Source organism: Primulina eburnea, chromosome 4 (genome assembly GCF_022965805.1).
Source record: "Primulina eburnea isolate SZY01 chromosome 4, ASM2296580v1, whole genome shotgun sequence".
NCBI lineage: Eukaryota > Viridiplantae > Streptophyta > Magnoliopsida > Lamiales > Gesneriaceae > Primulina > Primulina eburnea.
The window spans coordinates 26,909,187-27,053,365 of NC_133104.1; the positions used below are offsets into that span (position 1 = coordinate 26,909,187).

At 38.4% G+C, this 144,179-nt stretch overlaps 1 protein-coding gene and 1 non-coding gene across 4 annotated transcripts; both read right to left on the bottom strand.

The window, feature by feature from the left end:
* Positions 1-51,273: 51,273 nt before the first annotated feature.
* Positions 51,274-51,380, bottom strand: LOC140831262 (small nucleolar RNA R71). The gene has a single exon (XR_012117837.1). It is a non-coding gene; the product is annotated as a small nucleolar RNA R71 (small nucleolar RNA).
* A 27,113-nt stretch (positions 51,381-78,493) lies between these two features.
* On the bottom strand, positions 78,494-111,322 carry LOC140830928 (phospholipase SGR2-like). 3 transcript variants are annotated; one of them, XM_073194508.1, is made up of 21 exons: positions 110,853-111,322; positions 109,543-109,643; positions 109,237-109,431; positions 108,747-108,902; positions 108,402-108,473; positions 108,163-108,315; positions 101,316-101,366; positions 96,790-96,960; positions 95,943-96,092; positions 95,658-95,723; positions 95,052-95,570; positions 94,917-94,971; positions 94,703-94,842; positions 94,399-94,471; positions 93,803-93,905; positions 93,629-93,722; positions 93,494-93,556; positions 92,613-92,661; positions 92,386-92,489; positions 79,219-79,265; positions 78,494-79,107 (listed from the first exon to the last, which is right to left on the bottom strand). In XM_073194508.1, exons 1-21 carry the CDS (start codon positions 111,052-111,054, stop codon positions 78,873-78,875), a joined length of 2,799 nt encoding a protein of 932 aa, XP_073050609.1. In that variant the 5' UTR covers positions 111,055-111,322; the 3' UTR covers positions 78,494-78,872. The 3 variants fall into 3 exon arrangements, with proteins under 3 accessions (XP_073050609.1, XP_073050608.1, XP_073050611.1); XM_073194507.1 differs by having other exon boundaries at positions 92,577-92,661; XM_073194510.1 differs by lacking the exon at positions 109,543-109,643 and having other exon boundaries at positions 92,577-92,661; positions 110,853-110,991.
* Positions 111,323-144,179: the final 32,857 nt, after the last annotated feature.

Sequence of the window (144,179 nt, forward strand, 5' to 3'; positions counted from 1 at the left end):
GAAACTAAATTCTGGAATTTGACAAAATATGAATCAACCGAAAATACGAACCAACTGATCGAGTAAACTGAACTCAGCAGCTGAATCCATGCAACTGAAAATTCAGTTGTTCTCCTCATCAGTAAATGAAACAAGTCAACCGACAAAGAGACATAAAAGACTGCAACTGAATGTGGAACGACGCACTTCAATCAATACAGCTTGGAACAACTGATCATCCAACTGATACACGCAAGTAAATTCAACAACTGGACTTAATAACTGAAATCAACTGACTGATCAGTTGGAAACTGATCAATTGATATATTCAACCGTATGCTAAGCACCCTTAAACTGAACATGTCTCGGGAAAGAACAATCAACCGTCAAGAGACATAGAAGATTGCAACGCCGCATCACAATAAATGAAGCAAACAATGTCCAAGGAATAATTAAGAAGAAATCAACGGATACAAAGATTCAAATTCATCTCAAGTTACCGTTGGAGAAAAGAAGCTTATAAATATGACAGAAGAACAGCTGAAGAAAAACAGTCAACACGATTCAAAAGCTTGCTGTCACTCTATCAAAATCTTAGCTCACTCTTGCTTGATTTATTCGTAGCAGTCAAGAATTTGAGCTCATTAGCAAGTTGTAATAATCGTTGAAATTCGATAGTGCTAAGATCAGTTACGCACCGAGAACATTCTGTTAAACTACGAATTTCAGTTTTTGGCAGTGTTAAGTACAAACTGAAGTGGGTCAGTACAATTCTTGTATTTGATCAAAGTCTTTTAGTGAATATCCTATCCTTGAGATAGAAGGGGTGACGTAGGAGTAATTGAAATCTCCGAACATCCAGAAACAACCCTTGCGTATTTTTATTTTTGTATTCTTTCTTTCAGTCAGTTACTTTCTGCAACTGATTCAGTTTAACTGATTGACATTGACCAACAAGATTCCGAAAATCAGTTTGTCACCAAACTGAACTCAAAATTCGAAAAGATCAGTTTTAATTGTGAGCGTTTATTCAACCCCCCTTCTATACACTCTTGATACGTTAATCGATCCTATCAAGTGGTATCAGAGCGGGTGAATCTTGTTCTTGAATACTTTTGATCTATAAACTTGCTAGCATGACTTCATTCAAAAAAATTCCTATGTTCTCCAGAGAAGAATTTGATGATTGGAAAATCAGAATGCAGGCTCATTTAGCTGCACAAGATGATGACATGTGGTATGTCATAACTGATAGACCCATGAAGATTCTAAAAGCAAATACAGCAGTTTCCATAACAGAAGGGGCACCACAAAGAATAGAAAAGCCCAGAGATGAATGTACAACTGAAGACAAAAGAAAAGCGAATCTTGAAAATGTGGCTAAAGACATTCTGTACAAAACGCTGGAAAAAGTAACTTTCAGCAAAATAAAGATGTGTAAAACAGCCAAAGAAATTTGGGAAAAACTGATCCAGCTGTGTGAAGGAAATGATCAAACCAAAGAAAATAAACTTTCTGTTGATGTTCAAAAGTTTAATAACATCAAAATAAAAGCAGGAGAATCAATGCACGAGTATGATGAAAGAGTGAGCAGTATCATCAATGAGTTAAATGTACTTGGAAAAGTGTATACCAATAAAGAAATTGCACTAAAAGTATTGAGAGGTCTTCCCAAGGAATGGGATGTCAAGACCATGGCAATGAGGGAGTCCAAAGATCTTAACCAAATCGAACTTCATGATCTGTTTGCTGATCTAAAGGCCTAAGAATTTTAGCTGCAGACCAGAGAAGAAGATCCATCTACCTCTGCAGCCACAACTGCTCTAGCTGCTGTCAGAACTGAACCAATCAGTTCAGTCGAAAAATCTTCCGATCAGTTGAGTAATGATGCTATGTCATTGTTCATCAAAAATTTTGGAAGGTTCATGAGAAAGAATCAAGGGAACTTCCAGAAGCCATACCAAAGGAACAATTCCAAAGATGAACCAAATGCCTGCTATAACTATGGCAAATCAGGTCACTTTATTGCTGATTGTCCAAAACCCAAGAAGGACAGTCAAGGCTCAACTGATAGAAGAAAGAAATCATATGAACACAAAAGAAGACCCAAGGTAGATAAGAAAGTCTTCAGAAAGAAACATGAAGTAATCTTAGCTGAAGAAAACAAATCTAAATGGGCAGAAACTGACAGTGAAGAGTCGGAACCAGAAAGCTCATGCAGCTCCAGTGATGATGAGGAAGTCAAGTGTTTGATGGCTAATGATGCAGAAGAAGAGTCATATAGCCAACAGGTATTTGATTTCAGTTCAACTGATTTTATACGAGAAGAACTCATTCTAACACTACATGACATGGTAAATGAGTATCAAAAGCTTGCATCATCATTTGAAAAATTTAAAGCAAAGCAAACTGATCCCACAGACAATAAAACCAAAATTGATGAATCAGTTGATGGGTTGAGTCTAAAAAGAGAGATTGCTGAGTTAAAAGCAGAGAGAAATAAAAATCAGTCACTAATCTAGAAGTTGATGCTTGAAAACTCAAAACAGACTGAGCTCATTCAGTCTTGGAACAAGTCATCAACTGCACTAAGTGAGATGCAGAATTCACAAAAATCAGTTTATGATCAAACTGGTTTAGGGTTCAATACTCAAGGAGAAGTGTATCCAAATGATACTCAACCAAAGCCAAAAATAGACAAAGGAAAATACATTAACTTTGTCAAAGCAACAGAGGTACAAGAACAAATTGTGCCCAGTAAACTGATTGAGCAAACTACTAAAAATATGAGTAGGTTTCTGGTGTTCGATTTTCACCTGCTGACAAGTTAGACACTGAGAAATAAACATGGCAATATCCTTCTTCATATCTGGCCACCAATAGAGTCTTCGAAGATCCTGATACATCTTGGTACTACCTGGATATATCGAGTATCGTGCGGTATGTGCCTCTGTCAGAATGTCTCGCCGAATATCATCACCAGTAGGAATGCATATACGGCCTCTGAATGTCATCAAACCATCTCTATTCATCCCAAACTCTGAATTATCTCTCTCTTCTGCTCTGGCTCTCATCTCTATCAACTGTGTATCATTGGCCTACTCTCTATGGATCATTTCCATCAATGTAGCCTGAATGATCAACGCTGAAATGCGAGCGATGGTTCCTGGTACCACCAAAGCTATCTCTTCTCATTGCAAGTCTAACAACAACGGCTTCTAAATCATAGAACTCAAAGAAGAACTTGACTTACGACTCAATGCATCGTCTACAACATTCGCCTTCCCAGGGTGGTAACTAATCATCACATCATAATCTTTGACAAGCTCTAACCACCGTCTCTGTCGCATATTGAGTTCTTTCTGAGAAAACAAATACCTTAAACTCTTGTGGTCCAAGAAAATTTCACACTTTTCGCCATATAAATACTGTCTCCAGATTTTCAGGGCGAATACCACAGCTGCCAGTTGTAGATCATGCGTAGGATAATTTTTCTCGTAGTCTTTCAATTGAAGAGAAGCATAAGCTATAACCTTTCCACATTGCATCAGCACTGCACCAAGGCCCTTCTTCAACGCATCTGTATAAGCAATAAAATCTTCTGTACTACTAGGTAGTGCAAGTACCGGAGATGTAGTAAACCTATCTTTCAACTCCTGGAATCCCCTTTGGCATTCATTGGAACACTCAAACTTCACAGTCTTCCTCGTCAGATTGGTTAACGGCAGGGCAATTTTGGAAAAGTCTGAAATAAAAAGACGATAATAACCCACCAAACCAAGAAAACTGCGTACCTCTGATAAAGTAGTAGGTATAGGCCATTTCTTTATCGCCTCGATTTTTACTGAATCAATAGCTAAACCATCCTTCGAGACAATATGGCCTAAGAAAGAAATCTGCTCCAACCAGAACTGACATTTATTAAATTTAGCATACAGCCTTTTCTCTCTCAACAACTGAAGAACAACTCTGAGGTGCTTTGCATGAATCTCTTTGGTCTTGGAATAGATTAAAATATCATCGATGAAAACAATGACAAAGCTATCAAAATACGGCTTGAACACCTAGTTCATAAAATCCATAAAGATTGAAGGGGCATTAGTCAAACCAATCTTCATAACAAGAAATTCATAATGACCATACCTGGTTCGAAACGCCGTCTTAGGGATATCAGACTCCCTGACTTTCAACTGGTAATTGTCAGAACGCAGATCAATCTTCAAAAACATTGCAGCCCCCTGCAGTTGGTCAAAAAGGTTGTCTATCCATGGCAACGGATATTTATTCTTGATCGTCATCTTGTTGATTTCTCTATAATCAATACACAGCCGCAAGGACCCATCTTTCTTTTTAACAAAAAGAACCGGAGCTCCCCAAGGTGAAGAACCCGGCCGTATAAAACCTTTATCTAATAGATCTTGCAACTGCGTCTTCAATTCTTTCATCTCTATCGGGGCCATTCTGTACGGAGCTTTGGAAATAGGAACCGTCCCCGGAACTAGATCGATCACAAACTCTACATCTCTGTCCGGCGGTAAACTCAGCACATCATCTTCAAATACATCAGGGAAATCTCTCACAACACCAATATCATCAATATTCAACTTCACAATTCTATCCGTATCAACAATCGAAGCCAAAAACCTATCACAACCTGTAAACAACAACTTCTTAGCCTCAAGACAAAAAATAAAAGGAAGGACCAGCGAAGTACCTGTACTGGCGAGCAAACCTTCTTTATTTCCATCATCTGCAAATTTCACCGTCCTGGCAACACAATCAATCACTGCATGGTAAGTTGATAGCCAATCCATGCCAAGTATAATATCAAACTCAACCATCGGAATAACAATCAAATCGGCATAAACCACTCGCTCATCCATTTGAACAATACACGCATACATAATAGACGTCGGGCATAATACATCTCCAGAAGGCAATACAACATTATACTGGAGGGGAAGAACAGAGGAACTAAACCAAAATATCTCAAAAATAGTTCAGACATAAAAGAATGAGTAGCACCTGTATCAATCAATGTCGTAGCTACTCTGTCTGAAATTAAGATAGTGCTAGAGATCACAGAAGAATCAGGGTTTATACCTTCCTTTGTCATGGTGAAGATGACCTTGCACCTTCTCTTTACTCGATCCTCTCGGACAGTCCTTGGCTATATGGCCTGCAGTACCACATCGGTAGCACGTATGAGTACCAAACCTGCACTCACCCTTGTGAGGCTTACTGCACTTGGGACACAACGGCTTCTCTGGATCAAATAGGACTGTCGGTGCTTTAGAACTCGGCTCTATCTTGCCTTTCCCCTTGTAACTGCCTTTTCCTCTTTGGCTCGAACATTGACCTCTTTGAGCAATAGCCTGCTGCCTCGCCTGTCTCTCTCTAGCAATATCCTTCTCATCTTGCTCGGCTAACAATGCTTTAGACACAATCTCTTTAAATGTCACCTCCTTATACATATTGATGTCCCTCCTGATCTCTGCTCGAGGTCCTCTAATAAAATGAGCACACTTGTCTTTGTCATTTGAGGCAATATATGGGGCAAACAGACAGCCTTCCTCAACTTCAAGATGTACTCGTCAACACTCATACTTCCCTGTCGAAGCTCCGAAAACTCAGTCACCTTCTGAGCTCGAAGTGCATCCGGGAAATACTTGTCGTAGAAAAAAACCATGAAATCTTGCCACTTTAATGCCGGAACATCAACACCTACCTTGGTAGCATTTCACCAAATATGTGCTGCTTTGACTAGCATGAATACTGCACAACCAACTCTGTCCTTGAATTCATACTTGAGATGATCAAATATCACCTCAAGTGCTTTAATCCACTCTACAGCCACCAATGGATCAGTGCTTCCTGCAAACTCAGGCGGATCCATCCTCTTAAAAGCAGTAAATAATCCATCAGTCCCAACTGCTTGAACCACTTGGTCTCTTCCTTGACCTCTACCCTGACCTGAACCTTGCAAACGGAGCAACTGTTGAATCTGTTCAATATGAACCTTGGCTTGATTTTTCTGTAATTTTCCGAACTCGTCGACAACTCTTGATGAGGAGCTATCCTCACCCTCTGAAGCCTCTCTCTTAGTAGGCATTAAGTCCTACAATATGCTCACATAATATATATCAATCGATAACAATAAATAGATATACGAGAAGACATACCCGGACTATTCAAAGTAGATGAAGTCATATGTATTGGTCCGAAGAACATTGCTCCGATACCACTAACTGTAACGCCCTTGACTGATTTTAAAAAATAGCAGCGGAAATTTAAAAATATTTCTTAAACGAAAGAAGGATTTAAAATTTTCTTGACATAAATACATTTTAAATATGTAATAAAAAGTATATACATGACCAATAAAGTGATATATCAAAATACTAAATATCACTTTTGATCATGCCAAAATTTTAACAAAATATCTTCTTCCTTCCATCTCTTGTATATATGACTTCGGCTCCAATCAACGTCCCGGCTCGTCAGTCTTAACTGCATCACATGAATAACTGGAATGAGTATAAAACTCAGCAAGTGGAACTCTTACATAGCAACCTACATATATATCATATTCTGTAAAACATGACTTTGAAATCATTAAATACCATCTCACTCTTGAAACATAGAATAACATAGTATAATAAAATCATAAGATGTTATTTCTCTTTTCTCTTGTGGATTGATATCTAAATAGTATCTCTGTCTATGTACATATATCCCATCGATATAAATCGATTACTCTTTCGGGATATATGCCTATGATCGTTGATCAACTAATTGCATGCAATCTCTGACTATCTATTTATCAATCCAATAAATCATTTGAACTCTCTCTTGGACATTAAAACAAACACTTTGAATACTTTTTTTCTCTTGCATTCCCTTGTATATAAATGAGACATATAAAAGACTCTAATATACAACAAAGTGTATTCATACATAACATGAACCAAATGTAAGGGAATATCATTTTAAAACCATTGAAATACAATACATATACTTCATGTGAGCACAAGGAATAAATTCCACTTACAACCAATGGAAAGCTTGATTCTAATCTCTTGGTACAAATCCTACAACAATAAACTATGTATTGAACCATCAACAACTTAATAATCAGATAACCATACCATAAAACCCATAAAACCAACACAATCAAACATTCCATAATTTTTCCCAACATCATAATCCAAAAATAACTAAAACCACAAGCTTACCTTAGCTCCTTAAACCCAAAATAATCTTGCTCTCACTTCAATAACCCAACAAGAAGCTTGAATCACAGGAATAAAAGAAGGAAATAAGAAACCTAGCTTTCCCTTGAGCTGAAGAATTGAGAAGATGGAGGAGAATGAGGAAAATGAGGGCAAACTCTTGTATTTAATCACTTAAAACATCAAAACACGACTTTACTGTTCATCGACCGCAGGTGCGCTAGCCCTTGGACCGTGGGTGCGCTTCGCATACTGTACCACAACCAAAAATACGAAAGAAACGATTGCGGGTGCGCTGCGTATTCGACAGCGGGTGCGGTATCGCTTCTGTCAAACCACCGCGGGTGCGGTATCGCTTCTATCAAACCACCGCGGGTGCGGTGTCTTTTCTAGCGCGGGTGCAGTGTCCCTACTGTCCTATGACCGCAGGTGCGTTATCTTTTGTAGCGCGGGTGCAGTGTCCTCTGAAGCCAACAACACACTTTGCAAATAAAATCGAATCGCAATGACGCTTCTCCTCATATTTGGTAACACTCTCAACATGAAAGTTACACCTCTATGTCTTATCTAACCACTCCAATTGGCCTCATACCAATTGGCTCAACATACAATTTATCATGAATTTAATCGTAACGACGATACAATAACTACACATCATCTATAAACAACAACACTATAAATCATAGATCGCAAATTCTTAACATCAAAACTATACTTAAACTTAACCAAGTAGTCAATAAACACAAGTAATCTTAAAACGTACCGTTCACCAAGATTGGATATTACAAATTCGTGAGTGTTTATTCAAACCCCCGCTTCTAAACACCTTTCAACCAATCAACCAATCCTAGCAAGTGGTATCAGAGCTGTTGAATCTTGTCTCAGAATAATATTTTTCACTAACTGATCAACATGTCTTCATTCAACAAATTACCATTGTTTTCCAGAGAAGATTTTGACGACTGGAAATCAGAATGCAGGCTCATTTAACTGCACAATATGGCGACATGTGGTATGTCATCACTGATGGACCCTATGAAGATTCTAAAAGCAAATACAGCAGTTGCCTTTACTGGTGGGGCACCTCATCGCGTAGAAAATCATAGAGAAGAATGGACAACTGAGGACAAAAAGAAAGCCAATCTAGACAATATGGCTAAGGATATCTTATACAAAATGCTGGATAAAGTCACTTTCGATAAAATCAAGATGTGCAAAACTAGCAAAGAAATATGGGAAAAATTGATCCAGATGTGTGAAGAAAATGAGCAAACAAAAGAAAACAAGCTATCAGTTTATGTTCAAAAGTTTGATAACATCAAGATGAAAGCTGGTGAATCCATGCATGATTATGATGAAAGGATCAGTGGTATTGTCAATGAGCTGAATGCACTTGGAAAGGGGTATTCAAACAAAGACGTTGCACTGAAGGTGATCAGAGGTCTTCCCAAAGAATGGGATGTCAAGACTATGGCAATGAGAGATTCAAAGGATCTTACTAAGATCGAACTTCATGACTTGTTTGCTGATCTAAAGGCTTACGAGTTTGAACTACAAACCAGAGAAGGAGAGCCTTCTGCACCAACTTCCACAACTGCTTTAACTGCTGTTAGACTGGAACCAACTGGTTCAGATGACAAATATGCTGATCAACTGATCAATGATGTTATGTCATTGTTTGTCAAGAAATTTGGAAGGTTCATGAGAAGGAATCAAGGAACTTCCAGAAGCAATATCAGAAGAACCTATCCAAAGAAGAATCATATGTCTGCTACAACTGAGGCAAATTTGATCATTTCATAGCAGACTATCCTAAGCCAAAGAAGGACATTTCGAGTATTAACTGATAAGGAAAGAATCCCTATGAGCACAAAGAGAAAGAACAAAGTGCTTTTGGCTTAAGAAAGCAAATCTAAGTGGGCCGAAACTGACAGTGATGAGTCAAAACTAGAAAGCCCAAGCAGTTCAAGTGAAGATGAAGAGGAAGTCAAGTGCCTAATCGCAGATGATGCTGAATTGGAATCAGCAAGTGAACAGGTATTTTATTTTATCTCTACTGATTTCACTCGTGAGGAACTCATTACCACATTGCATGACATGGTAAATGAGTATCACAAACTTGCTCGATCATTTGAGAAGGTTAAAACTGAGCAAACTGTTCCCAATGAAAACAAGACAGAAAATGATGACTCAGTTGAACTGTTGAGTCTAAAAAGAGAGATTGCACAGCAAAAAGCTGAAATGATCGAAAATCAAGCTTTGATATGTCAATTAAAAACAGATATTTCAAAACATACTGAACTGATACAAGCTTGGAACAAGTCTTCAGTTGCATTGACTGAAATGCAGAATTCTCAAAAATCAATTGATGATAAAACTGGTTTAGGTTTTAACAATCATGATGAAAATTATGCATGTGATACAAAACCAAGGTTGTATGAAAACAAAGTAAAATACATTAAAAAGAATTTTCAGAACATAGTAAACCACATGTTCAATTGATTGAAAGTAAGAACAAAGGCAAACAACATGGTATTGGATATAGCTCTGAGAGTTCAACTGATACAAGAAACTGGTCACCTAAACGATTCAGTCACAAAAATCAGTACTCAAGGAATTGCTATTACAATTACTACAACTGTAAGCCAGTTCAGAAACGATATCAAAAGAATAACCAGTTGAAAAAGGATATAAATCATACTGTCTCATCCTCACATCACACACATATTGCCAAAAATTCGAGAAAAACCATTTGGAACATTGTAACTGGGAAATCAGTTAGACTAGTTCAAGTCTGGGTTCCTAAAGGACTAATCAGTTTAGGACCCAAATGAATATGAGTACCAAAATTATATACTGTGTGTGATTGCAGGTAACAGGAACAAGCAAGGAATCAACTTGGTATCTAGATAGTGGTTGTTCACGACATATGACAGGAGATGCAAATTTGCTATCTCAACTGATCAAATATACTGGACCAAACATCAGTTTTGGAGACAACTCCAAAGGTAAAACTTTGGGTAAGGGTAAACTTATCCATGGTAACTTTACAATTAAAGATGTTTTGCTAGTTGAGAATTTGAAGTATAACTTGATAAACATCAGTCAGTTTTGCAACAATAATTTCTCAGTTCAGTTTGACAGACACACGTGTTCAGTTAGAGACTCAACTTATGAGGTCATCCTAAATGGAAATCGATGTGGTAATACTTAGAAAGTCAGTTGGACTGAACAACCTTATGTACCAGTTTGTTTCATTGCTTCCAAATTTTCTAAAAACTGGTTGTGGCATAAGATATTGAACCACTTAAACTTTAAATCTATTGCTTATCTAAATAACCATGATCTTGTAACTAGTTTGCCCAAAATAGATTTTTCAAAAAGACAACTGATTAATCTCTTTAAAAGACCAAACCGCTACACAACTGATTAAGCTCTTTAAAAGACTTTTAAATGAAAAATTAGTAGGGATTGATCGAATAAGGTCTGACAGAGGGACTGAATTCATCCATCAAAATCTTTCAACTTTTTAGAGAATACTGGAATCAAGCATGAGCTCTCAACAGCTAGAACACCTAAGCAAAATAGTGTAGCTGAGAGAGGAAATCAGACCCTTAAAGAAGTTGGTAGAACAATGCTTGCTGATTCTGGTATTTCTCAAAGGTTTTGGGCTGAAGCAGTAACACTGCATGTTACACTCAGAACAGAACAATGATTAATAAGAATCATGTGAAAACACCTTATGAGATCTGGCATGGAAGGAAAAATTGTAGTTTCCTACTTCAAATATTTGGCTGCATATGTTTTATTCTTGATAATGGTAAAAACAATTTAAAAGCCTTTGATGCTAAATCCGCAGAAGGAATATTTCTTGGATATTCTTCAGTTAGCAAAGCATATAGAATCTTTAATAAAAGCTCTTTAAATGTTGAAGAATCTATCCATGTTGTTTTTTATGAAACTGTACTAACTGATAAGCCAACTGATCCAGTTGAGCTAGTTGATCGATTTACAGAGATCAGTTTGGAGAATGATAATGAAGAAGAAAATTATATCAACAAAAATATCCTTCAAACACCTGAACCAGAGATACTAGATCAAATAGTTGAACAGGAACCAACTCCTGAAAATCAGTTGGTGGAACAAATAGATTATATTCAGTTATCAACTGATACAGCTCTAACTGAAACTGAAAACATTCAGTTGCCAACAAAAGCAGTTGATGATATGGAAGCAGCAAACACTGAACTCAGATGGAAGAAATCACATCCTCTAGAATTGGTGATAGGTAATTCATCTGATCCGGTAAGAACAAGAAATCAAATGCTTAATTTGTTCATTCATCCTGCTTTTGTTTCAAAACTGGAACCAAAGAAAACTAATGAGGCCCTTGCTGATCCTAACTGGATAAATTCAATGCAAGAGGAGCTAAATCAGTTTACCCATAACAATGTCTGGGACTTAGTTCCAAGACCAGTTTTTAAAACCATTTTAGGTACAAAATGGGTATTCAGAAATAACTGAACGAAGATGGTTCAGTTGCACGCAACAAAGCAAGATTGGTAGCACAAGGATATAGGGAGGAAGAAGGAATTGACTATGATGAAACGTATGCACCAGTTGCAAGACTGGAAGCTATCAGAATGTCCCTTGCCTGTGCATCATTCAAGAACTTTAAGGTCTACCAAATGGATGTAAAAAGTGCATTTTTGAATGGTCAGTTGCAAGAAGAAGTTTATGTTGAACAACCTCCAAGTTTTATCAATCACCCTTTTCCTGATCATGTCTACCATTTGAACAAAGCTTTATATGGTCTTAAACAAGCTCAAAGAGCATGGTATGAGACACTTTCAAAATTCTTAACTGATCATGATTTTATTGTTGGATCAGTTGACAAGATCTTGTTCAAAATTTCTAAGAATGATCATATTTTACTTGTGCAAATTTATATTGATGATATTATGTTTGAGTCAACTAACCCCAAATTGTGTGAGAAGTTTGCCAAGTTAATGCAGGACAAATTTGAGATGAGCATGATGGGTGAACTGACATTATTTCTCGGACTACAAGTGAAGCAACTGGATACTGGTATTTTTACAATCAGACCAAATACACGAAGGAATTGCTCAAGAAATTTGGCATGGAAACATGCTCAGCTGCAAGCACTCCCATGATTTCATCAGTCAAACTGGACAAGAATCAAGGGGGAATATCAGTTGAGACGACATAATACAGAGGTTTAATAGGTTCATTATTGTACCTAACTGCTAGTCGTCCTGATATTGTCTTTGTTGTTTGGATGTGTGCTAGATTTCAAGCAAATCCTAAGCAATCGCATTTTTCAGTTGCCAAAAGAATTTTAAAATATTTAAAAGACACTAAAAATGTTGTATTATTGTACGCTAAAGACTCTTCTTTCATTTTAGTTGGATATTCAGATGCAGATTATGCAAGATGTAAACTAGATCAAAAAAGCATCAGTGGATCTTGTCAGTTTCTTGGAGACAGACTGATCTCTTGGTTCAACAAAAAGCAAACATCCATAGCTACTTCCACAACTGAAGCAGAATACCTTGCTGATGGAAGCTGGTGTGCCCAACTGCTCTGGATTCAGCAACAACTGAAATATTATGGAGTTGATGCTAAAGAGTCTCCCATATTTTGTGACAATACGAGCACGATTGCAATAACTTATAATCCAGTTCTTCACTCAAAGACCAAGCCATTGATGCAAGGCATCACTTCATCAGAGATCATGCTCTGAAGAAAGCTATCATACTGGAATATATGTCAACTAAACAACAATCTGCTGACATCTTCACCAAACCATTACCAGAGACACAGTTTTCTCACTTTCGCAATATATTTGGTTTAATTGATTTATATTAATTATCTCAGTTTTATTGCTGTTTTTTCAATTTTGTTCATTCAGTTCATCATTTATTTGTTTATCAAATGATGTCAGTTAGTCACCTATCAATCATTTTATTCAGTTCATTAACTGTCTGTCAATTGATGTGTCAGTCTTGATATTCAGTTCAATGTCTGTCAACTGATGTCAGTTTATCAGTTAATGTATTCAGTTCGTTCATTACTTATCAACTGATTAAAAGTGAAGCTTTTGTAGTAAGTAAAAAGACAACAATGATACAAATCAATATTTTACTAAGCATGAAATCGTAACAATACAACATTATGTAGCTGTCTACTTACAGCTTCTTGCCAATCATTTAACCCAATTACAAGTTCTTGGCTATGCAGTTCTCTGAAAAATTCAAAAGCAGAGACCCTCTCAAGTTGATTCCATTCTTTCCACAGCATCACATGCCACAGAACTATATCAGTAACAAGCGGAGAAACGTGACGGACGTTAAAACGCCTGAAGTATTTTCTTACTAAAGCTCTTTGTTGAGCAGTGGGAACCGAACCGTTTCTTTGAATAGACTGAAGATCGTGGACATTATTCCAAGAAGACATCACCTTCAACCAAACATATTCTTCAATGTCTTTCTTCACGTCTTCTAGTTCTCGTGCTCTTTGTGTCAATATGTGATGATTGTTGTTGCAGGCATATGAAATGATCGAACCAGACTCACTAGACAAGCCAGACACACTCGACATATTGAAATGTTGTTATCTAACATTGTTTTCATCTTTCTTATAGATAGGTCTCATTTAATATTGAAGAAGATGAAGGGTCTCAAGTCAATTGAACCGTCTTTTGACTAACAAAGACTGAAATTTTCATACCCTTTCTCTAAATTATATGAATTTATTAAGGAGGAATGTCGATTTGAAAAGTTAACTGAGAAGACAATAGTCAGTTGGTCTTCAACTGAATTTGACTAAGTTCTCAACTGGTCATTCAGCTGCTGATCTAACTGATCTTCTCCTATATGTTATGCAGAACCCGTAAATCAGACTACGTATAAGCCATGCATAATTTCTAATATTTAAATTAAAAACGATTTCTTTATTTTTAGGCATTTTAAAGTTATTTAGTCTTGATTATTTATTTTAAATCGCAGTAGTTTAGTTACTATCTTTTCACTTAAATAAGTGAGGCCGGACTGAAGTTGGAGTATGAAGATAAAATTTAATATTAAGTAAACATTCCTAGAATTTATTTAAAATAAAACATAAGTTAATTTAATGTAAAAGAATGTTTAAAGAATTTATTTAAGTAATTTGAGATAAGTAGTAAATAAATTCTTTTAGGTTCAATAATTAATTTATTAATTCACTAAAATATTTAATAGGTAGATAAAACTCTAAAGATTTAAAATACATTATTAAGCAATTTTTCCCTCCCATTATCATATAAAATTCGGCCACCCCCTTAAAATATAAACTTTGAATTGTCCACTCTCCATTTTTGATATCTTTCCTTATCCTTTCATGGTAGAATAATTCCTTCAACTTTAAATCCTCAATAATTATTAATTAAGCAATTTTCCTACCCATTTTATCAAGCAAGATTTCGGTCACCTCATTAAAAGATTTCAATTAAATTTGACAACTCACAAACTTTGATTCCTTTCCTTATCCCTTTTCTTAGTAGATAATCCCTCACCTTTTAATCATCAATAATTAATAATTAAGCAATTTTTCTACCTTAGTTGAATGATAAAAATCGGCAAACCTCATTTTTAAATCAAATCATTTCAAACCATTTCCTTATCCCTCAAACTCTAGGATAGAAAAGATTTGATCTTGCCATTTAATCTCCCATATATTTTTCAACCTTCCCATTCATTTCCTAGACATTTTCTCCCTCCCCATTCTCGAAATTTCAGAGCATTTTCAGAGAGGAAAAATCGTGAGAGGGTAGAGGAAAAACAAGAGAGAAAACTAGCAAGAAAAGTAACTCCGTCTCCACTGCGCCGCGTCGTCGTATTCATTTATTTTCGCTTCAAACAAATCCAAGGCATGTTTATATTTTCTTTTGCTCTCCAATCAAGTCATATAATTATTTTAAAAAATTTCATTTGCATGATTAAGAAGGAAAAACCGAAATTTTACAGCAACAAGAACAAAAAAATTCTGCACAGATTTTTGGTTCCCTTCATGCTTCACGTTTGGTATTGTTTCTTCTGATTTCAGGGGTTGGCTCATTCCAGGGCTTCAAGGCTGCTTATGGTCATGCTATAGGGTGTGTTAGGAAGGGATTAGTCCACTGGTTGCATGCCATTCCCCCCAGCAAAACAAGTTTTGACAGCAACTCCCCATCATGGCATTTTTGTGTCTCGAATTGCATGGTTTATGCACTAAGGTGAGAGTTCAGATCTTGGCTGTCCTAGGGACTGTAGCCATGGTTAGGACCCTGCCTTAGAATTTCTAGGACGTGACCAATATGACCTTTCATGGCTTGGTTCACGTTCCCTTCGGTTTTAGAAATAAAACAAGAACAGCGCCCCATCGGTATTCATTTTTTGGTTTTGGTTGTGTGGGTTGAGTTTCGAATTTATTGTGTCAAGTGGGTTGTGGTTGGCTTCTAGCCCTTAGACATGACTCATGCAACACCTTAGCATGTCTAGAATTGACCATGGTTAACCTCATAGCCATTGGATCCTTCATTTTACAACAAAACAAGCAACACCCACACGCGTGCCATGTGTATGTTCTCGGGTGAAGCTTGTATTGTCGTAGGTGTTGGCTGGAATTCTGATTGGCCTAGGGCCCTTAGCCATGGTTCAAACCATAACGTAGGATGTTGGTAAGAGGCTCTGGTTGGTGGTTCAAGCCCCAATGGCCATTAGCCTTGCAAACAACGCAAGGAAGCGCAACAGCTGCTGCTATAATTTTCTGGACATCAACTTTGCCTTCGGTTCAGAGGTGTGTTTCGAGTTCTTGGTTGGATTTTAGCCTATGGTCTTGGACAAGACAGTACCTCATTTAGTTAGGAAGGTCATGTTTTTGGCCGTTCGTGATTTGGTTAAGTTTAGAGGTCGTACGAGGATTTACGGTGCAATGTGCCAAAGTGACTCTCGAAAGAGCGTTTCTTGATTTTGGCCTCCATTCACCAAATTTCGACTTGTACAATTTTATGAGCTTTATTTCATCGTTTTAGGTGTATTTTAATCATGACTAAATGAGGGTTCGATGTTGGTTCGGGTTGGTACGGAGTCATGGTTAGAAATTTAGTTGGCGGTCTAGTTGGCCCCGTTTTTGGGTTTAATGACTAAGTTATTCTCAAAGAAAAATCATTTGTATATTTTCATGTTAAAATTAGGTCGCAACAAGCCTGGTAACAATCCAAATCCATTGGTAAAATAAAACAGGATAATAATTATATTACGTGCATAAATTATAAAAGTTTATTTTTGAGATTTATGCGATATGTCTTGTGGCAACTTCACACTCATGGGAACTCAGCTTATGGGATTATTACTTTATCTGGTGGCTACTAACCGGTTCATGTTCATGTATGGGTACGGATATTCAGTCCAAGGGCTGTGATGATCTCTACCGCCCAGTATACTGTGGTTTAGTCTGATCAGACGATTCAGTTCATGTTATGTAATGCCCAAAAATTAATCACTGTAATTAACGATTATTTATTTATAATTTTATGTGATTATGAAAGGATTAATCAGGACACGATTTGAGTCGGCGTCAAACGAATGACGTGCGAGGACAGTACCTCTCGCACACATGCGCGACATGAGATGCGCCCATGCGCAAAATAGACAGAGGGACTCGCGCATATGCGCGGTGGGTCTGCGCGCATATGCGCGAGCTGTGCATGTCATGTCCAGAGGGCCTCGCGCATATGCGCGACGTGTATCCACGCATATGCGCGAGACAACCCGAGAGTTGGCAAAACTGGATAATAACCTCGCGCATATGCGCCGATTAAGGGCGCGCATATGCGCGAGCTACAACTGGACATAAGTTTTGCTACGTTTTAATATGATTTGAAATTATGATGTTGTCAGAATTGAATGGAATTCATATATGATGTTCTGGACATGTTAGACATCATAGAATCAGAGTCGGATTTTGAAACGGACTGATTATAGAATTGTTATGATTTTCTGAAGTTAATTGACTGAGATATGGTATCAGATTGTATTGGTATCGATTATTAGTTGAAGAAATTATTATCTGGTGATGTTATATTGACCGAGATATCGGGATTGTGCGGTTATACCATTGATTTTGAATTATTGATCAGATTGGTATCGATTGAACGGTATATTGATATGATATTATTGATATTGCCATTACCAGATTGAAAGATTGACAGAGGTTGAATTACAGACCGAAACTACGAACGAAAGGTATAAGTCAATGTGGTATTGGGAGATCGACTTGAGTCGGTTTAGACTTGAGTTTCCCTAAATCACATACTTTACTTTATTGGATTGATATTGCATTGATTCGATTGATGTACTTGTTCTCTTGATTTATAGATAGCAGGTATTAGAAAAGTAGTCTTATGACAGAAGTGCCTGATAGTGGCGGGATCGCCACGGGCACATTGCACGATATCATAAGATAGTGTATTGGCGATTGTGCCAAAGTCTGTCACTGGAGGATTGGCTATCGATGTGGATAGAACTGTAGCTTCTTCTATTACTGGTGATCGGTAGCGTATCGATGTGGGAATTATAACTTCTTCTATTACTGATGATCGATATCCTATCGATGTAGATAGAACCGGAGTTTCTTCTATTACTATTGATCGATACTATGCCGATGTGGATAGAATCAGAGCTCCTTCTATTACTGGTGATCGATACTATATCGATGTGGATAGAATCGGAAATTCTTCTATTACTGTTGATCGATATGGAATGCCAACTTTTAGAAATCGGGATCCCTAGACTAGGATTGAGTCTAGTCTGAATTGTAGAGTTACGAGCATTGTCTACAGTCTATTATTGATTATGTTTCAGATTTTGATACATATAGTCGTTACCTGTTACATGCTGTATATTTGTTTATATGATTACATGTTTCGTTGATTTATACTGGGATTTATTCTCACCGGAGTTATCCGGCTGTTGTCTTGTCTGTATGTGTACAAGACAACAGGTGGGACAGGTTCATGGTTGAGGAGTTGAAGAGAGATCATGATTAGAGTGGAGATTCCGGACTTGGATTAGAGATAGGGTTGGACACTTGATATTAGCTGTTAAACCTTAGTTGAATAAATGTATGTGGTACATGATTTGTACTTTTATATACTGAGATGTATATCTGTTTTTATGTCACTACGTTCCGCATTATTTTTAAAAAAAAATTAGACTCTGTTTATTATAATTGATTAATTAGTCTCAATGATGATTAAGAACATGATTATCGTCCGAGTCCCCACAACAGGTGGTATCAGAGCGATAGATCCTTGAGATTGAGATAGGAGCTAGTGAGCGGGGTAGATTGAGGTTTTTTTTCCTGCTTTTGATTGCTAGCATGAATTCCTCTTTTAATAAATGTTTGCCTGAATATCTGATTTTGATATGGTATTGTGTATTATTTGGAATGGATCAGCTGTAAGATGATCCGAGGAAGATTGAAACTAATATGTGGTAGTTGGAATTACTAACCTCTTTGATTATCAGATATGCCTCCGAGAAGAGTACCTGAACAGGGTAGTACTTCAAATCCTCCCATGGATGTGACAGCTACTCCCATGGAGAAATTGTTGAAAAGGTTTCAGTCATTCCATCCACCGACTTTGAATGGTACGAAGAATTCCGTGGAATGTGAGAGTTGGTTGGACGATATTGAAATGATGTTCGAATCTTTGAAGTATACTGATGAGAAGAGGGTGAAACTGATCGGAAACCAGTTGCATGACGTTGCCAAAAACTGGTGGATCACGACGAAACGAGCATTGGAACAACGAGGTACGGCCATTACCTGGAATGTGTTTAAGGCTGAATTTTATCAAAGGTTCTTTCCAGTATCGTATAGGAAGGACAAGGGAGTCGAGTTTGCAAATTTGAGACAGGGCCAGTTAAACATTGAGGAATATGTGGCTAAGTTCTCTACACTGCTCCGATTTGCTCCCCACGTAGCTGAACATGATGAGGCTGTTGCGGACCAGTTCATAAATGGCCTAAATCCTGAAATCTTTACCTTGGTGAATACCGGGAGGCCAAACAACTTTACTGATGCCTTGAACCGAGCCAAGGGAGCTGAAGCCGGTCTGATGAGACAGAAAGAGGCTTCTTTTGTGCCTTCAGCACCGAGATCACAGATGCCTCCACCAGCTCCTCGATTTGAGAGCGGCAGTGGTAGTGGGAAGAAAGACTTCCTGAAAGCTAAGGAAAAGAAATTCAAAAAAGCTGGAAGTAGCTCATCCAGTTCGAGTGGCTCTAGACAGACTGGTCAGGGCCAGAGTTATACAGGACCATACTGTAGTACTTGTGGAGGGAAGCATTCCACAGAGAAGTGCCGAGGAGTATTTGGCAACTGCCGCATTTTTAAACAGCGTGGACACTTTACCCGAATGTGTCCACAGCGAGGTGCCCAGGGATCCCAGGCCGCTGAGTCATTTGGATCAGTGGCTCAGACAGGAAGACGATCTTCTGCCGTTCATTTCTTTCAGCCAGCACCATCTACTCAGTCACAGCAGAGGCCAGGACAGACAGCGAGCCAGCCTCCTAGACAGCAGGCCCGACTATTCGCTTTGACTGAGGAGCAGGCACAGGATGCACCTGATGATGTCGTGGCAGGTAACTGTTTTATTTCTGATTATCCTGCATATGTATTGATTGATACTGGTGCATCCCATACATTTATATCTGAGAGATTTGCCTTGATGCATTCTTTGCCGGTTGAGTCATTGTCTGCAGTAGTGTCTGTTTCTTCTCTGTTAGGGACAGATTTGATGTCAGTGAAATCTGTTAAATCTAGTATACTGCAGTATGATGGGCATGAGATTGAATTGGACTGTATTGTGCTTGGGATATCTGATTTTGATTGTATTATCGGTATTGATACGTTGACCAAGTACAGGGCTACAGTCGATTGTTTCCACAAGATTGTTCGATTCAGACCTGAGATGGCTGAGGAGTGGAAATTTTATGGTAAGGGTTCTCGTACCAGAATTCCTTTGATATCTGTTATGAATATGACTCGATTGTTGCAGAAAGGAGCGGATGGATTTTTGGTTTATTCAGTTGATTTACTGAAATCGAGTCCATCACTGGCGGATTTGCCAGTGGTGTGTGAGTTTGTTGATGTCTTTCCAGATGAGATTCCTGGATTGCCTCCGATACGAGAGATCGATTTCAGTATTGAATTGATGCCAGGTACAGTTCCGATTTCGAGGGCTCCATATCGAATGGCACCGATCGAGTTAAAAGAGTTCAAAGAACAATTGGAGGATTTACCGGCCAAGTGGTATATCAGACCGAGTGTATCTCCTTGGGGTGCTCCAGTACTGTTCGTGAGGAAGAAAGACGGGTCGATGAGACTTTGTATCGACTACCGGCAACTGAACAAGGCAACGGTAAAGAATAAAATATCCATTGCCTCGTATCGATGATTTGTTTGATCAGTTGCAGGGTTCATCTGTATATTCCAAGATCGATCTGAGATCTGGATACCATCAATTGAGAGTCAAGGATTCTGATATCTCAAAGACAGCATTCAGAACCAGGTACGGACATTATTAGTTTATTGTCATGCCATTTGGTTTGACGAATGCACCGGCAGTATTTATGGGATTGATGAATCGAGTCTTTCAGAAATATCTCGATGATTTCGTGATTATCTTCATTGATGATATATTGATTTATTCAAAGAATATGATTGAGCATGCTGATCATCTGAGGATTGTTTTGAGAATTTTGAGGGCGGAGAAACTGTATGCTAAATTGTCGAAATGCGAGTTCTGGTTGAAACAGGTAGTATTTCCGGGTCAAATTATATCCGGAGACGAGATATCAGTTGATCCCAGTAAGGTTTAGGCAGTGATTTCGTGGCCGAGACCGACATCTGTACAAGAGATACGCAGTTTTATGGGTTTGGCAGGATATTATCGCCGATTCTTTAAAGATTTTTCGAGTATTGCCAAACCGATTACACAGTTGACTCAGAAGAATGCTCCATTTGTTTGGTCTGAGGAATGTGAGACCAGTTTTCTCGAATTGAAGAAAAGATTGACCAGTGCTCCTGTGCTGACGATTCCTTCAGGCACTGGTGGATTTGTTGTTTATTGTGATGAATCTCACCGAGGATTGGGATGTGTGTTGATGCAGCGAGGACATGTTATCGCTTATGCCTCGAGACAACTGAAGCCCCATGAATCTCGTTACCCAATTCATGATCTTGAATTGGCAGCCATAGTCTTTGCTTTGAAGATATGGCGACATTACCTCTACGGTGAGAAATTCGAAATCTATTCTGATCATAAAAGCTTGAAATATCTGTTTTCACAATCAGAGTTGAATATGACAGCGAAGATGGCTTGATTTAGTGAAAGATTTTGATTCTGAAATCAAATACTACCCAGGAAAATTCAATGCAGCAGCTGATGCACTAAGTCGAAAGGTATGTTCTTGATCCTTATCTACTATGGGTGTTTCAAATTTGATTGAACACTGCTGTTTGTCTGGATTATTATTTGAGACAGATCGGAGACCTATGAGATTATATACTATTCAAGCTGAACCAGAGCTGATTTTGAGAATTAAAGCAGCTCAGAAAGCTGATCAGAATATACAGAAGTCGATTCCTATGGTTAAAGCTGGACATTGATCGGAATATCAGGTTCAAAATGGTATTTTGTATGTGAATAATCGTCTTGTTGTGCCGAATATTTCGGAATTAAGACAGCGAATACTGATAGAAGCGCACAACAGTTGTTTTAGCATTCATCCTGGTGGCACGAAAATGTATAATGATTTGAAAACTCAATACTGGTGGAAACAAATGAAAGCTGATATTGCTACATTTGTAGCCCAAGGTCTAAGTTGCCAACAGGTGAAAGCTGAAAGAAAGAAACCTGGAGGACTGTTACAGAGTTTGTCTATTCTTGAATGGAAATGGGATCACATTTCCATGGATTTTGTGACACAGTTTCCCCGTTCCTCCCGAGATTACGATGCGATTTGGGTCGTGATTGATCGATTGACCAAATCAGCATGCTTTATTCCATACAAAATGACGTATCGATATGATCAGATGGCCGATATCTATGTCAAGGAAGTGGTTAGATTGCACGGAGTGCCAAAGTCAATTGTCTCCGACCGTGATCCTCGGTTTACTTCGCACTTCTGGCAGAGTCTGCAGCAAGCTCTAGGTACGAAGTTACATCTGAGTACCGCATACCATCCACAGACTGACGGACTGTCAGAACGGACGATTCAGACATTGGAAGATATGTTGAGAGCTGTAGTGCTGGATTTTAGCACTAATTGGCAAGATGCATTGCCTCTTTGCGAGTTTTCGTACAACAATAGCTATCAAACGAGTATTGAGATGGCACCATTCGAAGCGTTGTACGGAAAGAAATGTAGATGCCCATTATATTGGGATGATATCTCTGAAGTTCCGGAGACTGGACCTGACATGATCAGAGATATGAGTGAAAAAGTAAAATTGATTCAGAAGAAAATGAAGGCAGCCCAGGACAAACAAGCCAAATATGCCAACCTTCGACGACGACCGTTGGTATTTGCGGCATGAGACCGAGTGTTCCTGAAGATTTCTCCTTTCAAGGGTGTTGTCCGATTTGGGAAGAAAGGGAAGTTGTCTCCACGATACGTCGGTCCTTCTAAGATTCTTGATAAGATAGGAGATCGTGCCTATCGACTAGCATTGCCGCCTTCATTATCTGGAATACATGATGTCTTTCATGTATCAATACTGCGGAAGTATCTTCCTAATGATTCACATATTATTCAACCCGACGAGACCGAGCTAGATGAGACATTGAGTTATGTTGAGAAAACGATCCGGATCATTGATCGTAAGGAGAAACAACTCAGAACAAAGACGATTCCTCTTGTGAAAGTTCAATGGACTCGTCATGGCATCGAAGGAGCCACTTGGGAGAATGAATCAGATATGAGACAAGAATTTCCAGCATTATTTCACTGATGTAAATTTCGGCTCAGTTTTATTACATACCTTCTTATTGATATGATGGAATGCCTGTGATTTCGGGGACGAAATCATATCTTAGGGGGGAGAAATGTAATGCCCGAGAATTAATCACTGTAATTAACGATGATTTATTTATAATTTTATGTGATTATGAAAGGATTAATCGGGACACGATTTGAGTCGGCGTGAAACGAATGATGTGCGAGGACAGTACCTCTCGCTCACATGCGCGACATGAGATGCGCACATGCGCGAAATGGACAGAGGGACTCGCGCATATGCGCGGTGGGTGTGCGCGCATATGCGCGAGCTGTGCATGTCATGTCCAGAGTGCCTCGCGCATATGCACGACGTGTATCCGCGCATATGCACGAGACAACCCGAGAGTTGGCAAAACTGAATATTAGCCTCGCGCATATGCACCGAGTAAGGGCGCTCATATGCGCGAGCTACCGTGAGATTGACACGCCGAGACATTAGGTTTCGCGCATATGCGCGGAAAAATGTCGCGCATATGCGCGAGACGTGCAGCACAAAGGCATGAGCCACGTTTTAGGAAACATGCATGTGTATGTATATATATATATATACGAAGGTAAAGGAGAAATCAGAAGAAGAAAGGAGAAATCGAGGCCAACTTCGCATTCTTGATTTTAGATTAGATTTTGCAAAAATCCATCCGTCTGATTTTGAATCCGACTTCAGTAATGTGTTCCTATCGACGTAGGCTACAACTGGACGTAAGTTTTGCTACGTTTTGATATGATTTGAAATTATGATGTTGTCAGAAATGAATGGAATTCATATATGATGTTCTGGACATGTTAGACATCATAAAATCGAAGTCAGATATAGAAACGGACTGATTATAGAATTGTTATGATTTTCTGAAGTTAATTGACTGAGATATGGTATCAGATTGTATTGGTATTGATTATTAGTTGAAGGAATTATTATCTGGTGATGTTATATTGACTGAGATATCGGGATTGTGCGGTTATACCGTTGATTTTGAATTATTGATCAGATTGGTATCGATTTGAACGGTATATTGATATGATATTATTGATATTGCAATTAACAGATTGAAATATTGACAGAGTTTGAATTCCAGACCGAAACTACGACTGAAGGGTATATGTCAATGTGGTATTTGGTGATCGACTTGAGTCGGTTTAGACTTGAGTTTCCCTAAATCACATACTTTACTTTATTGCATTGATATTGCATTGATTCGATTAATGTACTTGTTCTCTTGATTTATAGATAGCAGGTATTAGAAGAGTATTCTTATGACAGAAGTGCCTGATAGTGGCGGGATCGCCATGGGCACATTGCACGATGTCATAAGATAGTGTATTGGCGATTGTGCCAAAGTCTGTCACTGGAGGATTTGCTATCGATGTGGATAGAACTGTAGCTTCTTCTATTACTGGTGATCAGTAGCGTATCAATGTGGATAGAATTATAACTTCTTCTATTATTGATGATCGATATCCTATCGATGTGGATAGAACCGGAGTTTCTTCTGTTACTGGTGATTGATACTATATCGATGTTGATAGAATCGGAAATTCTTCTATTACTATTGATCAATATTGAATGCCAACTTCTAGAAATCGGGATCCCTAGATTAGGATTGAGTCTAGTCTGAATTGTAGAGTTACGAGCATTGTCGACAGTCTATGATTGATTATGTTTCAGATTTTGATACATATTGCTGTTACCTGTTACATGTTGTATATTTGTTTATATGATTACATGTTTCGTTGATTTATACTGGGATTTATTCTCACCGAGTTATCCGGCTGTTGTCTTGTCTGTATGTGTACATAAAACAAGTGGGACAGGTTCAGGGTTGAGGAGATGAAAAGAGATCGTGATTAGAGTGGAGATTCCAGACTTGGATTAGAGATAGGGTTGGACACTTGATATTAGCTGTTAAACCTTAGTTGAATAAATGTATGTGATACAGGATTTGTACTTTTATATACTGAGATGTATATATGTTTTTATGTCACTACGTTCCGCATTATTTTTAAAAAAAAAATTTAGACCCTGTTTATTATAATTGATTAATTAGTCCCAATGATGATTAAGATCATGATTAGCGTCCGGGTCCCCACATATTATGAGCCACTTGCGTAGAACATATTCTCAACAAAAAATTATGATATGCTATTTCATGACAGGGCTCTTTTGAGCAAACATTTTACGTACGATTTTCAGTTATGCACGTATTTAAAATTATTCATGACATGATTTTCACGTTACGCTTTACGATACGAAATCTTTACATGGCATGAAATTTTATGATATATTTTCTTGTTATCTATGATATATGCATGATGATTCTTTAGACTCACTAGACTTGATTGTTGTAGGTACTGATGAGGTCGGGGCCGAGGGGGGGACCAGTGAGCCATCTTGGGTCGGCAGTAGTAGGAACCCGATAAACTCATTTTAAGCACTTACTATTTTTATTCCAAACTCAGTTTTATTTTGTTGAATTATTTTAAGTTGTTATTTTGAAAACATTATTTACTTCCGCTGCTACTTTAAACATTGAATCTTTTTATCAGTATATTTTATGAATGAGGCATTTTATTTAATTAAAGAGAAAATTTTAAATTATTCCGCAAATTTTCAAATACGAAATACGGCCTCTACATGTTAACTGATAAATCGAATAATATTCTATATTAAATGATGTGACTGTTTGTCGAAGCATTAATTGTTGTCTTTCAATGAATAGTATTTTGGAACGTGGACCCACGTAATCCTTTAATATTTACACACGTTTTTACCACACGTACACACGTTTTTAATTCAAATTTTCCTGGACTGACATGTGTCCAAAAATTTGAAGTCACTTACATTAGTACTATACCCGCTCCAATTCAGTTTTTCTTTTACGCGCACATTCAAGCACTCAGAGCAAAATTCTACTCAAAGCATACTCTTTTTCGAAGATTTCACTAATTCAAATGGCAAAACAGATCCCAGCTCACATCATGAATGCTATGACAATCGACTTCGACTCGGTCTTGGCTGTAAAAGATTAAGGAGTAAAGAATGTCTTTCTGAAACTGGAACAAGCCGGATTGAAATAATTTCTTGGATTATCTTCCCAAGAAATTTATGTCAAAGAAGTTCAAGAACTCTGGCCAATGGTTATGTCACCGCTACTGGCACCATCGTTGCTACTGTAAATGGTCAGTTGTTGATCATTGATGAGGAGTTCTTCTCCAACCTTTTCCAACTGCCTACTAATGGGCTAGTCAACCTCTATGAAGTAAAGGCATCCGATATTGAGGAGATGCAAACTACTCTATCCGCTGTTGGTCAGAAGATCAAAGTTTATAATCCTAAGAAGGAATTGAAGCCAGATGTACAACTACTGGCTGATATTGTAACCAAGGGGCTCTTGACAAATACAGGGTCATTTGCTTCCCTCACTCTGTAGAAGTTTCAGGCTATGACTGCAATCATGGCTTAAAGTAAGATGAACTGGAGGAATATTATCTTCAATATTCTGAGGAAAATTTAAAGATTTTCAATGCCAATAATTTCCAGATGCCAAAGCCAAAATGGAATTGTCTCCTGAGCAGTTCTTAAAAATCAAGAAGGAGATTGGAACAGAGGAGGCTCCCAAATGAGTTCAAAATAAGAAGACTATTCAAAAGAAGACAATCAATCTCAAACTAATTGTCAGTGAAACTAATTCGGAGAAGTCCCCCTCTCCCAAGGTCATCAAGAAACCATGACTTTGAAGACCAAGCTTGTTGCTACAGTTGGGACGATCCCAACTGAACGACTGATGCAGTCAGGGGCTGAATAGCCTATCAAGGCTATTCCACTCAAGGCTTTTCCAACTGAACCCTCAACTGATGATCAGTTGCCACTATCTACCATTCTACCCAACAAGAAGGTCACTGAATCTAGTGACAAAAAGAAGCTTGCTGGAGTTAAAACTCCACTGATCACTATTTCTTGATACACTTCCCTACCTACTGCTAGACCTAAGGGAATAGTGATCAGAGAGAAGATTGATGCAACTACCTCAAGGCTAAGCATTTCTCATGCCCTAACTGATTCTAAGGGCAAACGAAAGATGCAAGAAGAGCCCAGGCCAACTAATGCGATCCAAACGCATATTGATCTCATCTAGCAAAATTTGTAGAGAATAATCTCGAGGCCTACAATGAATGGGTGAAGTTTAGAACAGAAGTCTTCGCCAAACAACTTCAGAAGAAATCTTAACTGCAGAAATTTATTAATCTGGAGTCTGTTGTTCTGAGGGTAGTTAAAGCTTCTACTATCTTTCAGGCTCTGGAAAGAAAAAATTATTTCTTCAATCAGTTGAGAGCCAAGAAGGTTCAAAAGATAGTTGCTGAATAGCGACTGAATTTTGATCTAACAAGTCCAACTGCATTCAATGATACAGCTATGCACAATCAGCTGGACTCAAATCTTCTCGCATTGTAGATGGAAATCAAGAACTGGGAAATGGATCAAGAACTGATCATTCCATCGGCTTCCCAAGATTTATCATCTGATGATGAGCCTGCTGAACAGTAAGTTCAAGAGCCATCTAAGGATACATTTGCTGAAGCTACTCAACAAGCAACTGAACCTCCCACAACAATTTCTCAAACTACATTATCTGCTGATCCAACGCCTTAATCTAAAGCTGAGTTATCATTTTCCAATCTCGTTGAGGTAATCAAATCTGTAACCTCTGATATTCAGCTGGAAACTTCAAGATCAGTTGAAGATGTAGTCATGAATGAAGAACCAGCTGTTCAAGCCGAATTTTTTGAAGAACCGACCGAAAGAGCCAATTTTTGAAAATCCAATTCAATCCGAAGCTATGATTGAACAGGCAGGCTCTCAACCGACTGAAGAGGCTCAATTGCACTCCGTCTCAACTAAAGATGTGCCATGTGGGGACCGGACGCTGATTCATTTCTTAATCGTCTGTGGGAATAATTAAATCAATTATAATAAACAGGGTCTAATTTTTTTTTAAAATACAATTGTCAAATGCGGAACGTAATGGAATTCATTCGAATAGATACATCGAAAACAAAGTACAAGTCTTGTACCATATACAGTCATTTAAAACTAAGGTTTAACGACTACATATCAAGTGTTTAAACCCTATCTAAAATCCAAGTCCGTAGTCTCCACTCTAATCACGATCTCTCTTCATCTCCTCGACTCTGATCCTGTCCCACCTATTGTCATGCACACATACAAACACGACAACAGCCGGATAACTTTGGTGAGGAATACATCCCAGTATAACTCAACGATACATGCAATCATATAATCAATATAAATCATGAAACAGATATCAGTAATATGTATCAAAATCTGAAAACATAATTCAATATAAATCTATTATTAAACTCATGATTCTATATCTCATATTAGACTCATTTCTAGTCTAGGGATCCCGATTTCCAGACGTTGGCATACTATATCGAATCTCAGTAAGAAGTAAATCCACTTCTAATCAAACATCGATATAAGCCAAACATCCAGTGTCTTGACCTATCCGTCAAAGACTTTGGTACCTCCGCCAATAACTAGTATGTGACAATGTTCAATGTGCCAGTGACGATTCTATCACCCTCTGGCACCTCTGTCACATGATCAATCCTCTAATATATGCTTTCTATAAATCAATAGAACAAGCATATCAAATCAAATCAATGCACACAATAATAATAAGTATGTGGTTTAGGGAAACTCAAGTATATCACAATCGAGTCATTGTTCCGGTTCGACATTGATTTATACCATTCTTTTGTTGCAGTTCTGACAACATTCCCGTCTGGAATTCGAAGTCTGTCAATATTCAATCTGGCAATGACAATATCAAGTAGTACAATATCAATATGCTGCTCAGATCAATATCGAATCTGATAAATCTGAATCTAACTCAACATTAACGACATAACGGAACAATCTCAATATACCCAGCAATATAATATCAATCAGCTATCAATCCTCAACATCTCATAATCAATAACATTACAAATCTGATATCAAATCTCAATCAAATCCATTCTGAAAATCATAACAATTTCATACAATAATCGTTCTTCAATCCGGTTCCAATTATACGATGTTTACCATATCAGAAACACCATATATGAATCATATTCGATTCTGGTAATACCATAATTTCAAATCATATCAAAACATAAGAAAACTTACGTCCAGTTGTAGCCTGCATTGATAGGAACACAGTACTGAAATTGGATTGGGATTCTGACGGACGGATTTCTCGCAATTCAAATTCTAGTATCAGGAACTTGAAGTTTTCTCCTCGGCTTCGATTTCTTTCTCCTTCAACTCTGAGGAATGAAATTGTTATAAGTATATATATCCTGCATGTTACGGACCAAATGGCTTCATCTTTGAGCAACACGTCTCGCGCATATGCGCGAGACCTACTATTCTCGGCATCAATTTACTCGACAGCTCGTGCATATGCGCGAGGTTCTCTGGAATCGGAATTTTTCCTTTCACATATGCGCGCACACACTCCGCGCATATGCGCGAGGTCCTCTTCCCACTTCGCGCAAATGCGCGCATCATTGCCGCGCATATGCGCGAGGGGTACTGTTCCTCGCACACATTTCATGTAGTTTCTCGTCTTTCTCGGTCCGATCCTTTCCGTCCGTAATTACAGCATATTATAAATCAATAATCGTAGCTTATCAAATAAAAATCCTGGCCAATTCATTTCTCCCCACCTAAGATAAGATTTCGTCCCCGAAATCACAGGCAATCAAATCATATCAATAAGAAGGTATAACAGAAGCTACACAAAAAACTCACATCAGTGAAATAACTCTGGGAATCTATGTCTCATGTCTGATTCATTCTCCCAGGTAGCTTCTACAATGCCATAATGACTCTACTGAATCTTCACAAGTGGAATAGTCTTTGTTCTGAGTTGCTTTTCTTTGCGATCGAGAATCTGAATCGGCTTCTCGAAATAACTCAGGGTTTCATCCAGCTCGATCTCATCTGGCTGAATAACATGTGAAGCATCAGGCAGGTATTTCCGCAACAACAATACATGAAAGATATCATGTATTCCAGATAATGAAGGCGGTAAAACAATTCGATAGGCACGATCTCCTATCTTCTCGAGAATCTCATACGACCCAATGTATCGTGGAGATAGTTTCCCTTTCTTGCCAAATCTGACAACTCCTCGGAAAGGTGAAATCTTTAAGAACTCTCGGTCTCCTGCCTCGAATACCAATGGTCTACGTCAAACATTGGCATATTTGGCCTGTCTGTCTTGAGCTGCCTTCATTCTTTTCTGAATCAGCTTCCTTTTTTCAGTCATATCTCTGATCATATCAGGTCCAATCTCAGGAACCTCAGAGATATAATCCCAATACATAGGGGATCTGCATTTCTTACCGTACAACGCCTTAAACGGAGCCATCTTAATACTCGTCTGATAGCTGTTGTTGTACGAAAACTCACAAAATGGCAATGCATCTTGCCAGTTAGTGCTAAAGTCAAGCACTACAGCTCTCAGCATATCTTCCAGTGTCTAGATAGTCCGCTCTGACTGTCCATCAGTCTGTGGATGATATGCGGTACTCCAATGTAATTTCGTACCTAGATCCTGCTGCAAACTCTGCCAGCAGTGCGAAAGAAACCGAGGATCACGGTTTGATACAATCGACTTCGGCACTCCATGCAATCTGACTACTTCTTTGACATAAATATCTGTCATCTGGTCATGTTTGTATATCATCTTGTATGGAATAAAACATGCGGATTTGGTCAATCAGTCAATCACAACCCAAATCCCATCACAACCTCTGGATGAACGCGGTAACTGCGTCACAAAATCCATGGAAATGTGATCCCATTTCCATTCAGTTATAGATAAACTCTGCAGTAGACCTCCTGGTTTCTTTCTCTCGGATTTCACCTGTTGGCAATTCAGACATTTGGATACAAATGTAGCAATATCAGCTTTCATTTGTTTCCATCAATATTATGTCTTCAAATCATTGTACATCTTCCTGCCACCAGGATGAATGCTAAAACGACTGTTGTGCGCTTCTGCTAGTATCCGCTATCTCAAATCTGTAATATTCGGCACAACCATACGGTTATTCACATACAAAACACTGTTATGAACCTGATATTCCGATTGATGTCCAGCTCTGACCATAGCAATCGAATTATGTACATTCTGATCAACTTTCTATGCCTCTTTGATTCTAAATATCAATTATGGTTCGACGCAAATAACACATAATCTCATAGGCTGACAATCTGTTTCAAAGTCTAATCCAGACAAACAACAGTCTTTTATCAAATTCGAAACACCAATCGTCGATAAAGATAAAGAACATACCTTTCAACTTAGTGCATCAGCTGCTGCATTGGACTTTCCAGGATAGTATTTGATTTCACAATCGAAATCCTTCAATAAATCAAGCCATCTTCGCTGCCTCATATTCAACTCGGACAGCGAAAACAGATACTTCAGGCTCTTGTGATCAGAATAAATTTCAAACTTCTCACCGTAAAGGTAGTGTCGCCATATCTTCAAAGCAAATACAATGGCAGTCAATTCAAGATCGTGAATTGGGTAACGAATCTCATGTGGCTTCAGCTATCTCGAGGCATAAGCAATAACATGTCTTCGCTGCATCAGAACACAACCCAATCCTCGGTGAGATTTATCACAATAAACCACAAAATCACAAGTACCTGATGGAATAGTCAGTATTGGTGCACTGGTCAGTCTTTTCTTCAATTCAAGAAAGCTGGTCTCACATTCTTCAGACCAAACAAATGGAGCATTTTTCTGAGTCAGCTGAATAATCGGCTTGGCAATGCTGGAAAAATATTTAACAAATCGATGGTAATATCCTGCCAAATCCATAAAACTGCGAATCTCGGGTACTGATGTCGGTCTTGGCCAACTGATCACGGCCTCAATTTTACTGGGATCAACTGATATACCATCTCCGGATATGATATGACCCAGAAATACAACCTGTCTCAGCCAAATTCACATTTGGACAATTTCGCATATAATTTCTCAGCCCTCAGAATTTTCAATACAATCCTCAATTGCTCAGCATGTTCAATCATATTTTCGAGTAAATCAAAATATCATCAATGAAAATAATCTCGAAATCATCAAGATATTTCTGAAATATGCGGTTCATCAACCCCATAAATACAACTGTAGCATTAGTCCAACCGAACGGCATGACAATAAACTCATAATGTCCATACGTGGTTCTAAATGTTGTTTTCGAGATATCAGAATCTCTGACTCTCAGCTGATGATATCCAGATCTCAGAATGATCTTAGAATATACTGAAGAACCCTACAACTGATAAAACAAATCATCAATGCGAGGCAAGGTATATTTATTCTTTACCGTTGCTTTGTTCAGTTGAGGGTAGTCAATTCAGAGTCGCATTGAACCGTTTTCTTTTTCACAAACAGTACTGGAGCACCCCAAGGAAAAACACTCGGTCTAATGTACCCCTTGGCCAGTAAATCCTCCAACTGATCTTTCAACTCTTTCAATTCTATTGGTGCCATTCTGTATGGAGCTCTAGAAAACGGGACTGTACCTGGCATCAATTCAATACTGAATTCTATCTCTCGAATCGGAGGCAAACCCGGAATCCCATCTGGGAAGACATCAGCAAACTCGCACACCACTGGCAAATCAGCCAATGATGGACTCGGTTTCAGTAAGTCAACTGAATATACAAGGAACCCCTCTGCTCCTTTCTGCAATAATCGAGTCATATTCATAGCAGATATCAAAAGAATTGTAGCTCGAGAACCCTTACCGTAGAATTTCCACTCATCAGCCATTTCAGGTTTGAATCTCACAACCTGGTGGAAACAATCAACAGTAGCTCTGTACTTGGTCAACATATCGATAACGATAATACAGTCAAAATCAGACTAACCAAGCACAATATAGTATGACTCAATCTCATGCCCATCATATTGTAGCATACAATGTTTCACAGACTTCATTGATATCAAACTTATCCCCAAAGGAGAAGAGACAGACACTACAGTAGATAATGACTCAATAGGTAATGAATGCATCAATGCAAATCGCTCAGATATAAATGTATGTTATGCACCAGTATCTATCAATACATATGCAGGATAACCAGAAATAAAACAGTTTCCTGCAACAACATCATCTGGTGTGTCCTGAGCCTGTTCTTCAGTCAAGGCAAACACTCTGGCCTGTTGTCTAGGAGGCTGGCTAACTGTCTGGCTTCCTCCTGGCCTCAGCTGTGACTGGGCTGGTGCTGGCTGGAAAGAGTGAATTGAAGACGGTGGGCGTGTACCAGTCTGAGCTACTGATCCAGATGATTCGGCAAAATGGGGACAAACTCTAGCACAATGTCCCTGCTGTCTACAAATACGGCAACTGCCAAACACTCCTCGGCACTGCTCTTTGGCATGTCTTCCTCCACAAGTGCTGCAATAGGCTCCTGTATAACTCTGGCCCTGGCCGATCTGTCTTGAGCCACTAGAACTGGATGAACTGCTTCCAGATCTCTTAAACTGCTCCCTCTGACTTTCAGGAAATCTTTCTTTTCACAACTGCTGCTGCCACTCTCAAACCGGGGAGGTGGTTGTTGTGGTCTCGGTGCTGGAGGCACAAATGAAGCTCCTTTTTTTCTTATCAGACCGGCTTCGGCTCCCTTAGCTCTATTCAAGGCATCAATGAAATTGTTCGGTCGCCCCGTATTCCCAATGTAAATATTTAAGGATTCAAGCCATTAATGAACTGATCAGCAACAGCTTCGTCGTTCTCAGCCACATGTGGGGCAAATCTCAACAAGGTAGAGAACTTGGCCACATACTCTTCAATGTTCAGCTAACCTTGTCTCAAGTTTGCAAACTCTGCTCCCTTGTCCTTTCTATACGACACTAGAAAGAATCTCTGATAAAATTCGGTTCTAAATACTTTCCAAGTAATTACTGTACATAGATGCTCCAACGCCCTCTTTGTGGTGAGCCACCAATTTTTCGCGACGTCATGCAATTGGTGCCCGATTAGTTTCACTCTCCGCTCATCAGTGTAATCCAAGGACTCAAACAGCATCTCAATATCATCTAGCCAACTCTCACAATCCAATGCAATCTCAGTACCCTTCAGAGTCGGTGGATGGAACGACTGAAATCTCTTCAGCAATGTTTCCATCGGAGTTGCTGTCACATCCGTTGGAGGATTCGAAATGCTACCCTATTCTGGTATTCTTCGAGGAGGCATATATGATTACCAAAAGGGTTAGCAACCAAATACAACAAATCTGTTTCAGTCCTCTTCCGATCATCTTACTGCTGATCAAGAATCAGTTCTGATTCATTCTTAATAACACATGTTTCCAAATAAAATCAGTTAAACAGGTAAACATGCATTATAAAGCAGTAGAACATGCTAGCAATCAAAATCAAGGAAAGAAAACTCATTGTACCGCGCTTACTAGCTCCTATCTCAGTCTAGTCAGACCTATTGCTCTGATACCACCGGTTGTGGGAACCCGGACGCTAATTCATTTCTTAATTGTCTATGGGAATAAGTAAATCAATTATAATAAATTGGGTCTAAATTATTTTTTTTAAAATACAATTGTCAAATGCGGAACGTAATGGAATTCATTCGAATATACACATCGAAAACAAAGTACAAGTCTTGTACCATATACAGTCATTTAAAACTAAGGTTTAACGACTAAATATCAAGTATTCAAACCCTATCTAAAATTCAAGTCCGTAGTCTCCAATCTAATCACGATCTCTCTTCATCTCCTCGACCCTGATCCTGTCCCACCTGTTGCCATGCACACATACAAACATGACAACAGCCGGATAACTCTGGTGAGAAATACATCCCAGTATTAATCAACGATACATGCAATCATACAATCAATATAAATCATGAAACAGATATCAGTAATATGTATCAAAATCGAAAAACATAATTCAATATAAATCTGTTAATAAACTCATGACTCTATATCTCATACTAGACTCATTCCTAGTCTAGGGATCCCGTTTTCCAAACGTTGGCATACTATATCGAATCTCAGTAATAGAAGTAAATCCACTTCTAATCAAACATCGATATAAACCAAACATCTAATGTCTTGACCTATCCGTCAAAGACTTTGGCACCTCCGCCAATAACTACTCTGTGACAATGTGCAATGTGCAAGTGACGATTCAATCACCTTCTGGCACCTCTGTCACATGATCAATCCTCTAATACATGCTTTCTATAAATCAATAGAAACAAAGCATATCAAATCAAATCAATGCACACAATAACAATAAGTATGTGGTTTAGAGAAACTCAAGTATATCACACTCGAGTCATTCTCCCGGTTCGACATTGACTTATACATTTCTTTGTTGCAGTTTTGACAACGTTCCCGTCTGGAATTCGAAGTCTGTCAATACTCAATCTGGCAATGACAATATCAAGTAGTACAATATCAATATGTTGCTCAGATCAATACCGAATCTGATAAATCTGAATCTAACTCAACATTAACGGAATAACGGAACAATCTCAATATACCCAGCAATACAATATCAATCAGCTATCAATCCTCAACATCTCATAATCAATAACAGTACAAATCTAATGTCAAATCTCAATCAAATCCATTCTGAAAATTATAACAATTTCATACAATAACCGTTCTTCAATCCGCTTCCAATTATACGATGTTTACCATATCAAAAACACCATATATGAATCATATCCGATTCTGGTAATGCCATAATTTCAAATTAGATCAAAACTTAAGAAAACTAACGTCCAGTTGAGTCTGCGTCGATAGGAACACAGTACTGAAATCGGATTGGAATTCTGACGGACGGATTTCTCGCAATTCAAATTCTAGTATCAGGAACTAGAAGTTTTCTCCTCGGCTTCGATTTCTTTCTCCTTCAACTCTGAGGAATGAAATTGTTATAAGTATATATATATATATCATGCATGTTACAGACCAAATGGCTTCATCTTTGAGCAACACGTCTTGCGCGTACATCATTCGCGCATATGCGTGAGACCTACGGGTCTCGGCATCAATTTACTCGGCAGCTCGCGCATATGCGCGCCCCATCGTCGCGCATATGCGCGAGGTTCTATGGACTCGGCATTTTTCCTTGCACACGCTCGCGCATATGTGTGCGCACACTCCGCGCATATGCGCGAGGTCCTCTGCCCACTTCGCACATATGCGCGAATCAATGTAGTTTCTCGTCTTTCCCGGTCCGATCCTTTCCGTCCATAATTACAGTAAATTATAAATCAATAATCGTAGCTTATCAAATAAAAATCCCGGGCATTACATGCCAGCTGTGGAGCCAACTCTTCAACAAACTGAAGAACCAGTTGTTGAACCAACTTAAGCACCTTCTACTACTTCTGACCTACCGACTGTTTCTTCTCCTCCTCAGCCTCAACAAGCAGTCTTACCTGAAGAGACCTCAGAAATGGTACAACCTACAACTGAAACAACTGACGGGGCTCTGGTCATTTTTAATGAAGAAAACAGAGAACAAACAGAAACTTCCGGAGCCATGTCTCCATGAATTACTACAGAAACTGAGTCTCTGTTTGACGAAATGAAAAATATTCAGACAAACCTCGCCGTTATAATGACTTCCATTTCTGACCTCCATTCAACGCAATATCTGAACACTATGAGGAATGATTATTTTAAGGATAATACCATGAGCAGACTGCAGCAAAATCAAAAGGATGTTACTTCTTTGTTCTTTCAGATGGATGAACTTCGCAAAGATAGAGTATCAACTGAAGCTCATTTCCAGATGCAAGCATTCGTGACAAGACGTCAAGACTATTTGGAAAGCACTGTGTCAAAACGAATTGTTTTACTCCAAGACATCCTAATGAATGCAGTCTCTAATTTGTCCTCAGATGTGCGGAACTTGTCAAAGAAGTTTGATGAGTTTGAAAAAAATTGGGAAAAAGAAACAGAAGAAGATAAAGGGAAGAAGAAGAAAATATGAAGATCAACTAATTTCAGCTGCTGGTTGAAGACTTTAAAAGAAACTCTTTATTGTTTTATTCTTTGTACGAATCCGTACATAGATTAGATCCTTACTTCATCCTTTGTACGAATATGTACATTAGAAGAGTTATTTTATCTACAATGAATTCAAAAAATTTTATTAAGTTCAGTTGATCAGTTCATATTTTACAAGTTTTGTCAAAAACCAAAAACAGGGAAATTGTTGGAAACTTAATTTCGATTGTTTGAAAAACTAAAGAACTAAGAGATTAACTTTTTGGACTAAACTGATCACACTTAAATAAATTGCATAATTTATTAAAGGCAACTGAAACCAGCCAAACTGAACTTACAAAGACAACTGACTGATCAGTTGGGAACTGATTAGTTAACATATTCAATTGTGAGCTAACCAGAAAATCAGCTGTACACGTCATCAGCTGAAAAATGACATTCAACCGACAACAGTACAAAGCAGATTGCAACTAGTAGTGGAACGCCGCATTTCAGAGCTACAATGTACGAATGTGAGAAGAATGTTGACATGGAAATCAACGGATATAAAGATTCAAATTATATTTAATGTTACCATTGAAGAGAAGCATATAAAAAGGTAAGAAGAGCAATTGAGAAAGAACTCTTGAATTAACTCGATCTATCTATTCACTCAAACTTGATGTTACCCTACTGAAATTATAACTCTCTTTTGAGAATCAAAAATCTCACACTTATCAGAATCGTTCAAATTGATCTTAATTAGATTAGTTGTGCTAAGTCCAGTCGAAGAAATGAGTGATATTTAAGTAAACTAAGAGTTTCAGTCTTGGCAGTGTTTAGTCCAAACTGAAGTGGGTCTGTACAAGTTTTGTAACGATAAAAGTCTTTTAGTGTATATCATATCCTTGTGATAGAAGGGGTGACGTAGGAGTTATTATATCTCCGAACATCCATAAATCTTCGTGTTATTCTTTCAGTTATTTATTCTATCTTTCAGTCAGTTTATTTCCGCAATTGTTATCAGTTAAACTGATTGTCATTGACTGACAAAATTCCTAATTTTTCAGTTTTTCACAAAACTGACACTTCACTCGAAAAGGATATAAAATTCATGAGTGTTTATTCAATCCCCTCCCCCCTTCTAAACACCTTTCAACCAATCAACTGATCCTAACAGTAGATTATTTTTTGCACTAATCAGTTCAGTTATGGTGACAACTGAACTGACGGATACTCTAACTGATCCAAATATTTTGAAAACAGCAGTTAATCAGTTAAATATAGCAGATATGTTTATCGATGTTCGGAGATTTCAACTGCTCCTACGTCATCCCTTCTACCACCTCGGGTAGGATCCACTAGAAGACATTGATTTATACAACTACTTGTACAAACCCACTCATCTTAGAACTTTCCCACTGCCTAACTGAACTCCTAGTCTAGACTGAAGTCAGCACCTTCCAACCAACACTTCTTTTACGTCTATGTGAGAAAGACTACATACACAAGTTTAACGTCTTTGTGCAAGACTGTATTTGAGTGGTGGTGAGAGTGTTTGTGTGTGTGAGAACTGAACAAATATGTTATCACACACTGAGGAAAATAAGCTTCTAATCTAAGCTGATATGACTGTGAAGAGTTCTCTCTGGGCTTATTGCTTCTGAAAACTGATGTGTAATATGTGTGCCCTTTATTTTCTCTCGTATTTGCGTTGAAGCTTTTTGTCTCTGTATATCGATTATTCACTGATCTTCTTTTTATATAGACGTGAAAACTGATCGTACAGTGAGACTCAATTATTGTATCTGTTGCATCTTGAATTCGTTTCTTGGACTTTGTGTCTCAACTTTCCGATTGCCCTTCTGAAACGTTTTGTCTTTAATGCTCTTATTCAACGTTCATTATTGTCCTTTGACTGGACAATTACATTGTACCTTTGTGTGATAGCTGAAATCCTCATAAAAAGTTTGTCTTCATTTACAACTGAAAGATTAAGACAGATACTTCGAACTATTCAGCTGAACTGATCTTCAGTTGTGCTGGTGAAATCAGTTGACTCGTCAGTTGAATTGATTACACTCTCGTTCAGTTGAACTGATCAGCTGGGTTTCTTCATCAGTTGAAGACTCCTTCGGCTGGCAAGGCTTCTGAGGTTCTCCTGCTGAACCACCTATCAACTGGACAATCAGCTGGACTGTTCAATTGACTTAAAAGTTAGATTGATTCAGTTTTTGCCATCATTTTAGTTCTCAGTTTGCGATGTAAACTGCTCGTGACTGATCCTTGCTTCTGCACACTAAGGTGGATTATTAGTAACACAAATTAACAAGTTTTGTTAACATCAAAATCAAGATTGTGAACTTGAAAAGTTCCAACAATCTCCCCCTTTTTTATGATTACAAAATTTGAGCAGTTAAGCACAATATATTCAGTTTAAGTGTTAGTACATTCAAACATCGTTAAAAAATTCCCCTCAAGAACTAAATTAAAGAAATTTTGAAAACCATTTACAGATAGTGTAATGCCCAGGATTTTAGTTTGATACTTTTTAGTTATCTCATATTATGAATAAGGGAATGGAAGAACAGACATGGAGAGACGACGTTGCAATTCGAGTTTTGGTGGTACAGTAGAGTCAGTGCACCCGCGCCATAAAAATGACCGCACCTACGGTGTTGGGACAGAGAGGGCAACGTACCCGTGGTCCAAAAGCCAGCGCACCCGCGGTCGTTCCTTCTGAATTTGTGGAAGTGATCCAGTACGCTCAGCGCACCCGCGGTGCAGAGTGAGCGCACCCGCGGTGTGACGTGCAGAATAAAGAATGAAACATGTGTCTTCACCATGCAAGATATATATATGAATTGTCTTCATTTCCTTTATTTCAGCAGCCAAGGACCGAGAGCAAGTACATAAATTCCTTCAAGCTTCAAGATGTATTAACAATTTGGTTGTGCAACATCTAACCATCCGATTTTGAATCCGAGCTTAAATTCTTGCTCCTTGCATCATAGGCTTCTAAAGGATGTAAGTTTTTTTATGTTCTTGTTTGATGTGGCAATATGATGTTGGGGAAATCAGATTTTGAGATTTTGATGTATAGATTGTGAGGATTATTAGTTATTGTTATTGATTACTGACGTTGAGATGACCGGTATTGCGAGATTACGCCGTTATGCCGTTGAAAAGTACCAAGATTGAGTATTGATCCATATGTGTATTGATTTGAGTTAGAGATTGATAGAATGCATCTTGAATATGTCATTTCAGATTTGTTTTGACAAGCTTCGACATCGAGACCTCGACATCGACAAAGACTGAACAACGAAAGGTATAATTCAATGTTGATTCGGGAAGAATAACTCGAATCAGATTCGATTTGAGTTTCCCAAAACCACATACTTGTTATGTTTGTACTCTATATTGGTTTATATACTTGTACTGAGATAGGAGAGTCATTGTCAGATATGCCAAGTTTCTAGACGTTCGGTGGTATCAAGGCATAGGAGAAGATCGACTCCAATTGTAGATATTCGATACAGACAAGGCCGGAGTCTAGGAATAAGACGTACCGCCACCCCGATTGGGAGAGTAGGTGGGAGACTTGTTACGTCTTATTCACACCGGGATCCCTAGACTTAGATATAATTCGAGTCAAAGAATAAGAGTCAAAGATGTTTTATCTGTCTTCACTAATGTGCCATGATTACTGATTCAGGTGTTATGATTTTGTATTTAATTGCATGATATGCATGTATACATGTTTTATACTGTCATTTGTTCTCACTGGAGTATCCGGCTGTTGTTGTGTCTGTATGTGTGCATGACAACAGGTGGGACAGGATCAGGATCGAGACAAAGATTAGAGATCGAGATAGCGTGGAGATTACGGGCTGAGGAGAATAACTAGTGGTTTATTACTAGACATGTACTGAAATTCTAAACACTAGTAGAATACTTGTAATCGAACAAGTTAATGATATTTTAAATTAAATAATATGACAGTATTTTGTATGGTGTATTGTGTATGATTTATATACAATTGTTTTTTATATTAAAAGCAAAATTTTGACCCACATTTTCTAGCAAAGATCCAATTAATCCCAAAGACAATTGAGTTAGAGCATAGGTCCCCACAACAGGTGGTATCAGAGCCATAGATCCTTTAGAATGAGATAGAATAGAATGAGCGTGGGTAGATTGAATTCTCTTCCTTGCTTTTCTTGTGCTAGCATGATTTATTGCTTTCACTATTACATGTTGTCTTGTTATCTGAGTTGATTACAGCATGTATTTGCAAAGACTGAATTAGAACCGATTCTGGATCAGAGGTATATGATCAGAGGAGGACTGAGACAGATTGTATAGATTGTGTACTAATCCGTTTGATAATCAGATATGCCTCATTGAAGAATACCGCAACTAGTAGCAGGTCGAGCACCAGAACAGGGCAGTACATCCAATGATCCGATGGATGTGACCGCTACACCGATGGAGACTTTGCTGAAAAGGTTTCAGTCTTTTCGACCACCGACACTGAAGGGCACATATGTGTCATGATTACTGATTCATGTATTATGAATTTATATTTAAATGCATGATATGCCTGTATACATGTTTTATAATGTGATTTGTTCTCACCGGAGTATCCGGCTGTTGTTGTGTCTGTATGTGTGCATGACAACAGGTGGGACAGGATCAGGGTCGAGACAAATAAGAGAGATCGAGATAGCATGGAGATTACGTGCTGAGGAGAAGAACTAGTGGTTTATTACTAGAGATGTACTGAAATTCTAAACACTAGTAGAATACTTGTAATCGAACAAGTTAATGATATTTTAAATTAAATAATATCACAGTATTTTGTATGGTGTATTGTGTATGATTTATATACAATTGTTTTTTATATTAAAAGCAAAATTTTGACCCACATTTTCTAGCAAAGATCCAATTAATCCCAAAGACAATTGAGTTAGAGCCCGGGTCCCCACAACAGGTGGTATCAGAGCCATAGATCCTTTACTGAGATAGAATAGAATGAGCGGGGGTATATTGAATTCTCTTCCTTGCTTTTCTTGTGTTAGCATGATTTATTGCTTTCACTATTACATGTTGTCTTGTTATCTGAGTTGATTAAAGCATGTATTTGCAAAGACTGAATCAGAACCGATTCTAGATCAGAGGTATATGATCAGAGGAGGACTGAGACAGATTGTATAGATTGTGTACTAATCTGTTTGATAATCAGATATGCCTCCTTGAAGAGTACCGCAACCAGTAGTTGGTCGAGCACCAGAACAGGGCAGTACTTCCAATGATCTGATGGATGTAACCGCTACACCGATGGAGACTTTGCTGAAAAGGTTTCAGTCGTTTCGACCACCGACACTGAAGGGCACAGATGTGTCATGATTACTGATTCATGTATTATGATTTTGTATTTAAATGCATGATATGCATGTATACATGTTTCATAATGTGATTTGTTCTCACCGGAGTATCCGGCTATTGTTGTGTCTGTATGTGTGCATGACAACAGGTGGGACAGGATCAGGGTCGAGACAAAGATGAGAGATCAAGATAGCGTGGAGATTACGGGCTGAGGAGAAGAACTAGTGGTTTATTACTAGAGATGTACTGAAATTCTAAACACTAGTAGAATACTTGTAATCGAACAAGTTAATGATATTTTAAATTAAATAATATGACAATATTTTGTATGGTGTATTGTGTATGATTTATATACAATTGTTTTTTATATTAAAAGCAAAATTTTGACCCACATTTTCTAGCAAAGATCCAATTAATCCCAAAGACAATTGAGTTAGAGCCTAGGTCCCCACAACAGGTGGTATAGGAGCCATAGATCCTTTAGACTGAGATAGAATAGAATGAGCGGGGGTAGATTTAATTCTCTTCCTTGCTTTTCTTGTGTTAGCATGATTTATTGCTTTCACTATTACATGTTGTCTTGTTATCTGAGTTGATTACAGCATGTATTTGCAAAGACTGAATCAGAACCGATTCTGGATCAGAGGTATATGATCAGAGGAGGACTGAGACAGATTGTATAGATTGTGTACTAATCCGTTTGATAATCAGATATGTCTATTTGAAGAGTACCGCAACCAGTAGTAGGTCGAGCACCAGAACAGGGCAGTACTTCCAATGATCCGATGGATGTGACCGCTACACCGATGGAGACTTTGCTGAAAAAGTTTCAGTCGTTTCGACCACCGACACTGAAGGGCACAAAAATTTCAATGGAGTGTGAAATTTGGCTCGATGACATCAAGATGTTATTTGAATCTCTTGATTATACCGACGAGCGACGAGTTAAACTTATTGGGCATCAACTGCAAGAAGTTGCAAAGAATTGGGGGCTTACTACAAAGAGAGCATTGGAGCATCGTGGCATAGAGATCACTTGGAAAGTCTTTAAAGCAGAGTTCTATCAGCGATTCTTTCCCATGTCCTACCGAAAAGACAAAGGTTCTTAATTTGTCAATTTGAGACAGGGACAACTGAACATCGAGGAATATGTGGCAAAGTTTTCGACATTGCTCCGATTCGCTCCTCATGTCGCAAATAATGATGAGGCTGTTGCGGATCAGTTTATCAATAGCCTGAATCCGAAAATCTTTACCTTGGTGAATACCAGTATACCGAACAACTTTTCAGATGCCTTGAACCGTGCCAAGGGGGCAGAAGCTGTATTGCTTAGGCAACGAGGCAGTTCCTATGTCGCTCCGACTCCGAGACCGCCACAAACCTCAATTCAACCACCTCCCAGATTCGAGAGTGGAGGTAGTAGCAGTGGCAAGAAAGATCAACTTCAAGTGAAAGGAAAACAGTTCAAGAGATCAGGGAGCAGTTCGTCGAGCTCCAGCGGATCACGACAGAGAGGTCCGGGTCAGAGTACAGAGTATAAAGGTGTGTATTGTAGTTCTTGTGGAGGCAGACATGCCACCGAGCAGTGTCAGGGTGTGATGGGTCGCTGCAACATCTGCAGACAGCAGGGACATTTCGCTAGAGTATGTCCACAGAAAGGGGCACAGCAAGCTCAGAGTGTAGGAGCATCTGGTTCAGTAACTCAGCCTGAGAGGCAAGCTTCATCTTTTCATTCCTTTCAGCCAACCCCTACACAAACCCAGCCCCAAGCCAGAGGTAGCCAGACAGTGAGCCAACCTCTCAGACAGCAGGCCCAAGTATTTGCACTGACAGAAGAACAGGCCAAGATGCGCCAGATGATGTGATAGCAGGTAACTGTTTTCTTTGCGGTTATCCTGCTTATATATTGATAGATACGGGTGCATCTCATACTTTTATATCTGAGCGATTTGCATTGATACATGCATTGCCTGTTGAGTCATTATCTGCTGTAGTGTCTGTTTCTTCACCATTGGGAAGTGGTCTTATATCCGTGACTTCGGTTAGACATTGTATATTACAGCTCGAAGGTCATGATATTGACTTAGATTGTATTGTACTTGGATTGGCTGATTTTGACTGTATTGTCGGTATCGATATGTTAACCAAGTACCGAGCCACTGTAGATTGTTTCCAGAAGATTGTCAGGTTCAGACCAGAGATGGCTGACGAGTGGAAATTCTACAGTAAGGGTTCCAGATCTCGGATTCCCTTAGTATCTGTTTTGACGATTATGAGATTGTTACAGAAAGGAGCAGAGGGGTGCTCCGGTACTGTTTGTCCGGAAGAAGGATGGTTTGATGAGTCTTTACATCGATTATCGACAACTGAATAAAGCGAGTAAAGAACAAATACCCATTGCCTCGTATCGACGATTTATTTTATTAGTTGTAGGGTTCGTCTGTCTACTCAAAGATTGATCTGAGATCTGGATATCACCAGCTGAGAGTCCGAGATGTTGATATACCGAAGACAGCGTTCCGATCCAGGTATGGACATTATGAATTCATTGTCATGCCTTTCGGTTTAACGAATGCTCCAGCAGTGTTTATGGGACTGATGAACCGTGTCTTTCAGAAATATCTAGATGAGTTTGTTATTGTTTTTATTGATGATATTTTGGTATATTCCAAGAGTATGATTGAGCATGCCGAACACTTAAGAACTGTGTTGCAGACGCTAAGAAATGAGAAACTGTATGCTAAACTGTCAAAATGTGAGTTTTGGCTGAGACGGGTTGTCTTTTTGGGGCATATCATATGTGGAGATGGTATTTCTATTGATCCAAGTAAAGTTGAGGCTGTGATCAGTTGGCCTAGACCGACATCAGTGCCAGAGATACGCAGTTTCATGGGTCTAGCATGGTACTATCGACGATTTATTAAAAATTTCTCCAGTATCGCGAATCCAATTACCTAGTTGACACAGAAGAATGAAGCCTGTGAATCTAGCTTCTTGGAGTTGAAGAGACGACTGAACAGTGCTCTAGTATTGACTATTCCTTTAGGTACTGGTGATTTCGTTGTATATTGTGATGCATCTCACGGAGGACTAGGAAGTGTTCTGATGCAGCGAGGGCATGTCATTGCTTATGCCTCAAGACATTTGAAACCACACGAAACTCGTTACCCAATTCATGATCTTGAATTGGCGGCCATTGTATTTGCACTGAAAATATGGCGACATATATCTATGGCGAGAAGTTTGAAATTTATTCTGATCACAAAAGCCTGAAGTATTTGTTCTCTCAGTCAGAGTTGAATATGAGACAGTGAAGATGGCTTGATCTGCTTAAAGACTTTGATTGCGAGATCAAGTATTATCCAGGAAAGTCAAATGCAGCAGCGGATACCTTGAGTCGAAAGGTATGTTTTTTATCCTTATCGACGATAGGTATTTCAAATTTGATTGAAGATTGTTGTTTGTCTGGATTAGCATTTGATACAGATAGTGTGGGGACCCGGGCTCTAACTCAATTCTTTTCGGGATTAATCGGATCTTTATTCAAAAATGAGGGTCAAAATTTTGCTTTTTAACATTAAATCGAATGTATATAAACTAAGCATAATATATTTCTTTATTTAATTACAACAAACATAACATACATATCTTGTTCTAGTAAATTCATACAAACTAGTGTTTAATACAAACTACAACACAAGTAGTACAAGTCTAGTAAAAACAACTAGTCATCTTCTGCGCCCGAAGTCACCACGCTATCTATCTCAAACTCATCTCTGTCGTGACCCAGATCCTACCCCACCTGTTGTTATGCACACATACAGACACAACAAAAGCCGGAAAATCCGGTGAGAACAAATCCCAGTATAAAACATGTATACATGCTGATACATAATCATAATCATGAACATGCTATGATGAATACAAGAATAACAATATGTTCCACAATCTATGGAACATAAACAATATGAGCATGCAATCTAAATCAATTCATTTCTAGACTCAGTTCGACTCTACTCTAGGGATCCCTGTTTGAATAAGACGTCACTTTCTGTCACCTACCCTCCCAATCGGGGTAACGGTACGTCTTATTCCTAGACTTCGGTCATGTCTGTATCGAATGTCTACAATCGGAGAATGTCTGCTCCTATGTGTCGATACCACCGAACGTCTAGTTTGACAAATCTGTCAATGACTCCTATCTCAATGCTTGAATATAAATCTATAAACAAAGCATAATCATGTCACAAGATTCGAATATAAATCTATAGACAAATCAAAAGCATATCAACAGATAAACAACGATTCTAGTATGTGATTTTGTTGGGAAACTCAAACCAGTCTTGACACAAATTAACGGCATAACGGCGTGCTCTCGCGGTACCAATCAATTCAAATCTCAACATAACGTCATAATCTTCAATTCATAATTAATGCCATAACCATTTCCACTCTGAAAATTTGCATAATCTCAATTCAATACATGCTGGAAATGCCCAACAAACACATACGATATCATTTCTTCGATCTGATTACAAATATGCTATGCTCAACATATCAAGAACACATAGTATGAATCATATCACAATTTCCCCAACATATGTATATTTCGAACCATGCTGGAAATAAACAATACTTACACCCTTTTGTAGCCTCTGATAAGAGCAACTCAAAATCAAAATCAAATTAAAGTTTGGATGGATAGATCTTGCACAACTTAATTTCTAACTACAAGAACTTGGAAGCTTTTGTGAATCCTCTCGGTTCTCTCTTTCTGAAGGTTGAGGAAAATGAAGATTCACTCAAAGTCTATATATATATATATATATATGCCGTGTGTCAACTCAAGAAGTAATGGTGGATTTCTCGCATGCAGCACCGCGGGTGCGCTAGGTGTAGACCGCGGGTGCGCTCAAGATTCGGCAGCCCTTTTTATTTCTTAAATTCGACGACCGCGGGTGCGGTCCCATTCTTACCGTGGGTGCGGTGTGGCTACTGGAAAAATGCTCAACTTTCTGTCCATGCACCGCGGGTGCGGTGTGCTTTTTAGTGCGGGTGCGGTGTCCCCTCGGCCTCACCTTCAAAATTTAGAATTAATTAACCGCAGGTGCGGTCTATGCCTAGGCGCGGGTGCGGTCTTCATTTCATGCCACCCTTCATAATCTCATTTGATTAATCTATAATCTAGGGCATTACATTTCTCCCCCTCTTAGGCATAAGTTCGTCCTCGTACTTGCAACAATAAATTAAGGTATGTAAAGGAAGCAATATAATCAAAACTGAATAAATACTTACATCATCGAAATAACTCGGGATATCGCTGTTTCATATCTGCTTCTGTCTCCCAAGTCGCTTCCTCGATGCCATGACGACTCCACTGAACTTTTACAAGCGGAATAATCTTCGTTCTGAGTTGTTTTTCTTTCCGATCAAGAATCTGTATCGGTTGTTCAACATAACTCAAGGTCTGATCAAGCTCAGCTTCGTCAGGCTGAATGACATGAGAAATATCTGGCATATATCTACGTAACATCGATACATGAAAAACATCATATATCCCAGAATCTCGATCACCAATCTTTTCCAGAATCTCGTAAGGACCAATGTATCTCGGAGACAACTTCCCGCGTTTGCCAAATCTGACAACGCCTCTGAAAGGAGAAATTTTCAAGAATACTTTGTCTCCTTGTTCAAATACTAACGGTCTACGTCTGACATTGGCATACTTGGCTTGTCTATCCTGTGTCGTCTTCATTCTCTTCTGAATTGTCTTTACTTTCGCAGTCATCTCACGGATCATATCAGGCCCAAGTTCTGATACCTCAGATATATCATCCCAGTACAATGGGGATCTGCACTTCTTGCCATACAAAGCTTAAAACGGTGCCATCTCGATACTCGTTTGATAGCTGTTGTTGTACGAGAATTCACAAAGTGGTATTGAATCTTGCCAGCTAGTGCCAAAGTCTCGCACTACAGCTCTCAACATGTCCTATAACGTCTGGATAGTCCGCTCTGACTGTCCATCTGTCTGGGGATTATAAGCAGTACTCAATTGTAATGTCATATCTAGAGCCAGCTGCAAACTGTGCCAAAAGTGTGAAGTGAATCGGGGATCACGATCTGATACGATAGACGTCGGCACACCATGTAATCTGACTACCTCTTGGATATATATCTCAGCCATCTGATCGTGTCGGTATGTCATTCTGTATGGAATAAAACACGCTGATTTGGTTGATCTGTCAATAATGACCCAAATCGCATTACAGCCTCGGGATGATCGAGGTAACTTCGTCACGAAATCCATGGAAATGTGATCCCATTTCCATTCCGTAATATACAAACTCTGAAGTAAACCTCTGGGCTTCCTTCTCTCAGCCTTCACCTGTTGGCAATTTAAACACTTGGACACAAATTCTGCAATATCGGTCTTCATTTGTTTCCACCTGATAGGACTCGTTTTTACGTGTTTTTAGTGTTGGTTTTGAGTCGCATTCATGCATCATATTAGTTTGTTTTAGTTAATTTAGCAATTATTTAGCATTAGAATAATGACTGATCTCGTGTATTTTTGTGGTCATTTGGTAGGAATTGAGCCAAAAATTGGGTAGGAATTGAGCAGCTTATTCGAAGTACCTCGCTAGAGCGGTCAAAAGTGACCGCCCCAGCGAGCATTTTAGTCTTGCCAAGGAGTTTTATTCGAAGTCTCTCGCTAGGGCGGTCAAAAGTGACCGCCCCAGCGAAACCAAGTACATGGTCGAGAAACTTATTCGAAGTATCTCGCTAGGGCGGACACGTTTGACCGCCCTAGCGAGCGACGAGATCCAAGAAGATTTTTTTCCAAGTTTGTGGACTCTATCAGATACCTAGACCTAATACACGAGATTGGGGGGCGCCGTTTTTGGATCTATCATCATTATTTTCAGCATTTTTTCTTGGAGAAGAGGCTAGGAGCAAAGGAGATTTCGGAGACCTCGAGATTTCCACGCGTCGTGGCCGTCATCCGTCGTCATCTTTAGTATTTTTATTATTCAGTTTTTATTTCTTAGATTGTTGTTGGTTTTTATTATGAATTTTAGTAGCTAAACTCTAGATTTGTTGGGATTTGAGGGGATCCTACCCCGCACTCATTGTTGAACATTATTTAGCGACGTTTTTATGAGTGATTTGTTTATGCTTTTGTGCTTTCTTATTTCAATTGAAGTCTAGCTAACTTCCTTTGATTATTTCATGTTGTTGATGATTTCGATAGAATAATTGACAATAGGATCGAATAGTATAGACCACGGATTTACAATTTTAGTAGATATACGGAATTGGATACGTGTCGATAGTGATAATTCACCCGGATGAAAGCTAGTGGATTCCATAGAACGTAATGCAATCGTGAACTGTTAAATAATTGAGGATACTTGATTACTGCATGTTTATGATTAGTATTAATATAGCTCGACAGAGTATATTAATTAGTCTAGGGAATTCCGTCGAATGCACGAGTAAAAGTCGAGTATAATTATTTGAACACGAGCGGTAGGTGAACTGATAATTCCCAACAAATTCGTTTCTCATTTGATTTTAATCCAATTTAATCATTGATTTCTTGATTACTTTTTCTTGCACTTTAATTATTTTAGTTATTAAATTCACTTTAGTTTAATCACCAACTCAATCTATCGTTGCTAAAGAAATTTACTTGAAAATAAAGATATTGTAACGCAGTCCTTGTGGAACGATACTCGTATTCACTTACGTTTATTATAACTTGACTATCGTGCACTTGCGATATTTAAATCGAGCTTTCATCTATAAAACAAATTTTGGACTATTCACTGTGCAAGTTTTGCTCGATCAAGTTTTTGGCGCCGTTGCCGGGGACTGTTGATTCACGATTTTTTTATTTCTCATTTAAATTCTTTAGTATTACTTATTTTATTGCTATTTGATACTCTCCTTGTGTTGCAGATTTTTCTGGTGGTGCATGCGAAGATCACTCGAATTTAAGCTTGAGCCTTTTGACCCCGAGATTGAACGCACAGCTAGACGTCGAAGACAACAACAAAGACTCAAAGAACAGATGGAAAGACACGAGCAAGAACGTGGAGAGGAACAGCGTGACAATAGACAAGTTGAGATACCACGTCGCATTCCAATGTTGGATTATGCACAGCCGTCTCTTGATGGAGCACGTCCAAGCATCGTAAGACCAGTCATCCGAGTTAATCAGTTTGAGATCAAGCCAGCTATCATCCAGATGATTCAGAACACTGTTCAATTTGGGGGAAGTGCACTTGACGACCCTAATTCTCATATAGCTGACTTTCTTGAAATTTGTGATACTTTTAAGTTTAATGGCGTGTCTGATGATGCTGTTCGTTTGCGCTTATTTCCATTTTCACTGAAAGATAAAGCTAAGTCGTGGTTAAACTGTTTGTCTGTAGGGTCTATCACTACATGGGAGGATATGGCAAAGGCATTCCTGATCAAGTACTTTCCTCCGTCGAAGACTATGAAGCTTAGAGCCGACATTACTACGTTTGCTCAATATGAGAACGAGTCACTTTACGAGGCATGGGAGCGTTACAAGGACTTGTTGAGGAGATGTCCACACCATGAGCTACCGCTTGGGTTAGTTGTTCAAACTTTCTACTATGGTCTTATTACTCCTAACTGTACTATGATAGATGCTGCTGCATGTGGTAACTTACTGAGAAAGACGGCTGAGGAAGGATATGAGTTATTGGAGGAGATGGCTGCGAGTAGCTATCATCCTCAGTCTGATAGGCAGAGACGAGGTGCTGGAGTTCATCAAGTTAATGATTTGTCTGCGGTTTCAGCACAGTTAGAGGCTTTGAGTAGAAAGATTGATGGGATGAGCATGAGTGGGTCGGCTATGCGTCTGCAAGAAATTTTCTGTGATAAGTGTGGGGGTGAGCATGACGTGCAGGATTGCCAAGATGGCGATCCATTTTATGTGCCTGAGGGAGCACCGGTGAAACAAGTGGGATTCCAGAACCGTCCGAGAAATGACCCTTATTCGAATACATACAATCCGGGATGGAGGAATCACCCAAACTTTTCGTGGGGAGGCCAAAACAGCCAAAATCGCCAACAAAGAGGTCCACCATATGGGATGCACCAAGGATTCAAACCAGAGCCACCTCGGGAGGAGAAGTCCAATTTAGAGCAAATGATGACTAAATTTATTTCTGCAACAGAGACGAGATTTCAGAATCAAGATGCATCCATAAAGGGGTTAGAGAATCAGATTGGACAATTGGCAAAGTTGATTTCTAATAGGGAGCAAGGAGCTTTGCCAAGCAACACGGAAACTAACCCAAGAGAGCATGTGAAGGCTGTGGAATTGCGGAGTGGAAAAGCACTCGAGTCTCATGAGGAAAAGACCAAGCATGGCGAGGATGAGGTGGAAAATCGAGGAGGTAAGTCTTCTAACTCTACATTTACACCTATTGCACAAAACAAAATTGTTATCCCTCCACCTTTCCCTGCCGCATTGAAGAAAGCTAAATTAGATGCACAATTTGGTAAATTTCTTGAGATATTTAAGAAATTGCATATTAACATTCCTTTTGCTGATGCTTTATTGAATATGCCAAGTTATGCAAAATTCTTGAAAGATATCTTAGCAAATAAGCGGAAGCTAGAAGATCACATGATGGTGAATTTGACTGAAAATTGCTCCGCTTTAGTTCAAAACAAGATGCCTCCTAAGCAAAAAGATCCAGGGAGTTTCTCTATACCTTGCATTATTGGTGACATTAATTTTCATAGAGCTCTATGTGATCTGGGTGCGAGTATTAATCTGATGCCTTTTTCTGTGTTTAGGAGACTGGGCTTAGGTGAACCCAAGCCAACTAGGATGTCGCTGCAGCTGGCTGACAGATCTGTCAAGTATCCACGTGGGATTATCGAAGATGTTTTGGTGAAAGTGGATAAGTTCATTTTCCCTGCAGATTTTGTGATACTTGACATGGAGGAAGATGTAGAGATGCCTTTGATCCTAGGAAGACCGTTTCTGGCTACAGGGAAAGCACTAATTGATGTTGAAGAGGGGAAGTTGAGACTGAGAGTTGGAGAAGAAGAAATTATTTTTGATGTTTTCAATACTCTCAAGCACACAATTCACAACGATAGTTGCTTTCGTATTGATGTCTTGGATTCTCTTGTTTGTGATTTTGTGCAGGATGGATTGAAAGAACCATTGGAGGCCACTCTCACTACTGAAAAGCAGGAGGACGAGCTAGACGAGGAAAAGATGGAGATGGTAGCTCATCTGAATGCCATTCCACCTTGGAGAAAGCAAGTGAGGCTTAGACTAGAGGAATTGGGAGACAGAAAAGATTTAATGCCTCAGAGGTCAAGCCTAGAGGAGCCACCTACTTTGGAGCTCAAACCACTACCTCCACATCTCAAGTACGTATACTTAGGAGAAAATAATAAATTACCTGTTATTATTTCCTCTTCTTTGACAGATGACATGGAGAGTAAACTCTTGGGAGTCCTCAAGGAGCATAAAGGCGCATTCGCTTGGAAGGTTGCGGACATCAAAGGGATAAGTCCTTCAATTTGCATGCACAAAATTCTGATGGAAGATCAATACTCACCTCTAGCACAACCACAAAGGAGACTCAATCCAAAGATGCAAGAGGTAGTAAAAGGTGAAACGATTAAACTTCTGGATGCAGGTATTATCTATCCTATCTCTGATAGTGCGTGGGTAAGTCCTGTACAATGTGTGCCAAAAAAGGGTTGGATTACTGTTATTACTAATGAAAAAAATGAGTTGATTCCCACTAGAATTGTTACGGGTTGGCGTGTGTGCATATATTATAGGAAATTGAATGATGCAACCCGTAAAGATCACTTTCCCTTGCCATTTATCGATCAAATGATTGAACGTTTAGCAGGTCATGAATTTTATTGCTTTCTAGATGGATATTCGGGATACAATCAAATCACAATTGCACCTGAGGACCAAGAGAAAACTACTTTCACTTGCCCTTATGGTACTTTTGCATTTAGGCGTATGCCCTTTGGTTTGTGCAATGCACCTGCAACGTTTCAGAGATGCATGACTGCTATCTTTCATGACATGATTGGAAATGGCCTTGAAATTTTTATGGATGATTTCTCTATTTTTGGCTCCTCATTTAATGAATGTTTAGAGAACTTGAATTTGGTATTAATTAGATGTGAAGAGAGCAATTTGGTGTTGAATTGGGAGAAGTGTCATTTTATGGTTCAAGAGGGAATTGTTTTAGGACACAAGGTATCAGAGAATGGAATGGAGGTTGACAAGGCCAAGGTGGAAGTAATCAAAAACCTACCACCACCGGCATCAGTGAAAGGAGTCAGGAGTTTCCTAGGGCATGCTGGTTTCTATAGGCGGTTCATTAAAGATTTTTCAAAAATTGCTAAACCGTTATCCTCTTTGTTGATGAAAGATGTGGAATTTAATTTTGATTCTACTTGTCTGCAGGCATTCGAGATACTCAAGGAAAGCTTGGTGACAGCACCTGTTCTGATTGCCCTTGATTGGGAGTTACCGTTTGAGGTGATGTGCGATGCTAGTGATACAGCTGTGGGTGCGGTGCTGGGTCAAAGAAAGAACAAGGTGTTTCATACCATCTACTATGCAAGTAAGACTTTAAATGATGCTCAATTGAATTACGCTACTACTGAAAAGGAATTACTTGCTATAGTATTTGATTTCGATAAATTTCATGCATACCTTGTTTTGTCTAAAGTAACGGTGTATACGGATCATTCTGCCCTAAAATACTTGCTTGCTAAGAAAGATGCGAAACCTAGATTGATTCGGTGGATCTTACTATTGCAAGAATTTGATCTCGAAATTCGAGATAAAAAGGGGGTGGAAAATGTAGTTGCTGATCATCTGTCTAGGCTTGAGCATGTTAGAGTTAAGTGCGTCGATGATGATATAGATGACTGGTTTCCTGATGAACAATTACTTGAGATAAATGCATACCCGTGGTATGCCGATTTTGCTAACTTTCTTGTCACTGGCACACCTCCACCTAATTTATCGTTTCACCAAAGAAAGAAATTCTTTTCAGACGTGAAATACTATTTTTGGGAGGAACCGTTTTTGTTTAAGATCTGTGCAGACTCCATGATAAGAAGATGTGTGGCGGAAGAGGAAACCAATCAAATTCTGAACCATTGTCATGACCGTGAGGTAGGTGGTCACTTTGGACCCATACGGACGGCATCTAAGGTACTTGAATGTGGCTTCTATTGGCCAACTCTTTTTAAGGATGCTCGTTTGTATGTTCTCAATTGTGATAGATGCCAACGCACAGGTAATATTTCCAACCGTCATGAGATGCCTTTAACTAATATTGTTGAGTGTGAAATATTTGATGTGTGGGGTATTGATTTTATGGGTCCGTTTCCTGTGTCTTTTGCAAAGAAATTTATTTTGGTGGCAGTGGAGTATGTATCGAAATGGGTGGAGGCGGAGGCTTGTGCCACTAATGATGCACAAGTGGTGTTAAAATTTTTGAAGAATCGTATTTTTAATCGATTTGGTACACCACGTGCAATCATAAGTGATGGTGGCACCCATTTTTGCAACAAAATTTTTGATAAACTGCTGGGCAAATATGGTGTCACCCACAAAGTTTCCACTCCATACCATCCCCAAACGAGTGGACAAGTTGAAGTGTCCAATCGGGAAATTAAGAGGATTTTGGAGAAGACGGTAAATGTGAATAGGAAGGACTGGTCCGTTCGGTTAGATGATGCTTTGTGGTCTTATCGTACTGCATTTAAAACACCTATAGGCACTACACCGTATAGGTTACTTTTTGGTAAAGCATGTCATCTACCAGTAGAATTAGAGCATAGAGCATATTGGGCGACCAAAGCACTAAACTTTGATTTTGCTCTTGCAGGTGAAAAACGGTTGCTGCAGTTGAATCAGTTAGATGAATTCCGAGGAAGAGCTTATGATCTTGCACTGTCCTACAAGGAACGCACCAAACGAGCCCATGATAAGCACATTGTAAGAAGGGAATTCAAAGTGGGTGAAGCGGTGTTGTTGTACAATTCTCGCCTGCGACTCTTTCCGGGCAAACTAAAATCAAGGTGGTCAGGGCCATTCACTATCGCCAAGGTGTTCCCATCGGGTGCAGTGGTATTACATGATGGAAAGGAAGGGACATTTACTGTGAACGCCCAAAGATTGAAGCACTATCTTGGTGGCACAATTGAGCCACAAATTGGAGTCACTCGACTCCATGACAGTCCTTGAGGACATGGGTGAAAAGTCTAGCTCTAGACTCTAAATTGAGAACTACTTCTACTCCTTATATTGTTTTAATTTCATTTTATTTATTTTTTATCGCATCATTTGCATTTAGGTCATTGCATGGCATGGCATTCGTGTTTTTCGCCGAAGCTTCTCGCTAGGGCGGTCAAAAGTGACCGCCCCAGCGAGCTTTCGTTTTGGTTTCAGTCATCGGTTAGCCGAAACATCTCGCTATGACCGCCCCAGCGAGGACTCATACTTTTCAAATAGTTTTTTTACCGAAACTACTCGCTAGGGCGGTCAAAAGTGACCGCCCCAGCGAGGACTCGTATCTTTAAAAATTTTGTTTCCCGAAACTACTCGCTAGGGCGGACACTTTTGACCGCCCTAGCGAGTCGCGCAGATATAAAACGTTTTCCCCTTCTCTTTCTTCCTCACTTCGAACCCTACTCCCCTCCTCTCGTTTTTCCGGGGCCCCCATCCCTTTTGTGTGCATAATATTCATTATTTGGCAATTTTTCAGGGCAAAGACTCCACCTTGGTCTCTCCTCTCCACAGGGAAGCATTTAGGCGACAAATTCTTCTTCTCCGGTCATCTTCTATAGATTCCGGCGACATCTCCGGCGACCCTCAAGAATTTTTCCGGCGATATTCATACCTTGTGCACTCTGGTCTTGCCATGGCACCCAAACGATCCAAGGTAACTCACGGTGCCTCTAGTTCTCGCTCCACTCCTTCTATGTTTGTGAACGACAAAGCTAGAGAGCGATTTGAGCATGCTAGGCTGCATAGGAAGCCGATCCCTGAGCGCGGATTTGATTCTTTTATTATCGATCTTTTTTCTGAGTCTCAAATTGAAAGGCGAGGGTGGAATACGTTTGTCGCACAACCGAATGCCGCAGTAGTTCCGGTTGTGCGTGAATTTTATGCGAATGCCCCGGAGGGAAGTGAGTATAAGGCGGTTGTGAGGGGACGTCGAGTCCCGTATGATTCCAGGGCAATCAATGATGTGTTGGGTCTACAGTCGGTGGATGATTCGGTGTTTCAGGCGTGGGTGCTTAACCCGGACTATGATTTGATAATTCGCACGCTATGTTATCCGGGCACCACGTGGAAACAACCTGGGGCATACACGGTTTTTCTTGAGAAATTTTTGAAAGTAGAAGAGGCCTTGTGGTATGTTTTCTTGTCTAAAAGATTGATGCCAGTCGGTCATATCAGTGATGTGCAGCGTGAGAGGGCGGTTGTTATTTATGCTCTCTGTACTGGGATGCCGATTGATGTGGGTAAGCTCATTTTCGGGCAGCTTACCATGTGTATCAATAGCAGCAATTTGGGCTTCTATTTCCCAACGTTAGTGACTGAACTGTGTGCCCGAGCGGGGGTGATTTTTGAAGACGATGATGAGTGGTTACAACCGATGAGAGCCATTGATCAGGCTCTCTATATATCCAAGAGGGAGAAACGCCAGGCTGAGCTACCCGCGGAGGTATTTTTCGGGTATGGGCAAGCAGCTCAACCACCACCAGCCTTGGGACAGGCACCACCACCTCCGCAGCCACGCCGCCGTGCCTTGCGCGACCGCGTCGACGAATTGGGCGCTTGGGCCACTTATCAGACTGGGTACCAGGCCGTGAATCAAGCCCACATTCAGAACATAGAATATTTGACGCAGGGGATCGCGACGCATTTGGGCATCGACACTTCGGGGCGGCCACCTGCCCCCGCATACCCGCCGCCCTTCCATTTTCAGTACACTTATCCTATGCCCCCAGCCGCTCAAGAGGGAGTTGCACGGCCTGAGCATGACGAGGAGGAGGATTTCTGACCAGGGGAGTTTACTGTTTCCTCTTTCTTGTTATTTATTCTGTCGTTGCATTTGCATTCATGAGTTTTTTTTTAGTTTTTAGTGTTTGTTTCGTTTTGTGCACTGAGGACATTGCACAACTCTAGTATGAGGGGGTGGGTAGATTGTTTTGGTTGTTTAGTTAAATTGGTTATTGTTTTGATTGTTTAGTTAATTGGTTTAGTTTCGGTGCATTTCTTTCGTTTGGTGTCGTTTATGTTGATTTCTTTTGTTGGGTGTCGTTTATGGTGAGAAGACATCGTTTATGAGCCAATGATGATTTGAATTGATAGTTTACAAAAGTATTGATTGGGTCACCTCGTGAATGATACTCTTGATTGTTAAAGCATGAATTTTGGTACAAGATTTGAACTTTCTGAGCACACAATTGTGGGGACTAGAATTTTGTAGGAATAATGGTGAAAATTTGAAAATTCTGTGTGGTTAACTTGAAAGGCACCGATTATGAGTTGATTTAGCAGGTAAACCCGTGAAAATAAGTCGCTAATTGGGACCTTGAATGAGAAAATTTGATTTACCTTGAACTTCACACTTGCCTCTTTTTCATTGCACTGAATTGAAATGTCATACTCCTAACCAGTCGTGATCCAAAGTATTATATTCTTAGCCTAGGGAGTACATGTGTGAAAATTGTGCAATTAAAAAAAAAAAAAAGAAGGAGATGTAAGGTGAGGGGGAGCCGAAATAAAAGGAATGAAATTCTATTCCTTGGCTAAAAGTTGGAGATGTAAGGAGACGAGGAAAGTCAGACGAAAAGTCTTGACGATTGCACAATGAAAATGATCGGTGTACTCCCAACTTTTAGCCACTTGAGCTTATTTTCCTTCTTTTCGACACCCCTATCTGTACTTAAAAGTTGAATAAAGTTCAATTTGTGGCTAGTGATGAATGGACACGGGGATGCATGCTAGTGAGACTTGTATTGAAGTGTTAATCGAGTGACTCGCATGATTTGATAATTGATCTATTTGAAGTACGAATGACTAAGACCTATCATGACACACACACACGTTCAAATTAGTGTCGAAATTTATGTGTAGATGAGAATGAGTATTCGGTTGCGATTTGACTTGATTGGTAGTGGGAAAGTAAACTGAGGCATGAACATAAACGTTGTTAACTCACCATTGACATTTACTTGTGTTAGTTATTTCTTGTTTGAGCAATTTTGTGGTTGTTGAGTTTGTTAGTATCTCGTGCTTTAACCTATTTTACTCGAGGGCGAGCAAAAGGTTAGTATGAGGGGGTTGATAAAACTCGTTTTTACGTGTTTTTAGTGTTGGTTTTGAGTCGCATTCATGCATCATATTAGTTTGTTTTAGTTAATTTAGCAATTATTTAGCATTATTTAGAATATGACTGATCTCGTGTATTTTTGTGGTCATTTGATAGGAATTGAGCCAAAAAGTGGGTAGGAATTGAGCAGCTTATTCGAAGTACCTCGCTAGAGCGGTCAAAAGTGACCGCCCCAGCGAGCATTTTAGTCTTGCCAGCTAGTTTTATTCGAAGTCTCTCGCTAGGGCGGTCAAAAGTGACCGCCCCAGCGAAACCAAGGACATGGTCGAGAAACTTATTCGAAGTATCTCGCTAGGGCGGACACGTTTGACCGCCCTAGCGAGCGACGAGATCCAAGAAGATTTTTTTCCAAGTTTGTGGACTCTATCAGATACCTAGACCTAATACACGAGATTGGGGGGCGCCGTTTTTGGATCTATCATCATTATTTTCAGCATTTTTTCTTGGAGAAGAGGCTAGGAGCAAAGGAGATTTCGGAGACCTCGAGATTTCCACGCGTCGTGGCCGTCATCCGTCGTCATCTTTAGTATTTTTATTATTCAGTTTTTATTTCTTAGATTGTTGTTGGTTTTTATTATGAATTTTAGTAGCTAAACTCTAGATTTGTTGGGATTTGAGGGGATCCTGCCCCGCACTCGTTGTTGAACATTATTTAGCGACGTTTTTATGAGTGATTTGTTTATGCTTTTGTGCTTTCTTATTTCATTTGAAGTCTAGCTAACTTCCTTTGATTATTTCATGTTGTTGATGATTTCGATAGAATAATTGACAATAGGATCGAATAGTATAGACCACGGATTTACAATTTTAGTAGATATACGGAATTGGATACGTGTCGATAGTGATAATTCACCCGGATGAAAGCTAGTGGATTCCATAGAACGTAATGCAATCGTGAACTGTTAAATAATTGAGGATACTTGATTACTGCATGTTTATGATTAGTATTAATATAGCTCGACAGAGTATATTAATTAGTCTAGGGAATTCCGTCGAATGCACGAGTAAAAGTCGAGTATAATTATTTGAACACGAGCGGTAGGTGAACTGATAATTCCCAACAAATTCGTTTCTCATTTGATTTTAATCCAATTTAATCATTGATTTCTTGATTACTTTTTCTTGCACTTTAATTATTTTAGTTATTAAATTCACTTTAGTTTAATCACCAACTCAATCTATCGTTGCTAAAGAAATTTACTTGAAAATAAAGATATTGTAACGCAGTCCTTGTGGAACGATACTCGTATTCACTTACGTTTATTATAACTTGACTATCGTGCACTTGCGATATTTAAATCGAGCTTTCATCTATAAAACAAATTTTGGACTATTCACTGTGCAAGTTTTGTTCGAACACCACCAAACTTGTGTCTTCAAATCGTTGTAAATTTTTCGGCCTCCAGGATGAATGCTAAACCGACTACAGTGCGCTTCTGACAGAATCTGATGTCTCAAATCTAAAACATCTGGCACTACAAGACGGTTATTCACGTACAAAACATGATCATGTATCTGATATTCTGATAAATGCCCTGATCGGACCATCTCAATCGATTTCTGAACATTCAGATCACTTCTTTGTGCTTCTTTGATCCTCATAATCAGATCTGGCTCAACTTGAATCGAAGCAAGTCGTAGTGGTCTACTATCTGTGTCAAATGCTAATCCAGACAAACAGCAATCTTCAACTAAATTCGAGACACCTATCGTCGATAAGGATAAAGAACATACCTTTCGACTCAAAGCAAATGCTGCTGTATTTGATTTTTCTGGATAGTATTTGATCTCGCAATCAAAGTCCTTCAACAAATCGAGCCATCTACGCTGTCTCATATTCAATTCTGACTGAGAAAACAGATACTTCAGGCTTTTATGGTCTGAATAGATCTCAAATTTCTCGCCATAAAGATAATGACGCCAAATCTTCAGTGCAAATACGATAGCCGCCAATTCAAGATCATGAATGGGGTATCGAATCTCGTGTGGCTTCAGCTGTCTAGAGGCATATGCAATCACATGACCTCGCTGCATAAGGACACATCCTAACCCTCTGTGAGATGCATCACAATATACAACGAAATCGCCATTACCTGAAGCAATCATCAAGACAGGTGCACGGGTCAGCCTTTTTTTCAATTCTAAGAAGCTAGACTCACAATCCTCAGACCACACAAATGGCGCATTTTTCTGTGTCAACTGGGTAATCGGCTTCGCAATACTGGAGAAGTCTTTAATAAATCGTCGATAATAACCTGTCAGACCCATGAAACTGCGTATCTCTGGCACAGAAGTCGGTCTAGGCCAACTGATCACAGCTTCAACTTTACTCGGATCTACAAAAATACCGTCTCCAGATATGATATGACCCAAGAAGACAACCTGTCTCAGCCAAAACTCACACTTTGACAGTTTAGCATATAATCTTTCTTTTCTCAATGTTTGCAACACAATTCTCAAATGATTGGCATGCTCATTCAGATTCTTACAATACACTAGAATATCATCAATAAAAACAATCACAAACTCATCCAAGCACCTCTGAAAGACGCGGTTCATCAGTCCCATAAAACACCGCTGGAGCATTCGTTAAACCAAAAGGCATGACAACAAACTCATAATGTCCATACCTGGTTCGGAATGTTGTTTTCGGTATATCAACATCTCGAACTCTCAGCTGGTGATATCCGGACCTCAAATCAATCTTAGAATAGATAGATGATCCCTGCAACTGATCAAATAAGTCGTCGATACGAGGTAAAGGATACTTGTTCTTTATCGTTGTCTTGTTCAGTTGCCTGTAATCTATACACAATCTCATAGAACCGTCTTTCTTGCGCACGAATAGCACTGGAGCGCCCCAAAAATATACACTAGGTCTGATATATCCCTTGGCTAGAAAATCTTCTAGTTGTGTTTTCAATTCTTTCAGTTCTATCGGCGCCATCCTATATGGAGCTCTCGAAATAGGGACGGTACCTGTAATGAGATCAATACTAAAATCTACCTCTCGAGCTGGAGGTAACCCTGGAATCTCGTCAGGAAATACATCTGCAAACTCCCGTACTACTGGCAAATCTGCCAATGCCGGGCTCGATTTCTGTAGATCTACAGAATAGATAAGAAACCCTTCTGCTCCTTTCTGCAACAATCTACTCATAGTCAGAGCAGACACTAAGAGAATCCGAGATCTGGAACCCTTACCGTAGAATTTCCATTCCTCTGTCATTTCAGGTCTGAATCTAACAATCTTGTGAAAACAATCTACAGTAGCTCTGTACTTAGTCAACATGTCAATCCCGACAATACAATCAAAATCAGATAAACCAAGTACAATACAGTCTAAATCGATCTCATGCCCCTCAAACTGTAGTATACAATGTCTAACTGAAGTCACAGATATCATACCACTTCCCAACGGAGAAGAAATAGACACTACAGTAGACAATGACTCTACAGGCAATGCATGCAATAATGCAAAACGTTCAGAGATGAATGTATGCGATGCACCTGTGTCTATCAACACATATGCAGGATAACCGCAAAGAAAACAGTTGCCTGCAATAACATCATCTGGCGCATCCTGGGCTTGCTCCTCGGTCAGTGCAAACACCCTAGCCTGCTGTCTCGGAGGTTGATTCACAGTCTGGTTACCTCCTGGTCTCTGTTGGGACTGTGCAGAGGGCGGCTGAAATGAATGTACCGACGTCTGTCTCTCCATCTGAGGCACTGATGCCGATGATCCGGCACTCTGGGATCGCTGTAAACCTCTCTGGGGACAAACTCTGGCGAAGTGCCCATGTTGTTTACATATGTTGCAGCGCCCCATGACTCCCTGACACTGCTCAGTGGCATGCCTGCCTCCACACGAACTGCAATAAACACCACTATACTCTTAACTCTGACCCTGACCTCTCTGTCGGGATGTGAAGTCCCGAAAATTTTAAGTCCATATGAACCACGTGTGTGCAAGTTATTAAAATCCTTATGTATTTTATTAAATAATTTTAATGCATACTTTCATTTAATTTATGAAATTTATTATTTTAATTATTCATGTTTATTTAATGTATGTTAAAATGTTCTTGAGTTTATGTTTCAGGCGATTATTCGAGACGGTATCGAGGAAAGGAGACCGGGATGTTTTTTTTAGTAATTTTAATGGAGACAAATTATTTTAAGATAAGATTTAAGTATTTTAAATGATTTATTTAATTCTTAGTATTTTAAAAGTCTAATTTAATTATTATGTGATATTATAATTTTAAAACTTTTATGGATTAGTAATTTGTGTATTTTAGTTATTTTTTTAAGCAAAATGATTAGTAAGTTAGTAGTCCTTAATTAGTAAGTTAATTATTAATTTAAAACCTTAACTATAATTACCTAATAATTGACTATTTTCTACACACATGTATTATTCATTTTATTCTTAGTCAAACACATTACCCATTTGTTCTCCTAATGCACACATACACATATTCAAATATTTAATTTAAACTTACACACACTCACACCTTACACACATACATATACACGTATACTATATATACACATCAAACAAAATATATATTTCAATCCAACTTTTGACTAAGGAAAGAAATGTTTCTAAAACACTTCCCTATCAATTCTTGTCTCCATTTCCTTCCTTTTTCCCTTTCCTTTAAACAAGCGTACAATCTCTGAAAATTTCCAGCATCATTTCATTGAGGTTATTTAAAGAAAATCGAGCTACGTTCGTCCCGGATCGTCTATCGCTCCGTCTCCGCTTCGGTATCGTCGTTACGGTATTTTAAATATCAAAAGGCACGTATATTCTGTTCTTGATGCATCGATCTTGTCATATTATGCGTTGTGTTGTTATTTATGCAAAAATTATATGTGCGATGCGTAGAAGTTTGAGCAATCACGTCTAGATCAAGTTTGAAACAATTTTGGATCACCAAATTCACGTTTTTGCTGTTCTGTAAAATACTGCGATTTTTTGGTATATATTTTGAGAAAACTTTCAACTAAAAAAACGTAGATCTTTTCGATACCTTCGATTTGATATAAAATTCGAAATATTTGGATGAAAATTGAGTGAGTTATGGTGTTTTTCGTAGGACTGCTCAAACTGCATTTTTTAGAAACGTTTTTGCTGTTCTGTAAAATACTGCGATTTTTCGGTACATATTTTGAGAAAACTTTTAATTAAAAAAACGTAGATCTTTTTGATACGTTCGATTTGATATAAAATTCGAGTTATTTGGATTAAAAACGATTGAGTTATGGTGTTTTTAGTATGACTGCTATTTTTAGATCCGAAAACTCATGTTTCGCTGTTCTTTCGAAAACTGCGATTTTTCGGTACATATTTTGAGAAAACTTTTAACTACAAAAATGTAGATCTTTTCGATACGTTCGATTTGATATACAATTCGAGTTATTTGGATTAAAAACGAGTGAGTTATGGTGTTTTTAGTATGACTGCTCAAATCGTGTTTCAAGAAAGTTATGAATTTTAATATGTTCTTGAAGTTTTTATGTTGCAGGCTTTGTTGGGGATCGACGGGTGATCGTTGCTGCATATAAGAAAGTTAGTAATGATGTTTAGAGTATTTTTGAGGTTTTGATTCATGTCGTTAAGAGCTTGAATTATTAAGATGTCGTAAGAAATAAACTTTAATATAAATGACAATATTTTGGGTCGTATGAATTGTAGAGTGATTATAAAAGTTTAGTTCATTGTTATGGTGTCCTAGAATGGTCTCATAGTGATGAATCTTGATGCCTTATGTGTTAATTGGGAGAATAGACATGTCGCAAAATTTTCATAAAATAATTCGTCGAACAGAGCGGACACCCACCCGGACACGGAGGTAGGCACGGTGTCCGTGCCTTCTTATTTCATCAAAACAATTTTTAAGCGCACGGACACGGACCTAGGGACGGGGTCCGTGTACCTTCAGATTTTAGGTATATTCTTTTATTATTTAAGGTTTGATTTGAGGTTTTATACAATGGTTTAATATGATATTTTACAGGGTTATGTCATGGGAAATTATAGAATGTTCTAAGAATTTATTTAGCTTGGGATTAAGCATGACATTTACGTTTAAGTTGTACAAGTTAAGTTTATGTATTCATATTAGTATGTTGCAGCAACGACCCGATTGACATCCAACGAATCCCTCAATGCAAAGTAAGTATGTATGACGTGCAAAGAAAATATTTGAAGTTTTTGAGGTATGCTAAATGTCTTGTGACCAAAAGTGAATGGGTTTGGAAGTCGGTGAACGTGGCCGAGGACCTCTCCGCCCCGTTAAATTATGAACGGGTTTGAAGTTAGGATTGGAAAGCGTTAAATTATGAACGGGGACCAATCCGTCCGTTAAATTATGAACGGGTTAGATCGTGGTTTTGAAGCGTTAAATTATGAACGTGGATCAACTGGCCTGTTAAATTATGAACAGGGATCTCATGTATGTGGCAGTGGATACGTCCCTGTCAGCCCAGTACTGTGGTTTGTCTGATCAGATATTTATTATGTTATGGGTCACTTGCTTTGAAACATCCTCTACGCAAAATGATGAAGTTAAGTATGTTGAAGTATGAAAGCATGTTTAAAGAAAAGTTTATGTGATGGCACGTCATATTATGTATGCATGTATGCTCAAAGTTTATGCAAAGCTCAAGTTTATGAAAGTTCAAGTTATTATGCAAGTTCAAGTTTCAAAGTATGTATGTTCAAGTTCAAAGAAGTTTATGAGAGTCCAAAGTTATTATGAAAGTTTAAGTTTATTAAGAGTTCAAGTTTATTACGCAAAGTTTAAGTTTCAAGTATATATGTTATATTTTGAAGTTGTAGGTGGTTTTATTATGTAATACTCGTTATTCCCAGTTTATACGTGTTGAGTCTTTAGACTCACTAGACTTGATCGATGCAGGTGCTTATGTTGATGAGGAGACAGGAGGTGGCGACCAAGTGGCAGGCTTGGACTGAGCGGGAGGCTAAACCCGAGAACCGCCATGTTTACGTTTTTATGCAAAGTTTAAAAATACTCTGATTTATATGATGTGATGGGAGATGTTTTGAGCAAGTATTTTGTTAGCAGATTTTATTGGTGATGTTGAATTTCAAATATTTTATGAACGACTCTTTTGACAACCTTTTCTTATGGGGGATTTGGTTGTGGTATTTTATGGCAAATATTGAAGATTATTTTATATTAAAGAAAAATTTTAATTTTTCCGCAAATTTTGAAGTAGTAAAAGTACGGTACGTTTCACGGGATCCACTGGAACTCGATGAACTACTTCCTGATTTCTTAAACTGTTTGTCTTTAGCCTTCAAAAACTCTTTCTTGCCACTACTGCTTCCACTGTCGAATCGAGGAGGAGGTGGTGGAAACTGCACGGCGTGCTGTGGCTGCCTCTGACTCTGAACACTATAAGAAGACCCTCGCTACCTAATCAAGCCAGCCTCCGCGCCTTTCGCTCTGTTCAGTGCATCAGAAAAAGTGTTGGGTCGCCCCGTGTTCACTAAGGTAAATATGTCAGGGTTCAAACCATTAATGAACTGATCTGCGGACGCTTCATCATTCCCTGCTACATGAGGTGCAAATCGAAGCTAGGATGAAAACTTAGCAACATATTCTTCTACATTCAATTGCCCATGTCTTAAATTCGCAATTCTGCCCCTTTGTCCTTTCGATAAGATGCTGGAAAGAAACGCTGATAAAATTCATCTTTAAATACTATCCAAGTAATATCAATACCTCTATGCTCCAGGGCTCATTTCGTTGTCAACCACCAACTCTTGGCCACTTCTTGCAACTGATGTCCAATTAACTTTACCCTCCTTTCATCTGTATAGGCAAGAGACTCAAACAACATCTCTATATCGTCGAGCCCAGCTCTCACAATCCACTGCATTTTCTGTTCCCCTGAGAGTCGGTGGTCGGAAAGACTGGAACCGTTTCAACAAAGTCTCCATAGGTGTAGCAGTCACGTCCATCTGAGTACCTGACGTGCTACCCTGTTCCGGCACTTGGCCTGCAGCTGGTTGTGGTATTCTTCTAGGCGGCATATCTAAATATCAAACAGATTAGTACACAGTCTACACACTCTGTCTCAGTCCTCCTCTGATCATATTCTTCTGATCCAGAATCGGTTCTGATTCAGTCTTTACAATTATATGCTGTAAATCAACTCAGAAACAATACGACATATAATAGGGAAAGCATTAAATCATGCTAGCACATCAAAAGCAAGGAAAAAGACTCGATCTACCCCGCTCACTCTATCTTATCTCAGTCTAGAGGATCTATCGCTCTGATACCACCTGTTGTGGGGACCCGGGCTCTAACTCAATTCTTTTCGGGATTAATCGGATCTTTATTCAAAAATGAGGGTCAAAATTTTGCTTTTTAACATTAAATCGAATGTATATAAACTAAGAATAATATCTTTCTTTATTTAATTACAACAAACATAACATACATATCTTGTTCTAGTAAATTCATACAAACTAGTGTTTAATACAAACTACAACACAAGTAGTACAAGTCTAGTAAAAACAACTAGTCATCTTCTGCGCCCGAAGTCACCACTCTATCTATCTCAAACTCATCTCTGTCGTGACCCAGATCCTACCCCACCTGTTGTTATGCACACATACAGACACAACAAAAGCCGGAAAATCCGGTGAGAACAAATCCCAGTATAAAACATGTATACATGCTGATACATAATCATAATCATGAACATGCTATGATGAATACAAGAATAACAATATGTTCCACAATCTATGGAACATAAACAATATGAGCATGCAATCTAAATCAATTCATTTCTAGACTCAGTTCGACTCTACTCTAGGGATCCCGGTTTGAATAAGACGTCACTTTCTGTCACCTACCCTCCCAATCGGGGTAACGGTACGTCTTATTCCTAGACTTCGGTCATGTCTGTATCGAATGTCTACAATCGGAGAATGTCTGCTCCTATGTGTCGATACCACCGAACGTCTAGTTTGACAAATCTGTCAATGACTCCTATCTCAATGCTTGAATATAAATCTATAAACAAAGCATAATCATGTCACAAGATTCGAATATAAATCTATAGACAAATCAAAAGCATATCAACAGATAAACAACGATTCTAGTATGTGATTTTGTTGGGAAACTCAAACCAGTCTTGACACAAATTAACGGCATAACGGCGTGCTCTCCCGGTACCAATCAATTCAAATCTCAACATATATCAACACGTCATAATCTTCAATTCATAATTAATGCCATAACCATTTCCACTCTGAAAATTTGCATAATCTCAATTCAATACATGCTGGAAATGCCCATCAAACACATACGATATCATTTCTTCGGTCTGATTACGAATATGCTATGCTCAACATATCAAGAACACATAGTCAACTCAAGAAGTAATGGTGGATTTCTCGCATGCAGCACCCAGACCGCGGGTGCGCTCAAGCTTCGGCAGCCCTTTTTATTTCTTAAATTCGACGACCGCGGGTGCGGTCCCATTCTTACCGCGGGTGCGGTGTGGCTACTGGAAAAATGCTAAACTTTCTATCCATGCACCACGGGTGCGGTGTGCTTTTTAGTGCGGGTGCGGTGTCCCCTCGGCCTCAACTTCAAAATTTAGAATTAATTAACCGCAGGTGCGGTCTATGCCTAGGCGCGGGTGCGGTCTTCATTTCACGCCAACCTTCATAATCTCATTTGATCAATCTATAATCTAGGGCATTACAGCTAGTAAACCATTGCGACTTGCTATGATTCAAATGAAACCAGATTTGATTGTTCACATTAAATAAGCACAGAAAAATGATCCAAATGTGCATAAGTCGATTGAGATGGTCAGATCAGGACATCATTCAGAGTATCAGGTACATGATCATGTTTTGTATGTAAATAACAGTCTTGTAGTGCCAGATGTTTCAGATTTGAAACAACAAATATTGTCAGAAGCGCAATGTAGTCGGTTCAGTATTCATCCTGGTGGCAAAAAGATGTACAACGATCTCAAGACAAAGTTTTGGTGGAAAAAGATGAAATCAGACATTGTAGAGTTTGTATCTAAGTGTTTGAATTTCCAACAGGTGAAAGCTGAGAGAAAGAAACCCGGAAGTTTACTTCAGAGCTTATCTATTCCTGAATGGAAATGGGGTCACATTTCCATGGATTTTATTACGAAGTTACCACGATCATCCCGAGGCTATGATGGGATTTGGGTTGTGATTGACAGATTAACCAAATCCGCATGCTTTATTCCGTACAGAATGACATATCGACATGATCAGATGGCAGAAATATATGTCAGAGAGATAGTTAGATTGCATGGGGTGCCGAAGTCTATCGTATCAGATCGTGATCCACGATTCACTTCACACTTTTGGCACAGTTTGCAGCAGGCTCTAGGTACAACATTACATCTGATTACTTCTTACCATCCCCAGACAGATGGACAGTCAGAGCGGACTATCTAGACATTAGAGGATATGATGAGAGCTGTAGTGCTAGATTTTGGCACTAGTTGGCAAGATTCACTACCTCTTTGTGAATTCTTGTACAAAAACAGCTATCATACGAGCATCGAGATGGCACCATTTGAAGCATTATATGGCAAGAAGTGTAGATCTCCTCTGTATTGGGATGATATATCTGAAGTAACAGAACTTGGACATGATATGATTCGTGAAATGACTGAGAAAGTAAAATTGATCCAGAAAAGAATGAAGACGGCGCAGGATAGACAAGCCAAGTATGCGAACATTAGACGTAGACCATTAGTGTTTGAACAGGGAGACAGAGTATTTTTGAAGATTTCTCCATTTAAAGGCGTTGTAAGATTTGGTAAACGTGGCAAGTTGTCTCCTAGATACATCGGTCCATACGAGATTGTTGAGAAGATTGGCGATCGTGCCTATCGACTCGCCATTCCTCCTTCTTTATCCGGGATACATGATGTCTTCCATGTATCGATGCTGCGTAGATATATGCCTGATGCTTCTCATGTCATTCAGCCTGAGGAAGCCGAGTTTGACGACACTTTAAGTTATATTGAACAGCCAACTCAGATTCTGGATCGGAAAGAAAAACAGCTCAGAACGAAGACTATTCCGCTAGTGAAAGTCCAGTGGAGTCTTCATGGCAATGAAGAAGCGACTTGGGAGACAGAATCAGAGATGAGACAGAAATATCCCGAGTTATTTCACTGAAGTGAGTTTTTTATTTCCGCTCTATATTCTATTGCTTACCCTAGATTTGATTTAATTGCTTACGGCGACGTTGCAATTCGAGTTTTGGTGGTACAGTAGAGTTGATATGAATCCACCTAACTCCACCTGAAAAGCTAGCTCATGAGAGGAGGATTGTGAATTCATATATATTTTGCCCAAGACAACTCTTGCTAACCGATGTGAGACACATTATTCCCGACCCCTTTAGACCGTACGTCCTCGTGCCAACTCCTTCGTTAACCCGCACTCCAAGATACTTCCAGGCATTCCCGACCCCTTTAGATTGTACGTCCTCGTGCCAACTCCTTCGTTAACCCGCACTCCAGGTCACTTCCAGGAACTTGCACCCACACGACCAGTCAAGAGTATGGCTCTGATACCATATGATGCGATCCTTCGACCACGAAAAGCAAACGCACTCAAAAACGGAGTCATGCCCTCGATTCGATGAAAAAAGAAACGGTTGTGTTGTCTCGATCTTTTTGACACAAGTAAGGGTGTAATATTTACCTCTAAATTCCACCCTTACTTGTGTCAAAAAGATCGAGACAACACAACCGTTTCTTTTTTCATCGAATCGAGGGCGTGACTCCGTTTTTGAGTGCGTTTGCTTTTCGTGGTCGAAGGATCGCGTCAAGAGTCAGTGCACCCGCGCAATAAAAGTGACCGCACCTGCGGTGTTGGGACAGAGAGGGCAACGCACCCGCGGTCCAAAAGCCAGCGCACCCGCGGTCGTTCCTTCTGAATTTGTGGAAGTGATCCAGTACGCTCAGCACACCCGCGGTGCAGAGTGAGCGCACCCGCGGTGTGACGTGCAGAATAAAGAATGAAACATGTGTCTTCACCATGCAAGATATATATATATATATATATATATATATATATATATATATATATATATATATATATATATATATATATATATGAATTGTCTTCATTTCCTTCATTTCAGCAGCCAAGGACCGAGAGCAAGTACAGAAATTCCTTCAAGCTTCAAGATGTATTAACAATTTGGTTGTGCAACATCTGACCATCCGATTTTGAATCCGAGCTTAGATTCTTGCTCCTTGCATCATAGGTTTCTAAAGGATGTAAGTTTTGTTATGTTCTTGTTTGATGTGGCAATATGATGTTGGGGAAATCAGATTTTGAGATTTTGATGTATAGGTTGTGAGGATTATGAGTTATTGTTATTGATTACTGACGCTGAGATGACCGGTATTGCGAGATTACGACGTTATGCCGTTGAAATGTATCTAGATTGAGTATTGATCTGTATGTGTATTGATTTGAGTTAGAGATTGATAGAATGCATCTTGAATATGTCATTTCAGATTTTTTTTGACAAGCTTCGACATCGAGACCTCGACATCAACAAAGACTGGACAATGAAAGGTATAATTCAATGTAGATTCGGGAAGAATAACTCGAATCAGATTCGATTTGAGTTTCCCAAAACCACATACTTGTTATGTTTGTACTCTATATCGATTTATATACTTGTACTGAGATAGGAGAGTCATTGGCAGATATGCCAAGTTTCTAGACGTTCGGTGGTATCGAGGCATAGGAGAAGATCGACTTCAATTGTAGATATTCGATACAGACAGGGCCGAAGTCTAGGAATAAGACGTACCGCCACCCCGATTGGGAGAGTAGGTGGGAGACTTGTTACGTCTTATTCACACCGGGATCCCTAGACTTAGATATAAGTCGAGTCAAAGAATAAGAGTCAAACATATTTTATCTGTCTTCACTAATGTGTCATGATTACTGATTCATGTATTATGATTTTGTATTTAATTGCATGATATGCATGTATACATGTTTTATACTGGGATTTGTTCTCACCGGAGTATCCGACTATTGTTGTGTATGTATATGTGCATGACAACATGTGGGACAGGATCAGGGTCGAGACAAAGATGAGAGATCGAGATAGCTTGGAGATTACGGGCTGAGGAGAAGAACTAGTGGTTTATTACTAGACATGTACTGAAATTCTAAACACTAGTAGAATACTTGTAATCGAAAAAGTGAATGATATTTTAAATTAAATAATATGACAGTATTTTGTATGCTGTATTGTGCATGATTTATATACAATTGTTTTTTATATTAAAAGCAAAATTTTGACCCACATTTTCTAGCAAAGATCCAATTAATCCCAAAGACAATTGAGTTAGAGCCCAGGTTCCCACATAGAGGATAAAAGAAAAACTCCCCCTCCAAAACTGAATTGAAAACCTCTTTGAAAAATAAACAAAATTAAGAAAAAAAAATTCTAGTGGATGAAAAAAGAAGAATTCTTCTCAACAACTGAATTTTAAAAAACTAATTGAAAAAAAAATCAGTTTGAGGATAAAAAAACTCCCTCTTAGAGACTGAGTAAAAGCCCGTGTTTGAAAAATACTTATCTAATCATTTCATTCAAGCATCGTAGACAAGAAATCTGGAAATATCCATTCAGTAACAATGAAACACATCTGAATAAACATGATGTTTATTTAAATAGATTTCCGTGTATTTACATCTGAGTACATACATCAGTTGAAAAAGAAAAATTGGTACAACAATAACATATTTTAAACAACATCAGATATCAGTCGTTTTCTGTGACAGGACTGGATATACCATCAATTGGTTGCTTGGCTGCTTGAAATGATGCATCGGTCATGAGTTCAATTTTCTAGAGAAACGAGTTAAACTGCTTTGAACTTGACCCATGTGCTTACCCTACTGGTCGAGCAGATTCTGACTAGGCTCACATGGAGTTCAGCTGGTGATTAAATCGACCAACATCCCAACATGGATGAGTTTCGTCTGAAGAACAGCTGACCTGGTAGGCTTGCAACGAAAATCTTGTTCATCGAGCAATTTAGCTGTGCATCTTTGCAGATGATTCTCAGTCCCCTGCAGGGTGAATAAAATTCCAAAGCTAATAATCTAGATAAGTGGCTACAATGTTAGTTGCAGAACAATCCTCTCAACTCTTTCCTAAAGAGCAACATATAAATATTTTCAAATAGTTTTGAAAATTGTATGAAATAATTTTGAATAGCTTTTAACACTATTTTAAAGTAATAAATCTTAAAAAACAGTTTTTTTCCATGTTCTTAGAATAGCAAGCACTGATTTCAATTAAAGGATCAAGTGTGCTAGTGCCTTCGAAGGCATTCAAACACTACATTCTCCAATGAGCTGCAATAGCTCGTTTTCTAAGAATTTTAACACCGATGAATTAAATCGAGTTTGGTTTTAAAACCAAGTGGAAGAAACTCGAAGAAATCCTTCGTGAAGAAGATTATTATGTTAGAAAACATTTTAACTTATATAAACTGAATAACTCAAAAAGGATAGATTATTTTTTGCATTCATCAATTCAGTTATGGTGACAACTGAACTGACGGATACTCTAATTGCTCCAAACAGTTTGAAAATAGCAGTTAATCAGTTAAATACACGAGATATATTTTTGGGTGTTCGTAGACTTCAGCTGCTCCTACGTCATCCCTTCTACCACCTCGGGTAGGATCCACTAGAATACTTTGATTTTTACAACTACTTGTACAAACCCAATCAGCTTAGGACTTACCCACAATGAACTCCTAGTCTAGAATGAAGGCAGCACCTTCCAGCCAACACTTCTTTTACGTCTATGTGAGAAACACTACATACACAAGTTTAACGTCTTTGTGCAAGACTGTATTTGAGTGGTGATGAGAGTGTTCGTGTGTGTGAGAACTGAACAAATATGTTCTCACACACTGAGGGAAATAAGCTTCTAATCTAAGCTTATATGACTGTGAAGAGTTCCCTCTTGGCCGATTGCTTCTGAAGGCTGATGTGCAATGTGTGTGCCCTTTCTTTTCTCTTGTATTTTTGTTGAAGCTTCTTGTCTCTGTATATGGAGTCTTCACTAATCTTCTCTTTATATAGGCGGGAAAACTGATCGTACAATGAGACTCAATTATTGTATCGGTTGCATCTTGAATTCGTTTCTTGGACTTTGTGTCTCGACTTTCCGACTGCCCTTGTGAAACGTTTTGCCTTTAATACTCTGATGCAACATTCATTATTGTCTTTTGAGTAGACAATTACTTTGTACCTTTGTGTATAGCTGGAATCCTCATAAAGAGTTTGTCTTCATCTACAACTGAAAATTCTGACTGATGCTTCATCAGTTGAACACTCTTTCGGCTGGCCAGGCTTACGAGCTTCTGCTGCTTAACCACCAATCAACTGGACAATCAAATGGACTGCTCAATTGACATAACAGTTATGCTGATTCAGTTTGTGCGATCAGTTGAGTCCTCAGTTTGCGATGTAAACAGCTCGTGACTGAGCCCAGTTTTTGCACACTAAGGTAGATTATTAGTAACACAAAATAACAAATTTTGTTAACATCAAAATCAAGATTGCGAACTTGAAAATTTTCAACACTGGTCTTGATGGTTTTAGGGTCTTTTACATGTTTTTAAGGCGTGGTAAAAAGTTAGGAGAAATTTGGTTGACTTTCGGTTCGATTCGGGTTAAAACCGGGACCCCGGTGCAAGTTTTAAAACGATTCTGTTAAGTTATGAATTGGGCTTGAGTTTACGTCTAGGAATGCTTATAAAAATGTTTCGGGACATTTTAAGGAGTTTGGTAAGCCTCGGGCCATTTTAGAGGTCCGAGGTTAAAACGATAATTTTTGGGTGTCCAGGGGCAAAATGCTCATTTTGTCTCTGGGGTGAGATTTTGTTCCTTTAGTGCACTGAGCATAAATTTATTATGTTTTAAATGTTTAGGCATCATGATCGCTATTTTTAGTTGAAAATGTGGGGACCCAGACGCTAATCATCTTCTTAATCGTCATTGGGACTAATTTAATCAATTAGAATAAACAGGGTCTAAATTTTTTTTTCTTTTGAAAATGCAAGTGCGGAAGGTAATGGAATTAATTAATATACATATCAGTATGAAAATACAATTATTGTACATCATACATCTAGTTCAACTAGACTAAGGTTCAACTACTATAATCAAGTAATGAAACCTATCTATATCCAAGTCCGGAATCACCACTCTAATCTCGATCTCTCATCATCTTCTTGACCCTGATCCTGTCCCATCTGTTGTCATGCACACATACAAAACAAGACAACAGCCGGATAACTCCGGTGAGATATAAATATCCCAGTATAAACAATGTAACCATGCAATCATATAAAACATATATAAGAGCATAAACAAACATTAAAACATGTATCCAATCTGACTACATGAATTAATACCAATCTGTATTTAAATCAATGACTCGTTATCTTATCTCAACTTATTTATAATCTAGGGATCCCGATCTAATTTAGACTTCGGCATGCTGTATCGAGTGTCTACAATAGAAGTCGATCTACATCTAAGCTCATCGATACACAGTAAGTCTAGAGTCTTCGCGGTTCTGACAAAGACTCGGCGGTTCTGCCCTAGCTAGGCTGATCTGTCCTAGACTCAAACTCTGACTCTGCTATCATTCAATAAACTAAACATATCAATCTGATAATTTGCAAATATCAATGCAATAAAATAAAGTATGTGATTTTGGGAAACTCAAGTCAAACCTAACTCAAGTTGTGCAATCCCGAATCAACATTTATTTATGCCTTTATCTTCCTGGTCTGATGAATACGAAGTCTTGTATTCCAATCTGTCCATACCCAAATCTGGCAATGATAATATCAAACAGGAACAATATCAATATCTAACTCAATTCAATACTTGTTCTGATCAATATTCAAATAGAAGTATACTCTGATCAATACATAATCTTATTCATATCGGAACAATGTACAATCTAATTCATATTCACGATATCACGATACAATCGAGATCATTACTGATTTTGGTCAATCTAAATCAACTGATGTTTCGACGGTATAACGATACAGTCTCGATAACCCCGTCAATCTCAACATCACAGATATACTACCAGAATTCATAATCAGTATCAATGCAATTCATAATCTCAACATCGGTACACCTAAAATCAGTAACAACACAACTCTGATATCGAATCTCAATCAAATTCACTCCGAAAATCATAATAATTTCATAAACAGTCTATTCTTTAATCTGACTTCAATTATACAATGTCTACTGTAGCAGAAACATCATATCTGATTCGTATTCAATTCTGACAATATCATAAATTCAAATCATGTCTAAACGTAACAAAACTTACGTCCTTGTGTAGCTCGTGTCGAGAGAAACTCAGTACCGTGTTTGGATTCAAAATCGGACGGACAAATCTTTCACAATTCACAATTGAAATTGATGGAAATAAGAAAACTTTCTCCAGGATTCCTCGGCTCTTCTATATTCAATCTGAAGGAATGAAGGTGATTATATATATACACGTTCCATTCAAAATACCAAGTGGCATTTTGGAAATCTGCATGCCGCGCGCATATGCACGCACAAAGCCGCGCATATGCGCCTGGCTTTCTGCTCGACACTTCCGAGTTCATCTACTCGCGCATATGCGCGACATATCTCGCGCATATGCGCGAGATGTTTTGTCTCGCACCTGCACTCCCTCGCGCATGTGCGCACCTCCAGCCGCGCATATGCGCCCAAGGTTTTGGACGGGTCGAGCATATGCGCGCCTTATCTCGCGCATGTGCACCGATGCTTCTGTAATTTTCGCGCATGTGCGCCGATACCTGTCGCGCATGTGCGCGGGGACTCTTCTTGTACTTCATGTCAAATCTTCTTTTGGTTCTCCCGATCTGATCCGTTCCATCTATAATCATCTTAATTAATAATTAAATCATTTCAGATTAATCTCAGATTACAGTAATAACATCTCGGGCCTTACAGAAAATGTACGTCGCCTGCTTAGATTTAAGGAAAATTGCTTATTTGCATGATTTTTATAAGTAATGAAAATGATGATGTTTTGAATGATGGGAATTAGTTGTGGCTATCGAAGTATATGTAATGTTTAAGATGTATATGTGAATGCTGATGATGAGGCCTAGGCACGGTGGATGGATAATCATGTCACTGATGTCCGACAGCCGCCGGGTACCGCGGTTCTATGTATGATGGATCCATCATAAATGATGATGTACGATAGTCACCTTTAATGAACTGATTTCGCCAATGGAAATGATGAATGATGAATGATAAATGATTAATGATGAGCTGTTTTGACACGTCACGATTGCATATAACACGTTTACATTAAGCTTTTAAAGTTCATGAAAGATATGTTGATTATGTTTTTTTTTCACTGTTGTGTGCTATGTATAGGTATTTGTTATTTATGGTACATGTGTGTTGAGTTTTTAGACTCGCTAGACGTGTGTGATGCAGGTGAGTTTGATGTCAAGGAGACTGGAAGTGCTGGACTCTGAGTCAACAGACCTGGTGGGCTACACGACCCAAGAACCTTATGACTTTCCGCACATGATTTTATGTTTTTGGGAGTGGAATGAGGATTTTATACGCTATTTTATCTTACAGTTTGATGTTAGAATTTTACTCTTTTTTTTTACTCCGCTATATTTTTTATAATTGCTTATGATAATTTTTAAATGATGTTTTTAAGTATGATTTCACGTACGATTTATTTAAAATGTTTATTTCAAAATGAGAGCTTTTAAAAAAACTATTTCCGCACTTTTAAAACGAATAGACGTTTCAAATATTCTTCCTTAATTATCCTAGTCTTCGTTTCTCGTTCGAGTGCGAAAAAACTACTAGTCTTAATGCATGAAACTTTAATAAACCAAAAAATAAACCACATATTCATGCAATAATCTTGCATTTAATGCTTTAAAATAATTTAACACATATTTTAGTAAAATCCTAGATCGTATGCAATCAAGTTACGTAGTTCGAATTTTTCTAGACCTTACACATACAGTTGGATTACATTATCGCATATTGGACCTTACATTCGGGCCCCAGGGCGTGACACTCATTCTCATTGTTTTCTCTGCAGTTCGTAGGTTCATTGCTATTCAAGAGTATTATCACCATTTCCCAGAATCGGGGAATTTTAGATCCCCGATATTCAAATTGTAATAAAAATTCATTCTCAAAGGTAAAGCATGTACAGGCCATTTGTTATTAACTGTAAACATATAACAAAGGAAGTTTTATTGTTGTTTAACTACACCATCCCTACATAATATAACCAACACCTCACTTACCTGTACAAAGCCCTTTCTCTATATGCTGACATTGGACCATCAACCGTACGAATAACTGAATTCTAGAAACCATACCCCGTATTTAGTTGAGCTGAAGAACAAACTTGAGATAAGATGTAACATAACAAGTAACCGGTTGGTTGTGCCGTTGCCACTTTGATTTTGTTCATGGAAAGTACCACTTGTCGAATCAAACTTGATACATTCAGCTTCTCATCACTTTCTTCGCCCTGTGGGAGAACTTTTTTATGGAGATGCTATCAGCAAAGGTCAAAGGGAGTTCTTCATCATCTACTTCCCTTGGATCAGACCAGCCCTCCAAGCTAGACTTGTCGTGTGAGCTTTCAGGTTGTGCACTTGGTGAGAGAGGTTCATCTGGTATATCCCGATATAAATGATTTAATATGAACAGAGAAGTATCGGGATCTCTCCAGTAGTTTCTGTGAAAAATAATCATACAAGTCATTCGAGTTTAGTTTTATCTTATCCAGCAAGCTGCTCAAGCAAGTTTGGGGACAAAATCTGAAAGATCGGAGTTGGATGATGCTTACGTATGTGATCCAATGGCCGAGAGGTAAGGATGACGAAAAGTTTTATCCTGGATCGGCAAAGCCAGTGGACAAATACCAATTATTATTTCGACTTCTACTTGAGTCTTGGAACTTAAATCACATGAATACAGTACAACAAACTCACTCGAAGCCAGAATCACCCAAGGCCAATTAAAACATAAAGAGTATTGTGCATAAGTATTAAACCCGTGTAGCTATAATGTAGTAAAAGAAAGGGAAAATCGGTTTTAAATCCCCAAACCCAAACTTAATTTTATCCTAACTCCTCACACCTAAAAAACTTTGCCCAAACTCCCTAAAAAGTTTGAAGTTGACAAAAATACCCTTACATATTTAAATGATCGATTTTCCTGAGGAAAATGATATCAGAGTCGAGGTAAAATTATTTCAAACACACAAATTTATTATTATGAAGTAATTAAATGTTTGGGGAGGAGAATTTTCTCAATTAACATGAATCCGAACCCAAGTTCGGGATTAATTATTTATAGGATTTATTCCAGAACTTTGGAATATTTGAAACATGAAGATCTTACCAATGTCAGATATTAAGAAGGAACTTATCAGAGTCCTAAGGTAAACTTATTATTCAAAACAACATGTTCCTAGAAATAGTACCGGATTCCTCTAAACTCTCTGGAGATCTTAGAGAAATTCAAAAAACGGTACAAACTTATGGCAATATGTTGTATTACGTACCACAAAATGTAGAGAAAATCCATGAAACCAGGAAGAAATTCTTGGAATATTAAAGCATATTCGTACAAGAATTCAAATTCTAGAACAACAACCAAGTTCTAGTAAGAGAACTTCAAAAGAAAGATTACCACCATCCTTTGGAACTGAACCCCTGTTACATCAACAAGAGAAAGCCAAAGTAGTGTCAAAACCTTTGACTGAAGAAGAAAAAATGATTAATGTAATTAAATCTGTCTCAAAAAAGAAATTAATCTGATGACAACTTTAGAAAGGATTGGTCTAGAGGATCTACAAGAACTTGCGGAATCTTTCGCAAATCTCAAAGTCGTAGATCTGAAGATGGACACAACGGGAGGGGAACCACCTTCTATAACCTGGTCATCTTCTCAGGAACCACCAAGAGAAAGTGTGGGATCTCAGAATATAAATATGAGAGAATCACAACACGATTTCCATACAGGTGGAGAATCACACCCAGCGAGAACAAGGACAGGGAGAAATCAAATTCATTTGCACCAAACACCCTATGGGAAAACTGTTTTAGAACATATACATCTTTATAGGATTATGGTTAACTTTGATGTATTAGATTTAAAAAACAGAGAAGATCTCATAGATGACTGGACATCTGCTATGAGAATCGTTGCGGGAACACTTGATCTCAACAGAGAAGGATTCGTTAAAATTCTAGAAATGAGTCTTATGGGATCAATTAAAATTGCTTGGAACATGACTTCATTAAAACCAAAAAGTTAGTCTTAGCTGGAGAATCTCTTAGTGAGATAGCTGGAAAAATGGCTACACTATTTAAAGCACATTTATAGGTGTAGACTATTTTAACAGTCGAGATACAGAGAAGAGGAAGAAATATACTCAAACTCTGTATAGCCTTGAATTACCTGACATATGTTTAGTGGATGAATATATTATATTATTCACTAAATATATATGGACGAAAAAAATATAGCTATGCAGATTTTCTTCGCCAAAATGCTGAGTCCCTGGAGAAAATGCTTATAAGGGAATATGTCCATGGAAATCCAAATACGTTGGCACGAAGAGCTTTTTTTCTCAAAGGAAAATTGGCAGAATGATGTCATATGACAGCATTACAAAAGAATTACAGACGCTTAAGGGGTATCAACAAAAGAACTTATTTGTGTTGTAAGGAAAATGATCTTCAAACAATTATTGGAAGTAAACCACAAAAGCATAAGAGGAAAAGTTTTTAGAACTCATCCTTACGCTAGAAGTGGAAGAAGTTCTTGGAAACCAATAGCAGTATGGTCCAAACAAAAAGCCAGATCTTAAAAATCTGGACAAAGAAGTGGATCATCAAGAAATAAGATATCATCCCAAGCATCGAATACATCTCGAAGCACATGAGGAACACCTACAAAGAAAACTTTTAGAAGAGCTCATACTTGAGCTAATGAAAGTTTTATAGATTGTAATTGCTGGACATGTGGAGCAAGAGGTCATATCTCAACCAATTGTCCAGAAAATGAAAAACGAGGTATAAATGTTTCGATCCAACCTCGGATATTGAGGAAGCAATATTACCAAGATCTTATTCAGGTATATCGATTTGAGGACATTCCCTCAGATGAAAGTATAATAAAGAAGAAGTAATGAGTCAAGAAGAATCTGATGGAACTGAATCGGAATCTGACTGAAGACGAGGTGTTTCGACAAAAAACACTATCTCATAACATGGTCCAAAGGATTATGAGAGAAAATCCTAGTCTACGAGATATCAAGGATTCTCAGCAAGACATGTAGAAAAGTTCTTAGGAAGTCTTGGCTTAAGAAACAGAAAGCATCATCTAATATATAAAGTTTCCAGAAGGGAAATGACCCAATGGAACTTACAGGGAACAGAATGGAGATGCAATTAATTTCTTCTGAAGAAATTAAGGAAGAATTATAAAAGCTCGAGATAGAAGTAGCACGAACCATGTCCTGGATTCATATTGGAGCAATCCAAATTATGATAAAAGATACTTTCAAATAAGGAATAGATTCACACATTGATATTGCTATATGCGATTAGTATTGGGAACTATCCCAGGAAATGTTTGCGCACGAAAGATTGTAGGAGTAATTTATTGGAGAATTGCCTACAACTTAGCAGATCGAGATTTTAGTCGAGCCTTGACATTACATCAAAATTTCAAAGAAAAAAGACCGATGAAAGAAGGTAATAGATTATATCTATTACATATTAGATTTCATATGCTCTATCTAATACACATCACTAAGAATTGTTTACTATAAATAAGTTCATTGAAATACCTGAGATATTTGGAAAAGTTGCCCAGACAATTTATCCACAAAGAGTTGATTTTCCTTTAATACAGGAAACAAATATCCAAATACAAGACAAAAGTGATTCTATAAATGAATCAAAGTCTTAGATTGAAATCAAGGAGACTATCTTTTCAGGGAGATAGAATTACAAGTTACAGGTGGGGAAAAGCGCATATCCAAGAAACCCAACAGGAGCCAAAAAGCTACTCTACCATATAAAAGCTTAGATGCCCAGAAGGGTGGAAGGAAATAGAAATAATATTTGATATTACGAAACAAAGGAATTAATTTCCTTGTAATAGCATATACTATTTAGAACAACCTATAATAAGAATTTACCAAGGAATGATTAATATTGTGAATTGGAAGTTCGTATCAAAGGGATTCCAGTGAAAGAACCAGATCGATTGGTTCTTGGACTAAAGTTTCTCGAGGAACACAAACCTTGGAAACGTCTAAAGTATGGAATAGAATTTATGGCAGATGATAGGATGTAGAAAATCCAATGACCACAAGCTCATTCTCGATATACATTCCAATAGGAATGTTATACGAACAATATAAGGCAGAATATTTTGCTGCTTATATTGATTCAGGTGCTGGAATCTGTACAGCAAAAAGAGGATTTTTTTCCAAATATTTTGGAAGAAAAATTACCAAAGATTGCTGGAAGAGATTTTTCCAGAAGAATCTTAATCTTATGTAAGGGGATTAAGATGACAGAAATTGTGATCGGAGGTGCTGGACAAACGCCTTGGTATAAGATAAAAACATCACCGATTTATTTTCATGATACAGGAGCCAACATTTTTTCAGGAAACAATTTCCTACAAATGTTTAAGTCCTATATGCAAGAAAATGAGAGTAGAAAATTAGTGTTCACAACACCTTATGATCACAAAATCATCGTCCAGAGACTAAGAGAGGCATTTTACAGAAAATTGACAATCCAGTTTCGTAGCAAGCGTGGTGATGAAGAAAAACTTCTGAACCTAAAAATAAAGTATTCTAGACAGTTTGGAGAAACAATGCTCCAACTAAGAGCAGATAAAGAGCTCCAACCAGAAGAAATAGAATACCTTAAGATAGCTCTACATAAGAATGAGGTAGAGTTTGAATCTAAGGTAACATTAGAAGATGTCAAGAGAAGGATCAAAGAAAATTACAATAAAGATCCCTTGGCATGGTGGGATAAAAATCAACTCAAAGCCTGCCTTAAAATTAAGGAACGCAAAGAATATGAATTTGTATGATGTAAATCTATCACAATTAATATAATTGATCAAAGAGATATGCAGATTATAATCAAGGAACATCTGGACCTTGTTTTAATTAAAGCAGAAATTTAACCATACAGTAGCCCAGGATTTCTTGTAAGAAATCATAGTGAAATAAAAAAGAACAAACCCAGATTAGTTATTAATTACCAAAAAAATAATAAGGTTCTGGAGTTTGATGGGTACTTCATACCTAGTAGAGAACATCTAATCGGTTGCATACGCAATGCAAAGGTATTCTCTAAATTTGATTGTAAGTCCGTATTTATCAGATTCGTATGCAGGAAAAAAGCAAGAAATTCGGATGCATATCTATTTAAATATTATTTCAAATTTATGTTCGTCTATATTGACGATATGTTAATCGCATCTAAAAATATGGAAGAACATATTAAGCATTTAAAGATTTTCTTTGATGTTTGTAAAAAAGAAGGACTGGTTCTATCAGAAAAGAAAGCAGTCATTGTCACAAGAAAGATCGAATTTCTAGGAATAGAAATCGATGAGCCTGGAATAATTTTGCATGATCATATAGTAAAAAAGGTGCAAAATTTTCCAAACGAATTAAAAGAAAAGAAACAAATTTCTAGGAATAGAAATCGATGAGCCTGGAATAAATTTGCATGATCATAAAATATAAAATGTTTATTTTTGAGATATATACGATATGTCTTGTGGCCACCTCACGCTTATGGGATCTCTCTACCCGGTGACCTACGACCGGTTCATGTTCATGTATGGGTACGGACATCCAGTCCAAGAGCTGTGGTCATCTATACCGCTCAGTATACTGTGGTTTAGTCTGATCAGACATTCATCTTATGTTACGGACCACTTGCGTAGAAACATTATCTCTGAAGAAAAAAAAGGTAGAGAAATTCTTCTTCTTTATTCCAACGTACAAGACTAAAATATATACACAGAAGAGGAAAACTGATCCCTTAAACATAGGATCTGCTGAAACAACCTAAACTGATCCCTTAAACATAGGATCTGCTGAAACAACCTTTTAGCTTAACGCTGATAAATAAACTCCTAATAAAACGAAACAGACTAACAGCATAGAACAAGTCTAAGGAGATAACAGAAGTACACGTGCATAATAAATTACAACTGAATAAATGACAAACTTCTACACTCCCCCTCAAGCTGGGTAGTAGATATCTAACATGCCCAGCTTGGAACATAGAGTGTCGAAGTGAGGTTGATGTAGAGCCTTTGTCAGTATGTCAGCCACTTGCATGCGAGTTGGGATATAGTTGATGGCAATGGTCTTGTTTTCAACTTTTTCGCTGATAAAGTGACGATCAACCTCCACGTGCTTAGTGCGATCATGGTGCACCGGGTTCTTTGCTATGCTAATGGCTGCCTGGTTATCACACATCAACTGAAAAGATCCAGTTGTCTCCATCTTCAATTCATCAAGCAGCCGCTTGATCCATATACCTTCACAAATTCCGTGAGCCATTGAGCGATATTCAGCCTCTGCACTGCTGCGAGCCACCACGGTTTGCTTTTTACTCCTCCACGTTACCAAGTTCCCCCACACCTGTGAACAGTATCCTGAGGTTGACCGGCGATCTGATGCAGACCCAGCCCAATCTGCATCGGTGTACATAATGATATCACGGCTGGGAGACTTCTGAAATCTCAGCCCTTTTCCTAGAGTGGTCTTCAAGTACCTTAACACTCGGAGAGCCCCTTCCATGTGATCAACAATAGGATTCCCCATAAACTGACTTAGAACACTCACTGCGAAGCCAATGTCCGGCCGAGTATGAGAGAGGTAGATTAAGCGCCCTATTAGTCTCTGATACCTTCCCTTGTCGGTTGGAGGACTTCCGGAACTATTTGTGAGCTTAACAGTTGGATCCATTGGAGTAGCTGCCGGCTTACATCCTAGCATTCCGGTCTCCTTTAGGAGATCAAGTACGTATTTTCTCTGAGACACTGAAATCCCTTGGCGAGACCTTGCGATTTCCATTCCCAAGAAGTATTTGAGAGTGCCAAGGTCTTTGATTTCGAATTCCCTTGAGAGGACTTGTTTCAGCCGAATTATTTCTGCCTCGCAGTTCCCTGTCAACACAATATCATCCACGTATACTATAAGAACCGCGATCTGACCTGCTGGAAGGTGGTTGACGAACAAGGTGTGATCTGTTTGGCACTGCACATATCCATCCTTCTTTAGAACCCTAGTGAACCGTTCGAACCACACCCGTGGTGATTGCTTCAAACCGTATAAGGATTTTTTCAGCTTGCACACTTTCCCATCCGTGGTGTTATCCTCAAAGCCAGGAGGAATGTCCATAAACACCTCTTCTTCGAGGTCTCCGTTTAAGAAGGCATTCTTGACATCTAATTGGAATAGTGGCCAATCTAGATTAACGGCGAGGGACAGGAGGACTCGGATCGTGTTAAGCTTAGCCACCGGAGCAAATGTTTCTTGATAATCTATGCCATACGACTGAGTGTATCCTTTTGCGACCAAGCGAGCTTTAAATCTCTCTATACTCCCATCAGCATTGTGCTTTACAGAAAATAACCACTTACATCCGACAGTTCTCTTGCCAGGTGGAAGGATTGTGAGATTCCATGTACTGTTCTTCTCAAGGGCTCGGATTTCCTCATAGGCGGCAGCCCTCCATTTAGGATGATTGAGAGCCTCTTCGATGGATACGGGCACATCGATCTTGTCAACTTCTGAGATGAAGGCACGATGTATAGGGGACAACCTATGAAGTGAGACAAAATTGCCAATAGGGTGCTCTGTGCATGATCGCACGCCTTTCCTCACTGCTATGGGCCTGTCATCATAAGGGACCGTTACAGGTCTAATAGGAGTGAGAGAGTTATTACATTGCTGGTCAGCCTCTGGACTCGGTCCCGGAGATGGTATTGGCAATACAATCGGCATGGGTGGATTGGCATCACGTGGGCGACGAGTATAGACTTGGAGGGGCCGTGTTTCAGATTGAGTTGGAATGTGGAGTTGAGTTACTTCAGGAATTGGTGTAGGTTCAGAGGTAATGATTACCGTGTTGGTTGTTCTGATAGGAGGGCTTGGAGTTGAAGAATTCTCATGCTGAGTTGAAGAATTCCCATGCTGCAGTTCTATCACAGATTGTGACTCCCCCTGAATTGCAGGACGAGAATAGAATGGGGTTTCCTCGAAGAAGGTAACATCCATGGAGTTGAAGATTTTCCTTGTGACTGGGGAATAACACTTGTACCCTTTTTGGTGTGAGGAATACCCAATTAAGACACATTTAATTGCTCTCGGGTCAAGTTTTCCTTCGGTGATGTTGGTGGACATGGACAAAAGTAGTACAGCCGAATACCTTGGGTGTTATGGTGGAGAGGATGTGTGTGGCAGGGAAGACATCTAGAAGAGATTGACATGGGGTTTTGAAATTGAGGACTCGAGACGGGAGCCGATTGATCAACTAGGCAGCAGTGAGGACCGCCTCTCCCCAATAGTATTTTGGAACGTGGGAGGTGAATAAAATTGATCGAGCAACCTCCAAGAGATGTCTATTCTTTCTCTCAGCAACTCCGTTTTGCTGGGGGGTCTCGACACACGAGCTCTGATGAATAATACCCTCGGAGTGAAGGTAATCTCTTAGGATAGAGCTGAAATATTCTCCTGCATTATCTGTTTTGAGAACTTGGATTTTTGTTTTGAATTGGTTTTCGAGCATATTTTTGAATTGAATGAACAATTTGTATGTTTCTGATTTTTCCTTCATTAGGAATACCCAAGAAAGTCTTGTGTGATCGTCAACAAACAAGAGAAACCAACGTGCACCAGAAATATTGTTAACCCGAGACGGTCCCCATATATCACTATGGATAAGTGAAAATGGGTGAGACCGTTTATAGGGAAGAGCAGGAAAGATAGTTCTTGTGTGTTTTGAAAATTGACACACATCACACTGAAATAAATTGGCACTTTTATTGATGAATAATGAAGGGAATAGTTTCTTTAAATACATGAATTTAGGATGTCCTAATCGATAGTGCCACATCATAATTTCACTATCTTTATTGGAACTAGAATGTAAGCAAGAAATAGAATTTGATTTAGAAATAGCTCTGGGTTCGGAATTTGAGTCGTCCACACTGAGAATGTATAGCCCTGATTTGCACTTAGCATTGCCAATCATCATCTCCGAAGCCGAGTCCTGAAAAATACAGGAGGTGGAAGAGAATTTAGTTATACAGTTCAGGTCTTTATTGAGTTTGTGCACAGACAGCAAATTACAATCAAGATTGGGCACAAAAAGAACTGATTGTAAGGTAATGTTCGGAGATATCCGCACAGTTCCGGTGGCCTCAACTCTGGAACTAGATCCATCAGCAATGCGAACTGTGTGAGTAGAGGTACATGGACTGAGAGACTGAAATAGTTTTTGGTTTCCAGTCATGTGATCCGAGGCTCCCGAGTCGACTATCCAGTATTTGGACAAATCATTCAGCGAATGCAAGGCAAAAGAAATGTTACCTCTATGAGCCATTGTTCCAGAACTGATTGTACCAGAACTGGTTGTTGGAGGATTGTTCTGATGGATGAGCTTATGGAGTAACTCAAGTTGTTCTTTGTTGAACAGCTCTGATGTGGTGGTACTGTTGTCGGAGGTCACGTTGTTGGCTCGGGAGTCATGAGTCTGAGGATTACGAGGCTTCCAATCAGCGGGCTTTCCGTGTAACTTCCAGCAGTTCTCCATGTTGTGGCCGGGTTTCTTGCAGTGGTCACACCATGGACGTCCTCGGCGAGGCCTGTTATCAGCAAAAGAGGACTGTCGTCCACGAGCAGCATAGGCAATATCATCCTTGGAGGCATCAAAGGAGACGAGAGCAGAGCAATCAGAAGTCGAGGTAGTGGATGGCTGTTTCAACATAACTTTCTGACGGCTCTCTTCACGCCTTATTTCAGAGAAGGCTTCCCGCAGACTGGGAAGAGGCTTGGATCCGATCACCCTGCCTCTGACTTCATCTAGGTTCGAATTAAGACCTAGTAAAAATTTGAAGACACGTTTCTTCTCCACAATCTGTTTGAACCGGATCTCATCTTCGGGGCATTTCCATTCATATACCTCGAAAAGATCAAGACGTTGCCAATATCGGGTTAGTGAATTGAAATAGTTGGTAACAATCATATCACCTTGGCGAAGATCATGGAGGAGACTCTCAGTTTCAAAGAGCTCTGAGGTGTTATCGCTGCTGGAGTAGGTTTCTCGGGCTGCCTGCCATATCTCCTTGGCGGTTGAATAGAGAAGAAAGTTCTCCCCGATCTCTGGAGCCATGGAATTGATTAGCCACGACATAACCATGCTGTTTTCTGATTTCCAGGTCTTGTATTCCGCCTTGGCTGAATCTGGGCGCACCACATCTCCAGTGAGGTGATCATCCTTCCCTTTTCCACAGATGAAGAGCATAACTGATTGTGACCATTGAAGGTAATTTTGGCCAGAGAGTTTGTGATTTGTGATTTGTGGAGACAAATGGTCGGGATTGCCATGTGAGGATGTGGTTTCCGATGAGGAAGGAGGGTTGGTTAATGCCATCCCGTATTTAGTCATGGAAGATTGGTTTTAGAGAACCTGGCTCTGATACCATTAAGAAAAAAAAAAGGTAGAGAAATTCTTCTTCTTTATTCCAACGTACAAGACTAAAATATATACACAGAAGAGGAAAACTGATCCCTTAAACATAGGATCTGCTGAAACAACCTAAACTGATCCCTTAAACATAGGATCTGCTGAAACAACCTTTTAGCTTAACGCTGATAAATAAACTCCTAATAAAACGAAATAGACTAACAGCATAGAACAAGTCTAAGGAGATAACAGAAGTACACGTGCATAATAAATTACAACTGAATAAATGACAAACTTCTACAATCTCTACTACAAAAATCTCAGTATGATATTTTATGACAGGGCTCTATCGAGCAAATATTTTACGTACGATTTTCAATTATGCACGTATTTATAATTACTCATGACACGATTTTTGCCTTACGCTTTACGATATGATATTTTTACGCTACATGCGATTTTATGATATATTTACTTGTTATTTACGATATATGCATGCTGAATCTTTAGACTCACTAGACTTGATTGTTGTAGGTACTGATGAGGTCGAGATCGAGGGCGGGGACCAGTGAGCTAGCTTGGGTCAGCAGGAGTAGGAACCCGAGGACCTCACATTTCATCATTTACTTTCTACGCTCAAACTCAGTTTTTACTTTGATGAATTATTTTTAAGTTATGGTTTTGAACACAATATTTACTTCCGCTGTTACTTTTAAGTTAAACCTATTTTATCAGTTTATTTTATGAATGTCGCATATTATTTATTTAAAGAGAAAAATTTTAAATAATTCCGCAAAATTACGAGTATGAAATACGGGCCTCTACACATGAAGCCTTTCATTTTATCAAGATAAGGAGGTCAGAACAAATGTTCAGAAATTTATCAAGGATCCTCCGTCAGAAGAAACATCTCTTGTTGCTTCAATTACTGAAAACAATATTTCTACCAGAAGAACATGAGGTTTATGAGTCTGTAACTGAGATGGACAAAGTCACGTTTCCATTAAATTTTATCATAATTCGGTAGACGGATCATTACTGTTAAATACTCTAACAGGAAAAACCACAAGTTTTGCAAAAGATCTATTCGAAAAAAAAAAAGAAATCTTCTGTGGAATAGCAAGTTGTCGGAGAGTAAAAAAACTCGTCGGAAATTCTGCAATATGACTCATGTGGGAAGATGGTCAGAACAGGTCTGCCCAGAGTGCCCGAATCAAAAGGAGCCAAAATTTGGCAAGGGTTTCAGACCTCGGTCAGATAAGAAGCATCTTGCTGAGACAAGACCAAGTGGTGAAGGACCACAATCACGTTTTTCTCGGGGAAATCAAAAGTTTAAGATTCCTCGACAAAAATAAGTGGATATGTGAATACCATCACTTTTCCTTAAGAATTACAAAATTCAAAAGATTTCCCGACAGGAGATAGTGGGCATGTGATAAACCCACTAAATGACCAAGAAAACTTGGACTCAAACAACTATAAATAAAGAATAAATGGGAACAAGAAAATCACACAAGATCTAAACCGAAATTAAGAACCAAAGAAAATGTATGCTACATATCTTAAGGTTTCTAAAAAACGGATTAAAGCATTAAGAAAGCAGCTGATGAATTTTAAATATCTATACCAACTGTTAAAATAAGAAGGGAACAAGATCTCAGCTGATACGATACAAACACATATCTACTGGTTATGCCAGGAGATAAGATCAGAAGAACAAGCTATTTCTAGATTAATGATCTAGAAAAGAGACAAATCAAGACTAGGCTGGAGGGACCATTCAACCACCCATTCAACCCACTCAAGAGATAGTGTCAAACACAGCTGGATGGCAATAAAAAAAAGTTATGGCAAGAGTTGAAGTCCGAAAATCAAATCCGCAAGGGACTTCTATAAATAACCAGGCAAAAGGAAGATGAAGATATCGACCAACCTCTTCATTTTCTTTCAAATATTGTAATATTTTCTCTTTAAAGTTGATGTGTGTTTTTATTTCAGCTATAAACAAGTTTCTCCTCCTCTACAGGAGGTTACTATGTAAAAATATTTGGTATATTTGAATAAAAGAACCAAGGCTTTTGCCCTCTCATGTATTAGTTTCAAATTGAACTTTTTACTATACACTCTGAGGTAGGAAACAAAACAGGGTTGTGCTAAGTGATGTTGAAGGAATCTGCGTCAGGAACCATCTGTTGCGACTGCGTGGTTAGGTTGTAAAACCCGGTGGATATAACCCGACGATACTCTGGTAAAAAAGGTAAATTGTTCAATTTATTATACGGAAGCATGATGGGCCAATAAAAAAACGATCATTTGAAATTAGTATATAGGCTGGAAACCTTGCGTAGCTGTATGTCTTAGGGATATATGCTTTCAAGAACATGCTTGATAGGTATAACAATGTCAGGTACCAAAATAATAAGAATTAAAGATGTTTTTGAAAATTTTAGGAAAATAGAGAGTTAAAACAAAGATTTATAGAGGTAGAGAATAAGGAGAAAGTTTAATTTGGAAAATGGAAGTGATTTCAAATTTCCCCTAAAAGAAATCCAATATCCTTAAACCTCGAATTCTTTAATCAACATAAAGAGGATTTTGCATGAGAAGCCTTAACCAGTGGCCAAAACATCGTAAAGAAATCACTTATCCTAAAGGCTCGATCAAGCCTTAAACCCCATGGCTACAATGTCGCAAAGATATAACTTATCCTAAGGCTAGAATTCATGGGATGTGTATGTGTTCTAAAAGGCACCGCCTAGGAGCACCTAAGCGCCATCCACCCCTTGACTTTTACAAAAGTGACGCATCTAGGCTTGACTGCAAAAAATAGGTCGCCTAGGCGGATTAATATACATTTATATATTTTTAAAATCGGATTCAAAACTTAAAAAAAAAATAATAAACAATGCCAGTGAAGCAACAATGGCACAAGGATGGATTTTTGATGGTAGAGATTAAGTTGTGGAGACAAATGCTGAAACAGTAAGAGAACTTCATTAAGAAGATTTTGTATTAGATAAGGAGATGTTATGAATTTTGAATTTAAATCTGATAAAGATGAAGTGTTGAAAAAATATGGAGATGAATAAGAAGAAGAACAAAAAATATAGGCTACAAAAAACGCCTATAATCGCTAGGCATTAGACGTTGGGTGGCCGCCCGCCTACCACGTAGCACTTTTTAGAACAATGTTTTCATTATATAATGCCAACAATAGCAGCTGTGCTAGAGCCTAAAGCAAAAAAATAAAAATAACATACTTGTAATACATGATCAATTCGCCCCTCTGGACTTCCTGTTAATCTCTCCATCATAACTGAGCCGTATGTTCTCTCTTGTTTCTCTTGGGTTTTTCCAGATGCCTCTGCAAAATGAAATGATACGGCTGTTGTAAAAGGCTTTCTCCTATGTCAAGAATAACAGAAATAACAGACTTGGACAAACTAAATACCCCAGAGGGGAGAACAAAAGCAGCGGATAAGCTTACCATCCTGGCCGTCATCGCATCTTGATTCACAGATTGTGAGAACCTTAAACTATTTATAAATGCTTACAGTTAGTTTAATACTCAATCCAAAACCAAGTCAGTTTAACATCAATCAATTCTTGTAAAGGAGGAACTGATTGAACTGACTCCTTACAAGAAGTCAAAATGTTGCAGATTATTCACGATTGTTGAAAACATTTGTCAAAAGCTACTTCAAACTAACTACTATCACCCACTTATAGTAAATTTTACTGCTCGATATCATTATGTTGTAATGATTCACGAGAAGTATAGGATCCAACTAAATTTCCAAATCCTAATATTAACATTTCTGCTACCATACAGTTGCTAAAATCAAGAGATTTGTATCTTAATGGAAATTTTTAGAAGGATGGTGATAATTTGAATCTCGATAATTTTTCAATACTCATTCGTAATAAACCAAATGAACTTGACAGCCACCATGTATACAGGCATATAAACACTATATACAACAAAAACGAAAAAAATCAAGATTGTTTTTGGATTAATGTACATTTTGATCAAAAAAATGAATTTAAGACTGGAATTCAATCATTTATACAAAAGCTTATATTGAGATATGATAAATTTGAAATTTCTTTAAATCAAAAGCATCTTAACAATCATATATATTTGAACCTTGACTTAAAATTACTTAAATCCAAAGGTACCCTCAAAAAGCATTTAAATAAGACCTTTAGTCACCTAAAAAACTGAATGCCACTCAAAAGAAGTTCAATACATTTGAGAATAAGCTACTAAAAAATCTTCTTGAGCTTTCGAAACAAGGCAGCTACTTTCACAAATTACATTAATATTTAGCATCAATCTTTTGAGTAACACAAGCAAAAAGTACCAACCCGTACGACCCTCAACTGATGAACAAAAGCTTCAGAACGTGAAGCTAACCCTTCTCTAAATTCCTGCATCATAATAGTGTGAACACCAGTGCCTAGAGGTGGAAGATATATTTTAGAATTTTTTAGAGAACTTACCTGGAATCCAACATACAGCCGCTTCCCACCTCTGTGGTACGGAATAATAATAGGACGTTTGTGCGTACATGCTTTACATATTAGAGGTTCTATTCTGAGGAAAACAAAATTTATTATTGGAGATTTTTTAGGCAAGAAATTCAAAAGAACCATGATGAACAATGTAAAGGAGACCTATACGCAACAGGATCAAATGGATGAAAGATGTTAAACATCTGCCGACAGGCTGGCATCTCTTCATTTATAGTTTCATCTTCCCAATAATGTCTTCCTTTGCCTAGCAATCCAAAAGGCAGAAGAAATTTTAGTCAAACATTCTATCCGAATTAACTAAAAGAACTAAACACTTATGACACGAAGTACGGACATGAAAAAAACAGAAAATAAGTTCTCGAATTGAACTGACAAAATATAGGAACAATAACTAACTGCAAAGAAAGCACACCTTTTATTTAATCGCATTGATCTACATAAATTTCAATAAAATCCACAAAAAAAATCTGAACTACTTAGTAGAAAGCAATCATGGAGGGGAAAGTCTTGATAAAGTAATTCTGTAATTATTTATAGGGTTGAGTACAATATAAACTTCTTCAGAGAGATTTAACCCAGAGATTTAATAGAAAGTTGTAATATTGTTTCCACAACCACGACAAGTAGACAAGTCATCGGCCCTATGCTTCAAAAAATCCCAGCACACTTCAAAAGGATGAACGAAAAGGACAAGAAAATAATATATGTCCATGAAAGTATCAAGCTATGGCCATTACCAATCCCGATACGAGCATTGCGGAGGGAAAGAAACACCCCCAGAGGAGACCCAACAGCAAAGAACGTGTCAACCTGACATCAACATCATGTTTATTAAACTAACGTATCTTTGTCCATAAACATATGAAGCAGCATATTAAGTGAAGGCCATGAATTGCATGTATAAAGTAAATAATAATTTCATTGGAGACAACATCATGTCTTATTTGCTTACAAAAAATAACCAACATAACAAGACACGACAGAGTATTCTAACCAAACAACTGTCTCCGAGTTACAACAGAAAAAATGGAAGAGCAGTACATTGAATTCTAATTTTGTATATCTTATAAGGGGTGTATAACCCTTTGAGATGTCCTTTTTCCCAGGTGCAACGCTCTCAGGATCAGGTAGAGTCACTGCTGTCGATGTCTTTCTTGAGTGAACTTGTATCACTGAAGCTTCTATATCAGCAATTCAACTTATCAACTCTCAATATTTAAGAATTGAACCAATTGCATTCAGAGCACAATTTTACCTGTTTCAGCACATTGAGCTTCAAATTTTTTTATTTCCTCTTTCAGTAAATCAATCTGGAAAGTAAGTAAATGGTTAGGAGGTAAATGAAAATATCAGCACAAGAAAAGTTTAGAAAAATAAGAGATTATAATACCTCTTCTCTCAACAATTTAACGGTTTGATCTTTACTGATGTCACATATACCCTGGTCATTTTTATTGTCCTCGCATAATAAAATGTCAGTTGTCATGCTATTTGGGTAATGCATTGAATCGCTTTTATAGGACTCAATTTCATTTGAACTACAAGAATGCTTGTCCTCATTTTCGCATGATGATGATGCATCATTTGTCAGCTGGTAGCCAATATCCATGGTAGTTGATTCATCAGATTCTGATGATACAGGATATCCATCAACATGGTCTTCGATGAGGTCTGAATTATCGACAGGACCATCCATGCTCAGAACTTCAACATTCTTTGAGTTCTCATCTCCTGAATTTGAGACGGGATTGCCTCCAAATGAAAAGTTGTCATTGCCAGAACAAGATGCTTCAGTTCTTTTGTGTTCATTATGCATCCAGTCTGCTGGAGAAGGCAAATTCAAAGCTTCTTGATGGCAGAGGATGTCATAGGATAAAACACTACCCAATGAGTGGCCATACAGTGAAACCTGCAGAGGAAGTTAACGATGGGCGGTTGAGCTAAAGTAATAAACTAAACGTTCAATTAAAATTTTCAATGGCTACTAGCCATATACCTTTCCGTCATAACCAGGATTCCTCTTAAGAAACTTCAAATATAATTTGTTGAGTTGGTTAGATACCTGAAAAGACGTGACTCCAGGTACATTGCAAGTATTTAAAGAATCAGGCTTATGAAAAGAGTGCCCCAAAAATACGAAAGCTGTGTTATATTAACATGAGCTAAGATGGCATGGACTATGGATACTGACATGATCCAAGACGATGTGAAAATACATTTGACGTATTAACATAGTACCAGAGGCAGAAAGATGAAAATAGGAAAAACATTTAAGGGGTACCGAGTCAATGATGTGCTGGCAATAGATAGGGCTCATATAGTATAAGACATCATGAACAGTGGCACCCAACATCATTCGCAGACCTCGGACGCCATCTAAAGTTATTTTTTCAACTGCTGTTTCGCCACTAAGTGTCAACCCCTTCCTCCACTAGCAAAAGCCCAGAAGAGGAGAATAAATTAAAAAGGAGCAACACAACAGAATTGTAGTAGCACCAAGAAATAATTGCAAGCAAAACATATATGTATAATATATAAACAATTTCAATGATAGGAGCCTCATACTAATTCCGAGATAATCCTGACATTGTGAAGGTGGAGTAAGAGGCTCAACATGGAAGATCATACGCAGTAAAATAATTTCATTTTTCTTCCATAAGTTTCTTTCTACAAGATATAATAGTATCCTAGAAGCCTGAAACCTCTCCACCAGTCATAGATATATGACCCTAAAGCCTCTCCACTCATCATGCGATATATGAACCCTGAAGCCTCTCCACCCACCAGTTTACTAAATTTAGATCATTTCTATTCAAAATTACTCCCAATTTTCGGTCACAGGCTTTATAAAATACAAAACGTAAACTCAATGTCTCACCACTAGTAGGAATAAGAATAGGTGTTCTAGATCAACATTGGGAAAAGAAAGGATAAAATCAATTTATTTCATTTCTTGATACAACAACTTATAGAAGGCACTAACAAGCATAGTCAAGAACAATAAACACCACAATGGAAAGTCTGGACATCATCAAAAAAATTCTGGTGTCCTCCATTAGGAAAATACAAACTCACAATGAGAGAAGAAGGCAAAAGGTAAAATACAAACGTGGAACTGCAATATGCACCTGACATGGAATAAAAAGAACTCTTTGGGTGCCACGTTGGTGTGAAGACAGGTGTCTTTCAGCAAGTCTCGCTGTTAAATGGCGAAAATCTCCAACATCATCCACCAAATTAGAATTCTCCAACCTTTGACCAATACCATGAACCATGAATACTACATGCCGGACAGGAACCTACACAAGAAAATTATGGTACCGAGTGCTGCTTTATGAGATCATGAATCAAGATCACAAAATGTGAATAAAAAAATTAAAATACAAAGGAACTATGAATCAGCCTGTTATGTGCTTGAGAAATGGATCGTGTAATGGGTCTGTTCACCACAAAGTTGTGATGATCCAGAAGGTGTTATTGTTTATTTGATTTTCTCCTTTGCCTGCCTATTGTTGGAGGGTTTATGATGAGGCTCTTTTGAGAGAACCTCCGATCTCTCCACACTTTTGATTAAATTGATTGTTGCCTCTTTATTCATCAAAAACGAAATTAAATACACAGGAGTTTCTTCTACCGATGACACCTATGGATAACAAAAATTTAAATGAAAACCACCTAATCTTATCATGTGTAATCCACAAGGTTTATTTGACGATAACTAAAAAAAATAAGATAAACCAATCAACATCCCTAGCCTAATCCTTTCGCTTGAATCGGCCATGTGTGTAGCGTCGATAAACTTGAGTGGATGGGTCGGGCTTGTTTTCTGGTCCGTGACATTATCCACCCCTTGAGAAATGTGTTTGTCCTCAAACATAAAGGAAGGATATTGGTTTGTAAAGGTGGAAGCATCCTCCCAAGAAGCCTCTGCCGGTGATTACCCTTGCCAATGTACCAGTAGCTCACGTCTACCCTTGTAAAATCTGGTGTCCAGTCCCCTGCTGTAAATGAGGTAGTGTGGAACCACCTTCGGGGTTGCACCGGAAAGGCTTGAAATATGAAATATGGAAAACAGGGTGCATTTTAGCTGAATTGGGTAACTCCAGCCTGTACGCCACCTCGCCCACCCGACCTAGAACTTTAAAAGGACCAAAGAAACGTGCAGATAACTTCTTGTTAATGTGGGCAGCCACACTCAGGTGGCGGTAAGGTTGCAGCTTCAACAGAACGCAATCCCCAACCTCAAACTGTAGTTCTCTGTGACATGAATCATACTAAGCTTCATCAAATTCTGGGCATGAAGGAGTATGTCCCGAACATTTTTAAGCATCTCATCCCAGCTTTGCAGCGCATGGTCAACAGCCTCAATGCGGGAGAGCCCTTTACTATAGGAGAGGAAGCGAGGCGGTGGTCGACCATAAACCACCTCGAATGAGGAAGTCTGCAAGGAGGAGTTGAAACTAGTATTATAACAGAATTATGCCCGCAAACAACTCAATCCACTTCTTCGGGTAGTCACTCGTGAAGCAACGTAAATACATTTTCAGAACACGGTTGCGTCCCTTGCAATCGAAATAATTCTTTACAAAAGGAGCTCGTGAGGACAATCGTCTCTGGCAGACCATGGAGTTTGATAATATTATCGAAGAAAAGCATAGCCATTGACACTGCCGATAAGGGTGTGATAAAGCCAGAGCTGGGCATATTTGGATAAAGGTCAACCACAAAGAAAATTACAGTCTTCCCATGTGGCGCGAGAAGTCTCTTCAAGAAATCCATTGAAACGACTATCCAAATGTGCCTAGGGATGGGTAAAGGTTGCAACAACCCAGCCGGTTGAAGATGCTCAATCTTATGTCGTTGGCAAACTAGGCACGACGAGACAAAATGCACCACGCCGCCACGCATACCTGCCCAAAAAAAATCCTGAGTCAGCCTATGAATAGTTTTTTGATACCCTTCGTGACATGAGTTATGAATGGATGATATGATTCTATCCACCAAGGGTGAAAGTTTGGGCAGAAAGATCCTTTGCTTGTACAACAACAGTCCGTCAATAATGGTCCACAATTTTGACGCCTCCCCTATCCGAACCTTCTTAATCATTTGATGGATCTCCCCAGACTGGTCATGTTCTTCCTTAATAGTAACGGAATGGCCTAGAAACTTCCCAATGTATCACCTCGTTGGGACAGTGCATCAGCCACAATGTTTGTATGGCCGGGTTTATATTCAATGGTGAAGTTAAATCCCAAAAGCTTGCAAATACAACGTTGTTGTGAAGGGGTCACAATGCGTTCTAGCAAATATTTTAAATTGTAGTGATCAGTGCGTATGAAAAAAGTTTGGCCCCAGAAAAAAGAGCTCCAATGGCATACATCTTGATGAGCCCCATCAATTCTTTTTCATGCGCTGGCAATTTCTGACGGCGTTGGGCTAAAGTGTGACTGTAGAAGGCTCCCCATGTCAAAAGAATCACACTCAACGATGAAGGGTTGTGAGAAATCGGGTAAAGACAACACCTTCAAAAGCTACTGTATTCCCTGAGAAGTTTGGTTAATCGCGCTGCATCTATCCCATAGTTCTTGACAAACTTGCGATAATAACCCGTCTGACCAAGAAATGCCCTCAAGGCCGTCGGATTTGATGGTTGTGGCCATGACGTGACTGGCTGGATCTTAGCATTCTCCATGCTCGTGATCCAATATGCCACAAGTATGTCACCTCTGACTGCGCGAAGAAGCACTTGGAGAATTTAAGAAACAGCTGATGCTGCAATAAGATACTAAGCAAAATGTGCAAGTGATATAAGTTGTTGTCCCAAGACAGACTGTAAATTAAAATGTCATCGAAGAAAACAGGCACAAATTTACGTAAATGTGCATGAAAAATTGAGTTCATCAATGCCTTGAATGTTGATGGTGCGTTGGTGAGCCCAAACTGCATGACCACAAATTCAAAATAATCATGGTGTGTTCGAAACGCAGTCATGGGTATGTTGTCCATGTCCATTGAGGTCTTATGACATGTTATTTCTAAAGGAAAAAGCTTCTTCGGCCCGAACCGAGGAATCCCTTATGTATCCCGCTAGTAGATCTAGTTTCGTAAGGAATTTTGCTCAAAACAGCTCATCTAATAATTCATCGATGACAAGAATGAGGAACTTATCCTTCACCGTATTTGCATTCAGGGCTCTGTAGTCCACAAAAAAGCGCCACCTGTGATCAGATTTAGAAACGAGGATGACCGGGAAGAAACGGTGAGGTGCTTCTGCGGATGAACCCTTTTGCTAACAATTAACATCTATGTGTATTGCTTCTCGAGTTCATCTTTCTGTTCATGGATATAACGATAAGGGCCTTTGTTCCAGGATGATCCTATGGTTGAATTTTTTGGAGGTTAGGGGTCTTAAAGGTTTTGAGAATACCCCTAAAAATTCTGCGAAAAGTGAGAATAATTGGTTATCCTTTCCATCCCGTACATATACAGTATTGAGTAATTTATAGTTGGAAGTTTTTGTTGCGCCCTATAGGAATATGTGCAGACCCTCATAATTGAAATTCATGCACATTTTTGCAAAATTCCACTGAATTGGGCCCGTGTTCTTGAGCCAGATCACTCCCAGAATTGCTTCAATGCCCCTAAGAGGGATTACAAAGAAGTCAATACAAAATCTGTGCTCTCCCAAGTAAATTACCAAATCTTTGCAGACTCCTATACACTGAAGCTGTTCACTTGCAATCAGAACCGAAGAGCTTGTTTTCGTTCCAATAGAAGGTCCATGTCCTGCACCAGTGACTGATCTAGAAAACAATTTGTACTTCCATATTCAATAAGAATCAGTAATGAGTGGCGCATAATGGATCCCTTAATCTGCATCGTTTGTGCGCCATGAGTACCTGAAATGGCGTGGATGGAGATTTCGAGGTCCTTTGTAGCCTCGTCTGTCATTTCCTCCCATCCTTCGATCCAGAATAGTTTCCTACACCGATGTCCATACATACAATTCGTCACAGTTATAACACAACCATTTCGCCCTGTGTTCCTCCATCTCTACGCGGTTCAGCCTTCGAACATATGGTCCAAGAGAAGAGGTAATTGCCGATTGCCGATTGCCGATTTCCGATTTCTGATTGCTTCCTGTTGGATTAGGTCGTGGTGTCCGGATGCGTAATTCTTAGCTTCCATGTATCTAATGATATTTTATGAATAGAAGTATTTGTTTTATAAAGACAAGTATTTAAGTTCGAATGAAACAAATCAAGTTGGAATTCAAACTCAAACTCTGTCAAAACAAATTCAAGCCCAAAATAGTTTTTCTTTCGAACTTGAACCAAGCTTTGAACCACCGAAGTATAGATGCCGAGCTGGCATATAAGAAATATGTAATATTTGACTCAAATCAGCTAATTTGCTCCCCTCTGCCATAATAATTTGATAAGGCAATTAACTTATGAGAATACATAACTTTGTGATTGCGATAATAGTTTTTATTTATGCATTAGCCATTCCTATGAGCAACTACGTCATGAACATCCATGCCTCAGTTACAAGAAATCTAATAAACTTTGCAAATATTTGTGCCTCACTTGCACGAACCATGAAAATATCATAATACGAGCGTATATGATGCCACATGAAAAGCTTAGCATACCTGTGAACAGTAATCATCCATTTCCTCTTCCTGCTGCTGATGCAATTCATCCTGACAAGAAAGAAGACATATGTTTGTCCAGATTTAGTATGAGAATGGCAAAAATTTCCCAGGTAGAATGCGTTGGTTTCTTTAAGTGATACAGGATACTAGAGGCAAAATCTCAAGGTCTAAAGATTGCGAGTCTGGCAGCCATTGAATTTCAGCAGACCAGGTCCCCATGGACAAAGATGTCAACCAAAAGGCCAAAAAAACTTCAAACACTTGTATGCAGAGTGCTAGGATCAAGAAACGCAGCAAGTTCCTTGTCTCTCTCCGCCCACGTCCCTCGCGTCAAGGATTGTTTTCGTTTGTGGAATATCCAAAGGCACGCCTTAATCTTCTCTTGCTCATCTTTCATACCATATTATGTGTGTTTATACATGTTTGACTGAAAAATATGATGTACTTTCAATTATTTTCGTTTTTTTGACAATACATGATCAAACTTTGATTTTCATGCTTCTGAATTGATGGAAGTGATGTACAAAAGGGCTGTCATGGTAGGGCCATTAGAAGGGATGAATTTCAGAGGGATTAGGGACTCCGAGATGCATGGTTCAAGGCTGGAATAGGCAAGGACGAGGGCTGCACGATTTTTGGGTTGAGGGGAACTAGGTTTTCGAACTTTGGTTGCTTGAAGGGCGCGGCTCGTGCGTCGATTAGGGGCCGTGTCCAGGAATCTAAGGGGGTTGTATGATGGTCCTAGATGGGTAAGGGCCAGCTGGTGCGAGTAGAAGCGCTGGAGCGCTAGGCTTGGGGTCGCTCGGGTCTTGAAGCGTGCGGGTTGGAAGGCTGCAAGTGCATGGGCTGTAGAGGCCTGCCTAAGCGGGGCCTAAGGGTTCGGTCTAGGTCCTAGGAGGGTTGGTCAGGGTCTGGTCCACTCAGTTAGGGGCTAGGATCGAAGGAAACCATGGTTGATTGGGCTAGGGTTTTCGAACAAGGGCAAGGAAATTCAGTAAGTTTCCTAGGCTTGTTCAAGGGTCTTAAATGGCTTGATTTGGGTTGCACAGGGTATGGTTAGGTGTTAATAAGCTATGTTTAAAGTTTGATAAGGTTTGGTTAAGTTTCGAGTTGATTCGAGTTAAAACCGGGACTTCGGTTTAAGATTTAAAACGATTTACGAAATTAGTGAAGGAGCTTAAGTTTACGTCTAACAAATGTTTATGGGTGTATTTTAAGGTGTTATAGTAAGTTTGGATGGATTCAGGTCATCGTTTTAAGCTCCAACGGTAAAATGGTCAAGTTAGGATTTCAGGAGCAAAATGGTCATTTTACACCTGAAAAATGTTAGACGTTCTGACAGTGTCCTGAATTCAGTCATGAATGTTAAAATGTTTATTTTGAAATATTATGAGATTTTATGATGGAAAACGATAATGTTAAAAGACGTGTTGCATGCTTAGTTTGAAAGAAAAATTATATCTATGCATTAATTTTTATAAGTGATGGATACGATCAAAGGTTTTGAAGGAGGTGACTTGATTGTGACTAATACGAATACGAAAAGATACGATGACATGTAAGGCCAAGGCTCAGTGACGGGTGAGAGTGTCGTTGATGTCCCCGCCGCCTGGTATCATGGTAATACGTAGGATTGATCAACCGGCCGACAGATGATACGAAAGTCACAATTAATTATCTGAATTCAATAAAGGGAAACATATACGTATATGATGAAAGGAAAGGTTATGATGAAAGGAAAAAGGTTTTAAGTTATGCATGTTCATGAAAAATAATTTTATTAAAAGTATTTTCACTGTTGCATGTAGATATATACGTAGTACTTGTTATAGCGGTTAAGGTTTGCTGAGTCGTTAGACTCACTAGGTGTGAATGATGCAGGTGAGAATAATTTTGATGATATTGGAGGACTTGATGGTTGAACTGGCTGGACTGATAGTGCACATAACCCGAGGATCGATGCAAGTTTTCCGCACTTCTATGATATAAGAGTACTTTAAAGATTTTCACGACTTTTATGACTTTTGATGCTTATGAGCGGTTTTTGAGAGGATTTAAGAGTTTATGCTATTTTCGAAAAATGCTAGTTTTAGGTTTTGGTTTGACGATTTTATATTTTGGGCTGCGTTTTTTATTTTTAAATAGTTAGTTGGTGAGTTATTTTAAATAATGCAAAGTAGATTTATATATGTATAGTGTTCGGCCGAAAGTTTTAAAGGATGAAAAAATAGCTAGTATATTTTAAAGAAAAACGAGCAGTAGACGTTTCAGATGCAATAACCAATAAAAGGGGATTAAAGTTAAAAAATTGGAAAAAATGAGATTCGTAGCCAACAATGCCAAGATTGATATATGCAGAAGAAATAATAAAACAAAGCTGAGTATATTCCAAATTTCGTGCTTTTAAATATAAGGAGAAAGAATATTGTTGATCTATCTATGGTCTATACCTCCAGTAACAATCAAAGGTACGGTGTTCCAAATACTCATGTCAGACTCCAAAGTTGTGTTAGGATCTAAATCTCTTAACACATCTAATTATGCAAATATTAACTAATAAAAAAGGAAAACATAATTACTGATATGATATATGAAATATAATCTGAGAAATATCCAGACACGGATAGAATCCTTTTACAAGATGAATGCACTCACTCTCCTTGCCCCTAGCACAAGCTAGTAAGAACAAAACACAATAAACATGAATGAATCCCCTTTCCTTCCATCTTCCTAATTTATATTCTCGCCTCCTAATCTCATTCCTCTTCTTCAAGTTATCGGTTCTGGAATTCGCTTGATAAGTGGATAGGCCAAATTTATCTAGGCCTATGACAATAACACCATCATTACTTATCTGGCCCATTATTCTTAAGTACCTAACAATACCTCCTTCCTTGAAAAAGAGCCGTGTCCCCAAGGCTGAGAATGCGAGGGGCCATGATTTTAAATGCTAACTTATACCATCTCCAATTCATCATAGCTACATACCCTCCTCCATCAAAGACTCTTGTTTAGTTTTTACCCTGGATTGGATAGCTAAATCCCTTCTCTTCAAGCTTACCAACAGCCTTTAGCCGATTACGTTGACAGAATCCAAATTTGAGTTGTGCAACCTTCAATAAAACCAAAATCCATAGATATTCTTACCTGATGAGACTTCAATGACCCCTGCGTAGTAGGCAATGACAGCCCCACCTTTTTTTTTTGCCAGCGCCTCCCTAACCATATTCAAACTAAGTTGTTTCTCTCGACTTACATCGATCTCTTCATAATCTGGTTTAACACTCTATTCGTAATCTGGTTTAACACAGTTATCTAAAGACCATGAGGAACATGATGTCGCCCAATTGTTCCATTAACAGCATTTGTGTCTCTAGTCCAATCGGCCAAGCAAAAAATTGCTTTCTGCAAGCTGTTGTTTTCAACAACTTGGTTGTCTCCATAATACTCCCCTAATTCCATCAGCATTATTAAGCACTTGTTTTCACCCCCAATCAACTCCCTCTGAGTTCTTAAGGAGCCCATAGAGGCCACATTTATCAACCCCACGACCAATAACAAGAATAGCATGGTTACCATTAAATATTATGTAATCAAGGGTTTGAGAGGGAAACCCTTCCCTACCTTCAAAATTGATGAAGTCTCCTGCAAAATCCATCAGTTGTTCTTAGGACCAAGAAATATCGATCTCCACAATCTGGTAAGCACCTACCATGATTGATTGTCGATGCGTTAGTGAACTTCCGGTGCCGTGACCGCTGAAGTTTCCCCACTTCCTTTCATTGCTTCGATGTCTAGTAGTTCTGCCGATTTCATTGTTACGCCTCAACATCACTGCCCCAACTTTGATTATTGGGTCAGGGGCTTCTGCCATCTTCTAATCCTCATTGTTGAGCCTACAAATTAAAAAGTGTGTTTATTGTTTATAATCCCTAGCCCAATTCCAAGTCAATCCAAACTCAAACTCATATAGCAGCACCTCCTTCAACCATTGGACAGCCATCACGCAGAAACCTGGCTTGCTTCCATCGCTCCCTATGTCGATTTCTACCGGCGACTCAACACCGCCTGATTCAGCGCCGATTACCGGTGGTACTTCTCCCTCTTCCATCGAATAATTGCTTCCCCAACAATTATGATTGCAGTCACCGGTTCCTTCATATTTTGGATACTTCCCACTGGTGATGTATCTTGGTAGGGTTGGCCCAGAAACTGTTTGGAAATCCCTGTCCATCCCTCTAGACTCCTTTTATCTTCTTTATCCAATTCATGAGCTCACTCTACCCCAAATAATTGAATTTGGGTCATGAAAACGATGACTCATTCCTAATACTTTCCAGATCCTCCACTATTGTAACACTGCCCCTCTCTCAACTCCTTTGTAGCCTGCACAACGGTGATGTCGTCTGGATTCACCACCTTACGACCACTATGTGGAGCAATTAGCTCTTGGGTATTGTTATCATGGGATTTCACAATCCTAAGAATCCAATCCATGGAACTTCTCTCTTCGAGCTTCATCCTTAGCATTTGACCATCTGTTTCTGGTCATCAGGAAATAATGATGACCATACTAAACCCTATGTGACCAACTTCTGGTTTTTGATGACGTTCTCTCCTCGTGTTCCATAGCCTTAGTTTTCAGTACACCTACTGTCATATCAGTGCCCTTGTAAGCATCAGCAGCAGCATTTAACGCCTTCAATGCCTGTGTTAGGAAGAGTTTCATCCCCTCTGTACCTTTTTGGATTATTTTCTCAAGCACCACACCATTCCATTTTAACTGAATCAAGACAGACTTCAGTAATTCTGGAGGCATATCCTCATTCTCCTCTAAAATGAGAGACATCACTTGCTCAATTGACTTAAAGAAACATTCTGGGGGTTGTGCGCTGAAAGCTCTGAGGAAGTACTGAAATATCTTAATGAGCAACTCAGTGCATTCTATGTCCAGTATGATAACACGTGACCTAACTTCAGCCATGATTTTCAAAATAGAACTTACCTTGTGTGAGATCTATTGGACGTGTCTACCAATTCTTCAAAAGTGGATACGATCAATTGAAGAACTTCCAGCATTTTATCATCATCATAAGGAACATTGGGTGCAGAAATCCTGATGATCTCACTTATGCACGTAGCAACCCTTATCCTTACCTCAGCATCATAAAGCTTCAGAAACTGCTCAGAGCTAAAGGCATCCATCAGTGGTGAAAGTGCAATTAGCATGGCTTCGGTAGGCGACTGCTCGACCATCGACAGAAGATCCTCAATTCGATCGAGAAGGCAGATGAATTTATCTACAGAAAATGGAGGTTTGTACAACGCCAACCCACAGCAGTAAGCTGTTCTTCAAGGTCTTTCTCTACAGACATCAGCATTGTTGATTATCACTCAGTTGACAGCTCCTCTTCGATTCGAATCCTGCAGATCGTACCAATTGTTCGGATCTAAAATTCTAACATTTAATTATGCAAATATTAACTAATAGAAAAATAGGACAGATTTACTAATATGAAATATAATATGAGAAATATCCCAACCAAGGATAGAATCATTTTACAAGAAAGATGCACTCACTCTCTTTGCCCCTAGCACAAGCTAGTAAGAACCCCCAAGCACAAGCTAGTAAGAACAAAACGTAATGAACATGAATAAATCCCCATTCCTTCCAACTTCCTAATTTATATTCTCGCCTCCTAGTCTCTTTCCTCTTCTCCAAGTTATCGGTTCTAGAATTCTCTTGATAAGTAGATAGGCCAAATTTATCTAGGTCCTTGACGATAAATCCATCATTACTTATCCGGCCCATTATTCTAAAGTACCTAACGGTACCACAGCTTAAATTACCTCCTGGATACTTGGTATCATAATTTTTATTTCTCAACAAAGACATTGTGTAAGTAAAGCAAATAACTATGACTAGAGATTCTAGGAGTAATTACAACCATTCAGCTCCTATTTTAGATCTCTATACAAATATGAACTAATTCTGGAAATGAATTAGCCTTTTTCTGCATCACCTGAACCTATCTCTTTGCTTTTATTAACCTAACATCATAGATATAGGCTATTCATTATACGGAAAACCTCAGAAAATGGCATTCATGTGAAAAAGTCAAATCAGTAAACTTTTCAAAGTGTAATTGCTGGAAACCTGAATTGGATCCCCGATCAAAACAAATAATTCGATTTATTTAGGAACGAGAAATTTCACAATCATCCTAACATTTATTTCTTCGTATGATTTCATCAAGTTGGTTTAATGAGGTTATTCATTAATCTACATCTAAATTTCTGACACATATATTCATGTATGTATGTGAATATACATAGATATATATGTGTTTCAAATATCTTTTATTACACTTCATTTTTATAAAATACTTTAAAATTTAGATTGAACCTAACTCAACACCAAAAGCAAACTCAAGAAGAGAGATTGTACAAGTTCATATATACAACTCTCAATGACTTATTTCAGCCGATGTGGGACATCTAACACACACCTCTTTCGCGTCCAGGAATGAACTAGAGCGTGAAGTTTACAAAACATTATCAGGTGGCCATAAGACAGTCCAACACGTAACTGTGGGTTTGACTCTGATATCATGTTAAGAATGGGACTTTGACTTAACTCCGTCCTAAAAGCTAGCGGGAAAAATTTTCCAAGTTCATATATACAAGTCTCAAGAACTTAATCTAACCGATGTGGGATATCTAACAAACACAATGCTTCCAAACCCTCCTGCTTTCAAACAACTAAAGAATAAAAAAGCAACCCGGGAATGCAATCAACATTAAGGAAAAAGATAAGGTCAGGCTTGGACATCAAACACAGCACCTGTGTTGGCTTTTGTGTCTGAGATGGAGCATATCCACGTCTCAATTTAAAGGTGTTCCCTCCAAAACACATAACACTGGAAAATCCAGAAGCATCAGACTTTAGCCAAGCTTCCCATGTATCATCTTCCCCGGTGAAAAGTACATGCAGTCCCTGAAAAAGAGAAGTTTGTAGTTCGGAAAATATTACTACTTCATTAAAAATGAGAGATAAGTTCAACTTAAACGTCGGGGTCATACAGAATTGGAGCCTTGTAAGTCAACGCGGGCAGCAAACAAACCCGATTCTTGAAAGGTTCTCCGATGCCAAACCTAAAACCAGGGCACCCTTGTTTGATTAATTACTCTTGCTATCATCAGCCACGACTGATCCAAAAACTTAATGACAAAATAATAAGAAGATCAAAATGTAATGAAGTACAAGCATAAAAGTTAAATAAAATCCTGCTAAACTGGCACATAAAAGAAGAGTGGAAAAAAGTAAGCTCATGCCACAAAAAAAAGGTTATCTAGCATCTTTTCATACACATAAATGGCAAAAGCATTTATTCAAATACATCTAAATATGCTTAATTAGAAAAGCACCTGATTGCGATATGCATACTCCAATTGCTCGGAAACATCCTCGCGTACTGGTAGCCAGTCAAGACCACCTTTACGAGCGAACCAATGGCCTCGTAACACTCGTCGATTCTCTCCATTCCAATAAACAGGGAAACATTGCCTCTTGGTCAAATCTACCTGCAATAATGATGCAATGCAACACTTCATGTTCTTCCATGCAAAAGAGCTAATATGATCCACAAGTTGGGAAGGGTGGTGCCGATTCCAGAAGTTTGTAGCCACAAAATTCCAAGGGCATCATATGATGAGAGATGAGACTGAACAGTAGTGAAATGCCATGAATGCACATCTAACATAGAAGTACCATTTTTTTTAATGGGGTAGTCAACATTCATATCAAAATATAATTTTCTAACACAAAATAATCCAGTAGAAATTCATGAAGTCAACAGTCAATTAAAACTTAGCATACAAACAAGTGAAAAAAAGGGGCTACAAATTAAAATGATACCTCATACAACCCTCCCTTTACCGGAACACCAACTCTGTCTTCTTCAATCGCATATAGCTGGATGAGCTCAGGAGAATCTGGGGATAATTCATCTTTCTGCCGCGTGGAACTGGAAGTAATACTAGGCTGCCCCCCTGGACCTTCGCTGCACTCTGCATATTCTTTCCACCAACTAAAGAGCAACTCTTCTTCCCTCTGTCCAATGTTAACGTAACCTTAGTAAGTCGACAATTACAGAAAAGAGTGAATGACACTCATCACCAAGTTTAAACACCATGGACATGTTGCAATTGAAAGGGGCATGACCTGCAAGAAAGATGCCTCTACCGCAAGAGAATCTCTCATTCCAAATCGAAAATAATCACCTTTGCCCACAATTTCTGTACGAGGGATAGATGCAGCTAGTGCTGGCACAAACACAGAAAGTGGAATGCTTTAAGTAGGAACTCATATTATAAGCTTAAATCGGGATCTCAAGTAGTCAATCAACAGATATATTTTCTTAAAAATGCAAGTAGAGGTTGCATTCAGCTTGTTGTTTAAAGATATCAAGATTTATCTTCCCCGAGTAAACCTGGTTTATGTAACACCATAATGCAGAAGGAATGAAAACTTTTCAAATCTGACTTGAAGTGCAATAATACAATTTATGCATTTCAAAGGTCCCCCAATCCTCCCATGTACTTTTCCAAACAACACATGAATCACATTAACCTCCTTAGAAGTTTAATTCTGCAGCAAATCCCTCTAGCTGCTTAATCCAAACGGTCCAGAAATGTAAAGAATTATTTCATTGAATTTCAAAAAAATGAGCAATGTGCTTGACTAGATGAAAGCAGCACAAAACATGACTACCATTCCTCCACAATGGTACAGCTGCTTACAACTGGACACGTTTGATTCTCCTGGATAGTGAAGATTAAAAAGTTTCAATAATAACCGCACCGCCAGAGATCATGCCTCTACAGCTGAACAACTGCTCCAATCTATTTCAGATCGCTTATTTGGAATTTGTAGAGTAATCAAATCTTTCCACATTGATAGTCGTTCTCTAGTTATAGTGTAAATTGTGCATTCTAACTCATGACAAACATCTTTTTTCCCTCCCCATTAATTCTTCACGGTTGTTTCAGTCGATCGAATTTTATTATCCATTGCGTCTGACTGAGATTATTAGCAAAAAATATTGCAGCTCCATGTGGCTGGACGCTATTGTCTTTTCTCTCACGGTTAAAAGGAAACTTATTTTACTATGTATGTCAATGACCATTCATCTAAAGCTGTCTCTTGAGACTGCTCTGAATATATCCTTGACAAACCAGGAAAGACGCGAGCACTGATAACTAGCAAATTCTTCATATCGCCAGAGATTCTTAAATACCCTTTCTGGTCTCCAAAGCCGCAACCACAGTTTATCGTCACCCAAAAATTTAGACTTCTATCATCAACCATATGAAAAAAAAAATAGCAGCGGGATCATATCAAACATGCATGATCATACAACAATATAAACTGTCGGTTGCATTAAAACATGACATCATCTAAAATTTATACATTAAATTATTACCGCATATATGAAATAATCCTCTTAAATAGAGTAAGAACTATGAACTGACCATTTACTGTCAAGGGAACCTTGCAGAAGTACCAGCGCACGTCTCCGCCATCCGAGGGACTCCTAGTTTGAGCAAGATACTTCTGCCGGCCAGCATGCTGCTCAATTTCACTAGCCAACCTTCTAATATTCGACGCTGTGTTCTTTAGCATGTCCGGTGAGGTCTCCTCACCTCCAGAGCTAGCCCCGGTATTTATCTGCATTATTATCAGCTTCTTTTTCTCCTATACAGCACACTGCCAACTTTTTGGGTGATCAGAATATATCAAATATCAACAGAAAATTGACACCCTGATCGATGAATTTTCAACTGACTGGGGGAAATTGAAGTTTTTTTGGGGTTTAAGATCAGCTCAAATATGGAGTTGGTAGGCAATGTTTGTGCTCGGAGACAGAGGCGGGTCAAAAGTCGATTACGAAATAATTCGAAGAGAAAGGAGAAGAAACGAAAGGAATATTCTAGCAAAAAATAAAAGTGACTTATTGCTGATTTAAAAAATTTATATTACATAATTTCGTGGGATAACATATAAAATTATAGTTCCATGACAAATGCCTTGGATATCTCGGAAATGAATTTCTCCATCAATATTTAAAGGATGGAATATAGAAGGTTTCGGTTGGCATATTTAAAACATAATTATTCGATCTCACGAATTTATATTTATCATATAAGTCGGTCTATGTTTACATAAAAAAATTGTATAAAAAGTAATAATTTTTCATTAAACAAGTATAGTTTGAGATTTGTATCACAAAATTGAATCGTAAGACAATTTCATATGAGTTTTGTGTTAAAACATAGGATAATACATAACAGCATTCGAGTAGTTTAGCTTTTCTTCCAATTCATTATTTCAATTTACTTGTGATATGAATCTGGCAGGATATGACGTGTAAATATTGGAAAGAGATTCAAAAAGCTTTGCATGGACTCATGTAAGGCCCAAGAATTACATAATCGATAACCAAGATTATTAATCATCATTAACGTGAGACTCGGAAGATATGAGAATGCATGACATGCGATGAGGGAAGAAAAGACATGAGAAAATAGGGTTTGCAAGACCGCACCCGCGCCAGAACAGGAGTGCACCAGCGGTCATGCAATTGTGGATTTTTGTAAGAAAGGCCGAAGCCACACCGCACCCGCGGTGCTAGCCAGAGCGCACCCGCGATGCCAACACCGCACCCGCGGTCTAAATCGAAGCGCACCCGCGGTCAAGCTTCGGGAAATTTTGGATGAGGATTAGTAGGCATAGCGCACCCGCGGTCATGTAATGAGCGCACCCGCGGTGCAACGTGCAGAACAAAGAATCAGCCACTTGGTTGACATGCAATTGAACTATATATATATATGGTCATTCTTCTTCAGAATCAGAACAAAAAGAGCCGAGAGTTCCTCCAGAATCCCTTCAACTTTCGTTTACTTTGATTTGTGATTCCGTGCGAACCGTTTATCAGAATTTAAATTCGATTTCGGTTTTGAGCTCCTCTTCGCAAGAGCTACACAAGGACGTAAGTTTCATTACGTTTTGCAGTGTTTTGAAATTATGATGTTGTCAGAATTGAATATGATTCAGATATGATGTTTCTGCTACCGTAGATATTATAGAATTGAAGTCAGATTAAAGAACAGACTGTTTCTGTAATTGTTATGATTTTCGAAAGATATTGACTGAGATTTTGATATCAGAATCGTATATTATTGATTTTGAATATACCGATATTCAGATTATGAGTTCTGGTATTATATCTGGGATGTTCAAATTGACGGGGTTATTCAGATTGTATTGTTATGCCGTCAAAACATCAGTATTGATTTAGATTGATCAGATATGATATTGATTGAGATTCATGGTTATATTGTTCCGATATTGATCAGATTATATACTGAGTTGAGTATTGATCAGAATAGATTGTGAATTGAATTACACATTGATACAGTGTATTTGATATTGTCATTTCAGATTTGATATGGACAGATTCGACTTCGAGACTTCGTCTTCGTCAGATCGGGACGACAAAGGTATAATTCATGTGATATTTGGGAAGATATAACTCAAATCAGATCTTATTTGAGTTTCCCAACTAAATCACATACTAGACTTATTGTTTATCTTTTGATATGATTATGATTTGTGTATAGAATTGTATTCGAATCTTTTGAGATAATTATGCATTGTTTACAGATGGTTAGGCATTGCATTTGAGATAGGAAAGTTTGACAGAAACAGTCAGACTTCTAGACGTTCGGTGTATCGTTACATAGGAGCAGACATTGTCCTATTGTAGATTATTCGATACAGCTATGACCGAAGTCTAGGAATAAGACGTACAGTCACCTCGAGTGGGAGGGTAGGTGACAGCCATTGACGTCTTATTCACACCGGGATCCCTAGAGTTATAGTTGAGTCGAGTCTAGACATGATTTGACTAGAACTGCATGCGTTTATGGATGTGGTTTCATAGACTATGAAACCCAGTGCTATTGCTTTCAGTTATGATAGTATGTTTTTATGATTTGATTTGAGTAGCATGTTTAACTGATTTGTGTTGCATGCTTATTTGATTTGATTTCATAGATTATGAAACCTATTGCTTTTAGTTTATTCATGATAGAATAATTCATGATTTACTTTGTGTATATGCATGTTTACCATGTTTTATACTGGGATTTATTCTCACCGGAGTATCCGGCTGTTGTCTTGTTTTGTATGTGTGCATGACAACAGGTGGGACATGATCGGGGTCCGAAGCTGATGAGAGAAGACGAGTTAGCGTGGTGATTCCGGACTTACTGTAGATTTGGTTTCTTACTTGAATTTAGTAACTGAACCTTAGATCTAGTTTGTACAATATTGTACTTTTATACTGAAATGTAGTTTTTATACAGAGATGTATATTTTTTTAGATTCCATTACCTTCCGCAGATGCATTTTAAAAAAAAAAATTTTTTAGACCCTGTTTATCAGAACTGATAATTAAATCCCAACAATGAGTAAGAAGATGATTAGCAGTCCGGGTCCCCACAACATGTGGTATCAGAGCGATAGGTCCTTTAGATTGCGATAGTCAGAATTGATAGATCCTTTAGAATGAGATAGTAGAGAATGAGCGGGGTAGATTGAATTGTCTTCCTTGCATGTGATTGCTAGCATGAGATTTATGTCAATGCTGACTTGCATAATGTGTGCTAGCATGATTTATTGCTTTCCCTATTGCATGTTGTTTGTTATCTGAGTTGATTGCAGCATGTAATTACTAAGCCTGAATCAGAACCGAGTCTGAATCAGAGGTATATGATCAGAGGAGGGCTGAGACAGATTGTATAGATTAAGTACTAATCTGTTTGATTATCAGATATACCACCTCGAAGAATTTCAGAAAAGGGCAGTACTTCGTCTGAACAGCTAGATGCATCAGAAACTCAGATAGAAGTAAAGATGAAAGAATTTCAGTTATTGCAACCGCCGACTCTGAAGGGTATCGAGACGTCCGAAGATTGTCAGAACTGGTTTGATGACATAGAAATACTGTTCGATTTACTTGATTGTACAGATGAACAGAGAGTTAAGATGGTGCCTTATCAGTTACAAGAAGCCGCCAGGAGTTGGTGGATTACCAGTAGAAGAACGTGGGAACAGAGAGGTACAGTGATTTCGTGGGAAATATTCAGAACTGAATTTTATCGACGATTTTTCTCAGTCTCGTACCGAGAGGACAAGAAAGCAGAGTTTGAGAATTTGAGCCAAGGTCAGTTGAATATTGATGAATATACCGCCAAATTCTCTACTCTATTGCATTTTGCTCCTCAGATGGCTGGAAATGATGAAGCTATAGTAAATCAGTTAATCAGAGGGTTGAATTCGGAGGTAGTTGCATTTATGAATCTGCAGCGACCTTACCATTTTGCTGATATTTTGAGTAGAGCAAAGAGAGCTGAGGCAAGTCTGATTAGACAGCTAGGGAGGTTGGGTGTGAAACAACCCCAGACACAGCAATCCCCTCTCCGAGTTGATCAAGGCAGTACGAGTGGAAAGCAAGATTTGCTGAAGGCTCGGAAGAAACCATTCAAGAAACTAGGAAGTGGTTCATCTAGCTCCAGCGGTTCCAGTCCAAGCCATACTGGAGTGTATTGCAGGAGTTGCGGAGGGAGACATCCCACCGAGCAATGCCAGGGAGTGACTGGTAGATGCAATATTTGTGAACATCCGGGACACTTTGTTAAAGTCTGTCCCCAGAAGCGTTTCCGAAGATTGTAGGGAACAGAGTTCAATTAAAAACACAGATCCAGATTCACAACATGTACTATTCTTTATGATTCTATTGCATATGTATTGATATATACGAATGCATTTGTTAAGAATATCTTTGACAGAGTTGCATGGAAATATGCTGTATCTGTTGGGTTTGTATGTACTGTAGTATTGATCTCCTATTTGTTGGGAAAGAAAGAGTGATACCAGAGATTTCTGTGACATATTGCATACTACAGTTGTAATGCCCGGTTACTCGTACAAATGATAATAATGCGTTTATGTTGTTTATTATGTAGTTATTTAGCTCATTAGATTTCACGTGATGATTGAGGTATCAATATTGAGATTGAACATGACTTTTATATTGTTCATGGTGTATTCAGAATGAATATATGCCTAAATAGTTAGAGTAAGATGTGTAGGTGATGATAGTGTAATGGAAGTTGTGGGAAATGAGATGTAAATATGGTAGTTCGTACGGGTTTTAGCATAATGATGTGAATATTGATCCAAATTGTGTGAGGCCTTAACCGTTAGAAAGCTAAGATATAATGCTACAACTTTCACGTTTTGGGTTTTGTCCAAATCATTGGGGAAGACAAGCCAAAAGCGTCCCGAAGTGACTTGTGTGTATCGTCACTCCTACAGTGACACATGTTGGGAGAATGGGCATAACTTTTTACTCAGACCTCCAAATGACATGAAAGCAGTGGGAGATTCAATCCAAGACATAGGGCTACAACTTCCTAGTTTACCACTTTTCCAGATTATGAACGGAAGAGACGTTTCTGGAGCGATCTTTGACGAAGTAGTGCGCAGAGGCAGAACAGGTGGCGCTCGAGCGGTAAGATTTTACCGCCCGAGCGCCGGTGCGTTACCATTCCACCAATTTTACAGAACATGTGGCGCTCGAGCGGTAGAAAATGACCGTCCGAGCGCCAGTGCACGAAAATTTTACCTTTCGGACAGAACATTCCGCGCTCGAGCGGTAGAAAACTACCGCCCGAGCGCCGCCTTATATATATATGGATAAGTTTCGACTTTCTAAGCCATTTTATCAGCTCTACACTTTTAAACCAGCAAGAAACTCGAGAGAAACCTACAGAAATCTTCCTCCAAAGCTTCTTTCTTCATTCCTTTCAAAGTTTTGAAGCTAGAACTTAGTTCTCCATCACAAGAACTTCATAAGGGTGTAAGTTTTCTTCTCTTTTAGTTATGGTACATGTAGGTGACAATAAAGGAATGATTTTCATCTAGTTTATGCAATAGTGACTGAATTATTGGTATATTTGACAGTATAGGAGCGAGAAACATCGTCTCAAACAAGTATTCGTACGATTGGACTGTAAGTTGGCATGTTCTTGAAGTAATACATGAGTAATATTATGATTTCAAATACTTCCCATTGATTATTGCTATATGTACATTGTTAGTATCTTATTGATGAAAACATAGCACCATATTCCATTGTTATGTATTAAATATGTAAGAAACTCATGACTATTGATGATGGGTGCTATGTTATGAACATGAACATGAACATTAGAAGGATAATGACTGATTTTACATGATATAGAGCTTGTTGACATCATGGGTGGTTTTAAGTCCACCAAAGCTATTGGCCAATATATGTTCATGGGGCGTGGGGTTGCCAAAGGTTGCTCCCTGACGTCCAACACAGTAGTAGCTATATAATAAAGCAAGCACAGCAGTACAGGTCAACTAATGAGGCTCAAGTACAAAAATGAACATTGAATATATGCTACGGTATGACATGTTTTTAAGATTCATTGTTGTCACAACTTGATATGTATGTTCCTTCGATGCATATTGATACGTATAAGTGCCAACTTATTGAGTTTTATAAACTCACGTAGCTCATGTGTTACAGGATCAGGTAGTGAAGAGACATAGGATGCCGGTTCGCCAATGGATGCTTGTGACATACCCTACCTCGACAAGAACCGGGACTTATTATTGTATAGCTTCCGCATATGTAATGTAGTAAATTTTATATGAGGGTTTGAAACAAGTTCCATGTTATGTATGATGATACAAAGTATGTTGGTATATGAGAATATGTTTATAAATGTGTATGAATAGTATTGCTTGAGTTTTGGTGTATACAAAATATAGGGACATCATGCCAAAATTTTTATAAACCATCAAAGTGATGCCTCTTGTTTGATTTACTTCATACTATAGTTATATCATTCAAACCTTATTTTGATTACAAGTATAAGTATCATTAATCATGTCAAGTATAGAGTAAGGGTGTGACAACAGTAAGATGTGACTGAAATGGAGTTAGATTTTAACGTACTTGTGTTTTCTGATTTGCTTGCATTATTGATATTAATCTGCTAAACAAGTACAGAACTATTATAGATTCTTTTTAGGAGAGTAGAAGATTCAGACTAGATATGGTTGATGACTAGAGATTTCACAGTAAGGATTCTAGATTTAGAATTCTTTTGATATCTGTGTGGTATATGATTCGATTGATACAGAAAGGAACAGATAGTATCCTTATGTATTCAGTAGATTTACTGAAATCGAGCATAGCATTGGCAGATTTGTCAATGATGTATGAGTTGGCTGATGTTTGCCTAAATAAGATTTTAGATTTGCTTTTTATCAGACAGATAGATTTCAGAGTTGAATTCAGATCAGATACTGATTTTGTTTTAGAAGTCAGTACATAATGATATTGAGTGTACAGAATGAATTGAAAGATCAGTAGAAGAATATCGACCAGGAGTTACATCTGATTTAGTGTTCCTCTTTGGCATGTGTCCGTATCTTCAGAGATATTCTGATGATTCCATGCTTGTTATATCTATGAGATTTTGATATATTTGCAGCACCTGATTGATTGAATCGAATATCTGGAGATGGTAGTGAATATTCTGAGAATTAGAATTATTGTATACAGAAATTATTCAGATAAGAATTCCGCTTGAAACAGATTGTATTCAGAGTGTGCGATATCTGAAGTTAGTATACAGATTGATTTGGATACAGTTGAGATTACGATCAGTGACCGAGAAATACCGATATCAGAAATATCAGAAATTTCAGAAATGTCAGAATTGTCAGAGATGTATTTTGTCTGATTTGGCAGATTATTTTATTCAACTGTTGCTTTATATCTGCTGAATATTGTTATTGTTCTAAATCAGTATTTGAGACATCTTATATTGTTTTGGGAAGCATATTTTATTTGCAGATGAGATATAACAGTTGATCAGAATGACATGAAGATATTTACCAGAAATCCTTGTTTTATGAGTTCACTGAACTCACTAGATCTGTATAGAATATTGATACTTCGTTTCGGATTTGATATTACTGTTGTTTTGAATCCGTATATGCTACAGATTATTGTGAATAACGGAGAGTATATACAGCTCCAACCGAATCAGAGTTGAATTCGAGAGTTACAGTAATTCAGGAATGTAATCAGAATGTTCAGGACTAGATTTCAGTAATCAGAGTCGAGTAACAGATATGTGATTGTGTATTTTATATGAGACTGATTATCTTGTGGTATCAGAATGTTTCAGTATTGTATAACAGAATTGATATTGATAGTTAGAGCCGAATACCAGGTAGGTATATTTTCTTTAATTATGTTATCAACTGATTTGTTGATACCGAATAGTTCAAGTCTGAAATCACAGATAGGGTCAGAAATGCACCGTCGTGGATTCAGTTTCGGTTTGATGATTGAGGATATATCATACGCGAACAGATAATGTTGATATAGATAGATTAGATCAGTTATGACAGAATTTGTACTGAAAGGTTGGCAGAAATTTGTACTGATATGTCTAAATCGCTAACAGAAAAGACAGAAAGATAGAAATCAGAAGATTTATTACAGAATTGTATAGTTCTAAATAGAAATGGGAGTACATTTCTATAGCTTTCGTAATGAAATTACCACCATTTTCTATAGATCGTGAAATATTATGAGTGTGGTTGATAGATTATTCAATCTATACTCTATTAGTTTGTACAAGATGACGTACAAACATGACCAAATGACACAGATCAGTGTCAGAGACGTGGTCAGAAAGATCAGAATGCCACAATAGATTATACCAGATTGTGAATTGATTGATTTGGTACGTGTGACAGAGTATATTACGAGCTCTCTCTTAGATAGTTTTACAGATTGACAGACCGTCAAAATGTATTATCCAGATATTAGAATATTTTGGGTACAACTTTAGTGCTGGATGTTAGCACTAGTTGTTATGACTTATTGTCATTGTATGAATTACTGTATGACAATAGCTATTAAGATAGTTCAGAAATGACAGATTTGATAAACCAACATCGGATGATGATGCTTGGTATTGAGAGTGGAAGATTGAGTATATCCTTGCTTGGGATAAACAGATTTGATAACAGCTGATAGTACTGATATGGGATGAGCTGTAGATTGGTTTATACGGATGCTGTATAACCAACATGGCAAGATTGATTCTGTCAGAGTTAATTTAAGAAATATTTTGATAGTATACTTCAAGAAGACTTAGTTCAGATTTGGAATCAGAAGTTGATATAAGAAAGAGATTTCACCATGGATTCAGTGAGATGAGGGTTTGATTTAAACTCTGTTATATATTTCTTCTGATATATCTGAATTGATTGTTTGTGAGTTCGGGGACGAACTCAGATCTAAGAGGGGGAGAAATGTAAGGCCCAAGAATTACAGAATCGATAACCAAGATTATTAATCGTCATTAACGTGAGACTCGGAAGATATGAGAATGCATGACATGCGATGAGGGAAGAAAAGACATGAGAAAATAGGGTTTGCAAGACCGCATCCGCGCCCAGAACAGGAGTGCACCCGCGGTCATGCAATTGTGGATTTTTGTAAGAAAGGCCGAAGCCACACCGCACCCGCGGTGCGACCAAGATCGCACCCGCGGTTGAGTGGCAGAAAGTTGGGAATTTTTGGAAATGGAAAGACCGCACCCGCGGTGCTCGCCAGAGCGCACCCGCGATGCCAACACCGCACCCGCGGTCTAAATCGAAGCGCACCCGCGGTCAAGCTTCGGGAAATTTTGGATGAGGATTAGTAGGCATAGCGCACCCACGGTCATGTAATGAGCGCACCCGCGGTGCAACGTGCAGAACAAAGAATCAGCCACTTGGTTGACATGCAATTGAACTATATATATATATGGTCATTCTTCTTCAGAATCAGAACAAAAAGAGCCGAGAGTTCCTCCAGAATCCCTTCAACTTTCGTTTACTTTGATTTGTTATTCCGTACGAACCGTTTATCAGAATTTAAATTCGATTTCGGTTTTGAGCTCCTCTTCGCAAGAGCTACACAAGGACGTAAGTTTCATTACGTTTTGCAGTGTTTTGAAATTATGATGTTGTCAGAATTGAATATGATTCAGATATGATGTTTCTGCTTCCGTAGATATTATAGAATTGAAGTCAGATTAAAGAACAGACTGTTTCTGTAATTGTTATAATTTTCGAAAGATATTGACTGAGATTTTGATATCAGAATCGTATATTATTGATTTTGAATATACCGATATTGAGATTATGAGTTCTGGTATTATATCTGGGATGTTCAGATTGACGGGGTTATTCAGATTGTATTGTTATGCCGTCGAAACATCAGTATTGATTTAGATTGATCAGATATGATATTGATTGAGATTCATGGTTATATTGTTCCGATATTGATCAGATTATATACTGAGTTGAGTATTGATCAGAATAGATTGTGAATTGAATTACACATTGATACAGTGTATTTGATATTGTCATTTCAGATTTGATATGGACAGATTCGACTTCGAGACTTCGTCTTCGTCAGATCGGGACGACAAATGTATAATTCATGTGATATTTGGGAAGATATAACTCAAATCAGATCGTATTTGAGTTTCCCAACTAAATCACATACTAGACTTATTGTTTATCTTTTGATATGATTATGATTTGTGTATAGAATTGTATTCGAATCTTTTGATATAATTATGCATTGTTTACAGATGGTTAGGCATTGCATTTGAGATAGGAAAGTTTGACAGAAACAGTCAGACTTCTAGACGTTCGGTGTATCGTTACATAGGAGCAGACATTGTCCTATTGTAGATTATTCGATACAGCTATGACCGAAGTCTAGGAATAAGACGTACAGTCACCCCGAGTGGGAGGGCAGGTGACAGCCATTGACGTCTTATTCACATCGGGATCCCTAGAGTTATAGTTGAGTAGAGTCTAGACATGATTTGACTAGAACTGCATGCGTTTATGGATGTGGTTTCATAGCCAGTGTTATTGCTTTCAGTTATGATAGCATGTTTTTATGATTTGATTTGAGTAGCATGTTTAACTGATTTGTGTTGCATGCTTATTTGATTTGATTTCATAGATTATGAAACCTATTGCTTTTAGTTTAATCATGATAGAATAATTCATGATTTACTTTGTGTATATGCATGTTTACCATGTTTTATACTGGGATTTATTCTCACCGGAGTATCCGGCTGTTGTCTTGTTTTGTATGTGTGCATGACAACAGGTGGGACATGATCGGGGTCCGAAGCTGATGAGAGAAGACGAGTTAGCGTGGTGATTCCGGACTTACTGTAGATTTGGTTTCTTACTTGAATTTATTAACTGAACCTTAGATCTAGTTTGTACAATATTGTTCTTTTATACTGAAATGTAGTTTTTATACAGAGATGTATATTTTTTTAGATTCCATTACCTTCCGCAGATGCATTTTAAAAAGAATTTTTTTTTTAGACCCTGTTTATCAGAACTGATAATTAAATCCCAACGATGATTAAGAAGATGATTAGCGTCCGGGTCCCCACAACTCATAAGCAATTGAGAGAAGTTTGGAAACAAGGTTCCAAGCCTCGAAAGAGTCGTGATGCATGAGACTGACTTTGGAGGCCATATGAATGTCATTAAGTGTGGAGCAAGGTGGATGGACCAGCACCACAGCATCAAGGAAGAAGCGCCGCAGCGCTTGGAAGAAGTACCAAACGCCTAAACGCTAGACCAACTGAAGCTAGGCGTTACAGACCGGCGCTATAATGTCTACTACTTAAATACTACTAGAATTATTTTTTTTTTTTGTAAACTAATTTTCGAAAATTATCATCTCATGTACGTCTGCGATACCACTAGAAATTCACATTTTAAAATAATAGCAATCAACTGACAGATGAAAATACTGTAGTTTTTTTTAAAAAAAAACAGATCATCAACCCTAGTATTGTGTTTTAAAATAATGCAAATATGAAACATGTAAAAATCCTGACAACCATCAACATAATAAAATTAATGAGTATGAAAATGTCCATCCACCCTAACTCAAACGTAATGTGCGAAAAATACGGTCCTCAGGTCCGCGTGCGTACATCCTACTTCGCCTACTCAGTCTTCGGTAGCTCCAATCTCCTAATTAATATGCTCATCTGCATCATTCATACCTAGTGAGTCTAAAGATTTAACACTTGTAACGTTATAGCAAGTACATATACATAACATGCAACAGTGAAAAGTACTGTAATAAAAATAAATTTCATGATCTTAATTCGAACTACGTAACTTGAATGAATGCAATCTAGAGTTTTATATAAAATATGTGTTTAAGGATTTTTATGCATGATTATTGCATGGTTAGAGTTTATTTCATGATTATTTTAAAGTTGCATGCATTAGGGTTTTAAGTTTCATTTCACACTCGAACGAGTAACGAAGACTGGGGATAATCAGGAAAACTATTTTTTTTAAGGATTAATTTTAATTAATTAATATGAAGTTGTTGGGATCGGGAAAGAGTTTAGAGGGGGGTGAATGAACTCTTTCAAATTTATCTTTCTAAAACTTTTTTTCAACCGTTTTGAAGCGGTAGAAAATTCTTCTCAAACTTGTTAGAAATATTAACCACCGTAAAGTGCAGAAAAACGATTCAAGATCTCTAATGATAGCTAAAAACTTGTTGGCAAACCTATCAACAAATATAGTGAAAAGTAAGTGCTTGCAGGAAGTAAAGACACGAGGTTTTTTATGGATGTTTGGAGATGAAAACTCTTACGTCATCTATTTTTCCTCTTTAGGAAGGATTCCACTAAAAGACTTTGGCTTTATAAAAACTCTTTCCAATAGCCCACTCCAATCAAAACTTATCACACTGCTTGTTTTGGAACTCTTAGTGATCACTTTACAATTTTGGATTTTAAGAACACTCGGTTCACCAGACACCACGACTTAAACAAATAACCAAAAGGTTACTGATATAAGTAAACAAATTGATTTTCGTAGCACGAAGATGATCCTTGAATGATTAGATATCATTCTGTTTAGTGCGTACTTATGAGCGATAAAGTGTGTAGACTTTTGAGTGCGCTCTGAATCTTTGAAGTATGCAAGCTTGTGATGATTTCACTGTTGTGAATTTGATAATGTATAGTGTGTGTCTTCTTGCACACTTCCTTCTCTATTAATATAGGCGATATTCCAACGGTCAAAAGGATTGAGTAACTTTAACTTGTAACATAGAGAAGTTGTGTCACTATCAGCTGCAACTGCATTTGATGTTCTTCAGATATGTATTAAATGTTCTCTTTGCTGATATTGCCTTGAGTCCCGTTCTTTGAAGAGTTGCTGCAAAGTTACCGTTTATGGCAACTGCTTTTATCCTTATACATTTGTAAGATAAATGATCTTTCCTTTCTGGGATAGTGAAATAAATGCGGATCATTCTCGGGACTGATGTAGGGACAAGTTGACTTTGAAGCAGTGCAAATTATTAAATGTCTTGAACTGATCAGAGAATGTCTTTCATTAAGTAGGTAATAAATAACCCTCTTTAATGATGTCTTCATATCAGCGGTCTGAGTTCTTTAGTATATCCTTTGTTTAAGCGGTTAAACTCTTTTTGTTGTAGTTGGTAGTGAAGCAGTCCAGTTGCTAGGCTGGGCAGTTGAACTGATACCTGTTACACAGGAGATATGCAGTTGTTTCCTGAAATAGTGAAGTGTTATCTTGATTTTGTCGATCACCAAAACTTTTCGATATAATAATTTCTTAACAGTTTCCCCATTTTTGGTGATGACAAAACTCAGCTGCAAAGCTATACAGAGTTTTACATATAATTATAGCAGGCTAGAAATAATGCACATGTCAAGAGAAAATATTGCATTTCATTGAGTAAATGAAATTACAATCTCTAAAGCAAAAAATAAAGAACTGAACAAATACAAGATATAAACACTACTTTTGACCTGCTCGTTCAGATTTGGCCCTTTCTTCCAGTTCTTTCATAATTGATATCTCTGTTTGCTGAATGACTCTTTGTCGCTCTCTTTCCCCCTTTTTGAATTCACCATGAACAAGAAATTCCATAATTTCTGAAAGCTGGGCTCCTTGGGCATTCATGCGTTGGTCATGTAATGCCCCGAAAATTTAAAGGTCCACGAAAACCACATGCATTTGAGTTATTAAATTCTTTGTATTTTAATTAAATGTTTTAATTGCATAAATTAATTATGTGGTGCATATTGGTATGTTTAAAATATATTTTTCTACATGGTTGCATTAAAATGTAATTTTAAAAGGTTATTTGAGTTTCGATCGAGGAACAGACACCGAGGGCTGAAAAATAGAAAATATTTTTATTAAATAGAGGTTTTTAATTATTTAAAATTTGGGAGATGCTTTTTATTATTTTTGAAAATAAGGAGTTTTGAGGTGATTTTATACGCCGGGACGTAATTTTTATCGGTGTTGGATTTTCAACAAAAATACGAACGTTTTGACAACCCGGCTATTTAATTTAGAACTATTTTTACCAAAATCATTTTTATAATTTAATTAAATCCTAATCTAGCTTTGATGGGACTAATTGGTGCTTAAAGGGCCTAAGGCCTAATTAGTGGATTTTTATGTATTTAATATGTAAAACCTCACCCCAAATCCCTCACAAAATCGGCCACACACTTTCAAGCACACCAAAACTCTCCCAAGTAAGAAAAACACACGGCGCACACTATATTTTAGAAGGAAAAATTCGGTGGAAGCTTAGGGAGATTAAAGCCGCGGTTCTCGTCCGTTCTTCGCGATCGTCAACGGGTTTTTCGTGCGTTAAATATGCAAAGGCACGCCATATTCTCCTTTTACTCATCATCACACCATAATATTTATTTGAACATGTTTTGAAAGAAAACAAGGCACACAACTTGAATATTTTCGTACATGCATATTAGATGATTTGTTTACACTTGTGTTTTGATCTAAAAACATGATTATGGTGTTGTTAAAGGGGCTGCCATGTATTAGGATGTTAGGGGATGGTTTTACACAAGATTTAGGGTCCTAATAACACACCAAAAACGTTGCACAAACTGAAGAAAAGTTGCTGGAACCGTAAGAAAAGAGATAAGAAACGTGAGGTTGGGTTGGATTGTACAACTCAAGGAACTTGGGTTCTATGCATGGGGTCACGGGACTTTGGTCAGGGCTGGCTGGGGCTCGAGTATGGTCAGGGGTGAGGGCTTGGTAGAGTCCTAGGGGGCCTGGGCTCGCGCTAAGTTGGGTGGAGAAGAGTCCTCACGAGGAGGGACTCTTCACGCGCAGCAGCTCTACGGAAAAAAAGGGGGCTCGCTGTTGGGGCTGGGGCAAACCTGGAGGGTCCTATAGGGTCTAAGGGTGGTGGGCAAGGGCTGGGCTAGAGGCTGGCGCGGCTGGGTCGCTGCTGGCTTGAGGAAGAAGATGGAACCGTGAGAGGAACATGAAACACGCGCAGCTTCTGGTTATGATTTCAAGGGGTTCGATGCAGGGGTTTAAGGGGCTGGGATGGCCTGGGCTGGGTCTGGGCGTGGTCCAGGGAGGGTTAGGTTCATGAGGGGTCGGTGGTTAAGGGCTGGAAGGATCATAGAGTCACTAGGAATTATATGCGTGAGAGTCATCCAAAGTGCAGGTTCTGAAGTCAAGTTCCAGAAGTGTTTTGGTCAGGCCAGGCATGGTTTTTCGGGCTGGGCTTGCACAGTAGAGTCCCTAGATGGGTTGGCTAGGTTTTGGTTCAGGTGGCTCGGGCGTGGCTCGGGTAAATTAAGAGATGGCTCGGTGTGTTCGTCGAAGGGTCAAAAACGAAATTAATAAAGCTAAATTTAAATCCATGGGTCCACGGGGGTGGCTCATGACTTGGAAGGGTAGTATAAATACTAAAAATGTTATGCTTAAAATTTGGGATCAAAATAATGAGTTTTGGATTTATTCAGGATTTAATCGCCGCACGAAACGCTAATTAACGAGTTAATTGAAATGCATAGTTTTAAGCTTTATAAAATTATGAAAAATTAGGTTTAAGCTTAAATAATTATTATAAGTCTAAGTTTTTAATTTGGAAATTTTAGAGTAAGGTTTGGTTTAATTCAGGATTAAAACTTCTCATTTAAAGATTAATTTAAAAGTCACCGATTTAAGCCAAATAAAAATATGATAAAATTCATGTAGGCTTAAATAATTATTTGGGACATGTTAGAATCAATGAAGTTAAGAGAACGTCAAAAACGGAGAATTTTACGTCTAGGGGTAAAACGGTCATTTTACACCTAGAAATTAGTAAACGTCATGGCAGTGTCCTAAATGCTGATTTATGTGCTAATATGACTATTTTTAATGTTTATCAATGTTTATGGAATTTTATATGTTAAAAGGATTATTTTAATCTTTATGGATTTTTATGTTAAAATGTTTAGTTAAATGTTTATTTTAAACATTTATGATTTTAATATGATTATTTTAAATTTTCATGGTTATTTAAATGTTAAAATGTTATTTTTAAAATGTATATGAATTTTATGATTTAACGTGAACAATTAAAAGAAATGTTGCATGCTTGGTTTAAAAAAAAACGTTATATGCATGTTTAAATTTTATAAAGTGATGAGAATATGAAACATTGAAGGAAGTGAAGTAATTGTGACTAATACGATGATATGTGGGAAATTTTGTGAGGGTTATGGTCCCAGTGGGAGCCTGACGATCGTGTTTCCTTGGATACGGATATGTAGATGTATACGATGATATGTTAATACGTAAGGCCAAGGCCCAGTTGACGGGTGAGAGTGCTGGTGTCCCCGCCGCCCAGTACTGTGGTTACATGTAGATGGATCCATCGCCCAATACGTAGACGTAGACGTAGATGAACACGAAAGTCACAATTAACGATCTGAATTCAACGAAAGTAAAAAAGAATACGTATATGTTGATGATAATATGAATATGAATATGTTGAGGATGATATGATTAAGTTTACGAAAATGTTATTGTTTAAAGTTTTATGCATCATGAAAATATTTACGAAAATAATTATGTTTATGCATCTTCATGAAAATGATATTTTAAGTACAAATATTTTTCACTGTTATATGTTAACTGTATTACGTGTTACTTGTTATCAAGGATATGACGTGTCGAGTCTTTAGACTCACTAGGTGTGATTGATGCAAGTGATTATGATAATGATTAATGGAGGTCTTGATGGTTGATCTGACTTGACTGGAGGTGCACATAACCCGAGGACCGACGCTAGTTTTCTGCACTAGTTATGATTTATGATTTTAAGTAATGTTAAAAATATTTTTACGTCTTTTATTTATGTTATGAGAGATTTTTGAGAGGTTATAGTATGGGCTATATTTTTCAAATAATGTTTTTAGGTTGGTAAAATGTTTGACGATTTTATGCTTTAAAATATTTTCCTTTGGATTTTTAAATGGCAGTTGGAAGTTTATTTTTAAAATGATGTCAAAAATATTTTATCGTTCGGCCGATGCTAAGTGAGGTTAAAAAAAAATTCTAGTACATTTTAAGAAAACGATAAAGGGCAGACGTTTCAGTTGGTATCAGAGCCAGGTTCTGTAAAGGGTTGTGCCACCATCAGTGCCGGGAAGCTCAGTCGTCATATATGGTTTAATAAGATGTTACCTGCATGATAACATGAATAATATGCTTAGTTACATGTTTACTAGCTTTTTGAGTATATGATTTATATGCTTTTGAATTTTTATACGTGATACGTTATGAAATAAGAAATTATTTGATTTCAACGCATGTTGGCTTTGTGGTGGAATTAGACTATATTGCTATTGGGTTATTAAGAATAAACGAATTTCGGGGACGAAATTCAATTTAAGGGGGGAAGATTGTAATGCTCCGAAAATTTAAAGGTCCACGAAAACCACATGAATTTGAGTTATTAAATTCTTTGTATTTTAATTAAATGTTTTAATTGCATAAATTAATTATGTGGTGCATATTGGTATGTTTAAAATATATTTTTCTACATGGTTGCATTAAAATATATTTTTAAAAGGTTATTTGAGTTTCGATCGAGGAACGGACACCGAGGGCTGAAAAATAGAAAAAGTTTTATTTAAATATATGTTTTTAATTATTTAAAATTTGGGAGATGCTTTTTATTATTTTTGAAAATAAGGAGTTTTGAGGTGATTTTATACGCCGGGACGTAATTTTTATCGGTGTTGGATTTTCAACAAAAATACGAACGTTTTGACAACCCGACTATTTAATTTAGAACTATTTTTACCAAAATCATTTTTATAATTTAATTAAATCCTAATCTAGCTTTGATGGGCCTAATTGGTGCTTAAAGGGCCTAAGGCCTAATTAGTGGATTTTTATGTATTTAATATGTAAAACCTCACCCCAAATCCCTCACAAAATCGGCCACACACTTTCAAGCACACCAAAACTCTCCCAAGCAAGAAAAACACACGGCACACACTATATTTTAGAAGGAAAAATTCGGTGGAAGCTTAGGGAGATTAAAGTCGCGGTTCTCGTCCGTTCTTCGCGATCGTCAACGGGTTTTTCGTTCGTTAAATATGCAAAGGAACGCCATATTCTCCTTTTACTCATCATCACACCATAATATTTATTTGAACATGTTTTCAAAGAAAACAAGGCACACAACTTGAATATTTTCGTACATGCATATTAGATGATTTGTTTACACTTGTGTTTTGATCTAAAAACATGATTATGGTGTTGTTAAAGGGGCTGCCATGTATTAGGATGTTAGGGGATGGTTTTACACAAGATTTAGGGTCCTAATAACACACCAAAAACGTTGCACAAACTGAAGAAAAGTTGCTGGAACCGTAAGAAAAGAGATAAGAAACGTGAGGTTGGGTTGGATTGTACAACTCAAGGAACTTGGGTTCTATGCATGGGGTCACGGGACTTTGGCCAGGGCTGGCTGGGGCTCGAGTATGGTCAGGGGTGAGGGCTTGGTAGAGTCCTAGGGGGCCTGTGCTCGCGCTAAGTTGGGTGGAGAAGAGTCCTCACGAGGAGGAACTCTTCACACGCAACAGCTCTTCGGAAAAAAAGGGGGCTCGCTGTTGGGGCTGGGGCAAACCAGGAGGGTCCTATAGGGTCTAAGGGTGGTGGGTAAGGGCTGGGCTAGAGGCTGGCACGGCTGGGTCGCTGCTGGCTTGAGGAAGAAGATGGAACCGTGAGAGGAACATGAAACACGCGCAGCTTCTGGTTATGATTTCAAGGGGTTCGATGCAGGGGTTTAAGGGGCTAGGATGGCCTGGGCTGGGTCTGGGCGTGGTCCAGGGAGGGTTATGTTCATGAGGGTTCGGTGGTTAAGGGCTGGAAGGATCCTAGAGTCACTAGTAATTATATGCGTGAGAGTCATCCAAAGTGCAGGTTCTGAAGTCAAGTTCCAAAAGTGTTTTGGTCGGGCCAAGCATGGTTTTTCTGGCTGGGCTTGCACAGTAGGGTCCCCAGATGGGTTGGCTAGGTTTTGGTTCAAGGTGGCTCGGGCGTGGCTCGGGTAAATTAAGAGATGGCTCGGTGTGTTCGTCGAAGGGTCAAAAACGAAATTAATAAAGCTAAATTTAAATCCATGGGTTCACGGGGGTGGCTCATGACTTGGAAGGGTAGAATAAATACTAAAAATGTTATGTTTAAAATTTGGTATCAAAATAATGAGTTTTGGATTTATTCAGGATTTAATCGCCGCACGAAACGCTAATTAACGAGTTAATTGAAACGCCTAGTTTTAAGCTTTATAAAATTATAAAAAACTAGGTTTAAGCTTTAAAAATTATTATAAGTCTAAGTTTTTAATTTGGGAATTTTATATTAAGGTTTGGTTTAATTCGGTATTAAAACGCATTAAAACTTCACATTTAAAGATTAATTTAAAAGTCATCGATTTAAGCCAAATAAAAATATGATAAAATTCATGTAGGCTTAAATAATTATTTGGGACATGTTAGAATCAATTAAGTTAAGAGAACGTCAAAAACGGAGAATTTTACGTCTAGGGGTAAAACGGTCATTTTACACCTAGAAATTAGTAAACGTCATGGCAGTGTCCTAAATGCTAATTTATGTGCTAATATGACTATTTTTAATGTTTATCGATGTTTATGGAATTTTATATGTTAAAAGGATTATTTTAATGTTTATGGATTTTTATGTTAAAATGTTTAGTTAAATGTTTATTTTAAACATTTATGATTTTAATATGATTATTTTAAATGTTAATGGTTATTTATATGTTAAAATGTTATTTTTAAAATGTATATGGATTTTATGATTTAATGTGAACAATTAAAAGAAATGTTGCATGCTTGGTTTAAAAAAAAAACGTTATATGCATGTTTAAATTTTATAAAGTGATGAGAATATGAAACATTGAAGGAAGTGAAGTAATTGTGACTAATACGATGATATGTGGGAAATTTCGTGAGGGTTATGGTCCCAGTGGGAGCCCGACAATCGTGTTTCCTTGGATACGGATATGTAGATGTATACGATGATATGTTAATACGTAAGGCCAAGGCCCAGTTGACGGGTGAGAGTGTCGCTGGTGTCCCCGCCGCCCAGTACTGTGGTTACATGTAGATGGATTCATCGCCCAACACGTAGACGTAGACGTAGATGAACACGAAAGTCACAATTAACGATCTGAATTCAACGAAAGTAAAAAAGAATACGTATATGTTGATGATAATATGAATATGAATATGTTGAGGATGATATGATTAAGTTTACGAAAATGTTATTGTTTAAAGTTTTATGCATCATGAAAATATTTACGAAAATAATTATGTTTATGCATCTTCATGAAAATGATATTTTAAGTACAAATATTTTCACTGTTATATGTTAACTGTATTACTTGTTATCAAGGATATGACGTGTTGAGTCTTTAGACTCACTAGGTGTTATTGATGCAGGTCATTATGATAATGATTTATGGAGGTCTTGATGGTTGATCTGACTGGACTGGAGGTGCACATAACCCGAGGACCGACGCTAGTTTTCCACACTAGTTATGATTTATGATTTTAAGTAATGTTAAAAATATTTTTACGTCTTTTATTTATGTTATGAGAGATTTTTGAGAGATTATAGTATGGGCTATATTTTTCAAATAATATTTTTAGGTTGGTAAAATGTTTGACGATTTTATGCTTTAAAATATTTTCCTTTGGATTTTTAAATGGCAGTTGGATGTTTATTTTTAAAATGATGTCAAAAATATTTTATGGTTCGGCCGATGCTAAGTGAGGTTAAAAAAAAAAAATTCTAGTACATTTTAAGAAAATGAGAAAGGGCAGACGTTTCAGGTCAACATGTGCTTCAAGTCAATTTATTTGTCCTGAGAGCTCAAAGCACATGTTGAGATGTGAAGAATTATGCTTGGCTTGCCGGGAGATACTTGTATTCATGGCAGAAAAGTATTTGTAGATATCAGACTTCATCGAATTAAAAACCTCTTTTAGATCAAAATGCTTGCAGTCGAGAGCAAGAATTGAGTTATCTAAATTGACAAGTCTGGTCAAAATATCTTTTTGGCAATCTTCTTCTTGTGTTCTTCTTCAAATGCAGTCTGATCAGAAAGTAATATTGCCTTGAAAGAGACCAGTTGAGAGGACGATGTTTTACCAGCAGATTTTGATGACTGAGGCTCATTTAGTTCAGTAGATATATCCTCAATAATTTTGTTAATATCATCAGTTGAGGCAGATGGTATATTTTTAGTACATTCCTTTGCATCCGGGGTCATAGATGTAAGACAATCTGTAGGTATGCATATAATGGTTACCTCGTCATTCTGTAAATCTTTGGGAAATGATATCAACGGTTCTTGGAGAACTTCTTCATGAAGATCAGCAACAGCAAGAGAATTTGGAGAAGAGGATTTCTCTTTGTAAGTTGTGGTGTTATCAAAGTCATATAAAAATTGTACGACCTCATCAACAGAGAGAGGTTGGACTTCAGAGAGGCTGCCATGAGTCTGTTGATTTGGTGTATCAATCTCAGAGATCGCGTGAGAAGCAGGCAGAGGGTCTGAAACATCGTGGGGGCAGAGTTGTTCAGCAATGGGAGCATCCTCGGGCATGAGTATTTCAGTTGGTGGGAGGGTTTTGTCCTCATTATTCATCAGAGCAGTTTCGACCAACACTTTTGGCAATGAAGGTTTAGTAAGCTCACTAGATGATGAAGATGGGTGGTGATTCTGAACTGTGGATTGGTCTTTGAGCGTCTGAGAGCTCAGCTCTTCATGTAATTTTAGTTTAGAGTCAATCTTACTCTGTTCTTCAACCGCTGGAAAATGAAGGTCCTGCCTCATTTGAGCAACAATCATAGAAAGCGAGAGAGAATCCATTTCAAGCTGGCAGATAACAGTTGAGTCATACTTTGCAGTAGGGCAAGTGAAAGTAAAATTGTTCTGTATCAATTGGATAAATGCTCGGAAAGCACTCTCTTTCATCTGAATTTCCAATAAATCTCGTCGACGCAGAGCGGTTGGAATATCCGATGTTTCTGTCCATTCCAAGATGGACCGTTCAAGCTTGGCAGCAGCTTTGATCATACCAGTTTGAATCAATGAGTCAAAGGTTGTGACGGTTCGAAATTGAACCCACTGATCAAACATCTACATTCTCTTCTGAACGGTCTCATTGACACGTTCACTGGTAATGACTATGGCGGTATGGACTTCATTAATCACCCAAAATAAGTTTCAAAAATTGCATTTTAGCCACTTAAGGTTTTGAAATTCTCTATTTTGGTCCTAAAAATTTCAAAAATTGCACCTTTTGCCCAATAAATTTCGAACTTAAATCATTTAGGCCCTATATTCTCTAAATTCATTGTTTAGATCCCTAAAAAAACAGAAATTATTGAAAAAAACCCTGATTTTCTAGAATTCGCAAAACAAACCCTGAACTTCTCAAACTTTGCAATTAAGTCCCTTAATTTTCAAACATTCCATATTCCAGCTTGGAACTTTCGGTCATCTCAATTTCAGTCCCTGGACTTCTTAAAATTATGCATTTAGACCCTAAATTCTTGAATTATGCAATAAGCAACCCTCATAATTTCAGTCCCGTCATTACTACTAAGCCTTAAAATTCTTATTTTGGTTCAAATCATACTTTTACATTCTTATAGTTCATATTTTATGCCCGATTTATAAAAGTTTAATGTCATTCCTGAAATCCAACTAAGGTAGTGTTTGCAACCTAGTTTGTATGGTCTAGAAAATTCGAACTATGTAACCTGAATGAATGAAATTTAGGTTTTTCTAAAATATGCAATCAATTATTTTCAATGCATTAAATGCGTAATCATGACATGAATAGGTGTTTTATTTCATGGTTTGTCAATATTTCAATTATTACAGCTTTTAGTAGTATTTCGCGCTCGAACAGAGAATGGAGACCGGGAAAGTTAAGGAAAAATATGTTTTATTAAATAATTATTTTAAATTATTTAATATATGGTGTATATAGGAGAGATTTTCGAAAATGGGCTTGTAGGGTATTTTTACTTGTCGGGTCATATTTTAAAACGGCACGCAAATCTAGCAAGTCTGGAGACTTTTTGAGGGTCCGAGCATTATTTTAAAAAACGTACCTAAATGAAATTTAAGGAATTTTTTTGGGCTTTATGGGAATATTTTATTGCATAATGGGCCTAAAATCCTTTTTGATCTCATTATTTTTAATTAAGGGCCCATTATACACTAATTAGTATATTTAACCTAACCTCCAAACCTAAATCTCCCTACCCTAGCAATTCGGCCACCCCCTCTTCATATTCCAACAGCATATTTTAAAAATTTCCTATCAAGCCTTCGAATTTTCTCAAGCTTCTTCAAAATATTTTTTCTCGTCCCTCTGGTGCACGTTCTACGTGACCGTATCGAGGTTTTCGAACGTAAACACACAAAAACACGCCCTATGCCTCATTTTTCTTATCCTTCACATCAATATATGTTTATTTGTATGTTTATGCATGACAAATATCATACCTATAAGCTTCCATTGGTTTATATGCATATTACACGAAAAATATGCATATTCTTGACATGAGGCTCTCGATTTCTTGCTTGTGTGTAAGGGGCTGCTAGGTCTCGGTGTAAGGGCTATGTTATATCATGTTGGAAGGCGTCTAGGAGTGAAGGTCGGGTTTGAGGATCGAAACATGCAAGGGCCGATGGGTTTGTTCTAGGGTTAATGCTATAATGCCCGGAATTTTCTACGTTATTAATTTGAAACGATTTGGTGATTAAATGATGTGATTATAGATGGAACAGATTAAACCGGGATATGCGGAAAGAAGATTTGAAATATGGGTGAGGATTGAGCCTCGCGCATATGCGCGTTCACGCCGGGCACATATGCGTGGTGTGGGCAGAGAACCTCGCGCATATGCGCGACATGGATTCGCGCATGTGCGCGAGGGTACTATAGAGTTGTGAAAAATGAACAAGGGCCTCGCGCATATGCGCCGAATGAGGGCGTGCATATGCGCGAGCTGCTGTGCATTCTACGCGCTGAGACATAGTGTCTCGCGCATATGCACCGAGTGATGTCGCGCATATGCGTGAGACGTGTTTTACAAAGGATGAGCCACTTGCCCCTTGCATACATTGTATATATAAATATATATATATATATATATATATATATATATATATATATATATATATATATATATATATATATATATAAACATACATACATAATAACAAGCGTTCCTTCATAAAGAAAAGAAGGGAGAAATGAAAACCGAGGCCAACTTCAAGTTCTTGATTTTAGATTTAGATTTGCAATAAATCCGTCCGTTAGATTTTGAATCCGACTTCGGTATTGTATTTCTATCGACGCAGGCTACAACTGGACGTAAGTTTTATTGAGTTTTGGTATCATTTGAAAATATGATGTTGTAGGAATTTGATATGATTCATATATAGTGTTCTGGATATGTTAAACATCGTAGAATCGAAGTCAGATTGAAAAACAGACTGATTATGGAATTGTTATGATTTTCTGATCATATTGATTTGAAATCGGACAGATTTGGATTATGAATGAATTACATATTGTATCGGATATGAGTTATGATTTGTAATTGATGTCTGTTGATTTGGTATTGACGGGGATACTGAGATTGTGTCGTTATGCCGTTGATTTGACTTAAATCCAGATTAATCAGATTTAGTGTTGAATTGAGAATAGAACATTGATATCATGATTCTCGATATGTCGTTTCAGATTTACAGAGACAGTCTTGAGTTCAGAACTGATATTGCTTCAGACCGAGACTACAAACGAAAGGTATAAGTCAATGTGATATTGGGAGATCGACTCAAGTAGGATATAATTGAGTTTCCCCAAATCACATACTTATTGTTGCTATATGCATTGATTTGATTTTATATGTTGTTCTATTGATTTATAGGAAGCATGTATTAGACGAGTATTAGACGAGTGATCTTGTGACAGAAGTGCCTGATAGTGGTTGGATCGCCACGGGCACATTGCACGATGTCACCAGATAGTGTATTGACGATAGTGCCACAGTCTGTGACGGATAGGTCAAGACACTAGATGTTTGTTTATATCGACGTGGATAGAATCAGAGTTTCTTCTATTACTGTTGGTCGATATAGGAATGCCAACGTCTGGAAACCGGGATCCCTAGACTAGGATTTAGTCTAGTCTGATTCGTGGAGTCACGAATATGATTGATAGTTTTATATTAATTATGTTTCAGACTTTGATATATATCTGATATCTGCTTCATGCTTTATATTGATTATATGATTGCATGTTCGTTGATTTATACTGGGATTATATTCTCACCGGAGTTATCCGGCTGTTTTCGTGTTTGTATGTGTGCATGACAATAGGTGGGACAGGATCAGGGTCGAGGAAATGACGAGAGATCATGATTAGAGTGGAGACCACAGACTTTGATGTTGCTGTAGATAGGGTTTAAACACTTGATAGCTAGTTATTGAACCTTAGTCTGTATTGAATGTATGCGGTACAGGACTTGTACCTCATTTTATACTGATATGTATACTAGTATGATTTCCATTACGTTCTGCATTAAAAAAAAAATTAGACCCTGATTATTATAATTGATTAAATTGTCCCAATGACGATTATGAACTTGATTAGCGTCCGGGTCCCCACAACAGGTGGTATCAGAGCCATAGATCCTTTAGATTGAGATAGGAGCTAGTGAGCGGGATAGATTGAGTTTTCTTTCCTGCTTTTGATTGCTAGCATGATTTACTGCTTTATAATGCATGTTTATCTGTTTATCTGACTTGATTTGAAAACATGTGTTATTGAGAATGAATCAGAGCCGATTCAAGATCAGCAGTAAGATGATCGGAGGAGGACTGAAACAGATTTGTTATATTTGGTTGCTAACCCTTGTGATAATCAGATATGCCTCCCCGAATAGTACCGGAACATGGCAGTACTTCGAATCCTCCAATGGATGTAACAACAACTCCAATGGAAACATTGTTAAAGAGATTCCAGTCATTTCATCCACCTACACTGAAGGGTACTGAGACATCAGTGGATTGTGAGAGTTGGCTAGACGCTATTGAGATGATGTTTGAGTCCTTGGACTATATTGATGAGAGGAGAGTGAAACTAATTGGACACCAGTTGCACGATATTGCAAAGAACTGGTGGATTACCACGAAGAAGGCATTAGAGCATCGAGGTACGACTATTACCTGGAATGTGTTTAGAACTAAATTTTATCAGAGATTCTTTCCAGTGTCGTACAGGAAGGACAAGGGGGCCGAGTTTGCTAATTTGAGACAGGGCCAGCTAAACATTGAGGAATATGTGGCCAAGTTCTCGACCTTGTTGTGGTTTGCTCCACATGTGGCTGAAAATGATGAGGCCGTTGCTGATCAGTTTATTAATGGCCTAAATCCTGAAATCTTTACCTTGGTGAATACTGGGAAGCCAAACAATTTCACTGATGCCTTGAACCGAGCTAAGGGAGCCGAAGCAAGTCTGATGAGACAGAGAGGAGCTTCGTTTGTGCCTCCAGCACCGAGACCAGAACAACCACCTCCTCGATTCGAGAGTGGCGGTGGTAGTGGAAAGAAAGACTTTCTGAAAGCTAGGGGAAAGCAGTTCAAGAAGTCTGGCAGCAGTTATTCCAGTTCTAGTGGCTCGAGACAGACTGGTCAGGGCCAGATTTATACAAGACCCTATTGCAGCACCTGTGGAGGGAAGCATTCCACAGAGCAATGCCGAGGAGTGTTTGGCAGCTGTCGTATTTGTAGACAGCAGGGACATTTTTCCCGAGCATGTCCACAGAGAGGTGCCAGGGATCCCAGGCAGTAGAGTCATCTGGATTAGTGGCTCAGACAGGGAGACGACCATGTGCTGTTCATTCTTTCCAGCCAGCACCGTCTACTCAGTCACAGCAGAGGCCAGGAGAAAGCCAGACAGTGAGCCAGCCTCCAAGACAGCAGGCCAGAGTGTTCGCTTTGACTGAGGAGCAGGCACAGGATGCACCTGATGATGTTGTTGTAGGTAAATGCTTTATTTCTGGTTATCCTGCATATGTGTTGATAGATACTGGTGCATCACATACATTTATATCTGAGCGATATGCATTGATGCGGCATTGTCTTTCTCTTCTCCGTTGGGGACGGGTTTAATATCAGTGAAATATGTTAGATCGTGTATACTGCAGTATGATGGGCATGAAATTTAGTTAGACTGTATTGTGCTTTGGATATCTGACTTTGATTGTATTATCGGTATCGATATGTTGACCAAGTACAGGGCTACAGTTGATTGTTTCCACAAGATTGTAAGATTCAGACCTGAGATGGCTGATGAGTGGAAATTTTATGGTAAGGGTTCTCGAGCCAGAATTCCTTTGATATCTGCTATGAATATGACTTGATTATTGCAGAAAGGAGCGGATGGATTCCTTGTCTATTCAGTTGATTTACTGAAATCGAGTCCATCATTGGCGGACTTGCCAGTGGTGTGTGAGTTTGTTGATGTCTTTCCAGATGAGATTCCTGGTTTGCCTTCGATTCGAGAGATAGACTTCAGCATTGAGTTGATGCCAGGTACAGTTCCGATATCTAGTGCTCCATACTGAATAGCACCAATTGAGTTGAAAGAGTTGAAAGAACAGTTGGAGGATTTACTGGCCAAGGGGTATATCAGACTGAGTGTGTCTCCTTGGGGTGCTCCAGTACTGTTTGTGAGAAAGAAAGATGGTTCGATGAGGCTTTGTATCGACTACCGGCAACTGAACAAAGAAACGGTAAAGAATAAATATTTGTTGCCTCGCATTGATGATCTGTTTGGTCGGTTGCAGGGTTCTTCAGTGTATTCCAAGATCGATCTGAGATCTGGATACCATCAACTAAGAGTCAATGATTCTGTTATCTCAAAGACAGCCTTGAGAACCAGGTACGAACACTATGAATTTATTGTCATGCTGTTTGGTTTGACGAATGCACCGGCTGTATTCATGGGTTTGATGAACCGTATCTTTCAAAGATATCTTGATGAGTTTGTAATCATATTCATTGATGACATTCTGATTTATTCCAAGAATATGATTGAGCATGCAGAACATCTGAGAACTGTGTTGAAAATATTGAGGGATGAGAAATTGTATGCCAAACTGTCAAAATGCGAGTTTTGGTTGAGAGAGGTGGTATTTCTGGGGCATATTATATCTGGAGACGGTATTGTTGTTGATCCAGTAAAGTTGAGGCCGTGATTTCTTGGCCAAGACCGACATCAGTACCCGAGATTCGTAGTTTTATGGGTTTGGCAGGATATTACCGTCGATTTATTAAAGATTTTTCAAGTATTGCCAAGCCTATTACTCAGTTGACTCAGAAGAATGCTCCGTTTATTTGGTCAGAAGACTGTGAGTCCAGTTTTCTGGAATTGAATAAGAGATTAATCAGTGCTCCAGTGTTGACTATCTCATCAGGTACTGGTGATTTTGTGGTTTACTGTGATGCATCTCACCGAGAATTGGGTTGTGTACTAATGCAGCGAGGGCATGTCATTGCCTATGCCTCGAGACAGCTAAAGCCACATGAATCTCGTTATCCAATTCATGATCTTGAATTGGCAGCCATAGTCTTTGCGTTAAAGATATGGCGACACTACCTGTACAGTGAGAAATCGAAATCTATTCTGATCACAAAAGCCTGAAGTATCTGTTTTCACAGTCCGAGCTGAATATGAAGCAATGCAGATGGCTTGATTTATTGAAGGATTTCGATTGTGAAATCAAATATTATCCAGGGAAATCCAATGCATCAGCAGATGCACTGAGTCAAAAGGTATGTTCTTTATCCTTATCGACGATTGGTGTTTCCAATTTAGTAGAAGATTGTTGTTTGTCTGGATTAGCCTTTGAAATAGATCGCCAGCCTCTGAGATTATATGCTATTCGAGTTGAACCAGACTTGATATTGCGAATCAAAGAGGCACAGAAAGTTGATCAGAATGTACAGAATTCGATTGCTATGGTGAGAGCTGGACATCAATCGAAATATAAGGTCTGTGACCGTGTTTTGTATGTGAATAATCGCATTGTTGTGCCGAATGTTCCAGATTTGAGACAGCGGATACTAGCTGAAGCGCACAGCAGTCGTTTTAGCATTCATCTTGGTGGCCGAAAAATGTATAATGATTTGAAGGCACAATATTGGTGGAAACAGATGAAATCTGATGTTACAGAATTTGTAGCCAAGTGTCTGAATTGCCAACAGGTGAAAGCTGAAAGAAAGAAACCAGGAGGATTGTTACAGAGTTTTTCGATTCCTGAATGGAAATGAGATCACATTTCCATGGATTTTGTGACGCAGTTACCACATTCCTTCAGAGGTTGCGATGTGATTTGGGTTGTGATTGACAGATTGACCAAATCTGCATGTTTTATTCCATACAAAATGACGTACTGATATGATCAGATGGCCGATATTTATATCAGAGAGGTAGTCAGATTGCACGGAGTGCCGAAGTCGATTCTTTCAGACCGTGATCCTCGGTTTACTTCGCACTTCTGGCAGAGTTTGCAGCAGGCTCTCGGTACGAAGTTACATCTGAGTACCGCATATCATCCCCAGACTGACGGACAGTCAGAACGGACAATTCAGACATTGGAGGATATGCTGAGAGCTGTAGTTCTTGACTTTAGCACTAATTGGCAGGATGCCTTGCCACTTTGTGAGTTTTCATACAAAAACAGCTATCAGACGAGTATTGAGATGGCTCCATTCGAAGCGTTGTACTGAAAGAAATGCACATCCTCTTTATATTGGGATGATATCTCTGAGGTTCCTGAGATTTGACCTGATATGATCAGAGATATGACTGAAAAAGTGAAGCTGATTCAGAAGAAAATGAAGGCGTCTCAGGACCGACAGGCCAAATATGCCAACATCAGACGACGACCGTTGGTATTTGAGACTGGAGATCGGGTATTCTTGAAGATTTCACCTTTCCGAGGAGTTGTCAGATTTGATAAGAAAGGAAAGTTGTCTTCACGATACGTTGGTCCATATGAGATTCTCGAGAAGATAGGAGATCGTGCCTATCGACTCGCCTTGCCGCCTTCATTATCAGGAATACATGATGTCTTTCATGTATCTATGCTGCGGAAATATCTCCTTGATGATTATCATATTATTCAGCCAGACGAGACCAAGCTGGAAGAGACATTGAGTTATGTCGAGAATCCGATTCGGATTATCGATCGTAAAGAAAAACAGCTCAGAACAAAAACAATTCCGCTTGTGAAAGTTCAATGGACTCGTCATGGCATTGAAGAAGCCACCTGGGAGACTGAATCAGACATGAGACATGAATTCATAGCATTGTTTCACTGATGTATGTTTTTATTCAGTTTCTATTACATTCCTTCTTATTGATATGATTAATTGCCTGTGATTTCGGGGACGAAATCATATCTTAGAGGGGAGAAATGTAATGCCCGTAATTTGCTACGTTATTAATCTGAAAAGATTTGTTGATTAAGTGATGTGATTATAGATGGAACAGATTAAACCGGGATAGGCGGAAATAAGATTTGAAATATGTGTGAGGATTGAGCCTCATGCATATGCACGTTCACGTCGGGCGCATATGCGCGGAGTGGGCAGAGAACCTCGCGCAAATGCGCGACACAGATTCGCGCATGTGCGCGATGGTACCCAAGAGTTGTGAAAAATGAACAAGGGCCTCGCGCATATGCGGCGAATGAGGGCGCATATGCACGAGCTGCTGTGCATTCTACGCGCTGAGGCATAGTGTCTCGCGCATATGCGCCAAGTGATGTCGCGCATATGCGCGAGACGTGTTTTACAAAGGATGAGCCACTTGCCCCTTGCATGCATTGTACATATATATACATAATAACAAGCGTTCCTTCAGAAGGAAAAGAAGGGAGAAATGAAAACCGAGGCCAACTTCAAGTTCTTGATTTAGATTTTGATTTGCGATAAATCCGTCCGTTAGATTTTGAATCCGACTTCGGTATTGTATTTCTATCGACGCAGGCTACAACTGGACGTAAGTTTATTGAGTTTTGGTGTTGATAGGTGTGGTTTTTACGCGCTTTATCGCATTAGTTTTAGTTGCGTTTGCATTGTGCATGCATACATTTCATTTACATTTTGTTCATTTTAGAGTAATAATTTGCATATTATCATGTCTCACAGTTGGGTGATGAATTTGCAGGAAAATGGCCGGAAAAACGGAACTCGGAGCCAAGTGTTAAGCCAATAAGTTTTTGTACAGAAAGGTTCGCGCCCGAGCGGTAATTTTCTACCGCCCGGGCGCGAGAAGCGAGTTGCCGAAGGTATTCGACAGAAAGTGTGGCGCTCGGGCGGTGAAATTCTACCGCCCGGGCGCGAGGAATGATCTACAAGGAAGAAATCACAGAAGATTCGGCGCTCGAGCGGTAGTTTTCTACCGCCCGAGCGCGAGTGCCGCACATCCCAAGCAAAGCTACAGAAGGTGTGGCGCTCGAGCGGTACTTTTCTACCGCCCGAGCGCCACCTAATTTTGGCAAGATTTCTTGTCCGATCTTTTACCTTCTTTTGGAGGAGGAAGATATGGAAGGAGGGGAGGCACGAATTAGGGGTCATTCAGACTTCATTCTTCTGCCGTCAAGAGTTTTGGAGAGAACTTTGCGCTTGGATTGAAGATTCGTGATTTTCTGGGCATCGTTCTTCGCTGATTTCGTCTCGCCTATTATTTCTAATCTAGTTTCTTTCATTTTAAACGTTGTTGCATTTATTTTTACTATGAATTCTAGCAGCTAAACCTTTATTATTTGTTGGGATTAAAGGGGATCTTACCCCGAACGTTGATTTGAATTAATTTATATTTCGATTGTGCATTATTCTTGATTATACTACTGTTTTATCGTGTTGTTACAGCGTAGCTAACTTTGACAATGTTTTTATATTGCAAGTGAGTTCGAGAGAATAACTTGTGATAGAAACGAGTAGTATAATTCGCGGATCTACCATTTACATAGATATATGAAATTGGATACGTGCCGATAGTCATAGTCCTTAGGGTCGAAAACTAGGGGATTTCATAGATCGAAATGCGATTCACTCTTGATAAATAATTAAAGACATTTAATTACTTCATTGAGTAGAATTAGTTTGGCATAGCTCGAGAGAGAGTGTTCAATAGATTAGGAAATCCTGTCGGAAGCGTAGATCACGATCGAACGAATTAATTAATTAACGAGGGGTAGGTGAGCCGAGATTCCCAACAAATCCATTTATCATTGAATTTTTACTCAACATTTTACACTTTACATTTCATTACTTGATTTTGAAGCTTTTTATTTGCACGTTTATTTAATGTTAGTAGTAATAAACAATCAAATCAATTTTCGTTGCTAAATGTTTAATAACTGAAAATAATAATTGTTAAACACAGTCTTCAGTGGAACGATACTCGTACTCTTGTACACTATATTGTCACTTGACATCGTGCACTTGCGATTAATTTTGAGCATACAAAATCATATTTTTATTGGGGGTTTTACTGTGCAAGTTTTGCTCGATCAAGTTTTTGGCGCCGTTGCCGGGGACTGTTAATCTACAATTTTATTTTTAGTTATTTCCTTTAGTATTATTTTATTTCTCTTGAGATAACACTTCATATGTTTTTACAGATATCTCTTCCAGTGCAGGCCAAAGTCACTTGACGTGGAGCTTGAGTTTGATCCTGAAATTGAAAGAACTTTCCGAAGGCGGAGACAACAACAAAGACTTAAAGAACTGATGGAAAGACACGAGCAAGAACGTGGAGAGGAACAGCGTGACAATAGACAAGTTGAGATACCACGCCGCATACCGATGCTGGAGTATGCCCAGCCTTCTTTGGAGGGTGCACACCCTAGCATTGTGAGGCCTATCGTGCGGGCAAATCACTTCGAAATCAAGCCAGCCATAATCCAGATGGTTCAGAACAAGGTCCAATTTGGAGGAACTGCAATGGATGACCCAAACACGCACATCGCGGATTTTCTTGAAATTTGCGATACTTTTAAATTCAATGGAGTTTCTGATGATGTTGTTAGGTTGCATTTATTTCCTTTCTCCTTACGTGATAAAGCTAAAGCGTGGTTAAATTGTTTGCCTGTAGGTTCGATCGCTACATGGGACG

What these genes read in the sequence shown, in the direction of transcription:
- LOC140830928 (XM_073194507.1), bottom strand. Translation starts at nt 111,054, where the DNA reads ATGCAGATAAATACCGGGGCTAGCTCTGGAGGTGAGGAGACCTCACCG. An exon ending in TTAAATTGTTGAGAGAAGAG is followed by an intron (nt 94,972 to 95,051) that starts GTATTATAATCT and finishes CTTACTTTCCAG; the next exon opens with ATTGATTTACTGAAAGAGGA. An exon ending in ATCAGTTGAGGGTCGTACGG is followed by an intron (nt 92,662 to 93,493) that starts GTTGGTACTTTT and finishes ATTTATAAATAG; the next exon opens with TTTAAGGTTCTCACAATCTG.